The sequence below is a fragment of the Lithobates pipiens genome, unplaced genomic scaffold (genome assembly GCF_037356315.1).
Source record: "Lithobates pipiens isolate NorthernLeopardFrog02 unplaced genomic scaffold, aLitPip1_a1.2 Scaffold_8, whole genome shotgun sequence".
Classification (NCBI taxonomy): Eukaryota; Metazoa; Chordata; class Amphibia; order Anura; family Ranidae; genus Lithobates; species Lithobates pipiens.
The window spans coordinates 355616468-355760646 of record NW_027507903.1 but is presented as its reverse complement, the minus strand read 5'-3'; positions in this window follow the sequence as shown (position 1 = coordinate 355760646).

The window sequence follows — 144179 nt, the reverse complement described above, 5'->3', positions numbered from 1 at the left end:
TTGATGCTCATAGTCACACCCACTTCTCCCGAACGGATTTCATTACTCTTTTTTAACCATTTCAGCAATACAATTTTAGTTTGCATCACATCTACACAATTTTAGATTTGTTTTTTTCTTTTTTAGATGTTTTTTGGGGGGGGTTCCCTAAAAATCTCCTTTAAAGACACTTTGCTCATTTCTCCTTATTTTTATTTTTTATTTTTTTGTGTGTAAACTTACAACAACGTTATTCTATTTTTTAGATTTTGTTTTTCTTTTGTAACCACCTCAATACAGTGCAGTTACACCCCCTTCCTGACCAGACCAATTTTCAGCTTTCAGCGCTCTCACAGTTTGAATGACAATTACTCATGCAACACTGTACCCATATGAAACTTGCGTCCTTTTTTCCACACAAATAGAGCTTTCTTTTAGTGGTATTTAATCACTAGTGAATTTTTTATTTTTTGTGCTATAAATAAAATAAAACGTACATTTTGTGAAAAAAATGCCTTTTTCTTTGTTTTTGTCATAAATTTTTGCTAATTAGTAATTTTTCTTCATACATTTTGGTCAAAATTTATACTGCTACATAACTTTGGTAAAAATAACCCACATTAGTGTATATTATTTGGTCTTTGTGAAAGTTATAGAGTCTACAAACTATGGTGCCAATCGCTGAAAATTGATCACATCTGATCAGGCCTTCAGTACATCAGGTGAGTCTCATTTCTTGAGACACTAACAAGTCAGGAAAGTACAAATAGCCCCCAAATGACCCCTTTTTACAAAGTAGACATTCCAAGATATTAAGTAAGTAGCATGGTGAGTTTTTTTAAGTTGTCATTTTTTCCCTCAATTCTTTGCAAAATTACACCCCAAAACACATTCTGCTACTCCTCCCGAGTATGGCGATACCACATGTGTAGGACTTTTAAACAGCCTGGCCACATAGAGAGGCCAAGCATTGAAGTAGTACGTTCAGGCGTTCTAGGAGCATAAATGACACATCTCATTTCATTCCTACCTATCACACTTTTGAAGGTCCTGGAGCACCAGGACAGTGAAATTACCCACAAAATGACCCCATTTTGGAAAGCAAACATCCCATCCCAGACATGGGCTGCAAATAGGTACTGGGGTACTCTGATGGTCTGGAGATAGGTACTCTGGTACTCTGATGGCCTGGTGACAGGTACTCGGGTACTCTGATGGCCTGGTGACAGGTACTCTGGTACTCTGATGGCCTGGTGACAGGTACTCGGGTACTCTGATGGCCTGGTAAAGGGTACTCGGGTACTCTGATGGCCTGGTGACTGGTATTTGGGTACTCTGAAGGGCAGTGACAGGTACTCATATGGACTGTGACAGATACTCGGGTACTGAGATGAACTGTGACAGGTACTCAGATGAACTGTGACAGGTACGCGGGTACTCAGATGAACTGTGACAGTTGCTCGTGTACTCAGATGAACTGTGACAGGTACTCGGGTACTCAGATGAAATGTGACAGGTACTCGGGTACTCAGATTGACTGAGACAGGTACTCGGGTACTCAGATGGACTGGGACAGGTAGTCGGGTACTCAGATGGACTGGGACAGGTACTCGGGTACTCTGATGAGCTGTGACAGGTACTCGGGTACTCTGATGGGCTTGAACAGCTACTCGGGTACTCTGATGGGCTGTGACAGGTACTCGGGTACTTTGATGGGCTGTGACAGGTACTCAGGTACTTTGATGGGCTGTGACAGGTACTCGGGTACACTGTTGAACCGTGACAGATACTTGGGTACCATGATGGACCGTGACAGGTACTCGGGTACCCTGATGTGCCGTGACAGGTACTCGGGTACCCTGATGTGCCGTGACAGGTACTCGGGTACCCTGATGTGCCGTGACAGGTACTCGGGTACCCTGATGTGCCGTGACAGGTACTCGGGTACTCTGATGGGCCGTAACAGGTACTCGGGTACTCAGATGGACCGTGACAGGTACTCGGGTACTCTGATGGGCCGTGACAGGTACTCGGGTACTCTGATGTGCTGTGACAGGTACTCGGGTACTTTGATGTGCCTTGACAGGTACTCGGGTACTCTGATGGGCTGGGACAGGTACTCGGGTACTCAGATGGACTGTGACAGGTACTCGGGTACTCAGATGGACTGTGACAGGTACTCGGATGGGCTGGGATAGGTACTCAAATACTCTGATGGACTGTGACAGGTACTCTGATGGACTGTGATTGACAGGTACTATGAGGGGTGGTGACAGGTCCTCTTTATTGGGGGGGGCAATCAGTGTGATTAGTGTACACTAGGCGGTAACGAGATGTTACCGCAATCTCCTCCTCACACACGATCGGTGTGTGAGGAGGAGAACAACCCGGTAACATCTCGTTACCGCGGTTTGTTTACATTTTAGTGATCGGCTGTGAAAGGATCACAGCCGATCACGTGGGTAAACAGCCGGCCAATGGCTGTTTACCAGCGTCGGTGACGAGCAGTGTTCCCGGGGAACACGCCGCCACCGACGTGCATGCGCAGCGCGCTCGCGATCGCGCGCATGTGCCGTGCCCAGCCGGGGTGTGACCATCTGTGATCGCGACCGATCACGTGGTAAACAGCCATAACCAATGGCTGTTCACCCCCTTCGGTGGCGAGCGGTGTCTCTGTGACACGCCACCACCGAAGAAACAGGGATGCGCGCGCACGATCGCGCGCATTCCCTGTTTAAACGGGAGGACGTCATATGACAGCCTCCCACCACAATAGGTGCGCCGCCTGGCCGTCATTTGACGGCCGGCGGTCAGCATCTAGTTAATCTACAGGAGGTTGTTTAGTGTTGGCACCCCTTGTTATTTATTTCACTTTGTTTTTTGGAAATGTACCTGCCTGCTCACAAATAAACTGTACTTTTGGAAGGAAAACACATACGCAAGTATTTCATCCAAACAAAAAATACCTTTATTTCAGTGTCAGTAACAGATAAAGAGGGAGGCAGCAATGTCGAAACTGGGGAGATTCGTGAAGCCTTGGGCCTCCAGGGCACACATCAGCTATTCCAACGCAAAAATTGGTGGCCTGAGGAATACATATCTGAGGGAGAGAAGTCTGGTCCTGAAGTCCATGAAACCCGGAACAGCAGCAGATGACATCTATGTTCCCAGGCTGTGGTACTACAACAGGCTGCATCTTCTGTCAGACCAGACTGAACCCAGGCCATCACTCTCTGGTCTTCCTTCCACGTTTCCTTCCAGGCTGTGGCTGTGGTGCTGGAGGTATGGCAGAAGGAGGAGGAGGAGGAGGAGCAGGGGCATGGGCCAAACGACACAAGTGTGTTTCTGGTGTCATTTGGCCCAACAGACCCGTGTTGAGGGTTTGTAGAGTAACCTGCTCACACAAGATCTGTTGCCCCTGCTCCATTTTATCAAGCTTGCATGCAACCAAGGCGGCAAAGGACTCTTGGTAGGTGGGTTTGGCTTGGAGTGCCGCAGAAGCCTCACCAATCAGCCTCAGGGCCGACTCCTCAACATTCCCCCCTTTCTCGCCCTTCTGCGTGAAAGGCGGAGGGGAGGGACCTGGCATTCAGTGAGGCTCCTTTGGCTGCCCACCGCCTGGCTGCCGCTTACCCCCGCCTCCTCCTGGCTGCCACTTTCCACAGCCACCTCCTGGCTGCTGCATTCCACACCCTCCTGGTCCTGGCTGAGTTCTTCCTGTGTATGAAAAAGGGACATAGTTTTAGTTTTTGGTTCATCAAACACACACAATTTTCACATCAACACTGTTGCAAATTGTTAACCAATAGAAAAGACTATCATTCTGAGCCCAGCATTTTTCTTTCTTGTCCCAAAGGTTTTGGCCACCACTGTCTATTGATATGTGAAACACTTTCAAAACTCACCAATTATGGAGCAGAAATCAAGTTAACATCATTCATTTTGACTCCACAAATATGTACAACAATACTATACCTGGCTCAAGCTGGGCTCCTCCAGTTTTTCCTGAGTGGAAGGCCCAGGTTGGGCGTCGGAAGACTCATCAGGTGTGGAATGTAGCATAGAAGGACGCATGGAATGAAGAGTAGAGAGGGATTCTCTGGCGTCAGCCTGGTCTGCCAGAAAATGCATCCTGTCATAATACCACAGGGTGGGGACATAAACCTCATCTGCTGAAGCTCCAGATTTCATGGACTTCAGCACCTTATTCCTCTCCTTCATATATGTACTCCTGAGGTTCCCAATATTCTTTTTGATATTTTTGTCATCTGCCCTGGGGACCTCCGGCTTCACAAACTCAACCAGTTCCAACAGTGCTGCCTTCCTCTTTGGTCTGTTACTATACAGAGGGTGCGTTGTTTGCCACAGGATGGGCATGTCTCGGTATTTATCGATGAACAGAGGGAGGAAGCTATAGTAATTAAACCCGTCCATAATGTCTGCAAGACACAACACAAGACAAACCCTAATGTCAGGCTAAACTCCACTAATGCAGGCCTCAATCTAGAAGCAGTGTAGCCTAGTGATGTGCCAAGTTCAAAATTTTACCTTCGTTTGCGCGTTCGTCGCCTCAGCTTCTCCCTCTGTTCACAGATCGTACAGACGATACACATGTGTTGCGTCTTATATACAGTGAACATGCGTGCAACACCGCCCGCCCCTGAAGTTCTTTCCAGACTATTCCCCGCCCCTTCGCTTCTGGGGAGAGCACATGGTGGAGAGAACACAGGTGCGCACTAATAATTACACTAACGAGGAGGAGGGTGAGGAAAGCCCAGAGCCTGAAACATCCCGATCCAGGAAGACAAGATTTAAGGCCGCAAATATGTCTTTGGAGAGATGTTGGAGATGGTGAGCATATTGAACAGGACCGACTATGATGGAAAGTATGGACCTTACCTAAACCCAAATATCAGAAAGGCCAAGATCATGAATAAAGTTTTGAAGATTCTTCTGCATAATTTTGGGGTACACCGATCCATGGATCAACTGAGAAAACGCTGGTCAGACCTGAAACTGAGGAAGCACGAGCAGTACATAAGGATCAAGCGTGTTCTTGACAAAAGTAAGTAGTTGTCGTGTGTTCATATCATTATTATTGCTTGCATACTGCTCCATGTGCTTTGAGTTCATGTTGTGCATTTTAAAATGGCCACTTTCAAGTTCATGGTTTCATTCGTTCGTAGGAAACATCGTTCTTCCGGTAAGTATTCTAGCTGTCCCCAATAATGTTATGACCTTGAAGATCGGCCAAAATAAACAATTGAACAGCACTTCCAAACAATGTTTCATATTGTTAATTCTTCCCTCTGTGTGCTAATTATTTATTTTTTCTAAATCTCATAGGGGAGAGAAGACTCGGCAAGTATGAGGACACCTGGGACCCCACCCCTCACAAAGAAGGGCAACTTCCAAAAGCAGAAACAGAGGAGCAGGAGGAGGAGGAGGAGGAAGGAGAGACCGTGCAGGTTGGGCAAATTGTCACCACAACAGGTGAGTGTCGGAGAACACAGCTTCCGGTAAGCTCATCAATGTATGTCACCATATTTATATGACATGTTGTTGTTTTTTTGCTTTGTTTTGTAGGTGATGTGGAAGAAGATTCCCGTTTTACCAGTGAAAGTGCCCAGATCGGGGAGATAATGGGGTGCAATCGGATTGGGAACATATCCTGCAAAACATCAATGATGTTAATTGGAAATTGAAGAACATCACTGATGTTTTGAGGAGAGTGTGAAACACCCCAAACTAGATAGGGTCTTATTTTTGGAATTTTACTAACAAAATGTTGTATTTCTCAAAATTCTACATTTGGAAGATGCACAGAGTGTGTAAACATGCATTATCTCCCTTCATGGGGGATCAATATACGTGTTTTGTGTAAAGTGTCTGAGATGAAGGGGTTGCAGCCCCAAAGCATGTACATTGATTCCCCATGATGGGAGGTAGCACATGTTGACACACTGTGTGCATCTTCCAAATTTGGATTTTTCAGGGGTGACACCCCATGTGATGAAGGAAATATCAGACCAGATTGTACATAACTGGCGTACTGGCGGCACAGTGGTGTAGTGGTTAGCACTCTCGCCTAGCAGTAAGAAGGGTCGCTGGTTCAAATCCCAACCACGACACTACCTGCCTGGAGTTTGCATGTTCTCCCTGTGCCTGTGTGGGTTTCCTCCGGGTACTCCGGTTTCCTCCCACGCTCCAAAGACATGCAGGTAGGTTAATTGGCTTCTGTCCAAAATTGACCCTAGTATATGAATGGGGACCTTGGATCCTGGGCTCTTTGAGGGTAGGGATTGATGTGAGTGTGCAATGTACTGGGATAGGGACAATTGTAGACACTCAGGTTGAACTGGATGGGCTGGTGTCTTTATTCAACCTTACTAACTATGTAACTATGTAACTATATGATATTGTCTTCACTTTGTAAGTTCCTGTGTTCTGTATTTTACAGTTAGATACATGCCTGTTTACCCAAAAACACCAAGTAAACAAAATTTTTAGTAAACTCTGTTTTGGAAACACACAATTTCTTGGTTGGTTGTAAAAACCTTTTCAAAACGCACATGTGAATGTGGTTGGATTAAACAGTTAAATTATCAACAATGTGTGGTTCCTTTTTCATGGCAACAAAAATGTATCTCCACTTTGCGCTCCAAGTGCAGTTTCAGGTGTACTTTTGCAGTGCACTTGTAGTGCATAGTGGATGTGCCTTTAATAAAAAAACATCCACAGTGATGTGTACATTTTGACAATCATGCCATTTTCCTGCTATAGTGCTGAAAATTAGCATGATTTTGGTCAGTAATGCACTACATACATTAGTTAACAAAAAAGAAGGTGTGTGTGTAGCAGACCCACAACATAATAACATTATCTGAAGAAGAGACTGTCCCCTCATCTCGCTCTGAACTTGGGTTTGCACTGTTGGTGAAAAAGGCACAACTTGCTAAAACCTAATTATACCTAGGAGACACCTAAAACCAAGCCAAGCAGTAAATGAAGGAGTTTCAGATCAAAATGTATTTTTAAAATGCCGCTCAGACATTGTATGGCATATCAATGGCCCCCCTACCCACAAAGTAGTCCATGTATTGTGTTCTAACCTCACGGGTAGGGATGAGCTTCGAGTTCGAGTCGAACTCATGTTCGACTCGAACATTGCCTGTTCGCCTGTTCAGCGAACAGTGAACAATTTGGGCTGTTCGCAGCAAATTCGAAAAGCCGGAACACTCTATACAAGTCTATGGGAGAAATCTAAAGTGCTCATTTTAAAGGGTAATATGCAGGTTACTGTCCTAAAAAGTGTTTGGGGACCTGGGTCCTGCCCCAGGGGACATGGATCAATGCAAAAAAAAGTTTTAAAAACGGCCGTTTTTTCAGGAGCAGTGATTTTAATAATGATTAAAGTGAAACAATAAAAGTGTAATATTCCTTTAACCCTTTCCCGCCGAGCGTACGCAGATATGCGTACTCGGCTTCCGGGGGTTATACCGGGATGATGCCCGCACCTGCAGGCATCATCCCGGTACCGTTTTTTGCAGCAGGCGATTGGCTATCCAGGTATAACAACCGATGCGGCTAAAAGCCGCTCGGCTGTTATGCCGGAGGAGCGGGAGGGGACGTCCCCCCCTCCCGCCGCCTCTCGCCGCTGCTACCGGTGCTCCCGCTCAATCGGGAGCACCGATTCCGTGTCCAATGGCTCCGGCTGCTGCGGAGGAACTGGAACGAAGCCGTAATCGGCTTCCTTCCAGTCTCCTCATCGTAAACACGGAAGCGACGTCATGACGTCACTTCCCGTTTACTCGGCTGCCAATGGCGCCGGTTTTTAAAAAATATCCGGTATTCAGAATCGCCGTTTTTCGGTGATCTGAATACATTGAAGTGTAAAGGAGGGGTGGGGGGTCTTTTAGACCCCCGATCCCTCCATAAAGAGGACCTGTCACCACCTATTACTGTCACAAGGGATGTTTACATTCCTTGTGACAGCAATAAAAGTGATCAATTATTTTATTTTTTTTCTTAAACAATTTAGTTTTTTTAAAATAAATAAAATAATAAAAAAAATTTTTTTAAAGCGCCCGCTGTCCCCGCGAGCTTGCGAAGCAAAGAAAACGCATACGGAAGTCGCGCCCGCATATGTAAACGGTGTTCAAATCACACATGTGAGGTATCGCCGCGATCGTCAGAGCGAGAGCAATAATTCTAGTACTAGACCTCCTCTGTAAAATTTTTTAAAGCGTCGCCTATTGAGATTTTTAGGTACCGTACTTTGTCGTCAATCTACAAGTGCGCGCAATTATAAAGCGTGACATGTTTGGTATCTATTTACTCGGCGTAACATTATCTTTCACATTACGCAAAAATGGGCTAATTTTACTGTTTTGTTTTTTTTTTATTCATGAAAGTGTCCCTTTTCCCAAAAAGTTGCGTTTAAAACACCGCTGCGCAAATACCGTGTGACATAAAATATTGCAACAATCGCCGTTTTATTCTCTAGAGTCTCTGCTAAAAAAATATATATAATGTTTGGGGGTTCCAAGTAATTTTCTAGCAAAAAATATGGATTTTAACTTGTAAACACCAAATTCCAAAAATAGGCTTAGTCATGAAAGGGTTAAATTTCGTAGCTGGGGGGTATCTATAGTATGCCTGTAAAGGGGCGCATGTTTCTGGTGCTTAGAACTGTCCCTGCACAAAGTGTCATTTGTGCAGGAAAAAAAGTCTTTTAAAATCACTTGCGCCTAAATTGTCGGGTCTCCGTAATACAGAGAACACTCAATGAGTGTTCTCTGTATTAGCCGACAATTCATTCATTGATTAAAAAATAAAAATAAAAAAAGCGTGGGGGTTCCCCTAAATTCAATTACCAGGCCCTTCAGGTCTGACATGGATATTAATGGGAACCCCGTGTCAAATTAAAAAAAAAAATTGACGTGTGGGTCCCCCCAAATATCCATACCAGACCCTTCAGGTCTGATATGGATATTAACCACTACAGATCCGCGCTATTGCCAAATGACGGCAACAGCGCGGACCTACATTTCCGGGACTACGTCTATTGACGTCGTCCCGGATACGAGCGGCCTGCGCGCCCCCTGAGGGGCGCACGTGGCGCGCTCTGTGATCGGCGAGTCCGTGAGACTCGCCTGATCACCGATCCGTGCAAGGGGTCGATCCCGACCCCTTATCACGTGATCAGCTGTCAGCCAATGACAGCTGATCATGTGATAGAACGGAGCCGGTAATCGGCTATTATTCCTCCTCGCGCTGACAGCGCGAGGAGAAAAGAAAAAAGCCGATCACCGGCGGCCGTGATCGGGACATCAGTCCCGATCACGGCCATCAATACAAGGGACCACCTGCCACCAGCCAGTGCCCACCTGCCTCCCGCAGTGCCATCCTGAAATTAAATAAAACGCAAAAGTAAGTGCCCCCCGTCAGTGCCCCCCGTCAGTGCCCATAGTGCCCACAGTGCCACCCACAGTGCCACCCACAGTGCCACCCACAGTGCCACCCACAGTGCCACCCAATCTGCCTCAAAGGTGCTGCACCCCAGTGCCGCCCATCAGTGCCCAGCAGTGCCGCCCATCAGTGCCCAGCAGTGCCGCCCATCAGTGCCCAGCAGTGCCACCTATCAGAGCCACCTATCAGTGCCACCTATCAGTGCCCATCAGTCCCATCTATCTGTGGTACCTATCAGTGCCCATCCGTGCCACCCATCTGTGCCACCCATCTGTGCCACCCATCCGTGCCATCTTATGTGCCCATCTTTGCCCATCAGTGCCGCCTTATCTGTGCCCATCGGTGCCGCCTTATCTGTGCCTATTAGTGCCGCCTTAACTATGCCTATCAGTGCCCACCAGTGCAGCCCATCAGTGCCCACCAATGCAGCCCATCAGTGCCCACCAATGCAGCCCATCAGTGCCCACCAATGCAGCCATCAGTGCCGCCTAATCGGCGCACTTCAATGAAGGAGAAAAATGACCCGTTTGCAAAATTTTATAACAAACTATTAAAACATGATTTTTTTTTGCATCTTTTTTTGTTTGTTTAGCAAAAAATAAAACTCCGAGCTGTAACTAAATACCACCAAAAGAAAGCTCTATTTGTGGGAAAAAAATGATAAAAATTTCATTTGGGTACAGTGTTGTATGCCCGCGCAATTGTCATTCAAAGTGCATCAGCGCTGAAAGCTGAAAATTGGTCTGGGACTGAGGGGGGTTTAAGTGCCCAGTAAGCAAGTGGTTAAGGGGAACCCCGCATCAAATTTTTTAAAAAAATTGACGTGGGGGTCCCCCTAAAAATCCATATCAGACCCTTTATCTGAGCACGCAACCTGGCAGGCCGCAGGAAAAGAGGGGGGGACGAGAGAGCGGCCCCCCCTCCCTCCTGAACCGTACCAGGCCACATACCCTCAACATTGGGAGGATGCTTTGGGGGTCTGTGACCCCTCAAAGCACCTTGTCCCCATGTTGATAAGGACAAGGGCCTCATCCTCACAACCCTGGCCGTTGGTTGTGAGGGTCTGCGGGCGGGGGGCTTATCAGAATCTGGAAGCCCCCTTTAACAAGGGGACCCCCAGATACCGGCCTCCCCCTGTTTGAAATGGTAAGGGGGTACAAAAGTACCCCTACCATTTCACAAAGAAAGTGTCAAAATGGTTAAATAAGACAAACACACTTTTGAAAAATTCCTTTATTAAAAATGAAAAAAAATAAAAAAAAGATTCCAGCGGTGCTAATCCACTCTTGCTATCCAGCGACGGGTCTCCGGGGTCCAGCGATGGATGATCATATCCAGCGACGGGGGATCTCTCAGTCCAGCGCTGTCCATACATCCTTCTTCTGTCTCCACTCCGGAGACACTGCAGAGAGCCCAGCGCTGACGTTTCTTATATTAGGAGGGAGGGCCACCCGTCACCTGACCCCGCCCCTCTGACACTGGAGAGGGAAGCCAGGGGTTCCCCAGTGACGTGTGGGTGACCCCGCCCCCTCTGATGTAACGGAAACCTGCGTTACATCAGAGGGGGCGGGGTAACCCACACGTCACTGGGGAACCCCTGGCTTCCCTCTCCAGTGTCAGAGGGGCGGGGTCAGGTGACGGGTGGCCCCGCCCTCCTAATATAAGAAACGTCAGCGCTGGGCTCTCTGCAGTGTCTCCAGAGTGGAGACAGAAGAAGGATGTATGGACAGCGCTGGACTGAGAGATCCCCCGTCGCTGGATATGATCATCCATCGCTGGACCCCGGAGATCCGTCGCTGGATAGCAAGAGTGGATTAGCTGGAATCTTTTTTTTTATTTTTTTCATTTTTAATAAAGGAATTTTTCAAAAGTGTGTTTGTCTTATTTAACCATTTTGACACTTTCTTTGTGAAATGGGAGGGGTACTTTTGTACCCCCTTACCATTTCAAACAGGGGGGCCGGGATTTGGGGGTCCCCTTGTTAAAGGGGGCTTCCAGATTCTGATAAGCCCCCCGCCCGCAGACCCTCATAACCAACGGCCAGGGTTGTGAGGATGAGGCCCTTGTCCTCATCAACATGGGGACAAGGTGCTTTGAGGGGTCACAGACCCCCAAAGCATCCTCCCAATGTTGAGGGTATGTGGCCTGGTACGGTTCAGGAGGGAGGGGGGCCGCTCTCTCGCCCCCCCCTCTTTTCCTGCGGCCTGCCAGGTTGCGTGCTCGGATAAAGGGTCTGATATGGATTTTTAGGGGGACCCCACGTCAATTTTTTTTTAAATTTGACACGGGGTTCCCCTTAATATCCATGTCAGACCTGAAGGGCCTGGTAATTGAATTTAGGGGGACCCCCACGTAATTTTTTTTTTTTTTTTTTAATCAATGAATGAATGAATTGTCGGCTAATACAGAGAACACTCATTGAATGTTCTCTGTATTACAGGGAGCCGACAATTTAGCCGCAAGTGATTTTAAAAGACTTTTTTTCATTTGTGCAGGGACAGTTCTAAGCCCCAGAAACATGCACCCCTTTACAGGCATACTATAGATACCCCCCAGCTACGAAATTTAAAGGAATATTACACTTTTATTGCTTCACTTTAATCATTATTAAAATCACTGCTCCTGAAAAAACGTCCGTTTTTAAAACTTCTTTTTGCATTGATCCATGTCCCCTGGGGCAGGACCCGGGTCCCCAAACATTTTTTAGGACAGTAACCTGCATATTACCCTTTAAAATGAACACTTTAGATTGTGAACGTTCGAGTCCCATAGACTTTAATAGGGTTCTAAAGTTCACACGAAGTTTAGGTCTGTTCGCAGGTTCTGGTGCGAACCGAACAGGGGGGTGTTCGGCTCATCCCTACTCACGGGCGCTTTGGGGGGGGGCAAGCCAGGATGAGCATGTTGAATTCCCGTGAGGTTATCTGCATTTTCCATCAAGTCTGCTTCTTGTTGGCCAACTGAGACCGCATAGTTCACAGAAACTTTTTTCAAATAATTGTGAAGAACACAGCACGCCAGCACTATGTGATTCAGTTTGTATTCCGCCATGTGAATAGGCGTAACCGGCTGGCCAGTATACCAAAAGTGTTCTCCACCACTCTTCGGGCTCTGGACAGGCGGAAATTAAAAATACTCTGGTCTGGGGTGAGGGTCCTCATGGGGAAAGGCCGCATCAGATGGTTCGCCAGGGCAAACGCCTCATCCGCGACGAAGACGAACGGGAGTCCTTCCTGATTCTCCTCTGGGGGTGGCAAGCCCAAACTGCCACTCTGGAGACGCCAGTAGAACTCCGTCTGTGCAAAGACTCCACCATCCGACATCCGTCCATTTTGCCCCACGTCCACATACAAAAACTCATATGTCGCAGACACCACCGCCAACATCACGATACTATGAAACCCCTTATAATTATAATAGTACGACCCTGAGTTGGGTGGTGGGATGATGCAGACATGCTTCCCATCTATTGCTCCTCCACAATTGGGAAAGTCCAGACGACTGGCAAAGTGGGAGGCCACAGTCTGCCATTCCTGTGGTGTTGAAGGACACTGTGGAGTGAAACAAGAACAAAGATTATTAATTTGACCAATCAACATTCCAAGCAGATTACACACAAACATTTTGTGACTAAATTAGTCAAACATTTTGGGAACTGAGTATTTAAAGCCTAAAGTCTAATGTCCCCGTATGAGAGTCATCACCCCCCCATCACCCCCATCTGATGGGTCCTTGCTAAAAAATGAGGGGGGGATGTTTAGGACAGGTGACCCTCTCCACTTGATTGAAAGCTGAATGGCTAAATGTGTGATACTTTGGGAAGCCCCTCCTTAGTTACACTATTGGCAGCCCACAGGACAGATAAGAATTGTCATAATAACAGAAAATTAACCAAAATGTAAGCACTTTTTGACATTATGATATTACATATCCAGATAATTAATAGGTTAAAACCAAAAAAAAAAAAAAAAAACATTTGAAAGTATTGAGGCAGGCCCTTGCACTACATGCTCAGGTGAATTCATCCATAAATGTGACCATCAAAAAGGTAGGTATAGTGTGTATTGAGTTTGGTAAAGTCAGCAGATAGAGGATTGCTATCAGCTGAGCTAGCAGTTGGGGGGAGGGGGGTTCCTAAAAAAAAACAACACTCTGCATGAATTGAAACACACACATCACATTTGTAGACATTTTAAGGGTAAAGCAATACTATGGAGCTGACAAAAGACATTGTTAAGTGACTAGACTATAGTTTTATGGGCCAAGAAGAGCATGGTGGGGAAGTTAGTGAGGCAAATATGCCTGAGGACAAAGGGGCAGAGCATATAAATTAGAGCATATTGCAATGATGGAAATTAGGGAATGAGGAAAGAAATGCAAGACATTAGCAATCATGAAATACATAGAATGTGATGTTAAAGGATAAAACTTACCTTCATTAAGTCCTTCTGCAGGACCTGAATGATGGCAGAACAGGTCTCTGGAATAATGATCCCCAGAGCCTGGGGGGAGATGCCTGTTGAGAACTTGAGGTCCTGAAGGCTTCTCCCAGTCGCCAAGTAGCGCAACGTGGCGATGAGCCTCTGCTCCGGAGTGATGGCTTGCCGCATGCAGGTATCCTGCCTGGTGATATAAGGGGTCAGCAAAGCCAGCAGACAGTGAAAAACGGGGTCCGTCATCCGGATATAATTCCTGAAATCATCAGGATTATTCTCCTGGATCTCACTGAGCAAAGGCATGTGCGAGAACTGGTCACGCTGGCGCAACCAATTCTTGGTCCACAAACGCCACCCCTCCCTGTTCATGGACCGGGCTTGTGTCAAAGTAACAACCCCAACACGAAGCCCCTGCACAGCAGAAACTCTACGACAAGTACGTAGAGGAAACATGGTTTGAAAACGGTCGGCTGGTCAGAACGGACACCAGAAAGCACAGATAAACAGCAAGGCCTGAAAGAACGACCTGAATAGCAGAAGCAAGCAGACAATAAGAAATGCCTTTCAAAGCATACTATACCAAGATATAGTCCACAATGATCAACAAATACTTACTGACTGCACGCACTGATTATCAGATACGCAAAGACAAGCACAAACTGAAGAGCTGTAGCAATCTGAATCACAAATCTGAAAAGCGCGAATCGTCTCTCACCAAACTTCTACTAACACGCGATAGACACGAGATCAGCAGAAGGAGCCCAAAAGGTGCCGGACGTGGTGCTGAACTTCCTTTTTCTAGTCCCGCCATACACGGCTAACGTCACCGTGTTCTTGGCAACCGCTAAATCAGACAACTTGGCCCGACCGTGTGTATGCAACAGTTTCGGACACAATCCGTTGGACTAAATCCGATGGACAAAATCCGACGGATTTGGTTGGCAGAATCTCCGACCGTGTGTACAGGGGCTTAGTAGGAGTATCAATGACGTATATGAGTAAACTTCGATATGTTGGATAAGAGATATTCCGGAACTAGCGAAGGAAAATTGGAAGGAAATATTGGGATTCCCCTTTCAGATTTTGGACTCTCTTCGAGATACTTATACAATTTAAGATAACACACAGAATGTACTATACACCATATAAATTACATAGAATAAGTCCATTGAACTCTCAAAATTGCTGAAGATGTGGCAATATTCCAGGAGATTTTATCCATATATTCTGGTCCTGCCCCAATATCACTACTTTTTGGACAAGGGTCATAAATCTAATTGTTATAGTGATTTCAGTTGTTTTGGGAAAGGAAGTAGGAACAAGTCTCTTGGGTTTGATGGGGAATAACATTGTTACTACTATACCAAAGAGAACACAAATAAAAAAAGAAAAAGAAAGGCTCCCTTGATAGCTTTTTGGAAGCATTTAGTAAATGATAACCTGCCTTTGTATAGAGAAACATACTGCAATAGAGGCCATCAAGAAAAATATGAAAGGGTTTGGTCGAGTTGAATAGAAGAGCCTACAATGGCCTCTGATCTAAGGATTAAATAATTGGAATATGAAAATCTAGAAATGTAGGAAGAAAGTAACGAAACGTAGGTAAAGAAAACGAAAGGGTACAACAAACCACACCATGACACAAGGCTTTACCCCCCAAAAAGGGGGGCGGGGTAGACCGATTCATAGTCAACATTTAGGGACACTTTCAGGTCTGGTATGAATTTTAAGGGAAAACCTGTGCCAAAATTTAAAAAAGGCCACAGGAAAAGAGGGGGGATGAGAGAGCGCCCCCTCTGAACCATACCAGGCCACATGCCCTCAACATGGGCAAGGTGCTTTGGGTTAACCTCATCCCTACAACCCTTGCCTGGTGGTTGTAGGGTCTGTGGGTGGGGGACTTATCGGAATCTGGAAGCCCCCTTTAACAAGGGGACCCCCACATCCTGCCCCCCTATTTAAAATGGTAACAGGTACATTGTACCGATACCATTTCGCACAAAAAGTGTCAAATTGTTAAAAAAAACACAAGACACACTTTGGGACAAGTCCTTTATTAAAAAATAAAAAATAAAAATGTTCCACAAAGTCCATTCATCTTCTCTATATTCCCAAGACCCAACAATTCATTATAGCCGCGAGTAATTTAAAATTTATTTTTTTCCTTTAGAAATGTCATTTTGTGCAGGGACTGTTCTAAATATGGGAAAAATTTGCCACTTTACAGGCATACTATAGACACCCCCCAGGTACAAAATTTAAAGGAATATTTCACTTCTATTGTTTCACTTTAAGCATTATTAAAATCACTGCTCCCGAAAAAACTGCATTTTTTTAAAACTTGTTTGCATTGATACATATCCCCTGGGGCAGGACCCAGATCCCCAAATACATTTTATGACAATACCAAGCATATAAGCCTTTAAAAATAGCATTTTTGATTTCTCCCATAGACTTTTAAAGGGTGTTCCGTGGCTTTTGAATTTGCCGCAAAGACCCCAAATTGTTCTCTATTTGGCGAACAGGCGAACACTCTATGTTCGAGTCAAACTTATATTCGACTCGAACATCGGGCTCATCCCTACTGCAGAGCAAGCAGATGGCTGGTCCATGTCCACTCTGTTTATGTAGAGCAGACACAGACACAACCTGCTCTCATCTCTTGATGGTCAGATGTAAACAACCCGACTGCCATTCGATCTGATCCGACAGACGGATGGGTAACAGATGCCCATCCATCTGTTTTTAGAGGATAGGATAAAATTTGATGCCAATAGAGGAGACTGGTAAGTTCAATCGGGTGCGCCTGAAAAACTGACAGGCAGACCCAATCGGTCCACTAGTGTGAAATGGGCCTTAGTTGAATATAGTCATTATAGTCATTTGGATATGTACTACACAATAGAATCATATTTTATATTTTGTTCAATTTATGCACAGTAGATCCATTCAATTGCATTTAAAGGCAGCTTGCCTTCTCATCATCAAGTACAGTAATGTAATCTATGAAAATAAAGGTGGCAGTATTATTAGATAATTAATTCAAGAGCTAAGGTGAGCATAGTGCAGGAACAGTAACCATAACCCATGCCAAATCATTACTTAATTTTTCAGTAGAGATAGATTAGTGGAAAGTAATTTTAAGTTGATAAACATGAATAAGAATAAGAATGTTTTTTGATGATTATACAAAATCTGAGGAATCCCTGTCAGTTAACTTTGTCCCTTTCCCTGTTGCCAAAAGGGAACAACATTTTTTGATGTAGTTGGGAATGCCAGGACTAGCGAAGGAAGTGAATGTCGCCACCTTCATCGGCGAGATTGACACCTCACTAGCCCCATCACCTGGTATGGAATAGTGAGGCTAAAATGACGGTAGAGCAGCATTAAAACTAGCAGTGTTTTACCATCAATGCCCGTCCGCCCCAGTGTGAAAACAGCCTTATGCTTGTGGTAATTGTAGCCCTGTTAATGCACTTGTAACAAGAACAATTGAGTACTGTCTGCGATAATTTTTTTTTATTTTCACTAACATTCAAAATTTCAGGACACGCTTTCAGGGTGTGCCCTCTTCTGGTACTGCTTGAGCCTTGAAGAAGGGGGCACACCTCAAAAGCTTGTTCTGGAAATATGGATGCTAGTGCAAATATAATGTATCAGGGACAGCGAATGTTCTTGTTAGAGCACCTACACATTTTTTTTCAAACACAGGGGTTATACACCTCTCCAATGGTAAATCAACTCCAGAGTGTATAGAAAGCTCACAAGATTTCTGGCAGGATCAATGTTTTTTTTTTCCCTTTAAGGAACAGATATAACTAAATGTTTTCAAGTTATATTTAACAGACCAAATAGGAGAAGTTCATTGTTAGGGTTTAAATGTACTTTAATTGAAGTCTTTGCAATTGCAATCTCCACGGACTATATTATTCTTTAGACCCACAGGAACAGAGAGCAGGACACTTGCACCGTAGGGTAGTTTGGGAAGTTGGAGCACTCCTTGAGCTAGGGGGCTAGGCAAAATAGGATCTAGGAAGGAAAAGCCTAGCAAACAAAGAAAACATGCACACTCTCATTTCTTCAATACATCTTTGTCAGATGACTGATCATACAGAATTGCTTTGATAACTTCAGCAAAAGAACAAAACTTATATACTATAAAAGAAGTTGATTTGTTTTTAAATCAATAATTACTTTCTTTCACTACGAGTTACTATGTTTTAAATTATTCTAACTTTTAAAAAGGTAATGGTCTGACCCTTGTTTTAAAATAAGCATTTTTTTTTTCGTTCAATCCTTAAAATCCTTGCTAGCAACATAAGGAGATATTGTCTGCTTTCACTATAAAAAAAGAATGTGCACATATGCCCCATAAATAATAGCATCTGATGTTGCTATTTAACAACAAAATTTGAAAGAGATAAGGTGGCACACACTCTACCAAATCCTATTTCATTTTCATCTTATTTTTGCAGTACATATGGCAATAGATGAACTGTGTGACCTTTAGCTGCATGCTGTAAACCACTCTACAAATTTCAATCGTGTGAACCTTTTCTTTTTAAGTTTTTGAATATAATACACTTTGTGGTACTTTCAAGTACAGTCCGAAGAACCCATTAAAAAGTTCCCAGTGACTTTTCCATTATGATCTAAGTAATGTTTAAACTAATCTTTTGGTAGCATATGTGTCTAAGGATCAGATTAATATTATATTATGGCTATGCTAGAATGCAGAATAGTGCATTGTTTTCTATCTTTATATAATCAATAAATAATATAATCCTGAAAAGGATTTAACTTATACATCATAAAATTTTAATTAGCATACATAATATGCTTTACTAATATGCCTTTCTATTAAGATTTATGATATGATTAACTAATCAAAGGTTAATTAAAACATTTCACTCTGGAAAAAGCTGTGTTGTAGCTTCTTCTGGAATTGTTTACAGATATTATGCAGAATGGTTTTATGCGAGAAGTTCCTTTATCATATGATGGTACAACCCATCAATGGATTTTATTAACATTGGGCAAGAAAAGTGGTAGTGCCTTTTAAGGGACCATATGACATATCAGGATTCAGGAATACACATTGAGAGATGTAGGATATATATATATATATATAATGAAAAGGACTGCTCACTTTTAAGCAGGGCTTGAATTAGCAATAATTAAAGAATAAAAAAGGGCTGTAACTAATGCGTGGATTATTCCTGGCACTGCCTACAATATACCAATTTTAAAGATTATATAAATTGAAATATTTGGATAACAACAACTGTGGCCCAAGCAAGGTGCTATAATACATACAGCAACATACCTGAATAATACAGCCTCGTGCAACACCTCTGAGTTTCCTTTAAACAATGTGTATTTGTCTCTGCTATGGCATGGATATTTTTATTTCTTTCACTGCTTTAAATTTACTATCTAACAACAGAGAGTCCTTTATCTGATTGCTAAAGAACACCCTCCAGTCAGGAAAAGGAACCTTGGTTACCAGCTATGGTGGGACCAAATCTTGTAAGAATCCTTTACACAAACAGTGGTGCATATACTGTAGGTGTAATTTGGCAAAGTGATTAACAGGAACCAAAAGTATACATACGAGGTGTGCCTATTAAATAATGAGACCGTGATCCCACCTTGTAAACAAAGCAGTCACAACCAGTTATAACTGCATGCATGGTGACCTTCAACAAGCAGCAACACTCTACGACATTCAGTTGATTGTGAGTTGCCATTTAGTTTGTGTTTTCTGTAGTGTGCCAAAATAATGCTTAAAGTTGAACAACATGCCAATTTGAAATTTTTAGTAAAATTGCACAAAACACCAACAGAATGTTTTCAAATGCTTACTACAGCTTATGGGAATGACTGCCTGTCTCGTGCGTGTGTTAAATCTGTGCTTAAAGGGACACATTTTGAGTCAGTTGATGCTGTAAAGAAGAAAACAGTGGATGTGTTGAAACAGCTGACAAAAGCTGATTTTCTCCATGCCTGCAACCAGTGGAAAACAAGACTGCAGAACTGTATTAGTGCAAATGGGGAATATATTGAAGGGCACAAGCATTACATTTGTAATACATTTAAATAAAGATGAGTTATTTAATCAGTCTCATTATTTAATAGACACACCTCGTATGAAAAAAAAAAAAAAATTTGTTGCAAAGAAAAATCTGCAGGGGATAGGGTGGAGAAGGGGGACTGCTAATATCTATCCACACTTCAATAATATGAATAAGTTCCCACCTCCTGATCTGTGGATAGCCATTTATATGCATCTCCAGCTCTCATTAATATGAAAAAAGGGCAAATATACAAAAATTATAAAAAAAAGGCCCCGCAAAAGAAGCTCAATTGTTGGCAGAAAGAAGAGCACATTGAAAACATTTTTAATGAATATGAGAACTGAAACTACAAACAGTAAAGCAGAAAACAGCACAACACAAATTAAAATTAAGGCTACCATTTAAACCATTGTGACTATGTATGTGCTGTACCTGTGGGAACCTTGTGAACACTAGAAAACTCTCTGTTGCAGGCAGTGGCATTGCTAGGGGTTGTCTTCTGGGGCTATAGCCCCGAATCTGGGGCCCATAGCCATAAGCCTCTAAGGCAGGGGTTGGCAACCTGCAGCCCGCCACCACTAAAAGCGGGCACCTGGCCCCGGGGACATTTTTGTCACTGTCCTCTTCATTGGACAGCGACGAGCGGCCAATATCACAGGTCTGGATGGGGGCGGGAACTGTTGGCGTTAACTTTTTATATTAAACAGCAGGTGATTGGTTGCCAGGCAATCCTAGCAACCAATCCAACCAATCACCAGCCTGTTACTGTGAAAAGTTAACTTCAGTAGTTCCTGCCCCCATCCAGCCCTCTGATACTCTGCTGCTGTGCTTGCTGTACACCTATGTAAGGTAGGGGAGTTCTACCTACACAGTGTATGTTTGTGGGCGGGGGTGCAGGGGACAGATGATACTACAGTTGGGGGTGCAGGGGACAGAGAATACTACAGTTGGGGATGCAGAGAACATAGGACACTACAGTGGGGGGGGGGGGTTGCAGGGGACAGAGGACACTACAGTGGGGGGGGCTGCAGGGGACAGAGGACACTACAGTGGGGGGTGCAGGGGAAAGAGGAAACTACAGTGGGGAGTGCAGGAGACAGAGGACACTACAGTGGGGTGTACAAGGGACAGAGGACACTACAGTTGGGGGGTGCAGGGGACAGAGGATACTTCAGTGGGAGTGCAGGGGACAGAGGACACTAAATTGGGTGGTGCTGGGGACAGAGGACACTACAGTTGGAGGGGGGGGGGGTGCAGGGGACAGAGGACACTACAGTGGGGGTGTGCAAGGGACAGAGCACACTACAGCAGTGGGGGGTAAAGTGGACAGAGGACACTACAGTGGGAGTTGCAGGAGACAGAGGACACTAACGACACTACAGTGGAAGTTATAGGGGACAAAGGACACTACATTGGGGGGTTCAGGGGACAGAGGAAACTACAGTGGGGGGTGCAGGAGACATATGACACTACAGTTGGGGGGTTCAGGGGACAGGGGACACTATAGTTGGGGGCTGCGGGGGACAGAGGACATTACAGTTGGGGGCTGCGGGGGACAGAGTAAGCTACAGTGGGTGGTGCCAGGGAACAGAAGACACTACAGTGGGGGTGCAGGGGACAGAGGAAACTACAGTTAGGGGTACAGGGGACAGAGGACACTACAGTTAGGGGTGCAGGGGGCAGACAACACTACAGTGGGGGGGTGCAGGGGACAGAGGACACTAGTGAGGCTGCATTGCCAGCCACTGGTGAGGCTGAGATGTGAGCACTGGTGAGGCTGCATGCTGGGCACTGGTGAGGCTCCATTGCTGGGCACGGGGGAGGCTGCATTCCTGAGCACAGGTGAGGCTGCATTCCTGGGCACTGGTGAAGCTGAATTTCTGGGCACTGGTGAGGCTGTGTTGCTGGGCATTGGTGAAGCTGTATAGATAGGCACAGCTGAGCCCTGCATTCTTTATGTAGAGCACTCCTGAGCCCTGCATTCTTCACGCAGTGCACTCCTGAGCCCTGGGGGGGCTCTCTGAGGACCCTAATGTAAGGGGAAGGCTCTCTGGGGACCCTGATGTAAGGAAGTGGCTCTCTGGGGGCCCTGATGTAAGGAAGTGGCTCTCTGGGGACCCAGATGTAATGAGAGGGGCTCTGGGCTCTGGGGACCCTGATGTAAGTAAGGAGGCATCTCTGGGGACCCTGATGTAAGTAAGGAGGCATCCCTTGGGACCTTGATGTAAATGGGGGCTCTGGGGACCCTGATGTAAGTGGGAGGGCTGTCTGGGGACCCAGCTGTAAGGGGAATCCATATATAAGTTTGGGGATTGTAGCTCCACAGGACTGAGTGCAAAGCTGATAAACTTTAAACAAAAAGGCTTTTATTTTTCAGCAATGGGATGGGTCTTCATCACAAGGTTTTAACCTCCAGCAGACTCACAACTCTCCAAGACAGGTGAATTCACCAACTCCTCCTCCCCACCCCTCCTAGCACTACTTCCTGCCTTTAAGAGCTGCTTCCTGGAGGCTCTTAACCCTGTGTGTGCTGGAATCCCTGTAGTCAGGGTTTTAGGCTCTTTCCCTCTCGAATATCACTTCAGAGTCAGGAGAGAAAAAGGGGTTAATTTGCAGGGAAAATGGGACCTTGTATGAAGCACGTAGAAGCAAAACAATAAATGGACGAATGAGAGGGAATTTTATTAAGAGCCGAATAGTAAAACATACACTAGTCAATAACAATGATACATGGATAACAAACATACAATAATGTATATAATATTTAGATTATTAAACACAGTCCGTAAAAAACATGTGGTAATGTTAATGGTATACAATAAACAAGATAATAACAAAGAATGTTAAATTGATGGAAACACTAAAAATTCCCTCATTCATCTCAAAAAGGCATGATGTGTAGCAGAGATTCAAAAGTTATTGCCTTGCAGGACCTATGGCCTCACTGCACCCGGGGAAAAAAAATAAAAATTATATAATAACTTGAAGGTCGTGGTGAAATTGATACAAACACGGTAACTGGTAGCTCTACGGGTTTCGTGGCTTAAGTGCCACTCATCAGCAGAAAACACATGTGTAATATAGAGAAAAATATTATAGCACCCCAAGCCGAACTTACTTACTAAGGTTAACTGGATTGATGGTGTGGGAGTGGGACTTTGCAGGTGGTCCAGGGAACAACTCCAACTGCGAGCTGAGGTGGACAACCCCGCAGGTCTGGAAGGGGTATTACCCAGGGTGGACATGAATCACAGGGACATTCTACAGAAGGAGAAACAATAGTATGAAAAGGGAGTAAAAAGAAAGGGAAAGGGGGAGGGGTTAGATACAAAAGGGGGGAGGGAAGAAAAGGAAGGAAAAAGGATTGTGTATGTACAGTGATAAAAAAGAGTGGAAAGGAGAGGAGGGAAAGAGAAAGACACAAGAGGGTAGGGTGAAAGAGGAAAAGAGAAGGGAAAGGGAAGAGGGAAAGGGAGGGAAAAAGGGGAGCAGGGAGAAGCAATGAGGAAAGGAGAGGGGGGAGGAAAGGGGGGAAAGAAAAAAAAAAGAAACGAATGGAGTGAGGGAAAAGAAAAGATGGAAAGGGGATGGTGAGGAACTGTGAAGGTGGTGAATGAGTGTGAATGGTGTGAAGGAAGGGGGTAAAGGTGACGGGTGTGCGAGCTGGATGGGAGTAAAGGGAATCATGCAAAGTGAGGTGATCAAATTATAAATGTGGTACTAAATACAACAATTTACCTGGTGAAAGTGAGGAGCCCAATGGAAGGGAACCAGAAGATTCAGACACAGCCAAACCAAGTGACAGTAAGTGTACGGAAAGTCCTGGGTACCAGGACCCACCATGGAACACCCCTAGACAAACCAGCTGCGGTAGGGACTACCAACACCACACCGTGAGGCAGGAGCAGAGACGCAATGCGCCGAATGGTGGTACCTCTGGCCAGCCGACCCACAGCTAACTCCCCCATAGCCAACGAGTGTGTTAAAAACAGCCTGTGCGTAGCGGCGTCAACAAAGGACGTCACCCGCACAGCGACGCACATACACAGCGCATCCACCTCCCCGCCAGCAAAGCAAGCGGAGGAGAGGGCGGAGGCCAGCAAGGCACGTCGCATCTGCCGCAACAGGAGAAGAGCCGGACAGCACTGCTGCCCAAGGATTACCCACCACCAGCAGTACAGAGAACTGCTAGTTAGCAGTTTAACATAATAAAGATATATAGAACGGTTTGGCAAATAAATGTTAGTACAAAGTTAATAAAATAAAAATAAATTAAAAAAGGTGGGAGACTATACATTGGTCATAAAGTGCAGGAGAAGTACTATAACAGGACTGATAGAGCTAAGCCACTTGCTTCCATCCCTGGTTATGTTGAAAAGGTTTTTTGGAGAATAGGGACTTTCGGGAAGCCATGACCTGGTAAGGTCATGTATTTCCATCCCTAGGGATTTTATATGACATCAGGACCTGGTAAGGTCATGAATATCCATCCCATTTACATTGAGAGAGAAAAAGGGGTTAATTTGCAGGGAAAATTAGACTTTGTGTGAAGCACGTAGAAGCAAAACAATAAATGGACGAATGAGAAGGAATTTTATTAAGAGCCGAATAGTAAAACATACACTATTCAATAACAATGATACATGGATAACAAACATACAATAATGTATATAATATTTAGATCATTAAACACAGTCCCTAAAAACATGTGGTAATGTCAATGGTATACAATAAACAAGATAATAACAAAGAATGTTAAATTGATGGAAACACAAAAAATTCCCTCATTCATCTCAAAAAGGCATGCCGTGTAGCAGAGATAAAAAAGGTATTGCCTGCAGGACCTATGGCCTCACTGCGTCTGGGGGGGAAATAAAAATTATATAATAACTTGAAGGTCATGGTGAAATTGATACAAACACGGTAACTGGTAGCTCTACGCGTTTTGTGGCGTAAGTGCCACTCCTCAGGAGCAAACACGTGTGTAATCTAGAGAAAAATATTATATAAGTAAAAAAGGAAAAACTATAATATATGGATAAAAAGATAAGGTTAGGGGTAGAGTAAAAAGTCACCCCAACCCGAACTTATTAAGGTTAACTGGATTGATGGTGTGGGAGTGGGACTCTGCAGGCGGACAACCCCGCGGGTCTGGAAGGGGCAATGCCCAGGGTGGACATGAACCATAGGGACATTTTAGAGAAGGAGGAACAATAGTAAGCGAAAGGGGGAGGGGTTGGAAAAGAGGGGGGAGGGAGAAAAGAGGGGAATACACATATATATATATATATATATATATATATATATATATATATATATATGTATATATATATATATATATATATATATATATATATATATATATATACAATAGTGTACAGTGATAAAAAAAAGAGTGGGACTTCAGAGTCTCCGCAATTCCCGGTCCCAAATATCTCTATTAACACAGAGAGAACTGTGAGTCAGTCCGCTCCTGATTAAAAATATTACCAGGAATTCCTCACCCATCATGGGGGACCCCCTGAATACTACCACAGTTCCCTTAAAGGGACCATAACCCAATTATCGGTGCTATATAGCATCCGTCCAGGACCCAACCTTGGCATCCTGTACATATCCCCCCTTCTGCCTCAACACAGAGGTGTTGGAGGCACCATTCAACACCATGCAATGGACTCAGGAGAGGGCATCTGCATTCTGATGTTGTCTCCTGGGCCTGTGCTGTACCCTTAAATTAAACTCCTGGAGAGAACAGAACCATCTTGTCACCCTGGCATTGTTGTGCTTGTTTTGTCTCATCCAGGTAAATTGGGCATGGTCTGACACCAGGTGAAACCTCCTACCTAGGAGAAAATATTGTAGGGAGTCCAGAGCCCACTTGATGGGAAGACACTCCCTCTCTACCACAGCATAGTTTTTCTCTGCTGTCGTACTCAAAAAAACTATTGGGTGCTCTTCCCCATTGACCTCTTTTGATAATACTGCTCCTAAGCCCTCACTTGATGCATCTGTCTGCACCATAAACTCTAGCAAAATCAGGAAACTACGGTACCTTCCTATGAGCTTCTGGGATATGCTTCTGGGATATGTTATAATGTCATGTTCAATGACATTGGTGAGACCAGAAAACATTGCTCTGTTTCTCTGCAGAAACTCCTTGTTTGTTGGGTTTGAGGCTTAAAGAGGGTAGCAGCAACCTGTGCCAGGGTCTCCTGCATTGACACCTACTACAGCGGACACGTGTTCTCTCCAGGGTTTTAACAAATTGATGTGCTAAATTTGGTACATTTTCCCCTTACTAGGTTGGTGCACCCTGTAGTTCACCTCACCCACTTTTTCCAGCACCTCAAAGGGACCCTGCCATTTGGCTAAAAATTTGCTCTCTACTGTGGGAATCAGAACAGCCACCCGGTCCCCCACTTGAAACTGCCTGATGTTACCGGACTGGTTGTACACTCTCCTCTGGGCATCCTGGGCCTTCTGGAGATGCTCTCTCACTAATGGCTTCACTCTAGCCACCCTCTCCTGCATTTGACTGATATGTTCTACCACCGTTTTGTGTGGCGAGAACTCACTTTCCAAGGTTTCCGTCACTAGATCCAGCAGTCCACAGGGTCTTTGCTGGTATTCCAGTTTAAATGGCGAGAAGCCTGTGGATACCTGTGGAAGTTCTCGGATAGCAAATAACAAGGCAGGAAGCAACATGTCCCAGTCCTTTCCATCCTTCTGGACCACTCTTTTTTAACATTGACTTTATGGTCTTATTAAACCTCTCAATGAGGCCATCTGTCTGAGGATGATAGACGGATGTCTGCAACTGCTTGATCTGAAACATTTGCACAAGTCCACCATCACCTTTGACATGAAAGGGGTGTCCTGGTTTGTCAGTATCTCCTTGTGGAATCCAGTTCATGAAAACATTTGAAACAACTCCTGGGAATTGGCTTTAGAGGAGGTTTTCCTTAACCACTTACAGACCGGACCATTTTGCTGGTCAAAGACCAGACCACTTTTTGCGATTCGGCACTGCGTCGCTTTAACTGACAATTGCGCGGTCGTGCGACGTGGCTCCCAAACAAAATTGACGTCCTTTTTTTCCCACAAATAGAGCTTTCTTTTGGTGGTATTTGATCACCCCTGCGGTTTTTATTTTTTGCGCTATAAACAAAATTAGAGCGACAATTTTGAAAAAAAACGCATTATTTTTTACTTTTTGTTATAATAAATATCCCCCAAAAATATATAAAAAAACATTTTTTCCCTCAGTTTAGGCTGATACGTATTCTTCTACACATTTTTGGTTAAAAAAAACGCAATAAGCGATTATTGATTGGTTTGCGCAAAAGTTATAGCGTTTACAAGATAGGGATAGTTTTATAGCATTTTTATTAATATTTTTTTATTTATTTTTTACTAGTAATGGCGGCAATCAGCGATTTTTATTGTGACTGCGACATTGTGGGGGACCCATCGGACATTTTTGGGACCATTGTCATTTATACAGTAATCACTGCTATATAAATGCAGTGATTCCTGTGTAAATTACACTGGCAGTGAAGGGGTTAACCAGTGGGTGGCAGTGTAGGGGTTAAGTGTTCCTAGGGGTGTGTTACTAACTGTGGGGGGGGTTGGGCTTTCATTTAGTGAACACTGATCTCTGCTCCAATCACATGGAGCAGAGATCAGCGTCACTAGTTGCTAGGCAGAATGGAGAAATACTGTTTACACGGTATTTCCTCCATTCAGCCATCCCGTGAGTCGATCGCGGGTATGCCCGCGGTGATCGAGTCCGCGGGTCCCGCGACTGGACTCATGGGGGTCCCGACCAGCGCCGGCGGCGCACTCCCGATGGCAGGGCGGCATTGAAGATTGGACGTACCTGTACGCCAATATGCCTGCCCGTGCCATTCTGTCGACTTACATCATCGTGCGCTGGTCGGGAACCGGTTAAAGAGACCGCTTCAGGATACCTAGTTGTGTAATCCAGGACTACTATATATTGGTGTCCCCTGGCTGACTTTACTAAGGGCCCCACCAGATCCATAGCAATATGTTCAAATGGCACCTCAATTATGGGCAGGGGTACAAAGGGGTTTCTGTAATGGGACGGAAGCACAGTACCCTTTCACCTCAGCCTTTACCCCTGGCCAGTAAAACCTGTCAGTTATCCCAGCTTCCATTTTTTCAACCCCTAAATCAAGGATCATCCGCCAATATGACTGGGGAACCAGCAACTGCTCCATAGTTTCCCCTCAGCTTTCAGCTACTCTATAAAGAAAGTCACCGTTCAATGCAAAGCGAGGAAACCTTTGTTCTGCACTGGCCACTTGTGGGAATCCATTAATAACTGATACCGTCTCCTGAGCATTGACCAAAGTGGGGTCCTGTAGCTGCGCGGTGCCAAACCCCTGCACACCCCCAAATCTGGGTGCACTAGCCTAGAGGGAGTTTCCCCCATACGCCTCAATCAAGGTCTGCAATGGGGAAGATTCCTCTTCGTCCTCCACCAACTTGTAGCAGAGAGATACCCCCCCCTGAGTTTAACTCAGGCTTGAGACATGAAAGATGAGCATTATCAACTATATTCAGATTTTCTGAAATGTCATTATAAGTAACACGTATTTCAACATTATGGGTGCGTGTTGCGGGTGGTTCTGGACCAGACCACTCAAGGTTTGGCCCCAAAAGGCCATGTGTCCCCAGTTCTCCTGGCTGCCCTGGCAGCCTCATCTGTACCTGGTTCCACAGTTCAATAAACAACGGGTAGTCACACCTCACTATGATGTCATGTACCACACTTCTTACCACCCCAACCTCAAGTGTCACTAAGGTACAGCCATAAGAAACAGTAACCAGAACCAGGGGGTACTCCCTGGTGTCCCCATGTATATACACTACCTGTAGAGTCTTACTTACGAGGCCAAGTCTCCCGATCACCCTGGCATGTACCAGCGTCACCATGCTACCAGTGTCCAGTAGGACCCTGGCAGGAAGGTGGTTCACACACACTTCACACTCAAACCGTCCTGCAGCCAGATCAAGATGAGTGGCACATGCTCTTTGCACATAGAAAGAGCTTCTCCGACCAGTCCCACAAACCATAGGCTCCTCCTGAAGTGGGCATTGTGCCTGGGTATGGTTTTTGGAAAAGTCATCTTTCCAAGTTGGTCGAGAGCTATGAGGTCGCCGGAAGATATCTCTGGAGTTTCCTGTATCCAGCTGAGAGAACCATCCATCTGTGTGTCCAAGCTCTTACGATTCGGTGTCGCTGACATCCAGGTCCAACTGCTCTGGTAAGGGTGTTTCACCTTATTCACTTTTAAGATTCACCTACTGTGGATGTTTCACATTGCACCTAGCACGTTTAAAGATTATCACTTCTCTGTGGATCTCAACTTAGTTTCTTTTATTGGGACTCATGTTATAAGACTTGTTTAAAGATTCTTCATTTCACACATTTGTTAACTCCATTATGTTGGACTTTGAACTTTCTATACATTTTTTGTTGATGTACATATTTTGTTAGAGCTAAATTTTTTGCACAAAACTGTATGTCCCCCATCCTTGGGACAGGAACCAACCTCCGTGGTTCTGTGGAAGATGATGCAGGTTTGTGAGTTCAAACATCTGGCAGAGCTTCTCTCCAAGGTGCTGTGGATGGCCTGGTTGCCCTCGGTGTGGGTTCCCGTTGCTTGACAGGCCCGAGCAGGTCCTCCACCATGGTGTACTTTTCGATCAACTCTACCAGCTGGTCAGCAGTTGGAGGGTCTCCATGGCATACCCAGCGCTGTAGGTCATCTGGCAGGGATTGCAGGTACCAGTCCATCACCACCCGTTCCATCATTTGCAGCCTGTCAACTTCTCTGGTTGAAGCCATTTTTTGACCAGCTGTACCAGTTCGTGCATTTTGGACCTGGGTGGCTGGAGAGGTTTATACCTCCAGCAGTGCACCCTTTGAGCCCAGCCAGCTGTTGTAATTCCCATAAGGGCCAGGATCTCTGCTTTCAGATGCTCATAATAGCTGATGTGCTCAGCCGGGAGATCAACGTTGGCCTCACTGGTCACGGGCCACCCCTCTCTCTCTGCTATCCTCTCAAAAGGTGGTGAGAAAATCCTCTATATGATCGATGGGTGTCAGTTTTTGCAAGAAATGGCTGGCTCTCGCGGATACCTGGTTGCCAGCGGTAATGACCAGACACTGTACTGCCTCCTGCAAGGTAGCCACCTGTGCTTGAGTGGACTCCTGCTGGGCAGTAAACAGAGCGGCTAGTAACCGTGTGCTTTCCTGTTGTGCAGCTACAACCTGAGTCAGGGCATGCTGCTGCTGAGCAATCACTTCCTCATGGAGACGGTTTGCCTCTGCTGGGGGTTCCTGCTGGGTCATGGTGGCTTGCGCCAATGCCTTGATGACCTCCTTCATGTTTTTTTTCTCTGCTGTTTGTAGTGTCTGAGCTGATTTCACCCAAGACATGCCATAGGCACTGTCTCTTTAAATGTCAGTTTTCAGTTTTAAATGGCTTTTGCGGCTGCAAATGCACTTCTGTCCACATCCAAGATGCTCCACAGGACCAAGTGCAAAGCCGATACATTTTAAACAAAAAGGCTTTTATTTTTCAGCAAGCAAATCAAAATAAGGCTTCCAGCAGCACACAAGCAAAAATACAAAATAAAGTCCGCTTATTCTCAGCACAAAGTAAAAGTAAAAGGGCACATACAGTTTGTCGATGGGTGTTCACCCCATGTTTTTAACAGTCCTTGTTAAATCTTTTAGCAACCTCCATGCAGCAGACTCATAGCTCTCCAAGACAGGTGTATTCACCAACTCTTCCTCACCACCCCTCCTAGCACTACTTCCTGCCTTTAACCACTTGCCGACCGCCGCACGCCGATGTACGTCATCAGAATGGCACGGGCAGGCATAAGCACATACATGTACGTCCTTTGCCTCCCGCGGGTCGGGGGCCCGATCGGGCCCCCGCCCGGTGCCTGCGGCGGTCGGTTTTCGTTCGGGAGCGATCCCGGACGAGGGGACGGCCATTCATTCATGGCCACCCCCTCGCGATCGCTCCCGACGAATGGAAATCCCCGGTGACATCACTTCCTCTCCTGTAATGTAAACACAGGAGAGGAAGTGATGTATTCTCTCCTCCGTGTCGGTATTTTTCGTTCCGACACGGAGGAGAGCGGATCAGTGAGTTGCACCAACACATCCCACACACAGTAGAACATGCCAGGCACACTCACACCCCCCCTTTACCCCCCGATCACCCCCCCAATTACCCCTGCCCCCCAGTCACAGTGACACCAATGTCATTTTTTTTTTTTTTTTTTTTTTTTTTGCATTGGTGTCATTTGTGACTGTAATAACTGTTAGGGCAGTTAGGGTTAGCCCCCTTTAGTTCTAATGTACCCCCCTAACCCCCCCAATAAAGGTTTAACCCCGTGATCACCCCCCGTCGCCAGTGTCACTAAGGCTGGGTTCACATTGCAGCGGTTTATGAGAACGAATGTGATTCGCACCGCACTGCAGTGCAAATCACATCCGATCTCTGTGCGATTCGAGTTCAGCCATTCGCCGCACCCGCCGCACCCGCCACACCCGCCGCACCCGCCGCAAATTCGCACGGGACCCTTTTTTTGGCCCGCAGCAGAATCGGATCGCATGGGTGTTCACACCATGCGATCCGAGTTTGCAGATCGCACTGCGATATGCGAACTGATCTGGGGGTGTCAGTAACATTTCACTGACACTCCCAGCAGTTCGCATAGGGCAGTGTGAACTGCCGCCGGGAGGCATGCGATGCGGGAACCCGCCGCGGATTCGCGGCGTTTCCGCATCGCTCCAGTGTGAACCCAGCCTAATAAGCGATCATTTTTCTGATCGCCGTATTAGTGTCACAGGTGACGCTAGTTAGGCAGGTAGGTATTTAGGTTCGCCGCAGCTTTTTATAGCGCTAGGGACCCCCATATACTACCGCATAAAGCCCCCTGATTGCCCCCTAGTTAACCCTTTCACCAGTGATCACCATATAACTGTTACAGGTGACGCTGGTTGGTTAGTTATTTTTTTATAGTTTCAGGGCACCCGCCATTTATTACCTAATAAAGGTTTAACCCCCTGATCACCCGGCAGGTGTCATTTGTGACTAATAACTGTTAGGGCAGTTAGGGTTAGCCCCCTTTAGTTCTAAGGTACCCCCCTAACCCCCCCAATAAAGGTTTAACCCCGTGATCACCCCCCGTCGCCAGTGTCACTAAGGCTGGGTTCACATTGCAGCGGTTTATGAGAACGGATGTGATTCGCACCGCACTGCAGTGCAAATCACATCCGATCTCTGTGCGATTCGAGTTCAGCTATACAGATAGTATGGCTGAATTCGTGTCGCACCCGCCGCAAACTCGCACGGGACCCTTTTTTTGGTCCGCAGCAGAATCGGATCGCATGGGTGTTCACACCATGCGATCCAAGTTTGCAGATCGCACTGCGATATGCGAACTGATCTGGGGGTGTCATTAACATTTCACTGACACTCCCAGCAGTTCGCATAGGGCAGTGTGAACTGCCGCCGGGAGGCATGCGATGCGGGAACCCGCCGCGCATTCGTGGCGTTCCCGCATCGCTCCAGTGTGAACCCAGCCTAATAAGCGATCGTTTTTCTGATCGCTGTATTAGTGTCACAGGTGACGCTAGTTAGGCAGGTAGGTATTTAGGTTCGCCGCAGCTTTTTATAGCGCCAGGGACCCCCATATACTACCGCATAAAGCCCCCTGATTGCCCCCTAGTTAACCCTTTCACCAGTGATCACCATATAACTGTTACAGGTGACGCTGGTTGGTTAGTTATTTTTTTATAGTTTCAGGGCACCCGCCATTTATTACCTAGTCTCACTAGTGTACCCCTAAATTTAGGGGTGTCTACTTTCTAAAATGGGGTCATTTGGGGGGGGGGGGGTTTGTGCCATCTTGGCATTTTATGGCCTTCAAAACTGTAACGCCCTTAGAAAGCCTGAAGGCGGTGCTTGGTTTTTGGGGCCCCGTACGCGGCTAGGCTCCCAAAAAGTCCCACATATGTGGTATCCCCGTACTCAGGAGAAGCAGCAGAATTTATTTTGGGGTGTCATTTCACATATGCCCATGGCATGCGTGAGCAATATATCATTTAGTGACAACTTTGTGAAAAAAAAAAAAAGTTTGTAATTTTCCCGCAACTTGTGGCAAAATATAAAATATTCCATGGACTCAACATGCCTCTCAGCAAATAGCTTGGGGTGTCTACTTTCTAAAATGGGGTCATTTGTGGGGGTTTTGTGCCATCTTGGCATTTTATGGCCTTCAAAACTGTAATAGGTAGTGAGAAGTGAACTCAAAAAATTACGCCCTTAGAAAGCCTGAAGGCGGTGCTTGGTTTTCGGGGCCCCGTACGCGGCTAGGCTCCCAAAAAGTCCCACATATGTGGTATCCCCGTACTCAGGAGAAGCAGCAGAATTTATTTTGGGGTGTCATTTCACATATGCCCATGGCATGCATGAGCAATATATCATTTAGTGACAACTTTGTGAAAAAAAAAAAAAAAAAAAAAAGTTTGTAATTTTCCCGCAACTTGTGGCAAAATATAAAATATTCCATGGACTCAACATGCCTCTCAGCAAATAGCTTGGGGTGTCTACTTTCTAAAATGGGGTCATTTGTGGGGGTTTTGTGCCATCTTGGCATTTTATGGCCTTCAAAACTGTAATAGGTAGTGAGGCGTGAAATCAAAAATTGACGCCCTTAGAAAGCCTGAAGGCGGTGCTTGGTTTTCGGGGCCCTGTACGCGGCTAGGCTCCCAAAAAGTCCCACATATGTGGTATCCCCGTACTCAGGAGAAGCAGCAGAATTTATTTTGGGGTGTCATTTCACATACGCCCATAGCATGTGTGAGCAATATATCATTTAGTGACAACTTTGTGTAAAAAAAAAAAAAAAATTTTTTTTTTGTCATTATTCAATCGCTTGAGGCAAAAAAATAAAATATTCAATGGGCTCAACATGCCTCTTATCAATTTCCTTAGGGGGTCTACTTTCCAAAATGGGGTCATTTGGGGGGGTTTTGTACTGCCCTGTCATTTTAGCACCTCAAGAAATGAGATAGGCAGTCGTAAACTAAAAGCTGCGTAAATTCCAGAAAACGTACCTTAGTTTGTAGATGTGACAACTTTTGCGCAAACCAATAAATATACAATTATTGACTTTTTTTTTACCAAAGACATGTGGCTGAATACATTTTGGCCTAAATGTATGACTAAAATTGAGTTTATTGGATTTTTCTAATAACAAAAAGTAGAAAATATCATTTTTTTTCAAAATTTGCGGTCTTTTTACGTTTATATCGCAAAAAATAAAAATCGCAGAGGCAATCAAATACCATCAAAAGAAAGCTCTATTTGTGGGAAGAAAAGGACGCAAATTTTGTTTGGGTACAACATTGCATGACCGCGCAATTACCAGTTAAAGCAGCGCAGTGCCAAAGTGTAAAAAGACCTCTGGTCATTTACCAGCAAAATGGTCCGGTCTGAAAGTGGTTAAGAGCTGCGTCCTAGAGGCTCTTAAACCTGTGTGCTGGAATCCCCGTAGTCAGGGGTGGAGGCTCTTTCCCATCCGAATTTCACTTCAGAGCCTCTAAAATTCCGGGTCACAAATATCTCTCTATTAACAGAGAGAGAACTGCGAGTCAGTCCACTCCCGATTAAAGCTATTCCTGGGAATTCCTCACCCATTCTGGGTGACGCCCTGAATACTACCACACTTCCCTTAAAGGGACCATAACCCAAATATCGGTGCTATATAGCACCCATCCAGGACCCAACCCTGGCGTCTTGTACAATATAGAAATAACACATGTATATTATAAACATGTGTATGCCTGCCCAAGCATATGACTTTCTTTACTTTGCTGCTATGGGCTCTAGATCCAGATTTTTTTTAGACCTAGCAACGCCCTTTATTACAGTTAAAGCGGGAGTAAACCCGCAGATGTCTTTTTTTTCTACCTGCAAAGGAAAAGGCATAATGAGCTAGTATGCACCGCATACTAGCTCATTATGAAATACTTACCTTAGAACGAGGCTGACATGCTCCCTCTGCGTTTCTTCCGGGTAACGCGATATCGTCACTCCCGCGCATGAGCGTGGGAGATTTCATCCCGGCCGGGTCCGGCCACTGCCGGGCTTTCAGCCAAGAATCCCCTTGTGCGCATGCGCCGCTGCAGTCAGCGGCGCATATCGAGGGGAATATCTCCTAAACCGTACAGGTTTAGGAGATTTTTTTTTTTTAACCTACAGGTAAGCCTTATTATAGGCTTTCCTGTAGTTAAAAGTAAAAAAAAATAGTATACAACCACTTTAAAGAAAACTGTGGTTTAATTTTTTTTCTTCAGCCTTTCTCAACCTTTTGATCATGGAAAACCCATGAAATAATTTGCAGGTCCTTGGCACCTCCTTTTAGAAATGTTGTTTTTTTTTGTTTTGTTTTTTACAGCTTAAAGTACAGTAGAGTAATCAATAAGTCTCTGGGGACCCAGTAGAAAGTTTTAATTAAAGAATGTGTGACATTATAATAGCTCTTATTTTGACACCCAGGACAAATCATTTTTTTTACACCCCCTGCTCTGTGAAACAACTAAATATTTTCAGTAACAATCCTGAATATAAATGAATAATAACAGAAAATAAATTAAGACAAGTATTTGTTACCCTAAAAATAAAAAAATAAAATGTATCCTGTTCCCTTAAAGCATGTTACACAGCACAGTGCTTGTGCTTTGTAACTTGGCCCCCCGTATCACCTGAAATACCTGGCTGATCCTGCCTGGCTATACCCTTTCCCTTGTAAATTGACCACGGTATATCATGGCTGCTGAGCCCTGACACTGTGGTCAGTTTACGTGCCTCCGTCATCTGTAGCCCTGCTCTCTGCTCTTTCTTGTGTCTCCTGAGTCCTTCTCCCCTCCCTGACTGTCAGCTCCATCCGCTCCACGATCCTCCCCTCCTGGTGCAATCATATCTATTATATAAGCATGCCATACCCTCTGTTATATAACGCTATTTGCCCCTGTGTCTGTGCTGTATAAAAAAGATTCTGATTATACCATATATCAGAGTATCTCCTGGTGCTCACCTGGCTCCTGTTTCACTCTACTCTCTCCTCTTCTCCTCTTCAGCTGATGTCAGCCACCAGGAGATGCTCTGATATACGGTATAATGGGCATTTTTTTATACAGCACAGAGAGGATGCCATGATCATCATATAGTGGGTTAACTACCGCTTTTAAACCTGTGGTGTTCCATAACAGAAGTGGCCAGTATAAATGTGCTCCTTTACACTGGTGGTCATTTTGGGTGGAAGATTATTTCGCTGTGGCTCACTGATCAAGAAACCCCTAGCAGTCTCAGGAGGAGCCCTACAGTTGCAGTTAGGATATGCTGGCCAATCAATTAGTGATCTGTATAGTCTTCTGTAAATGTTTTTTTTTTTTTTCTGCAGGTTTGATTCTCGCAAACAGGTTAAAAACTGAGGCCCTCTTCAAAAGGTCCCTGAAGCCTTTTACATTCCACAATAGCAGGGTAATATACTTTGTAGTCATATTAGATTAAATATGTAGATACTGCACATCCATGTTGTTACATGCCTACAGAGATGGATGTGTGGTCCTGGTGTTTGTGTCTAGAACTGGTCCTCTGTCCCTGTATACATGGAACCACTTGGATGTGGCATTGTGTACATACATATAGTCATGGTGTCCGTTGGCTGCTGGTTACTGCTTTATGCAAACACCTGTGATTCCTGGAAGCAGAAATGTGCTACTTATTGATGGTATGTGGTGATTTTCAGCCATTATGATAACGCCTTACAAAAAGCAAAGATAAGGTTTAGTAAAGGCAGATCATTCCAGGAAGATTAGGTAAGACTCCATGTATTTTGTTTTGTTACTGTTCAAATCATACACTGTCAAAATATGTGTGGTCATAGAATTAATGGAGTTACGGTAATTAGGCAGCATCTTTTATTTGTTGCTGAATGCTCAGTGCTTAATTATCCTAACAACTCACTGCAACCTTTGAAAATCAACCCTGAAAAAAAAACTTTAAAAATACTTACAGCCAAAACACCACACACCTTCACCGCAGGTTAAAATGCAGCTTCTCGGTCACACATTCCCCTGCTGTGGTAAGGGCCCTCTCTGATTTAACATGTGCTGCAGGGCAGACTAGTACCTAGTGATTTTTGTGAAGGGAAGATAAAGTGAGGAATGAAGAGGAGTACAGGTAAGGGTCGTGTTGATGGAGAAGAGATGGCTGCCTTGGGGTCATCATCAGCAGGTGGACAGTGCAAAAAGGGCAGGACGTGCAACTTATTCTGTTATTCAGGTAGTTCACAGAATGGTGAAGGGGTTACCCCCTTTGGCCTTTTCTTCTTGGAACCTTGGTTTGCTCAGCTTTTTGTTGCCAACTTTTCTAACTTAGATACTGCTTCCACCCAGTTCTTTTTGTGCAAATATCTAGTACTTTTACAATGGCTAAGAGGCTGCAGATCACATCAGTGCTGTTGACAGCTTATACATTAAATAAAGCCCACACATCACAGCTCTTTTGATTCAGGTAATGTTCAATTACTTTCAACCAAATACCCACCTGAAGTCAATATTTCAAATATTTTGGGGATGACTGGGGTAAAGGAATGGGAGAGGGAATGTGGGGTTGTGGTTTTGAAGTATCTGTGAAGTATCTTGGTCCATTTTAGTTATGACTTGATCCACTCTTCATGATCAGGCCTTTTTTTGTGATATGGCACTGAGTCATATAATTGACAATTGTATGGTTGTGCAACACTGTACCAAAATATAATTTATGTTATTTTTTTTCTTACAAATAGTGCTTTCTTTTGGTGGTATTTGGTCACCACTGCCTTTTTTTTCTTTGCGCTATAAACAAAAAAAGATAGACAATAATATAATTTTTACTTTCTGCTGTAAAACATACCCAATATTTATTTTAAAGAAATTAAATTTCTTCATAAATGTAGGCCAATATGTATCCTGCTACTATTTTTGGTAAAAAAAATCTCAATAAGCGTACATTGATTGGTTTACACAAAGGTACAAACTATAGGATATATTTATGGAATTTGTATTTATTTATTTCTTTATACTAGTAATGGCAGCGATCAGTGACTTATAGTAGGACTGTGATATGGTGGCAGACTATCGGACACTAACTGACACTTTGGACACATTGCAGGTACCAGTGACACTAATACAGGAATCGGTGCTAAAAATATGCACTTTCACTGTTCTAATGACACTAGCTGGGAAGGGGTTAAACATCTAGGGTGTGCAAAGGGCTAACTGTGTGCCTAGCCAGTGTTTTTCTGCACACAGTGTGGTGCTTTCATTAGGGGAAGAAATAGGTTATAGTCTCTGCTTTGCAGAGACACAGGATTGTCCCTTCCCCCTGTCAGAACTGAGATATGCTTTGCTTACATAGGCATATCTCAGTTCTCCATGTTCTACTAACGATCGGGCGGGTGCTGGAGGGCGTCGAGTCCCGGGACCCCCAGATCAGCTCCCGCTGTGAATTATCACAGCAGATGTGGGCCGCTGGTGGCGCGTGTATGCCCCCTGCAGGCAGAAATATATATATATATATATATATATATACTTGATTCTGTCCAAGGCTGCTGCTACGTAGCAGTAAAATTGCAATAAAAGTACTATAGGGTGGTCAGCCAGTGGTTAACTTTTAAGAAAATACAGTACAAAAAATAGGAGCAAATACTATACTAATTGCTGAGCTTACTGAGCTTTACTTTTTTGAGGACTACAATTACCTAAAGCTTTTATATATATTTTGCCTACTCTTACCACTGGTCAATTCATGCCTGTTCCTGCAGATTAAAAAAAAAAAATCAGGTTTCACATCTACAATTATCTAAAAAAATGAAAATACATTTAAACAATAATGTAAAAGATTAGTGTACTTTTTCTCCTACTATATTAAAGCCAACCACTAATGTAAAAGTTGAAAAATGTATTACACATGCAAATATGTGAACTCTGCATGCAGTGTTGCTAATGCTGTCCGTGGGAATCATATTGTTGCGCAAAAATACAAACAACTTAAAGGCCTCTACAAGCATGTAATTGAAATGACTGATGTTTTTCCAACCTCAGTCTTGAACACGCATACATAGGATGACCCTCTTCCTGTTGAATACTTTAAAAACCTTTTGTTTTTACATTTATATATATATCCTCCTTAACAGTAGTCAACTATCTTGTCTTTTGTTTAAATTCTTTGCCTATTGGCCTTGCAAATGGACAATATTGATTTTCAAGATTCACCCCCAATTGTCTTCAATGGGTTTTAGATTAAAGTTCTCAATTTCCAGAATTTACAATGACTTCAATGAATGGCCAGTGATATGAACCCAGGTACATTTGCTCATCAATATTTTGTAAATGTGAAATGTCACCTTTAAAGGAGTATCTCCTACTGCATCCACAACTTCATGATTAAGGCCTCCTAAAGCATAATATTCAAAGATGTTGTGTATATTTAATATTTCCCTTTAACCTACAAAAGACATCTTCTCACTCCCAAGTCTCTTTGCTTTCATACAGCTCTGAAGAGACTCCCTTCAATGTTGCACACTGACAATGACAATTTAATTAATTCATGCTATCAGCAAGCAGGTCAAGCCCTGTCAGCATGATGCAAGAACTGTAGTATCTGACACTGCCAAAAATGTCAGTTTCTTTTTAATTTTGCAAAGTTTATAAATAAGGGAAAATCAATTAATTAAATATATCACACATGTATTTATTATGCTTTATGCTAAATAAAATAAAAAAATGCTTGAATTGATGACAGGGTCTCTTTAAAGCAAATTTTGTGCGTACAAGGACTATGGCATATCTGTGTTGTGTGTTCAGTGAGACTCGTGTCCCGGTTTACTATACACATTTAAAGAGGTTGTAAACCTCTGAAAAAAATTAGCAAAAGAGAAAAAAAAAAAGAAAACCTGCAGGACAAAGGCATAAAGAGCTAGTATTCATCACATACTAGCTCATTATGAAGAACTTACCTTAGAACGATACCCTCCAGTTCTGCCCGCATTCCGCTCCCACGGCCAACATCTTTCCCAGAGTTACTTCTGGGTTTGTGGGCTCCGGCACCATGATTGAGCCTCAATCACGGCACATGTCCTGAAGAAATGACAAGAGCCGGCCGTTCTTTCAGTTTGCATGCACCAATGGCGTCGGCAGCAGTGTATATAGTAAATATCTCCTAAACGGTGCTAGTTTAGGAGATATTTAGATTACATACAGGTAAGCCTTACTATAGGCTTACCTGTAGGTACAATTAAAAAAGAAAGACTTTACTCCCTCTTTTAGCGCCTCACACTGTAATATTAGTGTGGCCACACCCACTATTCACCATGATATACTACACGTGCTTCCACTTACAGTGCTCTGTGGGGCGCTAGAACCTTTACCATCTTTGCAATGCCCCTGGAGATCAATATCAACTTTATAATTCAAATAGTTAACCTATTTTTATCCAAATAATGAATTGTATATTTTACACACTGCCTGTTACTAGGGACTTTAGCATCATTTTACACGTGAAGTTGAATATTCAAAGCATTTTTTCCTAAATCCTTTGGGATTTATGTAAGAGTTAGAATCTGTTATTTCGTAAGTGCAACCTTTTCTGTCAAGATAATAAATATCATTGCACATTGAATACACTGAACCACATGGGGATAGTACAAAGAGAAAGCTTCAAATGAATGCCATTCATATCATTACAAAGCAAAGTAAATGATGTACTGATACAGTAATACACATCAACTGCTTGATCGCTCACTTGTTATTCATGGGTATCTGACTTTCCTGTAATTATATTGAGTTATCTCTGAAGTGCCAGAAACTTTTCTTAAAGATTTATTACACTAAATCTAGTCCAATCTAACCTTAAAGTTGAACTTGGGCCTATGCAGTAAAGTATTTACATTTTCTTCCCCACCAGCTTATGAGGTATACTGTGGTAATTTATTTTAACCCACTGTCCTGGACTGTAGGTGGGTACTTTTACATCATCAAGCACAGTGCAGTGCTTTCACCTGTTATGACTACCAATGCGGGGAGGGGGAATACTGAAATGAGTGCTAGAGAGTATTTTTGCATCCACTAATGCCAGTGCTGGGGATTATTATTTTGACACTGGCAGCAATGTTGGGGGTTATTATTGCATCCACTGACACCAATGTTGGGGGTTATTATTGCACTCATTGGGCACCAGTGTTGGAGGTTATTATTGTTTCCACTGACAACAATGCTGCAACTTATTGCACTCACTGACAACAGTTCTGGAGTTATTATTACTAGTAATGACACCAATAATAGGAGGTTAATATTGGGTCTGCAGATACGAATGATTGAAGATTATTATTGCATCCACTGACAGCAGTGTTGGAGTTTATTTTTTTGCCAGTAACATCAATGAAGTGAGTATTATTGTGTCCACTGACAGCAATGATGGACGATTATTATTGAGTCCACTGACACTAAGGTTGAGTGTTGTTATTGACTAACTAACACCAATGAATTATGCGTTATTATTGTGGCTCATGTCGCATGTTGTAGGAACAATGTAGGACTGATGTGGCAGAGCAAAGTAGGATGAAAGTCGTACTACTGTCGTGTAGTATAGTGTGAACCCGGCCTTGTGCTGGCTTTTCCCACATTACAGCAGACACCTCCCTTAACAAAAAAGAAAAAGAAAAACAATAAAATAAATTCAATAAAAATGCATCAAAAATGTGTGTGAAAAAATTGCAAAATGCACCAGGAAAATGCATCATCCGCAGCTTGCATAAGTGTGAACCTAGCCCAAAGTAATGTTTTAGTTGGTTTCTAACAGCTCACAACGTCTGATGTTTATTTATCCCCTTCTCACCAAGCGTACGCATATATGCAGCCTCGGATTTTGGCGGTTATACCCGGATGATGCCCACAGCTACAGTCATCATCCCAGTACCATTTTTTAGAGCGGGAGATCGGCTTTGTTTCAGTCTCCTGAATGTAAACACGGAAGCAACGTCACAACTAGGGTTGCCACCTCATCCCTTTAAAACCGAACACATATTAATTACACAGTTTCTGTGGCTGATTAAGGTGATAATTAAACTCACTTGGTGCCTTATCTGCATGAAATTAGCCTCAGAACCTGTGTAATTCATATGTGTTCGGGTTTAAAGGGATGAGGTGGCAACTCTAGTCACAACGTCACTTCCGATTTACTCGGCTGCCAATGGTGCCGGATTAAAAAAAATATACAGTATTCAGAATCGCCGTTTTTGGCGATCTGAATGCTTTGACGTGAAAAGTACCTGTCACCTCCTATTACTGTCACAAGGGATGTTTACATTCCTTGTGACAGCAATAAAAGTGATCACATTTTTTATTTATTTTTTAAACACAATTTAATGATATAAAAATAAATAAGAAAAAATAATTAAAACGCCCCCATCCCGTGAGCTCGCGCAGAAAAAAACCCACATACGGATGTCGCGCCCGCATATGTAAACGGTGTTTAAATCACACATGTGAGGTATCACTGCGATCGCCAGAGTGAGAGCAATAATTCAAGCACTTAACCTCCTCTGTAACTCTAACTTGGTAACCATAAAAAAAAATTTAACGCAACGCCTATGGAGATTTTACGTACCGTAGTTTGTTGCCATTCCACGAGTGCATGCAATTATAAAGTGTGACATGTTTGGTATCTATTTATTCAGTGTAACATCATCTTTCACATTATACAAAAAATTGGGCTAACTTTACTGTTTTTTTTTAATTCATGAAAGTGTCTCTTTTCCCATAAAGTTGTTTTTAAAACACTGCTGCAAAAATACCATGTGAATTAAAATATTGCAAAAATCGCCATTGTATTCTCTAGATTCTTTGCTAATATATAAAATACGGATTTTAACTTGTAAACACCAAATGTCATAAATAGGCTCAGGCGGCGTACACACGCGGGGACTGTCTGCCGAAACTAAGTTCGTCAAACAGTCCGCTCAAACTTTTGAATGAACGAACACGCCCACACACGGCACTTTTTGAGCGGACAAATACGGCAAACTTTGTTCGTCGTACTAAGTCCGCGCAACTTTTGAAATGAGCGGACTCGCCCACACACGAGGCAACAGTCCGCTCATTTCGAGCGCATGTCAAGGTAGGCGGGGCCCGCAACGGAGACGTCGCGGGCTCCGCCGCCTGGAATGGACTTAAAGGGGAACCCCAACGCCGAAAAAAATCGGCGTGGGGGTCCCCCCAAAGTCCACAACAGACCCTTGTCCGAGCACGCTACCCGGCCGGCCAGGAAAGGGGGGCGAGCGAGCGCGCCCCCCCTCCTGAGCCGTACCAGGCCGCGTGCCCTCAACATGGGGGGTGCCTTGGGGAAAGGGGGGCCGCGCGGCCCCCCCACCCCAAAGCACCTTGTCCCCATGTTGATGAGGACAAGGGCCTCTTCCCGACAACCCTGGCCGTTGGTTGTCGGGGTCTGCGGGCGGGGGGCTTATCGGAATCCGGGAGCCCCCTTTAATAAGGGGGCCCCCGGATACCGGCCCCCCACCCTATGTGAATGAGTATGGGGTACAATGTACCCCTACCCATTCACCTGTAAAATAAAAGTACCCAAAAAAAAAACACAACACACGAGATAAAATATTTTATTGCACTTCTTCTTGTAGCTCTTTTGCTAGCGGAGGAGTCCGGCTTTCTTCCTCCCCGCCGCCGGCCTCTTCTCACGACAGCGGCGACAGAAGACCGGGCCACCGCCTGCAAAAGAGCTATAAGAAGGCGCGTTGGCCCGGCAGAAGAACCGAAGAGGGGGACAAGACCCCCGAAGTCGTGAGAAGAGGCCGGCGGCGGGGAGGAAGAAAGCCGGACTCCTCCGCTAGCAAAAGAGCTACAAGAAGATAGCGGAGGAGTCCAGCGAGAAGACCCCCGAAGACGGAAGACCCCCGGAGCTGTGCAATAAAATATTTTATCTCGTGTGTTGTGTTTTTTTTTGGGTACTTTTATTTTACAGGTGAATGGGTAGGGGTACATTGTACCCCATACTCATTCACATAGGGTGGGGGGCCGGTATCCGGGGGCCCCCTTATTAAAGGGGGCTCCCGGATTCCGATAAGCCCCCCGCCCGCAGACCCCGACAACCAACGGCCAGGGTTGTCGGGAAGAGGCCCTTGTCCTCATCAACATGGGGACAAGGTGCTTTGGGGTGGGGGGGCCGCGCGGCCCCCCCTTCCCCAAGGCACCCCCCATGTTGAGGGCACGCGGCCTGGTACGGCTCAGGAGGGGGGGCGCGCTCGCTCACCCCCCTTTCCTGGCCGGCCGGGTAGCGTGCTCGGACAAGGGTCTGTTGTGGACTTTGGGGGGACCCCCACGCCGATTTTTTTCGGCGTTGGGGTTCCCCTTTAAGTCCATTCCAGGCGGCGGAGCCCGCGACGTCTCCGTCGCGGGCCCCGCCTACCTTGACACGCGCTCGAAATGAGCAGACTTCCCTCCGAGCGGGAACAGTTTGCTAATTTCGAAAGTGGCCTACACACGGGCGGACTGTTCGCTCAAACCAAGTTTCAGCGGACAGTTTTTCGGAATTTCCGAAAAACTTTGTTCGTCAAACTGTCCGCTGAAACTGTCCGCTGAAGCCCCACACACGAGCGGACTGTCCGCTGAAACACTGTTCAGCGGACAAAGTTGAGCCAACAGTCCGCCCGTGTGTACGCGGCCTTAGGCATTACAGTGTTAAATTAGAAGGCTGGCAGACAAGCTTTTGATATCATGTAAAATAAGAGGAGAAGAGTTTTATTTCAGTGCTTTTCTTGTAAACTTTGAAGATACATTTTTGTATTTTTGCGCAACAATATGATTCCCATGGACAGCATTAGCAACACTGCATGCTGAGTTCACATAATTTGCATGTGTAATACATTTTTCAACTTTTACATTTAGTGGTTGGCTTTAATATAGCAGGGGAAAGAGTACACTAATCTTTTACATTATTGTTTAAATGTATTTATATTTTTTTAGATAATTGTAGATGTGAAACCTGATTTTTTTTTAATTTGCAGTAACAGGCATGAATTGACCAGTGGTAGGAGTAGGCAAAACATATATAAAAGCTTTAGGTAATTGTAGTCCTCATAAAAGTAAAGCTCAGTAAGCTCAGCAATTAGTTAGTATTTGCTCCTATTTTTTGCACTGTATTTTCTTAAAAGCTTTACCACTGGCTGACCACCCAATAGTACCTTTATTGCAATTTTACTGCTACAGGGCAGCAGCTTTGGACAGAATCAAGTGTATGTGTGTGTGTGTGTGTATGTATATATATATATATATATATATATATATATATATATAAAAGGTAGTGCTAAAAACACAAATTCTCGCCGACCCCTATGGCACACTGCTCTGCGCTCCTGGGTGTTTAATTACAATATTAACTTAATGTGTCATCTTTCAAACAGCTGCTGCTTTAAAAGACAAGAATATATCATAAATACATAAAGCATGAAACACAAAACTAAAAAGTCCACTTTTTATGTATAGCAGCGCATGCACACTTTTTTTCAGAATATGCGTAAGAGTTCAGTTCGGTGTTCAGAAGATAGGGTGCTTTATTCAGTCGACCTGCATTTGTGATTGAAACCCAGCTTCCACCATACAAATCACCACTTGTGGTACCAAGGCCGACCCCCTATGGGAATGCACTCACCAAACATATGAAACCAATAAGCCTTCAGAATGCCATTGCAGCTCTCTCCTTTTACCACCAGTTATCTCCTTTGTGGGAAACGGCTTTCACATATAGGAAACAAAAATGCCCAGACATAGCATAATACTGTATGACAATATTTATTATGTAAAAGCAAAATCCATATATGCGTACCAAGTAAAAAACTGTTATAAGCGTTTAAAATACTGTGCCTTATTCCGCTGTGTTGAATCCGTCCGAGGAGACCGACCGTTTATAACGTGCACTTAAAAGTGTGTGCTTCCGTATTTCCTCGGATCGTTGGAACGCAGGGTTTGAGACGCACGTGTCACTTCCGGTATAGTTACGCTCTGACGCGTTTCGTCATTTCCGACTTCATCTGAGGGCGTAGCTATAGATACCGGAAGTGTTCTTTTATTACCATCTCCAACCAATTAAAATTCAATGCAGCATGATCTACGGGGCACTACACCAATCGTCAGCCACCCTTAGGATTTAGCTATACCTCAGGTAGCCACGAACGGTGCTGACCCATCGCAGAATGCAATAATCAGTAGACTCATCTGCATCGTGCTTAGAATAATATGCATAAGGTACAATGTTATTATAAAAATACACACTGCATAAAACATCAAATCACAAAACGATCGTTGATCCAAAAAAATAATAATAATTGAGAACTATTAATAAAGGTACAATAAGTTACCGTATACAGTTATCCATGTACCATTGTATAATATATTAATCCCCATACAGATACAATCCGGTCGGTTAATATAATAGATCATCTTCTGTGGGAGCCGAATACCGTTTCCCAATCACTATTAAAGTTCTCAACTGATTGTTACGCAAATGTATTCTTCTGTATAAAACTTAAGGACAAACATGAATCTAATCAGGTAGATCGATATTCCCGCAGTACCATACACGTCCGATCCGCACGAACGGATCCGATTTCTTTTCTTTTCACTAATATTATTTCTTTATTTCAAAAGAAAATTTATGACCCTTGTTACTGATGATTAATCATCTAGAAGCTTAAGGATCCAGTGTATGTTGCGAGAATATACATACACAAAATTATATATGTTATAATTATATATGTTTTTATATATATTTTTCTAAAAAATCTGTATTTATGTTTAAAGGATATATACCTCCCAGAAAAGATATCCCTTAAAAAATATATCCCTTCAAAAAGGATATTTCTAAAAAGGATATCCCTAAAAAGGACATTCCCCCAAAAAGATATTTTTTAAAAAGATATTTTTAAAAAATTTTATTTTTAAAAATATACGAATAACTATGTCAGAAATCTGTATAAATTTAGGCTTGACCAAAAATAATAGTAATAATAATAATAATGAGTTATAAATTATATATATCTAAAAATTATAAAAAGATGTATACACTAAAAAAGTATCTATTTAAAAGTTATATATATATGTGTATATGTATAAAAATTCACTACTCACATACACATATAATATGTGAACAACAGGCACCTACCGTGCATGAAGTAATTAAAAAAACGGGCACCAACCGTGCATGGAGTAATTAAAAAACATGGTCTTTGTAGTTTGTTTTACAATTAATTGGTGCTAAGCTGAAATGGGAAAAAATGCAACTTTAAGTATCACTTATAAAACAATTAATATCAAGTTCTATGTTTAAGCCTTTGGGACTGAGAGTATCTGTGGAATATATCCAATGAGTTTCACGTTTGGATAATTCACGTACTAAATTCATACCCCTCCAGTGTGGTTTAACATGTTCAATCCCCCAAAATATAATTTTTTAATTACTTCATGCACGGTAGGTGCCTGTTGTTCACATATTATATGTGTATGTGAGTAGTGAATTTTTATACATATACACATATATATATAACTTTTAAATAGATACTTTTTTAGTGTATACATCTTTTTATAATTTTTAGATATATATAATTTATAACTCATTATTATTATTATTACTATTATTTTTGGTCAAGCCTAAATTTATACAGATTTCTGACATAGTTATTCGTATATTTTTAAAAATAAAATTTTTTAAAAATATCTTTTTAAAAAATATCTTTTTGGGGGAATGTCCTTTTTAGGGATATCCTTTTTAGAAATATCCTTTTTGAAGGGATATATTTTTTAAGGGATATCTTTTCTGGGAGGTATATATCCTTTAAACATAAATACAGATTTTTTAGAAAAATATATATAAAAACATATATAATTATAACATATATAATTTTGTGTATGTATATTCTCGCAACATACACTGGATCCTTAAGCTTCTAGATGATTAATCATCAGTAACAAGGGTCATAAATTTTCTTTTGAAATAAAGAAATAATATTAGTGAAAAGAAAAGAAATCGGATCCGTTCGTGCGGATCGGACGTGTATGGTACTGCGGGAATATCGATCTACCTGATTAGATTCATGTTTGTCCTTAAGTTTTATACAGAAGAATACATTTGCGTAACAATCAGTTGAGAACTTTAATAGTGATTGGGAAACGGTATTCGGCTCCCACAGAAGATGATCTATTATATTAACCGACCGGATTGTATCTGTATGGGGATTAATATATTATACAATGGTACATGGATAACTGTATACGGTAACTTATTGTACCTTTATTAATAGTTCTCAATTATTATTATTTTTTTGGATCAACGATCGTTTTGTGATTTGATGTTTTATGCAGTGTGTATTTTTATAATAACATTGTACCTTATGCATATTATTCTAAGCACGATGCAGATGAGTCTACTGATTATTGCATTCTGCGATGGGTCAGCACCGTTCGTGGCTACCTGAGGTATAGCTAAATCCTAAGGGTGGCTGACGATTGGTGTAGTGCCCCGTAGATCATGCTGCATTGAATTTTAATTGGTTGGAGATGGTAATAAAAGAACACTTCCGGTATCTATAGCTACGCCCTCAGATGAAGTCGGAAATGACGAAACGCGTCAGAGCGTAACTATACCGGAAGTGACACGTGCGTCTCAAACCCTGCGTTCCAATGATCCGAGGAAATACGGAAGCACACACTTTTAAGTGCACGTTATAAACGGTCGGTCTCCTCGGACGGATTCAACACAGCGGAATAAGGCACAGTATTTTAAACGCTTATAACAGTTTTTTACTTGGTACGCATATATGGATTTTGCTTTTACATAATAAATATTGTCATACAGTATTATGCTATGTCTGGGCATTTTTGTTTCCTATATGTGAAAGCCGTTTCCCACAAAGGAGATAACTGGTGGTAAAAGGAGAGAGCTGCAATGGCATTCTGAAGGCTTATTGGTTTCATATGTTTGGTGAGTGCATTCCCATAGGGGGTCGGCCTTGGTACCACAAGTGGTGATTTGTATGGTGGAAGCTGGGTTTCAATCACAAATGCAGGTCGACTGAATAAAGCACCCTATCTTCTGAACACCGAACTGAACTCTTACGCATATTCTGAAAAAAAGTGTGCATGCGCTACTATACATAAAAAGTGGACTTTTTAGTTTTGTGTTTCATGCTTTATGTATTTATGATATATATATATATATATATATATATATATATATATAATGTTTGGGGGTTCTAAGTAATTTCCTAGCAAAAAATACTGATTTTAACTTGTAAACACCAAATGTCAGAAATAGGCTTAGACATTACACGGTTAAACTAGAAGGCTGGCAGACAAGCTTTTGCTATCATATAAAAGAATCTTTTACTAAGAAGTACACAAAACAGACATCGCAAAGCAGTGGGGGACAGAAGATGGACAATTTGTTTTACACCATCCAGGGGCTTAATCATTGCAATTGGTTACGATTAAGCACCTGGTCATTGCAAAATACGTAGTCCATCTTCTCTCTCCCGCTCCTTTTGTTATGTCCGCCATGTGCAATTCCTAATAAAGCATATGAAGAGTACAGCCATCCAAATTCATTTGTGTCCTATAATAGCAGCAGGTCAGATGTGCACCTTCTAGAAAGTGCTATGCAGTGAGCTAAGGAGCATGAACAGCAGCCTGGAGTGATGTGCAGTTATTTGAAGATACATTTCTCCACTGAACGTGTAGATACAAAAGTCAATGATGGCTTGTTTTAAAGCACTTTACAGCTTTTAAAGTAGATGTGCATACTTTGCTGTACATAGTCAGGCCAGGTGAATTTTAAATATGTATTACATGTTAATACTTTAGAGTGTATCTATAGTCATTTTTTTGTTTTAGACAGAGCGGGGAAGTGTTAGAACCCTTATCATTTGTGCTACTTGAATGAAAAAGTAGAGGCGGCAACTCCTAAGTCCATGTGAGTTACTTTATTTGTACATGACAGTAAGCGTAAAACAGGGGCTTACGCATTTCGACAGAAAGCCTTGATCACAGCACATAAGATGGGACACAAAGTATATATAGTATAATACACAAGCTCCACCTCTCCATTATTCAATTAATTAATTATATAATAAAAAAAATCAATGACAGGTGTAACACTGAGAATGCAGTATTGAGACAACCAGTAAATTGATGCACATGTAAAGAATTCAACAAACACAGGAAAAAAGGCATACAAAGAATTTTAAACCAATGTTAGAGATAGAAAAAGTGACAAGAAATCAACCAATACCTGTGTTTATTTTAGAAAAAGATCTACATCATATCAGAAGTTCAGACCAGAAGGCATTCTGGTCTGAAGGTTAAAAATCCACCACGCCTTCGTCTCAAAAATTTACAGTGTGTATCACCTCTGTGGGGGGATCTTTTAAACCCTTTCCAAACAACAAAAATTAAATGACTTCAAGTCACAAGAACTAACATATTTAAACAGAATATAGTTTCGAAATATCTGCCCATTCTATCTGCAGATAAATATCTTCTTCCTGTGTTGTCTACGGGATGCAGATTCTCATCCAGCAAACACCTTGGGCAGTATCTTTCCTCTTAGTTTAGTCCAGTTGGCACAGAACGACCTAGTTACAAACTACTGGGTAGGGATGAGCCCCGAACACCCCCCCCCCCCCCCGGTTCGGTTCCCACCAGAACCTTTGAACGGACCAAAAATTTGTATGAACTTTAGAACCCTATTAAAGTCTATAGGACTTGAACGTTCAAAATCAAAAGTGCTAATTTTAAAGGCTAATATGCAAGATATGCAACAGATAACACCAGCAATAAGGGGTATCTTCAGGTGTATACTGTGCTGGAGGCACACAACACCCACTTTAACCCCTGCAGATGCCTGTATTATAGAACACCAGCAAAAAAGGGTAGATATAGGTATATACTGTGCTGGAGGCACACAACACCCACTTTAACTCCTGCAGATGCCTGAGAAAAGAACACTGTCCCTGCCTATCTTGCTCTTTCCCTGCACGCCGGAACACACTACACAAAGCCGCTGCGTTGGCGGCCTTACATAGTGTGGGGCGTGTACTAAACCCCCTGAACTATAATTGGCCACATTATGGCTCTCCTCGCTGCTGGCGCTGTGATTGGCCAAGCATGCGGGGTCACAGTGCATGCTTGGCCAATCATGAGCCAGCAATGCACTGCGATGGCGTAGTGCATTGTGGGCTGTTCATACCACATGAATTTGGTGCAAACGGTCCACAAAGTTCTGAATTTGCCGAATAGACGAACGACCGATGTTCGAGTCGAACACCGAGCTCATCCCTACTACTGGGTCTTATTGTTGTGGCTTAAACACTTGCCACTTCTGTGACAAACATTCTAAGAACCACAAGGCTGTTATCATCTGTGCTACTGGCAGGGAAATGACAATTCATGATTTTATTAATTGCAGTTCCAGCAATGTTATATATGTTGTAGATTGCATCACCTGTAAAAAAACAGTACATGGGCTGTACTCCGTCCCCAGATTAGCGAGCCCTTTCATGGAGCTTCCTATACCAATGAGGAAATATTTGTCTAAAGATTCCATTTCAGATATGTTCACTCTTGACAGCGCTGAAGCCCCAGTTTTATACTCACTGTCATGTACAAACAAAAAAAAATTTGCATGAACTTAGAAGTTTCTGGCTCTACTTTTTTGTTCAGGTAGTACTTGTGATTGATAATTGGAGGACATCTGAGCCAGAGCACATGTTCTGTGGATTCCTGTACAGGCTTGCATATGGATTCCACTGTTCTGAGCACTGCACCTGCTTCATCTTATCCTATTTTACTGATATTTTGGACTCCATTACAGATGTTCTCTCACTGCCTTTTCTGGGTACATTACCTCTTTGTGTACAATATTAGTTACTGTTATACAAAGTATAAATACAAAAATACAAAACAATTCAAATCTCATATATGCTTTAACATATTAATATGTCATTATTAGGGTAATAACGTGCCATTTTTGGATTGTTCTCCTATATTATCACTCTGTCCTGTGGGCTTCTAACTAAGAATAAAGGTTTCCTGTATAGCACACATTACACCGGGATCTAATATTGTCACCAAAATCCCAACTAAAAAAATGTCTTGCAACCATTGCTGTATTGCATGCATGTGGACAAGAAAATGGTTGCAGAGAAGGAGACCAAAAAAAATAAGCAGTACTGAGATACAAAAAAGTTAAAAAAGGAGACAACAGTATTTTCATTTTAAAAATGTCAATTGGTTATGATAGATAATGCTTTGCAAAATACATTTCATTCAGCTGGGATTTATATCTAAACATTTTAATGTGACAATTTGCTGTTTAATAGCATTTTACTTTGTGTTGATTCTGCTTATTAGTAAAAAAAAAAAAACAACCATACTCCAATCAACCCAAAATTTCCGACCTACGACTCACAATAGTAAAGGGACAAGGAATTATTGATTTATAATTTTTATATATATATATATATATATATATATATATTTTCAATAAAATTGCCTAGTTTTTTTAGTATCTTTTTGTCTATTTTCTAAACCTCCCCAACTCAATCAAAAACTAAAAAAAAAATGTTGTTTAGCTTGACATACTCATTATCTTTTTTTTAACCAGGCTGGGCTTCCCTTTGTTGATAGAGCTACTGTATATGAGACTGTATGGATATATTTTTCTATGACTTTATTTAATAATGAACCCAAAATCTCCCACCCACAACTCAACCAGAATGATGGAAGGGAAGAGAGGAATACAATAGGACTTTAAGTGTGGAACCAAAGAGAATGCAAATAATATAAATAATACACAAATGTTTTTATTTGCAAATATTAAAAGCACATTGCATATTACAAAATATGTGCCATATACATGTAAAAATGGATCCCACAAACAAGTCGCTTCCTTGAGATCCATGGCACTTGATGCTACATTCAACGGTTATCTATAAAGATAAATAATTACATAATTACAGATATCAAAGACATACCATATAGACAAGCATTAAGCAAATGCGTGGCTGGGTAACAGCTAACCGGGGGGGGGGGGGGGGGGTCGGAGCTTTGAAGAAAGAAGCACCAGACAGACAACACACCACAGACCTGCTACCAATCCCCTCCCCCCCCGAAAAAAAAGCATGCTTGTATAGGCAGGAGTAAAGTTGTCAGGCTGTATATTGTAAAATAGAAAGTTGAAAAAAGTTTTTCCTCTGTAGAGGGGACTTTCAAGTAGGATGAGTTGCCAATGAATTATAAAGCATATCTTAAAAAAATATAATTTTTAATAATAGTATTAAAAAACATGAGCACATACAAGATGAAAGGACAATCCTATACACAAATCTTTATAGGAAGCTGGAAAATACATCATACATGTTAAATTGTACATCAAATGCAAATCACACTTATTCCACTGCACTATGAAATAATGCAGCAGCCAAACCCAACGCATTTCAAGACTTTGCTTATGTTGCATTCTCTTCCTCAGGGGTGTGTGCGATTAATGCAAAACATATACGTCTGCAATCAAACAAGAATAAGTTACATACATATAATGTCCTAACAAGAACACTTTATAGTCATTATGCATTATCTAATTCCATTAACTATAGTATAGAGAGCATATGCACTGACCATACAAATTGTAGGTGTTCCAGCATCCAAATTCTTTTTTTAGATTTTTAAAAACCAATATATGTATAATGTGGACAATGGCCCCTCTCTGGTCTCTAGCTCAATGGACAATTCAAGAACGTCCTCCAAGAGCAGCAAATTCCAACGCAGGTGAGATCCCCCACAAAGGATGTCCCAATATAGCCATATGAGGATGAATCCTCTACGTACCCTAAATAAGGAAAGAAAAGAAAAGGAAATAGTGTAAAAATACTTATAAGATATAAAATGAATCAATATAAATAAATACACATCCCTATAACAATTACAGCAAGTACCACACCAGCAAATTATACATTTAACCAAATGAAATCATATAAAGCATATCAACAATTGCAAATGCAGTACGCACTGCAATATATGCCTAATAGCTATTTTCAGAAAAGTAATAATATACCGGTGTAATATAACAATCCCCTACCCAAAAGTAGCAGAAAAGAGCAAAAAAAAAATTTGGTCACAAAAAGAGTTTTTTTTTTAAATTTTAAAGACAGATAGAGAAAACCCCCCACAACAGAAACCCGGGGTTAAAGCTGTATATGTAGCTTACAAAACAATGTGATCAGACAGACCATTGTATGCAGCACAATTGTATGCCTCCCCGGTCTGTCAGCCACACTAGTGCCATAAATGAAGACATTTCAATATAATATAAAGTATAAAACCCAGTGCTACCTGCTGCATGCGTCCGTGGAATAAAGCCGATCTGTGTGTGATCCTCACCGTCCACATCACAGGCAGCTAGATGCAGGGAAGATTTTAAGGTGGTTGGTTGGAAGCAATCAACCAATCATGTCCAGTCTTTCCTATAGAGGGGGCAGGGCCATTCAGGACATCCCCCAGGAGGGCGGCACGCGGACGGCGCCTCCACCGCTACCATGGTTACCCAGCAGGCATCATGCATGGATGGAAGAACGCAATGCCGCAGGAACCACCACCCGATCAAAAACAACAGGGGTGGAGCGTAGGCTGCGCCGTCCCGCACCGCCTCCCCACGACACACGCACAGCAGTCACATGACCCAAGCATATGGGTTATGTGACTGAATGTAAAGGCCGCCGGTGGCGCAAAAACAACACCAGCGACCCCCATGCGCTGAGTGAGGGGACACAAAGCGGCGGATGCTGCAATGGTGGCAAAGAAGAGGCCATATGAGACCCAGAGCCAGGGAGAGGGTACAGTACATGTCATTACAGAGCCAATTTAGCAAAACAGCGCACAAATAATAAAAATACAAATCATATCATTACTGAACCAATTTAGCAAAACAACGCACAACTATGTAAATAAATAAAAATAAGTATGACACATAAAAAAGGAAAAAAAAAAGGGGGGCAGCACTAATTGTCATCAGGTGGTTCCCACTGCACACCCTCCAGAGGAAAAATGGACGTGGTCAAGGATGACAAATGAAACTCTCGGACATACTCTATTATGAACATCAGTGACATGCCTACCAAGTGGAAGGCTGGGGGTACATGTTTGCATGGAGGCCAAATGCCGATAGGCTCTTTTCCAAAACTCTTAGGCAGTTTTACCCACATAGAAGCAACCACAATTGCACAGGAGAAGATATAATACTTCTGGCGTTTTGCAGTTTGCAAAATGTCGTGGCTGATAACGCTCACCATTAGGCAGCATTACATTTTTAGAAGTATTAAATCGACAATATCCACAACCTCCACAGGTAAATGTCCCAAAACGCTCACATGGGTCCCTTTGACCATCTTCCTTAAATTCACTGGACAACAAATGGTCACGGAGTGACCTTGCCCTTCTAAAAGTGAAGGTTGGAATATTGGGTACAAATGGACCGATGATCGGATCCATGGTTAGGACGTGCCAATGTTTCTGTACTATTGACTTAACCTTCATATGTTGATTGGAAAAACTGGTAATAATTGAGGTCGGATTTTCCTTTCTATTTTTGGAAGAGGGATTGCATAACAGGTCACTCCTTTTTCTAATACATGCTCTGTTATAAGCTTTCTTTAAGCATGTTTGGAGTATCCACGGTTCAAAAGTCTCGTTCTCAGGAGGTCGGCCTCTTTCTTAAACATGATATCATCAGAACAGTTCATTCTGGTTCTTAGATATTGGCTGTATGGGATGGAATTAATGAGTGCCCGAGGAAGGAAACTGCTGGCATGTAGAATGGAATTTCCCGCTGTGGATTTCCTGTACAGATTACTACTTAAAAATCCCCTTTCATTCTTTTGAATGGTCACGTCAAGAAATGTAATACTTGAACTATCATGTGTCATGGTGAAACTCAAGTTGAACTCATTATGGTTGAGCCCAACCAGAAATTAGTTCAACAATTCCACAGGCCCGTTCCACACCAAGATCACGTCATCACATTGACACATGACACATGAATGAACTGAGGTCATCATCATTGTTGATGGCACGTTCCCACTCCCCCAAGTACAGATTAGCGCATGATGGGGCACACAAGGTCCCCATTGCAACGCCCTGCATCTGGAGGAAGTGAGAACCGTTAAATACAAAATGGTTATGGTGGAGAATGTACTCTAAAGAACCCAAAATGAAATCCATGGTAGACTGATCCATTCCTTTATCGCAAGAGAGGACCCGACTAATAAAGGCAAGCCCCTTGTTGTGGGGGATTGAGCTATACAGTGCCTCTACATCTATCGCCACCAGAGTGGCAGTAGGTGGAATGCATATTCCATCAATACTCTGAAGCAGTTTCATAGTATCCTAGTATAATACATATTGTAAAATACACCAATAGCAAGAGGATATATTTACATATACAGAGTGCAGTACGACCAGTTGACAAGTGTAATTACAATGCGATACCAGCATACAAGTTAGTAAGTAGTAAGGCAAACGGCTGTTAGTACTGTAAGTTGGTTAAGCATATGGATTTGAACCCTGTCAGTTTTTAATGTTTTTTTGTTTTTACTATCTGAAGCTTTATTAAAGAGATATACTCTTATGTTGCATCCTACTGACAATGGTTTTACCAGACAAGAAGAAAGGGGCAACCTTCAATAGGAGCACAAACAGAAATACAAATCTGACAGGACTTTTTTTTTATGAAACTGTTCATTTAAAACATTCAAAATGTATGTATAGCCACATTATGATTTAGCTTTACATGAAATAGGGAAGAATTAGAACGTCTTTCACATTTGTTTTCTGTCCATGTCCCTACTATGCACATTTAACCTATTTTTCTTGGAGACAACTATCAGGAAATGATTGGAAATCCTTAACTCTACAGTTGTCACCAGAATAAGAGGTGAGGAGAAATCTTCCAGTTGGAACACGTGACTCTGTTACACCTGTCTAAATTGAGAGGAGATCCTCTCAATTTGTAGATGTTTCTTATCACTTCCCCTTGTGATTCCAGGAAAAGAAGCAACAGAAATTCCCCACAACAAGGAAAAGGGTTTAAATCAGGGGTGCCCAACCTTTTGAAGAGTAAGGGCCACGTAAGCAACTTGATAACCAGTAGTGGGCCGCAATGAGCGGAGTGGTCGGACAATAGGGCCATGTACACTCTGCATATGCAGAGCGGACACGGACACAGCCCACTCTACTCTATGGGCCCTCCGATCCACCCAGATGGAAGGGGACAGATCCCCTTCTGTTTTTTTTTTCTTTTAGCGGATCGGATTGAAGGTATGCAGGTGTAAACGGAGTCTGTTTACATTTGCAAGTCCTTAGAGGTGAATAGAAGGTCTGATTGGGTTGGACCAATCATGTGAAAGGGGCTTTCACACTGATGTGCTGTGGTCTACCCAGAGCAGTGCACCTCTGGCTTTCCTGTGGGCTATCTGCACTTTGCCATAGAATTCTATTATATGCTGCAGGTGTGCACTTTCTAAAAGCGCACCAAACCCGTAGGTAATAACAGAGGTCTATGGCTCAGTGCAGTTTGAAAGCAGCCCCTTAACTACTGCAGAACACATATGTCTATATATACACTGTGATTATATAATTAAACATACCTTTAATAACAGTTTTCAATTTGGGTATCGCCAGCTGTTGCTGTTCCAGGCAGAGTGCATTTGGTATCACTCCGCCTATGACAGGAGGTGGCGCTATACAAGAAGCATCATCTTATGTGGCTCTGCTATTGCTTCATTCACAACACTGCTGCTCTGGGATGCTGGGTCAGGAACCCACGATCTGGGCTTGCCAACCAGCCATCTCAGAGCAGGAGATCGTGGGCCACATCAGAGGGCTCTGTGGGCCACATGTGGCCCCCGGCTACTGGTTGGGCACCCCTGGTTTAAACCCTTCTCTATTCTAACCAAAGCTAAATAAATTGTTTTTATTATACATGAACTTTAAAATGACTTTTGGAGTCATGATTGTTCTTGCAAAGATTCTTTGTTACAGGAAAACAGAACAAAAGTCCTATACATGTATCTACATGTATTCTCAGTTTTGGATTTATGTTACAGTAAAGTAAAACTTATCTTCCTTTATTTCCACTTGTAATAGTATGTATGCACATATGTGTATGTGCAAGCACATACATTTGTGCATCGTTTTTAAATATGTGTGATTTTTTTTCACTTAACTCTCGTGGTTTTCTGCTTTGGACCATGGTTCCTTCTTCTGAAGTAGGTGCAAAAGACTTTATAGTAATGAATATTCTGTTAGGGAGGATTGGTACAAAAATATTCCCTTCTGCTCATTAAACAGGGGTGAGTGAAATCCTTTGCCAACTGACATTCCCTCTGGGATCTTATAGTTATTCTTGACATAGGAGGTCAAATGCATTTTCCACTTGATTTAGCTATCAAAGGTGCTAAAATTGAAACTGAAATTAGGTGCATCCAACAGAGAGCAAGATTTTCTGGTCTCAGGAAATAGAAGCAAATGTGATGCCAAAGAGACATTTATGATATTTGAATATGAAAACATATTTCACCTGTTTCATTTTAAATTTGGAATATTGTCTGTGTAGTTAATGACTTATGCTGATTTGTGCATTTATGCCATGATTTAATACAATTTTGGACTCTGTGGATGCTATTCCAGCTGTCTACTAATCAAATGGGGGGGGGGGGGGGGGTGTCCATCTTCCATTGTCCTATTCATTTTAAATTGTTTAAATATATATATATATATATTGAAAATGGATATATTGAAAATGGATATTTTGATGATAGGCAACTCCTATCCTCATATTGATTAGTGGTTCCAAATGAATAACTACTGCAGTAGGGAACAGACACAAAAGATACGCTCAGCATCTTTCCAAATAACTGTTCTCTTTTATTATGACGCATTTGAAGGTTTTTATACACATGATTACGTAGGTATCACATTAATATTACAATTGTACGTTTATGGTAACAAGGGGCGTTACATAGGCAGGCTAATTCTAATCAGGACTTGAAAGAATACAAAACATGTACTGAAAACATTGTCAGTGTCGTGTGCACAGTGAGGGCATTGTGCAATACATATAAAATAGAATACAATTATATACAGAACCTACAAATTTCCATTACAGTCTCCTCTCTTTTGATCAATATTTTGATCACTAACCATACCTGCTATCACCTTTAACCTGGAACCTCCACACGCTTAGGTGGAGGTAGTCCTGGCCAAAGAGGCAAAAACTCCATTGTGGAGAAAATAATAGCTGAGCAGCTTTTTTCATTACAAAATTACTTTTCACTGTGAAAAACAAATGATTGATAAGACATATTTACAGAGTACTGGCTGTACACTGTGGCCAGAATGGCCTTCTAGCTTAATTGCTGGTATGCTGACTTATGAGCATATGTAAACACAGACAATTTTACATACAATGGAAGAGATACAAAAGACAAATATGACTTCAACATGGCTAAACTACTTTTCAAATATATATATCTTTTACAATTAAAGTAATTGAATCAAAAATTACCCTAGACTGTTTTCGCAAGAGAGAAACAAATCAAACACGGAGATTTCTTTAATTTTGTCATTTTTGCAGTGTCTGGTGTGGATCCAGGTGACTTTTCTTTCAAGTTTTGCAAAACTGTACATTAAATAGATGCTGTATTGAGTCTCCAAACATTTCCTTATATATAAATGTCTCTTAACAATCCGCAAGTCACCTGGCTTTAGTTTTAGATCCTTCCAAACTTTTAGGATCTGGAATTGGGGAGAAAACACATAAATAAGTTTGTCAAAAACCTTAAAAAATCAGCAACATTCTCTGTGAGATCCGAATGGAGGACTTCAGCTGCTGAGACAAAATATAAGCAAGTGAGTAACACACTCCCAAACCAAATCCCATAGGGAAAGAGTCCAACATCCCCTTACAGGCTTGATAAAATATAAGAAAACATTCAGGCAAAAGTTTTCTAGTTTCTTACTCTACTTTGTCCACTACATTGTAGACAGCAGGGGGTTTAAAAAATAAAACCTCAAAACTTCTAATAAGGACTCTTACAAACTACTTCTGATAACACTTTTTTACTGTGGCCTTTGCAGTAGTATTTGCCACTGGACATCCAGAAAACATGTCCATACACACAAAATGCACACTCATAAGATTCTGACTTGGGCATCTGGTTATATCTTTTTGTTATCTCTGGAAGGGATGTTCAGATTTTGGTAACACCTTTGGTAACAGGTAAAACAAGAAGTGGTATGTTATAAAGACAACTGTGTTGAACCCTGGCTCTAGCCACACTCATTTACTAAGGCAGCCATAATTACTTCTGACAGAAGACACGGCCCATGTGTCAAGCTGGAGAGAAAAGAGTGCCTGGCAGACATAAATGATCACCTTTCCAAAGTCTTGTTTCATAAGAAGTTGCCCTCTGTGGACCACTTGTGCTTCTCGTTCTGGGGTCCTTAAAGTTGAATTATTAATCCCAGCTATACTGGGCCGGAACTAGGGGTGAATCTGTGAGTTGCACAGACCCAGCAAGTGTCCAGGGCTGTAAATGAAGCATCCTTAGTGTTGCCTGGTCTGCTTCCATGTGTGAGTTTTACTGTTAGTATGGCTACCTCAGCAAGAACCTGAAAGGCTGAAAACATCTGATCAAATTAACTTGGCATGCTTGATTGGTTTACCCACCGAAGTAAAAACAAATTTCTGGCCCTTCAAATGGAACCAAAAGCTCTCTATATCTTGACTATCTATATAAATATATACTCTTTTTATAGCTCACAGGCTTTGCTAAAACATGGAGCTCTGCTTCTTGAGCTGGGGAAAAAGGATCCAATGACTCTGAATACAGAGTATCCTTCTGGGTGATAAACTTCATCCTCAGTATAAACCAGTAATAACACTACAAAAAAGTAAATACTCAGGTCTTCAGGGAGTGTGTCCTGCACTGGGCTCACAGCAGCTGATTGCCACGTCATCAATTTAACACATGTGCTTTTTCTTTGTCTCCAGCCTCCTCCAATAGAGGAAATAAGGTGGCTGGATTCAAATGTACGCATTTTTCATTGTTATATTTGTACGTAAACAAAACAAATTCATATTTTGAACCTTTCATTAGACAAACATTTAGTTAGCTATATATTTGCTGTGCAGAATGTTGGACCATTAAAAATTAAATATTCAACCAAAATTATATCTGTAACTTTGTCTAATAGCAACTTTGCATAAAGCTACAGCTCTGATATATCAGAGTGAACCCTTCATTACTGGGTCCAGCTTGCATAAATATAACAATGGCTTGTTTTCTATCATGCTGTTTGTGTAAGAACTCCAGTTTCATGTTTCAAAAAGACAACTTTTTCCTGGCAATATTATAATAAATGATAAGAATACCCTGCAGTCATGCAGAGATGTCCATAAATCCAAAATATTCTTCTACTTATACCCACTGCACTTGCAAAGAGAAGGGGCACATCATTTCACAATCCACACATTCTGCTTTGGATTTCAAAAATAAAAATACATAAAAACAAAAGGACCAACAATATGTATGACGGACCAGAAAGCACTTGGCCATCAAAAACTATAAACCAACTGGCTGCAGGCAGCATCTATCCTAACAGGGTGTGTGGACTTGATGTGATGGGTCTGTTATATTTAAATGTTATTATTACTCTCACATCATGGACCACACATTAAGTTATTATCAGACTTTAAGATTTCATTTCTGTAGAAAAACTTCCTTATGTATCCCATTCATCTTGGCTTTGTTACTTTCAAAAGTTTTTATTGAGTTTACATATCCAAGATAAACAAAACAGCACAGTACAGGTATTCTTACATACTTGTTGGAGGTAACAGATACTGATAAAGAGTGCCTAAAGAGTTGCCTAGGTAATAAACAAGGAGAAAAAAAAATCATAAACAAATTCCAGAATAGGCGTCCTTTTCGCTTGCTTGTGACATATAGAGGTTTAATCTGGGTGTCACTAGTCAGCCCTCCCCCGCACCCCGACTGGGAGCATACTGTGCGGGGGAGGAGACCCGCGGCAACCGGCATTTGCCACCAGAGGTGAGGGACCTCCAGAACCATGGGGGAGGGGTACTACATTAGTGGTGTGATTGATTTGCCCACACCTCATCTCTCCAGTGTTATATAACCCGTAAAGCAAAATAGAGGAGCGCCATACGGGTCCTAGGGATTGAGGCAACCCAATAAAATCCAACCTAACAAAATAAAACAAGACTCTGTACCGGTAGACAAGGGGTGAGAGGTGTGGGAAAAGGGGGATAGGGAAAGGGAGGGGGCGTGTCCGCAGACGAGCATCCTTCAAAATCGAGGGTGGTCCAGGGAACTAGGGTCGAACTCCCGGAATAAGTGAGATGCCCATATATTGAGCCCAAGGCTCCCACGTAGCCTCGAACTGAGCCGAGGAATCTAGTAGAATACCGGTAAGTTTCTCTTGCACCATTATCCAAGAAATTTTTTTAACGCCGGCTGCAAAGGAAACTTTAGGGAGTTTCCAAGCTTTGGCTATTGTCATTTTGGCGCCCAGGAATATAAAATGAATTAGTTTACGAGTATGTTTCGGGATCCCAGGGAGATTAGCATTGAGTAGTGCAACGGCAGGGCTTCTCGGGAGAATATGGTTAGTGATATTCTTAATTAAGGCTAGGATTCTTTTCCAGAAAGGCCTAATTCTGGGGCATTCCCACCAGATGTGGGCCATGGTCCCCATCAGGTGGCACCCCCGGAAGCAGCTGGGGTCAGCTGAGGGGAACATCAGGGAGAGTCTCGAGGGGGTTAGGTACCACCTGGTGAGGACCTTGACATTGGCTTCAATTAGTGAGACATTTCTAATGCCTTTAAAGGCTCTGGAGAAGGAGGCCTGCCACTGCTCTACCGTCATGCTAAGTGCCAGTTCAGTCTCCCAAGCTGTCATGTAAGAGGATCTATTAGGTTGATGAGCAAGGGCCTTGTATACCACTGAGACTGCCCCTCTCTGTTCCGTGGCTTGTCCGCACCATGATTCGTACGGAGTGCAGCCTGAGGAGGTCTGCTTACCCGTCCAAAGCTGTAGGAGGAAATGGCGGATTTGGTAGAACCTAAAGCGTTCTGAAGGAGGCATCTCTAGTTGGTTCACACAATGTCCCAGGGTGATAGGGCCCCGAGCGTCTAGAAAGTGCCCTATTCGATATAGACCCTTATCCAACCACCATCTAAAAGCCGTGGGCTCCTGGCCCGCTGGGAAATCCGGGTTGTTGAATAATTGAGCTAAGGGTTTTAGGTGTGAGATGAGATGGGGGGATTTTTTCAACCTGTCCCATAGATGGAGCGATTGTGAGAGAATCGGGGATAGGATGGGGGGCCTGAGCCTTGGGGGGGACCAGAGGAGCGATTCAATGGTGTAATCCGGGGCTGCTTGATTCTCCAGGGCTACCCAGTCTGGTTTTTCAGAGCTATTGTAAATTATTGAGAGCTGTGCTATTCTGGCTGCCTGAAAATACCAGAGCAGTCTCGGCAACCCCAAACCTCCTTGTGATTTGTGGGTGTATAAGGTCTGCTGGGGGATCCTATGGCCTCTTCCTCCCCAAATAAATTTGTTTATTTTAGCTTGGAAAGACCTTAGGTGATCCAGTTTGATATTGATGGGTATAGCCCTGAAGAGGTATAACAATCTCGGGAGCAAAGTCATTTTGATGGAGTGTATCCTACCCAACCATGATAACTCTCCCTTCTCCCATTGTCCCAGATCCTCCTCGAGTTTTCGATAAATGGGGGGGAAGTTAGCGTCGTACAGCTGTTCCACCTTGGCGGTTAGGTTGATGCCCAGGTATTCTATAGAGGAGTCGCTCCATTTAAATTTGAACGAGCTCTGTAGCGCTAGTTTAGTTTCATGTCTGAGAGAGATATTCAGGGCATGTGATTTAGTGCTATTAACCGTGAGACCCGAGACGACTGAGAAATCTTGAAGGAGTTTACATAGATTGGGGAGGGAGACTGTCGGCGAAGTGAGGAAAAGAAGTAAGTCATCGGCAAAGAGGCCGCATTTGTGTATCCGTGTCCCGTCTGTGACTCCTTGTATATCAGGGTTTGAGCGGATTGCAATGGCCAGGGTCTCTATCGCCATTGCGAAGATTAGGGGGGAAAGCGGACAGCCCTGCCGGGTGCCCCTCGCTATCTTTAGTGGTTCCGAGTGCTGGCCCTGTATGCGAATCAAGGCTGTAGGATTAGAGTACAGCGAGCCCAGGATTCCTTTAAAGCGGGGACCAAATCCCCATTTGTCTAGAAGGAAGAAAATGTACTTCCAGTCTATGGCATCAAAGGCCTTGTGTAGGTCTAGGGATAGAAACATCCCTTCCTGAGCTTGTTTACCGTTCCAGCCAGATTGGAGGAGGGAAACAATGTCAACCGCTCTCCTAATTTGGTCAGGTCCCTGTCTGCCCGGTATGAAGCCTACTTGGTCTTTGTGGATATAATATTTAATAAAGGAAGAGAGGCGATTAGCTAAAATTTTGGTTAGAATTTTGAGGTCGTTATTGATAAGCGAGATGGGCCGATAATTTTCTACTTCTTCGTGATTTTTGTTGGGTTTGGGAATTACCGTGATGAAGGCAGTGTTGAGGTGTGGGTCTAAGGGGGATCCCTCCGTTTTGGAGTTAAAAAATGTTGCCATGTGCGGTGCTAAGATGTCCCCAAAGGTCCTATAGTAAGGTGTAGATAGTCCGTCAGGGCCAGGGGCTGAGCCAGGTTTCAGGGCCTTAATGACTGCCAAAACTTCTTCCTCCGAGAAGGAATCTTCCATAATGTCTTTATGTGCTGTGGTCAGGGACGGCAGTCTGAGGCCTTGAAAAAAGGCAGACATAGCTGGGGCCTTCTCTGTGGTGTCTTGGCTATATAGTTTGGCGTAAAAATCTTGAAAAGCCCTCAAGATCTTAGTCAGGTTGGAGGTTGGGGGTTGGCCGTTCAGTCTTAGTTTGGGGAATGCAAACGATTTGGATTTAGGGGTGAGTTTACGTGCAAGCATAGTTCCTATTTTATCTTTATGCATGTAGTATTTGGCCCTACTCCATCTAATGTGTTTCTCTGCTGATGCGGTGAGTTTTAAGTTAAGTTCTAATCTGATGTTATCTAGTTGGTCTGCCGAGGCCTTTGAAGGGTGTTGCTTATGCACCCTTTTAAGGTCCGCAAACTTGGATTCTAGGTCACGGATTTCTAACAGTCGTTCTTTTTTGAGGCGGGAGGAGAGCTTAATCAGTTCTCCTCTGATAGTAACTTTATGGGCCGCCCAAATAATTTCTGGGGACATGCCTTCCGTTGGTGGAAAAGTAGTCCTTGATAGAGTCAGCTATACATTTGGCATGAATGGGGTTACTAAGGATAGACTCGTTTAGACGCCAGTGTGTTCCTCCTTTGTTGGAGAAGACATTACGGATGGACAGAAGGACCAGCGAGTGGTCCGACCATGAGGAATCTATAATGGATGCTTTTAGGGCTAAAGGAACTAGCGTCGGGGGAATCAAGATGTGATCGATCCTGGCATATGACTGATGCGGGGACGAATAGTGTGTGTAGTCCTTACTCTTAGGGTTTAATTCCCTCCAGATATCCACTAGGCTTTTAGAGTGGAGGAATTTTGCAATTTTACTGCTCATTTTTGAGGGTCTAATCGCTTGATCTTTAGTGGGTTTAGTCTTGTCAAGTCCCTGGTCGAATGCTACGTTGGAGTCCCCACCCATAATGATTTTGCCTTCCAGCATCGGACCCAATGTCGAGTAGAGAGATTTGAAGAATTTGGCTTGACCCTTATTGGGAGCATAATATGAGACTATGGAATAGAGTATTCCTTCAAACGTACCCTTCACTAGGATGAATCTACCCTCTGGGTCCCTATATTCTGAAATATGTGTGTAGTTGCAGTGTCTAGAGAAGAGGATCGCAACCCCCTTGGTTTTTGTAGGGGCATTTGCCAGGAAAAACGTGGGGTAGGAGGAATGAATAAAGTTAGGTCTATATCGAGCAGGAAAGTGCGTTTCCTGTAGCAGAACAACATCAATTTTCAGGGCTCTATATCGTTCGAAGGCTATTCTCCTCTTCCTGGGGGAATTTAGCCCCTGGACATTGTGTGAGACCAGTCTCAGATCCCTGTTAATATTGGGAGTGTTAGCCATTAGGACAGAGAGGGGAGATGATCAACCAAATACATCCACTTACCCTTTGGGTGGTGACACTCCGGACCGAAGCCTCCAGATCGATTCCGAAATCAAGGGTGGCCCCGGAACCAGTTGCTCTATTCGTCTGCGGACACGCTTGGGGGAAGAGAAGGAGAGAACATGAGGGGAGGGAGACAAAAAACATAGAAACATGTCTTCTACGAAGACTGATGTGGGGTCGGTGCAAGATATCCCACCGACCCCCAACAAGAATGTTTTGGGTGATCCCGAGGATCGACCAAAGGCCCATGCCAGAGAGGTGTAAACTACCTCTATGAGATGGGTGAGAGCACATTGGGCCCACCTCGGACCCTAACATATAACTATATGAAACAAATGTTGGGCCCCGGATGCTTCTGGAGAGCAGCTGTCGAGTGGGGAGAAGACCCAACCGGGCCCGGCTAGGTCCAAACCCAAGGTTCAGAAATCTGAGGCTAAGGCGAGGAAACAGTGAAATGATGGGAAAAACCACTACCCACCCACGAGCTATTGGTCTTAATAAACCATAACCACCTCCCGCCCCCAGACCAATAAACTAAGGATCAACGGGAATCCAAGGAGGGGGAAGGGGAGCCTGGGGATTTGTGGACCTATCAACCTATAAATACCATGTAGACTTAAGAACAACAAAGGCCCAGTAATGAAAAGAGGGTCTGCTCCGGCCTAGGGGGGCAGGTCAAAGGTAGGCCTGGACCCCGAGGCGGGCAGAGGGACTCCTCCCAAATGACCCAGTGGCCATCAGGAAGGTGTGCCCAGAGCCCTGATGCAATCATACCGCTGTGGGGGTATAGGGGGACGAACCCGCTTAACTGCCTGGAGGCCATTCCCATAAGAGAAATTATAGAAAAAACTGAGTGAAAAAAAAGATCAAAAATGAACAAAGAGGAAAAAGTCAATGCAACCGTGAGGTTGGAGGTTAACCCTCCGTCCATCGAGTGGGCTATTGCCCGAGGAAGTCCACTCAAGGTTGGAAAAAGAAACTAAGAGGTCGGCTTCTCAGTAGACATCCATCAGGGGGGGCCTCCGTCCTTGCTCTTCTTGGTGCGGCCGTTGAGCCAGAGTGGGGATACTGGGCTGGACGGGGGGGGGTCTCTTGGCTGACCCGGCCGAAGAAGAGGAGAAATCCATGGGGAGCTCCTGGGAAATCAGCTTCAAGTGTAAGAAGAGTTTTTCTCCATCCGTCATATTGGAAAAAGAGTAAGATTTGCCGTTGAGGGAGAACTTCGCTGCAAACGGGAAAGATCATCGGTATTTAATGTCTTGCTGGTTAAGCACCAGCAGGAGTGGTTTGAGTGCCCTTCTCTTTTGTATGGTGGAGGGAGCTGGGTCTGCGAAGATCTGTATACGATGACCCTGAAATTGGAGGTCTGGTTGCGATCTGGATTGGCGCATCACTTCTTCTTTAGTAGTATAGTAATGGGGTTTCACAATAATATCCCTGGGGGAGCCATCTTTTCTGGGGGGCCCTAAGGACCGGTGCGCCCTGTCTAGGTCCAGACGTTGCGGCGGAATTTGTGGGGCCAATTGGGAAATGATGTCCCGTACCGTAAGGGGGATGTCCTCAATGGACTCCGGCAGGCCACGGATTCGGAAGTTATATCTCCTGGACCTATTCTCAAGGTCGTCGATTCTTGCAATGGCAACGTCAAGTTGATCCTGGATAGTTTTAATATGGGCTTCGTTTTGATTGGTCCTGGAGACCGTAGTGTCCATTTTGTTTTCTATGGCCTCTATTCTGGAACCCAGATTGGCAAAGTCAGATTTAATGTTATTTGTAATCTGAGTTGCAGTATTAGCTAGCCCCCTGTCAAGTAATTCCGAGAATTTGGAGAACAGATTCGCTTGGAGAGTGGAAATGTCTGTCAGGGAGAAGTTTGGGGGTGCAGGTCCCTGTGGCTGCGGTGTGGCTGGGCTCTCCGGGGAAAGAGGGAATTCCTCCATGTGGTGGCCTATGAGAGATTCGGTTGAAGCAGGTGACGGAACCTGAGGCGAGCAGGGATCGTCGGGTGGTTTATGTCTGCGTTGGGAGCCGCTCTGTGCCACCTGAGAGTAGGACAGTGTGGCCGGGGTCAGCACTTGCCTGTGTTCTGGCGGTTTGTCCGTGTAGGCCGCAAGTGTCTGTGTAGCTGAGGTGGCGGCGGCCATCTTGGTACACCCTTTCCCCGCTGAACGGTTGAAGTGCGGCCTGAGATCTCGTCTTGCGGGGGGGCCAGGCATCCGTTGTTGTGCTCCGTCCTTTCCCACGTTCGGGGGAGTATCTGGGGGGAAGCTCCGTGCGCTGAGAGCGGCGTTAGGTGGAACGGCGGTCCGGGGTGGTGCGGAGCTCGTGGCTCAGGCGGCCATGTCGGAGCTCTCGCGCATGCGCACTCCCATCTTGGCTTTGTTAAACATTATTGCAGCTGTATTCAAATTATCAACCTCATCTTAATCTTTTTTTTCTTTCCACTCAATAAATGTAAAATTACAAAATTGTTATCTTAATCTAAACTAATTCCATTTTTACCAATTTCCCCATTAACCTGGGTTTCATTTCCAACCAAAGGTTGTCTAAACCAGTTTCAATATATCTATATTTAATAATAAAATTGTTAAACTCATAGTGGAAATGAATACTCATATGATAATTTCAATATCAGACACTAATATATATGCACAGATAAATGTCCTTAAAGGTGGACATATTACTTAATTTTACGTAATTTCTCTCTTTTTTTTTTTTTAATGCCCTGTTTCCACTATCACAGGATATTCAATTAGTGTAAGAAATGGTTAAATGTAACCTTCATCTTACCATGTTTGGAAAACAGATTCAAAAATAATTGTGATCAAATTGTTTATCATTAGATTCGTTAACCTGACACATTTTGTTATATATGTTTTGTCTAAAAAACTGAAATTGGCATGGTGTCCTTCCAGCTTATCACCAACCTCTCATCCCAGCTACATTCTTTCAGGAGAGCACAAAAGAGGGGGTCACATTTGCGTACATGACACACACAAGTGATAGAACTAAAGGTTCCAGCATTCACAAACATACTCAAATATATCTCTAAAATTGCTTACATTATTCCCATTTGTACACAACACATGCATATCCTTCTCTCACTTTATTTTACGTTTTTTTAATACTTCCTTGCTTAAACTTCTGCTTTCTTTATTTTGTTCTGATATCCTTTGCATCCAATGTATTGTAATACCATCCTTCACATACTGTACCTTCTATGATCAAACGGGCAGCTATAGTGCTCATCCCATCTTCCCATCTCATCCCATCTTCCCTCTCTGACAACATATAAAGGATTCTGTTTTAACTCTCATTACTGTTTCTTGACTTTACTAGTTGTAGTTCCTGACCCCAAATTCATCCCACAACTTAACATCAAAAAGTCCCTTTCTGTCTAGTGTTAATTGTCACCCTTGACCCATCCTGCTCACATAGAAAGATGTTTCTCTAGCTGTATACTCTGCATGATTCTTTGTCCCTGTGGACTTTGGTGGTAACCCAGTTACCCTTTGTGGATCCCTGTCCACTTTATCCATTAATCTAGGGGCTCAGTATAAGCGGAACCGCACCTTTGGTTCATATATAGCGCTCCTCTTGCGCTGGGCATTTTTGAGGGTCTCTTACCCGTCATTCCCTTACTTAATTTAATGCCCATAATGACTGGCCAGTCTTCTCTACCTGTGCCTATACCCTCTTGCCTCTAAACGACTTTGTCTAGCAGATGTACTACATATACCTGTCAACAGCACTATTCTTCCCTTTCTCTATAACACTCCGATGGACAGTAGACAGTGACAACATAACATATAACCACCAATCAATACAGTTCGATTAAGGGGAGTAAAATAGGTACCCTTTGTCCCGAAATCGCCTTACCAATCAAGGAAGTCTGATAACTCAAATGTAAGCAAAAGGCTTACCTCAGCCGGCTGATTATCAGAAATTCCCGGATCGCCTCAAGCTCCTCGTTTCGGATACTCAGGGTCACCTGATAACCCCTGCTGGCCAAGCTCTCCAGCTGAAATGGATATTTTGATGATAGGCAACTCCTATCCTCATATTGATTAGTGGTTCCAAATTAATAACTACTGCAGTAGGGAACAGACACAAAAGATACGCTCAGCATCTTTCCAAATAACCATTCTCCTTTATTATGACGCATTTGAAGGTTTTTATACACATGATTACGTAGGTATCACATTAATATTACAATTATACGCTTATGGTAACAAGGGGCGTTACATAGGCAGGCTAATTCTAATCAGGACTTGAAAGAATGCTAAACATGTACTGAAAATATTGTCAGTGCCGTGTGCACAATGAGGGCATCGAGCAATACATATAAAATAGAATATAATTATATACAGAACCTACAAATATACATTACAATATATATATATATATATATATTTAAAGAAGCTGAACTTACGTAATACAGGTTTCATATGACCAAACCTTTACACTTACCTCTGTTTTGATAGTCATCATTACCTACGCGTACACACATAGCCGACTATCCGACGGACTTAGTCTGGTGGACTTCCCGCCAGACTGTCCGTCGGACTTTCCGAACGAGCTACTTGCCCACACACTGCACTTTTCAGCGCACTAATGCGGCGTACTAAGTCCGCCGTACTATCCGCCCTACTTTTGAAATGAACGGACTCGCCCACACACGCGGAGGAAAGTCCGCTCATTTTGAGCGCGTCTCCGGGTAGGCGGGGCCCGCGAAGGAGACGTCACGGGCCCCGCCACCTGGTATGGACTTAAAGGAGAACCCCAACGCCGAAAAAAATCAGTGTGGGGGTCCCCCCAAGGTCCACATCAGACCCTTGTGCGAGTACGCTACCCGGCCTGCCAGGAAAGGGGGGGACAAGCGAGCCCCCCCTCCGAGCTGTACCAGGCCGTGTGCCCTCAACATGGGGGGTGCCTTGGGGAAGGGGGGGCACGGCCCCCCCACCCCAAAGCACCTTGTCCCCATGTTGATGAGGACAAGGGCCTCTTCCCGACAACCCTGGCCGTTGGTTGTCGGGGTCTGTGGACGGGGGGCTTATCAGAATCCGGGAGCCCCCTTTAATAAGGGGGCCCCCGGATACCAGCCCCCCACCCTATGTGAATGAGTATGGGGTACAATGTACCCCTACCCATTCACCTGTGAAAAAAGTACAGAAAAAAAACACAACACAGGGTAAAAATAGTTTATTGCACAGCTCCGGGGGTCTTCCGTCTTCGGGGGTCTTCTCACCGGACTCCTCCGCTATCTTCTTCTAGCTCTTTTGCTAGGGGAGGAGCCCGGCTTTCTTCCTCGCCGCAGCCTCTTCTTCTGACTTCAGGGGCCTTGTCCCCCTTATCGGTTCTTCTGCCGGGCCACCGAGCCTTCTTATAGCTCTTTTACAGGCGGTGGCCCGGTCTTCTGTCGCCGCCGCCTTCTGTTCTTCTGAAGAACCGAAGAGGGGGACAAGACCTCCGAAGTCGGAAGAAGGGCGGCAGCGAGGAATAAAGCCAGGCTCCTCCGCTAGCAAAAGAGCTAGAAGAAGATAGCGGAGGAGTCCGGCGAGAAGACCCCCCCGAAGATGGAAGACCCCCCGAAGATGGAAGACCCCCGGAGCTGTGCAATAAACTATTTTTACCCTGTGTTGTGTTTTTTTTTGTACTTTTTCCACAGGTGAATGGGTAGGGGTACATTGTACCCCATACTCATTCACATAGGGTGGGGGGTCGGTATCCGGGGGCCCCCTTATTAAAGGGGGCTCCCGGATTCCGATAAGCCCCTCGCCCGCAGACCCGACAACCAACGGCCAGGGTTGTCGGGAAGAGGCCCTTGTCCTCATCAACATGGGGACAAGGTGCTTTGGGGTGGGGGTCCGCGCGGCCCCCCTTTCCCAAGGCACCCCCCATGTTGAGGGCACGCAGCCTGGTACGGCTCAGGAGGGGGGACGCTCGCTCGCCCCCCTTTTCCTGGCCGGCCAGGTAGCGTGCTCGGACAAGGGTCTGATGTGGACCTGGGGGGAACCCCCACGCCGTTTTTTTTCGGCGTTGGGGTTTCCCTTTAAGTCCCTACCAGGTGGCGGGGCCAGCGACGTCTCCTTCGCAGGCCCCGCCTACCTGGAGACCTGCTCGAAATGAGCGGACTTTTCTCCGGGCGGGAAAAGTCTGTTCATTTCAAAAGTACGGTGGACTGGCATACACGGCCGGATTGTCGGCCGAAATGCAAGTCCGGCGGGAAGATTGGAGTGCAAAACTACTTTCTAAGTCCGCCGTACTTTCGGGTCAAAAAAGTATGCCGGAGGCTACACACGGGGGGATTGTCCGGCGGACTTGAGATGGCCGGACTTTTCCACCCGATTGTTTGATCGTGTGTACGCGGCATAACTGGTACTATTCTTACCTAAATGTGCTCACATCTCAATAATCCTTATCATGATTTGTCCATTTCTTAAATTTCAATACCAAGAAAAAAATAGTATACAATGAGATGTGGGGGGCAATTCTTTCTCCAGTGGGTGGGAATTCATATCCTGACCGCATTTAAAGGGTATATCAGAATAGATTTTCTGTACCTAGAAAGATGTGAGAGTTGGAGAAGATAATCCACTAGTTCACTGAGTTCTATTTCTCTGCTAATAATACAGACTTCTCTCCAAAGTTTGTAATAGGATCAGAAAATATGTTGCAGAGTTCCCTCAGCTTCTCTACATCTCTAGATAGAATGTGAAGCATGTAAGTATATTTTGTGGAGGAGTGAGGGGACTCTCTACCAACATTTTATAGGCAGATTCCTGAAACTTGCAAGCAATGGATGAACAATAAGTACAGCATTTAATATTTTTGTTCAGAGATAAGGGCAATATTGAGATCCTATTCTCATTTTGTTATGAACAGGGGTGTGAAGGTACACTGGTTCATTGGTGCAATAAGAGCTCAATAGGCAAGAGAAACCGAGTTCCCCAATGACTAATTGTCAAATGTTCAAAAGGAGTCAGTGTTTGGTTTATGTTCTATAGGGAATAGTGTTTGGATAGTGTGATGGCTGAACCTGCAGTTGGACAGTCTAACATGGTCCTTATGTCTTTAATGGAAAAAAAAGAAACGTTGGTAGACATAAGATCCTTTAAAAGGTATCTGTTGGCAGTCACAAATTCTAAAAAGTGTTTGTATGCCAAGCCTGGGGTAAAGGCATGAATCTCAATTAATGGCGTTATGAAAGAAGACAGTTTCCTAAGGCTTTGGATACATTCCAATGAAACCACTATCTTAAGATTTGGGTTAATATCAGGGGGGAGGGGGGGTGGATATACTTTTGATTCTGTTAGCTTCCAGTCATGGTTGGAAGGAGAGCCATTTAGGGAGGCTCCAAACACCCCCCCCCCCTCCCGGTTCGGTTCGCACCAGAACACCGCAAACAGGCAAAAAGTTCTAGTGAACATGCGAACCCTATTAAAGTCTATGGGACACAATCATGAAAAATCAAAAGTGCTAATTTTAAAGGCTTATATGCAAGTTATTGCCATAAAAAGTGTATGTGGACCTGGATACTGCCCTAGGGGACATATATCAATGCAGAAAAAAACAACCATTTTTTCAGGAGCAGTGATTTTAATAATGCTTAAAGCATAACTCCACTTTTGTTGAGAAAAAAACATTCTGTATGTAGTTCTGTGCGCTACTGTGTATTTGACGCAGTATATTGCAGTATATTATAGTTAATATTAACCACTTGCCGACCGCCGCACAACGATGTACGTCGACAGAATGGCACGGGCAGGCATAAGGGCTTACATGTACGTCCTTGCCTGCCCGCGGGTCGGGGGCCCGATCGGGCCCCCGCCCGGTGCCTGCGGCGGTCGGTATTCGTTCGGGAGCGATCCCGGAAGAGGGGACGGCCATTCATTCATGGCCACCCCCTCGAGATCGCTCCCGACGAATGAAAATGTCCCGTGACATCACTTCCTCTCCTGTAATGTAAACACAGGAGAGGAAGTGATGTATTCTCTCCTCCGTGTCGGTATTTTTCGTTCCGGCACCGAGGAGAGAGCATCGGTGAGCTGCACAAGCACTACACCACACAGTAGAACATGCCAGGCACACTCACACCCCCCCTTTACCCCCCGATCACCCCCCAATTACCCCTGCCCCCCCAGTCACAGTGACACCAATTGCTTTTTTTTTATTTATTTATTTTTTTTGCATTGGTGTCATTTGTGACTGTAATAACTGTTAGGGCAGTTAGGGTTAGCCCCCTTTAGTTCTAATGTGCCCCCCTAACCCCCCCAATAAAGGTTTAACCCCGTGATCACCCCCCGTCGCCAGTGTCACTAAGGCTGGGTTCACATTGCAGCGGTTTATGAGAACGAATGTGATTCGCACCGCACTGCAGTGCAAATCACATCCGATCTCTGTGCGATTCGAGTTCAGCCATACAGATAGTATGGCTGAATTCGTGTCGCACCCGCCGCACCCGCCGCAAACTCGCACGGGACCCTTTTTTTGGTCCGCAGCAGAATCGGATCGCATGGGTGTTCACACCATGCGATCCGAGTTTGCAGATCGCACTGCGATATGCGAACTGATCTGGGGGTGTCATTAACATTTCACTGACACTCCCAGCAGTTCGCATAGGGCAGTGTGAACTGCCGCCAGGAGGCATGTGATGCGGGAACCCGCCGCGCATTCGTGGTGTTCCCACATCGCTCCAGTGTGAACCCAGCCTAATAAGCGATCGTTTTTCTGATCACTGTATTAGTGTCACAGGTGACGCTAGTTAGGCAGGTAGGTATTTAGGTTCGCCGCGGCTTTTTATAGCGCCCCCCATATACTACCGCATAAAGCCCCCTGATTGCCCCCTAGTTAACCCTTTCACCAGTGATCACCATATAACTGTTACAGGTGACGCTGGTTGGTTAGTTATTTTTTTTATAGTTTCAGGGCACCCGCCATTTATTACCTAGTCTCACTAGTGTACCCCTAAATTTAGGGGTGTCTACTTTCCAAAATGGGGTAATTTGGGGGGGTTTGTGCCATCTTGGCATTTTATGGCCTTCAAAACTGTAACGCCCTTAGAAAGCCTGAAGGCGGTGCTTGGTTTTCGGGGCCCCGTACGCGGCTAGGCTCCCAAAAAGTCCCACATATGTGGTATCCCCGTACTCAGGAGAAGCAGCAGAATTTATTTTGGGGTGTCATTTCACATATGCCCATGGCATGCGTGAGCAATATATCATTTAGTGACAACTTTGTGAAAAAAAAAAAAAAAAATTAAAAGTTTGTAATTTTCCCGCAACTTGTGGCAAAATATAAAATATTCCATGGACTCAACATGCCTCTCAGCAAATAGCTTGGGGTATCTACTTTCTAAAATGGGGTCATTTGTGGGGGTTTTGTGCCATCTTGGCATTTTATGGCCTTCAAAACTGTAATAGGTAGTGAGGAGTGAAGTCAAATATTTACGCCCTTAGAAAACCTGAAGGCGGTTCTTGGTTTTCGGGGCCCCGTACGCGGCTAGGCTCCCAAAAAGTCCCACATATGTGGTATCCCCGTACTCAGGAGAAGCAGCAGAATTTATTTTGGGGTGTCATTTCACATATGCCCATAGCATGTGTGAGCAATATATCATTTAGTGACAACTTTGTGAAAAAAAAAAAAAAAAAAATTAAAGTTTGTAATTTTCCCGCAACTTGTGACAAAATATAAAATATTCCATGGACTCAAAATGCCTCTCAGAAAATAGCTTGGGGTGTCTACTTTCTAAAATGGGGTCATTTGTGGGGGTTTTGTGCCATCTTGGCATTTTATGGCCTTCAAAACTGTAATAGGTAGTGAGAAGTGAAATCAAAAATTTACGCCCTTAGAAAGCCTGAAGGCGATGCTTGGTTTTCGGGGCCCCGTACGCGGCTAGGCTCCCAAAAAGTCCCACATATGTGGTATCCCCGTACTCAGGAGAAGCAGCAGAATTTATTTTGGGGTGTCATTTCACATATGCCCATAGCATGTGTGAGCAATATATCATTTAGTGACAACTTTGTGTAAAAAAAAAAAAAATAATAATTTTTTGTCATTATTCAATCGCTTGAGGCAAAAAAATAAAATATTCAATGGGCTCAACATGCCACTTATCAATTTCCTTAGGGTGTCTACTTTCCAAAATGGGGTCATTTGGGGGGGGTTTGTACTGCCCTGCCATTTTAGCACCTCAAGAAATGAGATAGGCAGTCGTAAACTAAAAGCTGCGTAAATTCCAGAAAACGTACCTTAGTTTGTAGATGTGACAACTTTTGCGCAAACCAATAAATATACAATTATTGACTTTTTTTTTACCAAAGACATGCGGCTGAATACATTTTGGCCTAAATGTATGACTAAAATTGAGTTTATTGGATTTTTCTAATAACAAAAAGTAGAAAATATCATTTTTTTTCAAAATTTGCGGTCTTTTTACGTTTATATCGCAAAAAATAAAAATCGCAGAGGCAATCAAATACCATCAAAAGAAAGCTCTATTTGTGGGAAGAAAAGGACGCAAATTTTGTTTGGGTACAACATTGCATGACCGCGCAATTACCAGTTAAAGCAGCGCAGTGCCAAATTGTAAAAAGACCTCTGGTCATTTACCAGCAAAATGGTCCGGTCTGAAGGTGGTTAAAGTGCACAAAACACCACTTTCAATTGATTAATGTGCATCCACGTACACATTTACACATCTTTATTACATTTTGTTAATAAGCACCCTCCACTCCCTCCATCATGTCTAAGAGGACAACAAGGAGAGGCAGACGTCCCCACGGCACTGTAAGGGGGCCAGCAGCGTATGTGTCCACAGACAAAGGTGGCGGTGGTCAGTCCTCAGACAGGGCATCATTTCCTCTGTTTAGTGATGTTGCACATGCTATCTAGCCACAGCATACAGAGAAGGTTGTGGGCTGATTTACTAAACTGTCCTCATCCTCCTCATCCTCCATCCCCCAAGCAGAGACTAGTGCACAGTCCCCTGCAGCTGCCAGACTCCCCAGCAGCTGCAGTCCACTGCAGCTGCCTCCTTGTCCACAGCTATTCCTGCCAATAGCCCCAGTATCAGGCATGGAGGAATCAGCAGAGTTATTTGAACACAGCATCAGCCACTTGTTCCTTGACGATGAACAGCCATTACTCAATTTAGATGTTGGTTCTGAATCGGAGGTTGAGTAAGGCAGGAACATGGGCCTACAGAGAGGGGAGAACACTGGTACACAAATTGGCAGTCATGTTCCCCCAGCCGCGGCGTATTGCCAAGTTGTCTTCAGTGGTAATGGGGATGGAGGAGATAAAGATGATGAGATCACTGACTCGACTTCTGGATAGAGCAGAGGAGAAAAGTGAGGGTGAGACACAACTCAAACAATGCAACCATCATGGAAGAGTAGAGAGCAGCCACCCTATTCCATGACATTGTGGAACTGTTATCTCCCGGCCCACTTCCCACAGCTCAGCTGTCTGGGCCTTATTTTAGTACATGTACAGTCAATCGCACTGTTGCTATTTGCAAACTTTGTTTTAAGCGCATCAAGCGACAAAAACACCAACCATGTGGGTACCACATGCTAGACAAGGCATTTACCCTCCCACCACTCAGCCTGTTGGCAAGAGCACCTAAAAGCTACCCAAAAGGGGCACAAATCTGTCCCTCCTCCTTACTCACCTCAGTCTGTCCCTGCTATACCTCATGACCTCTCAGCAGCCTCCACTGACAGGGATGATGGTATAGATCAGGGTGTCCCAGGTCCTTGCAGCACATCTGACAGCAGCATACCACCAGCTGTAGACTATAGCCAACAAATTTCTCTGCCCCATCTGCTGCAGAGGAAAAAAATAATGTCCCTGTCAAACAGATGTGGAAAAATTATTCTTTGGGTGTTAGTTGTGCCCATGAAACCTACACCAAAAACATTCTTCCATATAAAATTAACACTCACAACACTAGGCAGCCTAGAAGTCCTGCAAAGATTTCACATCCCAAAAACACTAATCAGCGACATCGGCATCAGGGGCTTCAAAGCTGCAGGTTATCCAGAACTGATTCACAGACGCGTTCCATGATCAGTAACAAAACCTCCAGCAGCACTGAATGCCCATTCAAAAAGCACACTAGATGCAGGGCAACCCTGCAACTCAATAGCATACTGGGCAACTTCTGGCCATTGGTCTATTCTAATGACACAGTAAGCCAGTGGATCATCAACTGGAAAGCTCTCCATCTCTGATTTCACCCCTAGATAATCATCCACCATGTGATGCAGACGCTATCAGTGGGAGGTGGTAACTGATAGACCTGGGCGGGAAGGACTAAATAAATTCAGAAATGCCTCATTAAGGCAGCTGCCTTCTCTACTGCTCCTCTCTTGATGAACAGAAGCCTCAAAACTATGTTTTCCATTACACTGTAACCTAGTCGGGAAAGTGTTCAATAAACTCCTCTTTACGGGGTCCTCTGGCGATGGGAGGAGTTCTAAAACTTCCCCCTTATAACAGTGGTCAAGGAGAGTTGCCAACTAATACTGATCCTTTCCCTTTATGCCACGTATTCCTGGGTCTTTTTGTAGGCTTTGAAACACAAGGGAGCCCATGCACCACCAATTTGCGGAGGCATGAGAGGAACTGCCTCCTCCCAGCCATGTACTACTCCCAAGGATTCGGGGGATGGAAGACCATCTCTTATTGTTTGAGGTATGTCTTCCTCTGCTTCAATGCCTCCGAAACTGCCAGAAACTGCCAAAATCCTCCTCTTCTCTCTTTTCTTGTGTGTTCTGTGACATAGGAACAATGGTGTCTGCATAAAGTGGGCCTTGAGAGGAAAGGAAGTCCTCCTCTTCATCCCGCTGCTCTGTTTTGAGTGCCCTGTCCATAATATCACACAGAGTCTTCTCCAGCAGGAACACAACAGGGATTGTGTCATTGATCCATGCATTGTCACGGCTCACTATCCTTGTGGCCTTCTCAAATGGTGACAGTGAATGAATGAATGAAATACTTGTATAGCGCACAATGCAAACTGAATCTCCTCTAGGCGCTGTGGCAAGCTTTGATCATCTTTTAAAAGAGGAAGGTCTTGAGTTTTTCCCCAAAAGCCAGGTGATTTTCTTCCAGGCGGATGTTGATTGGTAGAGCATTCCATAGCCGAGGACCTTGGACAGCGAATCTCCGATCCCCCTTGGATTTATACCGGGCTTTGGGCACGAGGAGGAGGTTTTTGTTGGCTGATCGAAGACTGCGGTTTGGTGTGTAATGATTTGTTTTCTCCATTAGGTATTGCGGAGCTTCTCTATGCACACATTTGTGGGTGAGGCAAATGGTCTTGAACGTGATCCGATTTTTTACGGTTAGCCAATGTAAGCTCCTCAGCAAATGAGAGATGGATTCCCATGTTTTTTTTCCTGTTATCAGCCTTGCCGCCGTGTTTTGGATCAGTTGTAATCGCAACAGTATAGTGCATGCATCTATTATGAGCAGCCATTGGCATGGGGAAAAAAGGCAAACCGACATGAGCCTGCCATTGTGCCATATTCACACAGGTATTTGTTGATGGCCTTCTGCTGCATGTGCAGCTGCTGCAGCATTACCAAAGTTTAGTTCCACCTGGTGGGCATGTCACAAATCAGGCAGGTGGAATTCCTGCTGAATTTCAGCCAACCGGGCACTAGCTGTGTATGATCACCTAAAATGGCTGCAGACTCTTCTGGCCTGCTTTAGTAGATCTTCCAACCCTGGGTACCTATTTATGAAACACTGCACCACCAAATTGAGGACTTGCTAGGTGGCACATGTGTCAACTTTCCCTGTCTAAGGGCAGACAGGAGGTACAGTATGTGCCATTATCACACACCACCATTCCTGGCTCCAGCTGGCGTGGTGTGAACCATCTCTGGGCCTGTCCCTACAGGGCTGCAAGAATCTCTGCTCCAGTGTGTTTCCTGTCCCCTAGACATATCAGCTGAAGCACTGCATGGCACCTTTTAGCCTGACTCCTTGAATAACCCTTTGAACGCTTAGGGGGTACTTGAGGTTCATAGAACAATTCTAGGAGGGCATGGAGGAGGAGGAGGGAGATAGCTGACAAGTCTTGCATCATCACCAGCTGTATGGAGATGTGGGGGCATACAAGCTGCAGCACTGAGCCCTGTTCTGCATCCTTCCAAGTTGCAAGCAGAGTTACCCAGTGTGCTGTGAACTAAATATATTGTCCCTGCCCATGCTTGCTGGACCATGTGTCAGCAGTAATGTGGACTTTTCGGCTGACTGCCTTGCCCAACGATGCCGCAACATTGCCTTCCATGTGAAGGTAGAGAGCTGAAACGGCCGTGCAAAGAAATAGGGACTTGAAACCTGCCATTGTGGTACAGAATATTCTGCAAAGTAAAGGAATGGGGTAGAATCCACCAGACAGAAAAGCAGATATTGTAGAGCCAGCAGCTTTGACAAACTTGCATTTAGAAGCTGGTCATTTACTGTCAGGCAATTTTCCACACCTGTTTGACATGTGCATATCATTGCAATTTTTGACAGCAAGGCCAATTCTTGCTTTCATCAAGAATGCCTCTATAGGTTTATGGTGTAAAGGTGCCACCAACACCCAAAGAACAAGCTTTCCGCACCTATTTGACAGATGCATACCATTGCAATTTTTGACAGCAAGGCCAATTCTTGCTTTCATTAAGAGTACCTCGATAGGGTTACAGTGTGAAGGTGCCACCGATACCCAAAGAACAAATTTTGTGCACCCATTACAGAAATATAAATCTAAAGTCTGTGGTAGAGACACCAGAATTTATCCAAAAAATCTCTAATCTTGTTCCTAAGAGCTACATTGTGTCTTCATGATACAGACTGGCTACCCAAGCTGTTGCTTACAAAATAATGCATACTTGCAGGGAAAAATGTATTTCTTGGGCTTTTTAAATTCAATTATTGATGCAACCACTTCTATACACTGTACACATGTGCCACTTTACAGTTGGACTAAGGGGACCTCCTAGGCAATATATTGAAAGGAATTTTTCATTTTTCATTTTCAATAATTTTTATTGAATATTTTCAAAACACTTAATGACCAGTATAAACAGAAATCAAAGAATTACAGTTGACATGGATTACATCTAGATGAAATGAATACAGCCTGGTCTCCAGAGAGACCTATCAAGTAGGAAATAAGCATGGTGTGGAACATAGAATAGTTAATCCTGATGCCTTGGGCTACCACACGGTAAACCTGAACTAAAGTATGAGGGGACTCGAGGGCCATGCCCCTAGTAAATAGAGCAAAAAGAAAGCGCACACCTACCCTATTGTATCATTGTTTATTTAAAAGATAAATTCATAACATATGAAGTTTGCACTCACTGACATCCAATGTTTGTTAGCATGTTCAGTTCCACAACAGCCTCCTCTCCTGCTCCGTACCAAATGGTTGGCTCACTTGGGTTTGTGGCATAAGAAAACATACAGCACGTCTAAGCCTCCTATTCGCCTACACCGCTCTCTATTCTACACACTCACATGCTAGTAAAGGTTGCAACACATATAGTTCCTGGGTCCCCCCCTAGCAGATAATCCAGAAAACCCTGAATGAGGGAACATCAAAGCTCCTCTAGGTATTCCAGATACTATTGTGAAGGGCACAGCAATCAAGCAGTAGGAATTTCAAATTTTTTATACTTTCACTTTAAGCATCAATAAATCACTGCTCATTTAAAAATTTAATTTTTTACAAACTTTTTTTCATTAATACATGTCCCCCAGAGCAGTACCTGGACCCCCATAACCATTGTATGCCCAATTACTTGCATATAAGCCTTCAAAATGGGCACATTTGATTTTTCATATTCGGGTGCCATAGACTTCAATAGGGTTCATTATTCGGTTCCAAACCTTCCCAGTGTTCAAAAGTTCTGATGCGAACCAAACAGGGGGCCCATCCTTAAATGGGATATAACTAGCATGAAAACAAGAAAGGGTTGGACCAGGAAAAATAAGACTATGCACACTGAATGCAAAAGAATTGTGTCAATATCCTGGCAAAAGAGCAGAAGCAAGCACCAAAGTGCCCAAAGCTCAGGAAGGCCCAACCATCATGTCCAAAAGGTAATGGCAAATTAAAGTGTTAGGGAGCTTTCAGCTGGCAGCCTTACACATCATGTTTACTGGATACTTGCCGTGATTTGCCCATGAAGCCTTGTCAAATGTACCTGTACCCCCTCTGGGAAAGAAAGACCCAAAGCTACCTATGTTTATCTGATGGACTATCCAAGAGGAAATGATTATAGGTGGGGCCATTTGACCCCTTTTAGGACTTATTGGTAGGATGAATTAGCCTGAACTCCTCTGTTCTGTAGATACATGGAAATTACCTGAAATATGTCCACCCTTGACCAATATCCTGTTCCGAAAATGCAGTCAGACAATGAAGGCAGTATCTTCCCAATGTATAATTAAAGGCCAAGCAACCTTCGGAAGAAGAGACTGAACTGGACAAATAACCACTGTCATGCCTTTCGGCCTATAAAGCAAAATATTATCTTCTGGTATTGCAATACCAACATTGTCCACTAAATGCCACTCTAACAAAAGACCATTGATGGGCAGTATTCTATGGTAAAAATAAAACAAATTCCCCCACCAACGGGGTTTTTAGGCAGCAATAAACAATGAACATAGCATGTCGGGAATAATATAAAAGAATATTTTATTGTATGGTAAAAAACATGAGCTTCACCTAGGTATTTAAAACAGGAAATAGAGCCAAGCTCTTATATTTAAAAAATACAATGATATCAATGGGCATACACTAAGCAGACTTAACTATAAATATACTGTATAAAGTTAGTAACAGCAAAAAATAGTTCTAACGCATTTCAACCACTAGGGTCTTCTTCAGAGATAGTCTGTTGGTAGAGAGACAGAATAAAACTTAATAAATCTATCAAGCAATATTTGTATAAAAATATTTTAAGTTTATTAATATGGTTTACCCAATGGTGTATTTCCTGAAAGATTCACGTAAATTATAATGCTTAATGGTGGAGTTTACCCAGGTTCATGCTTCAGTATCCCTCACATATTAAAGAAGGTACGTGGTCCATACGTCTCGCCACAGAATCAAGCAGAGGGGCTGGGGTCGGAGGCCCAGAGACGTGGCTCACGAGCGGTCACACGAAAGCCCTACGCCCCACAGAGATTATAGGAAGTAGGTGCAAATGTAGGCAGCCCGCCCGTATGGTAAGCCACGCCTGTGATAAAAATCCCAACATAAACAAAATTAGACACATATGTTTCATATATGAGCACACATGTGTGGTATGAAAATATCATACACATGATTTATATGTATATAAAGGGAATATCCCCAAATATCTTCATCTACATCAGAAAGAGGAAAAAAAAAAAAAAAGAGGGGACAAAACTTAAAACCACCGCACAGCAAAAAAATAGAGAAAGGAAAAAAGGCCAAAACAAACAAACCACAACTCAAGTAAAGAAGGAAAAAGGCGTGATGTGAGATAAATAGGATAGTGTGTATAATAACATCCAAATAGTGGATGACTGGAGTGAATGAGTGAGTGAATAGCGTGCATAGAAAATAAGATATGAGGGTAAGAAGTGTGAGTGTATGTGTGGACAGAGGGAATTTAAAAGGTGACGGCTGAGATATGGAAGTAATGATAAGATAAGTACATTAATATGCTAGTGACAAGTAAAAATGGAAGTGCATAAAGTGCTAATGAGGGACTCGTGAAAAGTAACATAGGGGATGAGAAAAGGGGGGGAGGGGATAATATAAAGAAAAGGGGGGGAGGGGTTGAAATAAAGCCAAGAAAAAACAACTAGGCTGTCCAGATGTAGTGAACCATGTTTATACTAGGAGTAATGACTATTACCTGGATTACTAGGCTAGGCAGGAGAATCCCAAAATGGAGAAAGGAGGGACTGTTGCTGGAAAACTATCCCGGGAAAAGTACCAGACACGGTCATTAACTCCTAATCCATAGAATCACCCCATCTAAAAGTAGGTAGAGCAGTAAAGCGAGCTTACTGTTAGAAAAGCTAGTTTAAAGAAATTATTTAAGTACAATAGGGACATGCTAGCCAAGCCAGGAAATAGTTAAACTTACCAACCAGGGATTCAAAGATAACAGAGTCCTTGTTGTGAGTTGGAGCTAGCACTTACTGCCAAGTGTGCTATGTTATATAGTGCCCCGGGATTGCATCACAGGCGATGGCCGCCCATCCATTGGCCGGTACTGCCCATTATTGCCTGGTCGCCTAAACAGGTCAACCACGTGTGGCCGCCCCGGCGTCCCAGAAGGTCGTAAAACGGCCCCGAAACGACGTCACTTCCGACGCAAGTGCGCGACGCGAATGCGTCACGTTCGTCCGCACGAAGGGTCAGGCGAACGTGAGGCACGTCCGGAAGTGTCCAGGGATGCCGCCGACAAGGAAATACGTGTCCCCCGTAGCTGGGCGGAGCCAGCCCGCACCAGTCATACAGGGGGACATCTGCGGAGAGAGCCCTGCGGAGTGAAAAAAAATACATACACCCCTACCCTATTTTTGCCCTGGGGGTTTGGGGATGCATTGGACAGTAGTGGCATATCTCCGTATTGTTTTAACCTGGTTTTATGTTCATCCCTCACTATTATGGTCCCTCTGCATATTGCCCCCAATGCCCCCCCGCTTTTACGTGGAGGAGGTGGAGGGGTTGGTTGGCCTTGGCGCGCCCCCCCGACAAGGGTAGGAGAGACCCCTGTTTGTGCACACGCAGGGCTCTCTCCGCAGATGTCCCCCTGTATGACTGGTGCAGGCTGGCTCCGCCCAGCTACGGGGGACACGTATTTCCTTGTCGGCGGCATCCCTGGACACTTCCGGACGTGCCTCACGTTCACCTGACCCTTCGTGCGGACGAACGTGACGCATTCGCGTCGCGCACTTGCGTCGGAAGTGACGTCGTTTCGGGGCCGTTTTACGACCTTCCGGGACACCGGGGCGGCCACACGTGGTCGACCTGTTTAGGCGACCAGGCAATAATGGGCAGTACCGGCCAATGGATGGGCGGCCATCGCCTGTGATGCAATCCCGGGGCACTATATAACATAGCACACTTGGCAGTAAGTGCTAGCTCCAACTCACAACAAGAACTCTGTTATCTTTGAATCCCTGGTTGGTAAGTTTAACTATTTCCTGGCTTGGCTAGCATGTCCCTATTGTACTTAAATAATTTCTTTAAACTAGCTTTTCTAACAGTAAGCTCGCTTTACTGCTCTACCTACTTTTAGATGGGGTGATTCTATGGATTAGGAGTTAATGACCATGTCTGGTACTTTTCCCGGGATAGTTTTCCAGCAACAGTCCCTCCTTTCTCCATTTTGGGATTCTCCTGCCTAGCCTAGTAATCCAGGTAATAGTCATTACTCCTAGTATAAACATGGTTCACTACATCTGGACAGCCTAGTTGTTTTTTCTTGGCTTTATTTCAACCCCTCCCCCCCTTTGCTTTAAATTATCCCCTCCCCCCCTTTTCTCATCCCCTATGTTACTTTTCACGAGTCCCTCATTAGCACTTTATGCACTTCCATTTTTACTTGTCACTAGCATATTAATGTACTTATCTTATCATTACTTCCATATCTCAGCCGTCACCTTTTAAATTCCCTCTGTCCACACATACACTCACACTTCTTACCCTCATATCTTATTTTCTATGCACGCTATTCACTCACTCATTCACTCCAGTCATCCACTATTTGGATGTTATTATACACACTATCCTATTTATCTCACATCACGCCTTTTTCCTTCTTTACTTGAGTTGTGGTTTGTTTGTTTTGGCCTTTTTTCCTTTCTCTATTTTTTTGCTGTGCGGTGGTTTTAAGTTTTGTCCCCCTTTTTTTTTTTTTTCTCTTTCTGATGTAGATGAAGATATTTGGGGATATTCCCTTTATATACATATAAATCATGTGTATGATATTTTCATACCACACATGTGTGCTCATATATGAAACATATGTGTCTAATTTTGTTTATGTTGGGATTTTTATCACAGGCGTGGCTTACCATACGGGCGGGCTGCCTACATTTGCACCTACTTCCTATAATCTCTGTGGGGCGTAGGGCTTTCGTGTGACCGCTCGTGAGCCGCGTCTCTGGGCCTCCGACCCAAGCCCCTCTGCTTGATTCTGTGGCGAGACGTATGGACCATGTACCTTCTTTAATATGTGAGGGATACTGAAGCATGAACCTGGGTAAACTCCACCATTAAGCATTATAAATTACGTGAATCTTTCAGGAAATACACCATTGGGTAAACCATATTAATAAACTTATGTAATAAACATAAAATATTTTTTATACAAATATTGCTTGATAGATTTATTAAGTTTTATTCTGTCTCTCTACCAACAGACTATCTCTGAAGAAGACCCTAGTGGTTGAAACGCGTTAGAACTATTTTTTGCTGTTACTAACTTTATACAGTATATTTATAGTTAAGTCTGCTTAGTGTATGCCCATTGATATCATTGTATTTTTTGTATATAAGAGCTTGGCTCTATTTCCTGTTTTAAATACCTAGGTGAAGCTCATGTTTTTACCATACAATAAAATATTCTTTTATATTATTCCCGACATGCTATGTTCATTGTTTATTGCTGCCTAAAAACCCCCGTTGGTGGGGGAATTTGTTTTATTTTTTCGATTTATAGGGGTGAGCAGCACCCTCCCCGCTCTTGCCAGCAGTGTGTTCTTTCCAGTATTCTATGGTAATACACATTTCCTGTCATATCACTGGGAACTAGCTCCACTTCCTACAAGAGTCTCTTATATCTTCTCCATTGTGACAGACCGCATGGGAGCCAGCTAAGCCTGTACCACTTGTTTCAGAGGAAAATCCTGGTCCTTCTAAGGCAGCATCACTGGTATGCTAAACTATTGTTTATCTGTATACCTAGTGGACATTTGTTTATGTTCATGTAATTATTACATGTTCATTTTTCTGTTTATTTCTAGTTTTGCCACAAGTGTACATCCTATTCTTATATGGCCACCACCTGTTTATTGTAATAAAGATCCAAAGTTACAGACAGTCTGGTTATTTTAGGATTCAAGGTTTAAGCTGTATGTTGAGCTACATACACGCCAGGGGCAAACATGTGGTGAGAACAGAAGAACAGGACAACCACTCTGTTCTGAAACAGCTCTCAATATGGAGACCTGGCTGAGAAAGTTTGAATTTCAGAGACCCATCTGGCTGTTGATATTGAATTAGGGCTGCCTACATAAAACATGCTACCAAAGGATCTTCTGCCCAAAAAACGTCTCCTAGAGCTAAAATGGCTGACAGCTGGACCGTACTCTAGCGAAGCCCTTTGTCTAGGGCTGACTGCAAGAACCCCAAGACATTACGAGAGGGAGACTCAGGATTGAACCAAATATTCGCTGCCATGTAGCATTCAAGGGTATCTTCCTCTGAGCCTCTTCTGCTATGCCATTTTGGGCTAGCCTGCTTCTTACAATAGCTAGGCCATCAAATTGAGCTATACCATATTGGGGTGAAGCAAGCCATCCTGGAGGAGAAGATCTCTGGCCCTTGGAATTGCCACTGGCGGATCTAACAACTGCCTCAACAGTGGAAACTATAGACAGTTTGTCTTCAGTGTTAGAGAAGTTGGATAACATATGTATACAGGCTAAAAAATCCAGTGCTTGGACAGCACTTCCTGACCCCTGGCTCTCGGATGGAAGTACCGGAAGAAAAACACCAGCAGCTGAGCATTGAGAGGAGATGACATTAATCCACTTCTAGGGTGCCCCAATGAGCAGCCAGTTGTAGGAGACATTTCTGATTCAACATCCATTTGTTTAGATCCAGAAAGCATGTTAATTGTTTGCTCTCACATTCTCCACCCTGGAAATGTAAGAGACGACAAGGCCAACAGATTGCACTCCACCAATCGAAAGATTTGAGCCACAATCTGCTACTCCCCGAGTTGACACATATGCAACTGCTGCCCTGTTGTCTGTTTGATACCTCACATGACGGCCCTAAAGCAGGGGTGCAAAGGTCAGTAATGCCTCCTGTGCTGCCAAGACAAACAAGGAATCGCTCCCTTCCATCTTCCTTGAGCAACCTGGTCCTGACAGTGAGCTCCCCAACTTTTTAGGCTTGCATTGGAAGTGTGGTCACTTCTGTGACTTAAACCATAAGGACTTGCCTTGAAGCCCCCTTGTTAAAGGGGGCTTCAAGATTCTGATAAGCCCCCCGCCTGCATACCCCCACAACCACTGGGCAAGGGTTGTGTGGATGAGGCCCTTGTCCCCACTAACATGGGTACAAGATGCTTTGGGGTCAGACCCCAAAGCACCCTCCTCATGTTGAGGGCATGTGTCCTCGTACGGTTCAGGAGGGGGGCCCCCCTCTTTTCCTGCGACCTGCCAGGTTGCGTGCTCGGATGCGGGTCTAGCATGGATTGTGGGGGACCTCTACACCATTTTTGTTTCAATTTTGGTGCAGGGTTCCCCTTAAAATCCACACCAGACCTGAAGGGCCTGTATGGCTTTTGGGGGCAACCCCACACAGTTTTTTTTTTCATTTTGGTTTGGTGTTCCCTTTAATATTCATACCAGACCCAAAGGGCCTGATAATGGACTGGGAGGGACCCATGCCCTTTTTTCAATTAGTTTTATGCATATATCCGAGACGCGACAATTCATTACAGCCACAATCAGTTTTAAATGACAATTTTTTCTTGTAGTAATTTTGCTGTGGTACTGTTCTAAACAAAAAAAGCCTTTAAAAATTAGCACTTTTGATTTTTCATGTTCGTGTCCCAAAGACTTTGTGGGTCTGGCTCGTCCTTATTGTCTAGCTCATTTCTTAAGCCCTAAAATGCCAAGCAACATAAATACCCTCTAAATGACTTATTTTTAGAAAATAGATAGTCCATGGTATTTAGTGAGAGGCATGGCACGGTTCTTTTTATCACAAGTGTATGAAGGCAGAAAGGAGTCCTAAGTTTGGAATATATTGGCATTAATGTGTGTCACATTCTAACAAAAGGGTATGAGCGCACTAATAAGTACTCAAAAGGGAGCTTACTAGGGTTTCACCCATACCACTTTTTTAAGACCGAGTATAAATACCAATACTTTTTTAAGTACTCGCCGAAACTGATTACTGATCAGCTGACAACAAACCAGCAACCCATTTGGACGCCAGAGCTATCTGAAATAGCCACGCCATAGCGTGTGTGCCAATGCGCACATCTGTGTGCTATTGCACGCACATGTGCGCAATGGCACACATAGATGATGTTTGGCTGCCAGATGTAAGTGATCCAGTAGCTGCACAGCTGCCTGATCACTGCCATGCACCACTGGTACATCCCCCCCCTACACATGCCCCTACCATGTTACCCAGGCTCTATTTTTTTCATCTGTGGACCCTATAAAACCATGACAGGTACCATCAGGTAGAGGGAAAGTAGACTAGCGAACATTGCTTCTGGGTTTGGCTATCTCTTTATACAGCTACTGTGAGCAGGAGGGAGGAAGCTAACAGAGCATGATCAGTACTTCATTGGCTTCAATGGAGAGCAGGTGAGACATTAAGGGTCAAAAAAAGTCCTTATGTTTCACTAAAGATAACCTGTCACAATCAAATACTATGGCATAGGGGACTTTTAGTGCCCTATGTGATAAAAAAGAAAGTTTAGTAAAACAAATAATAATACATTTACACACAAGCACTTAAACCCCCCAGTGCCCTATGTGATAAAAAAAGAAAGACTTACTATAAGCAAAAACCAATGGACACTATTCTGGACCTTTCAGCTGCCTTTTATACAGTTAGCCACCCCCTCCTCCTCAAAAATCTTTACTCCTTCGGTCTCCATGACTGTACTCTTTGCTGACTCTCATCCTACATTTCCCACCGCACCTTTAGTGTCACTTACAATTTTACTTCCTCCTCTTTCTTTCTCCGTCAGGGTCCCCCAAGATTCTGTTCTTGGACCTCTCCTATTTTCAATCAACACCTCCTCTCTAGATCAGCTGATAGTCTCCCATGACTTTCAATATAATTTCTACACTGCTGACACCCACATTTATCGCTCCAGCCCAGCTCACTCCATAGTACCTCCTCACGCATCACTGACTTACTAACAGACATATCTGTCTCAATGTTACTCCACTTCCTCAAACTCAACTTGTCCAAAACCTAGCTCATAATATTTTTGACCCCTAGTGCCTCTTCCACTGACTGTCAAGAGCAATGGCACAACCATCCACCCATCCCAAATGCCGGGGTACTAGGTGTTATCTTGGACTCTGAACTCTCCTTTTGGATTCACATCAAATCACTCTCCAAAACTTTCCACCTCAACCTCCACAACATCTCCAAACTATGTCCCTTCCTAAGCAATGAAACTAAAAAGCTCCTGATTCACTCCCTGGTTATCTCTCGCCTCAACTACTGCAACTCCCTACTTATTGTCTTACCTTTAAATAGGCTTTCCCCCTTCTCTCCCATGCTCTGGAATTCCCTACTTCTATTTGACAGACTATCTCCAAATCTATCCACTTTTAGGTGATCCCTGAAAACTTTTCTCTTTAGAGAAGCCTATCCTGCCTCCACCTTACAACTGTCATTTAATTTTCTTCATCAGCTCATCCCACACAGTTATTACCCTATTGTATCACTTGACCCTCCCTCCTAGATTGTAAGCTCTAATTATCAGAGCCCTCTGATTCCTCCTGTATTGAATTGTATTTAAATTGTACTGTCTGCCCTAAAGCGCTGACCAAACTGCTGGCACTATATAAATCCTGTATAATAAAAATAATAATACACTTAATTTTACCAAAGACATGTAGCAGAATTAATTTTGGCTAAAATGTATGAAGACACTTTATTTTATTATTTTATTGGATTTCTTTGTTTTTTTGTTTATGTAATAAAAAATAAAAACCCAGTGGTAATCAAATACCATCAAAAGAAAGCTCTATTTGTGTGAAAAAAAATGCTAGAAACTTTGTTTGGGTACAGCATTGCATGAACGTGCAATTACCACTTAAAATGGCGCAGTGCTAAATAGCAAAACATGCCTGAATCACAAAGGGGGTAAAACCTTCTAGAGCTGAGATGGTTAAAATCCAGTAATACACTTTCTAACGCTCCTCTGCACATACATAGTTGCTCTCTATTTTTAGGCACTGTTGTTCAGGGGCTGGGCTTCAGCAAAATGGCAGCCACCAGCAGATAGAAGCAGTAACAATGCTGGAGGCAATTTATAGCACATAACCATTTTGGTAGCATATTTATTTATGTGGAATGTATTTTTCTTGCTAAAGATTTTTTTTTCATCTAGTTGTTTAGGGTAAAGTTCCATTTTAAATATCACAGTTCAAATTCAGGTAATATAAGTCACTCAGCAATTGCATTTAAAGCATGCAATTCATCAGGAATTTGTTAAATAATGCAGGCAAGAATAAGCCCACTATGTGGAAATTATCACATAATATTATTTGTTGTTTTATTGCATTTGGACTGTAGAAGGCCATGTCTAGTGGGTGGACTCAGGCATTATCTCACTTCTGCTGGACAGTTGGCACAGATGGAGAGACAGATGTCGCTAGAGGAGAGGCTCAATCTGCTGATCTTGGTGGAGGTAATGAGTTATGTTGTGCGCACAATCTGCTGGCTAGCCCTGCATATTGGGCATTACTCAAGGCAACATGGAGCATGCACACGATTGCTGGCACACTCTGCATGTCACATCTCTATGGACTGCAATTCAAAGAGGGTGTGTCTGTGCATGTGTATGTTTTCCAAAAAAGGCAGTGCACTATTGCTATTCATATGCAAAGCAGTCATGTGCACAGTGACCGTGTGCATTGAAAAACAAACTGATGTCACGGATTTTCTCTTTGTGCGCATAGCTGCTTTGCATATGAAGAGTGACAGTGTATCGCCTTATAGCAACATATGCAAATGCATGCCCTATGAATCAAGCTTGTAAAGCTCTGTAAAACTGTTGATTTTTAACTAATAGTAATGATAATTTAAAATTGATGAATATAATATTAAATAGTAATGTATGGTTGATCATTACAAACTAATGCACAAGTGTGTGCGATGCTGTGATTCAAAAACTGTTCCCTAAAGCCCCATACACACTATCAGTTTTTCTGCTGAGTTTTTCCTTCAGATTTACCAAAACCATATAATATGAGGTCAAACCTTAGGAGTTCAATTTGTATGCAATCAGGCAGGCCCTTCTACTACATGGTTTTGGTAAACCTGAAGGAAAAACTCAGCAGAAAAATTGATAGTGTGTATGGGGCTTAACTGTAAACCATTGTACACACGGTTGCACTTTCCGACAACAAAATCCGTCAGATTTTTTCAGATGGATTTTGTCTGAAACTGGTGTTGCATACACATGGTCGGACAAAGTTGTCTGAAAATTGGATCGTTCAGAACGTGATGACGTTCGTTCATTACGACGGGACTTCGTTCAGGCTAGTAGCCAATAGCTTTGGTCTCGTAATTTGACCTGAGCATGCGCGAGACTTTGTCCGCGTGGAATTCTCTACAAACAATCCGACAAAGTCCGATCGGATCATGTTGTCGGAAAATTTTATATCCAGCTCTCAAACTTTGTTGGTCAAACATTCCGAAGGAATACAACGAAACAACACGGTCCGTGTTCTGTCGGAATGTCCGGCCGTGTGTGCAAGGACTAACTGTTCCATAACCGATTTAACGTGTCATAGTAAAGGTACCATCATAAATGTTATTACACATTAAAATTATTATGTTTTAGTTATGTTGTAGCAACAAAGGATCCTTTTCTCTTTCCGGGGTCAATCATTGATTGAATTTGAGAAGAGTGGCACATGTGTCAAGGTACATGTGTCCATTACTAATATTCTTTGTGATTCTTTCATTATTTTTTCTACTTTTTTTGCTCTCTTTCCACATACTGTACCCCTCTGTCCCTCTCTCTCATTATCTTGTTTTCCCCCTATCTTAGTTCCCTATTATCTTTCCATCTAATTGTTTTTTTTTTTCCCTTCATCTTTCTTGTCCTCCATCTTTTATATTACTCTCTCTTTCTCTCTTGCTTTCTCTTTCTAATTCTCTCCCCCCTCTTTCCGTCTCTCACTCTCTCTCTCTCTCTCTCTCTCTCACTGTCTTTCCCCTATATGTCTCTTTCTCTAATCTGCTCTTTAATCCTGTTAGTCTCTCTTAAACCTAACATCCATCTATGTTTTTTTGAATATAGTGATTACTATTTCATAGATATCAATATTTTACTTCAATGTTCAGCATAGAATCCTCCAGAAGATACATCTCAAAGACAAATGAATAATGACAGCGGAAAAGGTCAAGATATGATCCATAGATGTTCACAAACAAAGATGAGCTAATAAAAAAAAATATTTGTCCAATTATTGCTGTTCCTGAAAGTATTATATGTTATACTAACATGTAAATATTCTCATATCAAGTAAACAATCTCTGGATATTTGAAAAAAAGAAATAAAAGAAAAGTCACCTGTTGTAAATATTGTTTAGCAAAGAATAGGTAGATTAAATTGTCATATAAGAAACGTAACTTTTTTTTAACATTATACTACAAGCAGTAGTAGTAAAGAGAAAGTAGCAAAAAAAAAAAAAAAAAGCAAAGTGAAAGAGAACTTAGCATTCACATATACAAGATATATGCAAGAACTGGACAACAGCACTGCAACTGGTAATGAACATGTGAATAAGACATGCAGTGCCTTGAAAAAGTATTCATACCCTTTGAAATTGTCCACATTTTGTCTTGTTACACCTAAAAAAAAGTAAATGTATTTAATTGGAATGTTATGTGATAGGCCAACACAAAGTGGCATATAATTCTGAAGTGGAAGGAAAATGATAAATGTTTTTCAACATTTGTTACAAATAAATATGTGAAATGTGTGACATGCATTTTTATTCATTCCCCCGACCCCCCCCGAGTCAATACTTTTTAGAACCACCTCTGGGCTTTGACTAGGCCATTATAACACATGCATATGCTTTGATCTAAACCATGCCATTGTGGCTCTGGGTATATGTTTAGGGTTGTTGTCCTGCTGGAAGGCGAACCTCTGCCCCATTTTCAAGCTTATTGCAAACTCAAACAGGTTTTCTTTTAAGACTGCCTTGTATTTGGTTCCATCCATCTTCCCATCATCTCTGACCAGCTTCTCCGTCCCTGCTGAAGAAAAGCATCCCCGCAACATGATGCTGCCATGACTATGTTTTACGGTGGGGATGGTGTGTTCTGGGTGATGTTCAGTGTTAGTTTTCTGCCACACATAACATTTTTCTTTTAGGCATAGTTATACTGAGATTAAATTAAACACAGGTGGATACTATTTTCTAATTATGTGACTTCTGAATGCATTTGGTTCCACTTTTATTTTTTAGTTAGGGGTATCAGAGTAAAGGGAATTGAATACAAATGCACGCCACACTTTTCACATATTTATTTCTAAAACAAAATTGAAAACCATTTATCATGTTCCTTCCACTTCACAATTATGTGCCACTTTGTGTTGGTCTATCACATAAAATCCCAATAAAATACATTTAAGTTTTCGGTTGTAACATGACAAAATGTGGAAAATTTCAAGGGCTATGAATATTTTTTCAAAGCACTGTTTATCTCTTATTTTTATTAGATATTTTTATTTGTTTTATTTTCAAGAGGTTCTGGGTTAGTGCCCAAGGTGCAAATCGCATACTTCAAGGAAATGCTGATACCGCACATCGATCAAGAGACTGATTTGTCTCTGGAATTGAGAAAGAATTTGATACCTCAAGTCAATACAAAAGTGAATAATTAATCACGTGACATAAAATGTATTTTTTTTTAATCTTCTATTGTCTAAAAAAATAATACAAAAAACCTTAGTCTCATACCTTTATGGAAGGTCAAATGATGTCCCTTACTGGTTAAAAACTGTAGGTGAGTTGGTTAAAGGATAGTTTTGTTAGTAGTTTAAACCTCTGTTCATCAGTTTTTTATCCAGCATGTGACAACTGCAGCAACATGCAGATGCTGTATCATAGGCGTACTTTTTTTTTTTTTTGTTACATTGTTGCAACATTTTTTTCAAATATTTTAATTTTTGAATAAACAGTTTAACAAAATACATTTCAAGGCTATACCTTTACATTTGTACAGTTCTTTTACAGTATCCACAGCTAACCCAGGGACATTACTGTTATTTTCTGTAAAAGAGGAATCAACAATGCAAAACATCTCTTCAATTCTATTAACTATATTCAAAAGCAGTTTCAAACTAGTACAGCAGAGTATCAATGGGAAAAATTTGATATCCTAAGGCAGTCAAAGAAACCCCGTTCATACAGTGAAAAGTGTTATTCCAGTGGCAGAACCAGTAAAACATATTCAGGAGTGAAGAGTCTATCTTTACAGTAAAGACAATGACTTTCACGGTTTATCAGTATCTACATATTTCTATTCTTTCAAAATTGAAAGTTGTTTTGACTTTTTAATTATAACATTTTAAGTTAAAGCGGAGTTTCAGCCACAACACGAACACTGTAGCTGCTTTTTATAAGGACACTTACCTGTCCAGGGAGCCCGGGATGTCCGCTCCCCGCATGCTCGAGTCACACAGCAGTTTATAAATGCCCAGCTTGTCTTCTGGGATGCACACAGGTCCCAGAAGACAGCAGGGTTGGGCTCAAGTAGACATGACATTTTGCACTGCGGCCCAGCTGGAATGGAAGTACATTTAATACTTCAAAAAAGGTACTAAAGAAATAAAAAATTTTAATATCCAAAAATGAGGGGTGGTCTTTAGTTTCAGACCACCTTTAAAAAGTGGGTGGAACTCTGCTTTAATGTTATTTGGATTTTTTTTTTTTTTTTGGTGGAACACATTGTGCTTATTGCTGCTGTCACAAGTGGAGATAGTATGGAGATGTTAAATATAAAAGCTGTTTACTTTTCCCTGTTTCCTGTAATGTCTGTTTTGAACATTATTTTCCTTTTTTTCTAACAGATGCTATGTATGATGGCACTTATAAAAAGCTACATTGAGCTATAAATAATAATAACTTTATGTGCACTTATTGTATTGTTTTATTTAACTTTTTTTTTTTATTATAATTTTTTTTTTAATAATTGCACTTTTAGCTTGGTTTTAGCCAATGAATATACTGTATGTGGCATTTCTAAGATATTTTATTATACTGTACATATTACCTTATGTGTAATCCATTTTACTATTCTAAAAAGTTTGATTTTGAAAAACTCTAATATGCATTTTAGGTACATGTATTTTGTTCAAGGAATATTTTGCAGCATTTCAACATAACATTTAGGAATAGTGTGCAGAAAAGTGCTTTTTGGTACTAGTTCATTATGTTAATGCTTCATCATCTTTCTCATCCAAATTTGGAACATTTGTAGCTCTCAGTTAACTAAGTTAGATAGTTCAGCAATGTGAGGATGAATAATAAAAATAAGAGATTGCGCTATGGTATAACAGGTGTATTAATGGTATGAGCTGCCTCTACCTAATATTATCACCCAATGAGTGAAAATAGACTAGTGGAAAAAGAAGGAAGTAGATGGGGCGCTGTACCTTTAAATATAGTGAGATAACCAAATATTATTGCTAGTGAGGGAGAAACCCAAAATATTTCATCAATAGCCAGTGAAAAAATATTGGTGATAAATAATACAAATAAATATATATACATATATATGAGAATTTTTTTTTTTTTTTATAAATGAATAAAGAGTGTGTATAATATAATATTAGTATACGTATGATATTGTTACAACCATATTATGAAAAAGTCTTGAATTTAAGTGCTAATAGAAGCCAAATAGTAAAAAGAAACGTAGGTAAAGATAAAGTCAGTCCATAAATCGCCAAAAGACATGCAATGGCAATATTGCTAAAAAACGCTAAGATAGAAAACAGTTCCAAGGAATGTAGAAGCAGGTTGTGTAGGAGGTATGTGTTCACTAATGCAGCAACTTTCTGTGACAAGTAATGATATTGCCCTCACTAGATTTCTTACCCCTGCTGGGGTGAGATAGCCTCCACAGTGTAAGGCCGCGTACACACGGGCGGATTGTCTGCCCAACTAAGTTCGGCAGACAATCCGACAGACAGTCCGTTCAAAATTAGCATGAACGGACTTGACCACACACGATGAGCAGACAGTCCGCTGAAAGCGTGCGTGATGACGTGTACAGCACGTACGACGGGACTAGAAAAACAATGTCCTATACACTGCAATGCAACCTTCGGCCGTGTAAACCCTTTCTGAGCATGCGCCATACTTAGTCCGTCCAACTTGCCTACACACGAGCGGACTGTCCGCTGAAACCAAGTTTGGACGGACAAAACCAAGTTTGAATGGACTGTCTTACGGAAATTCCGTAAGACTTTGTTCGTCAGACTGTCCGCTGAAAAAGTCCGCTGAAGCCCACACACGAGCGGATTGTCCGCTGAAACACTGTTCAGCGGACTAAGTTGGGCAGACAGTCCGCCCGTGTGTACGCGGCCTAAGCCCCTGTGTCGCTGTCTGTAGGCTTCCTGGGGGGTTTGTTTGTCATCCGCTGGGGAGAAGTCACTAGGCTCTCAATGGGAAAGAGGAATGTCCATAGTATAACCCGTTTTATAAAAAGGCTTTTATTATATAAAGAATTCCTACTCATATTTAGGTAAAAAAATACAACGCCAATGTAATGATAAGTCTGCCGGCTGTTACAGCTGATTGCGGAGAGTGTGTGTCCTATGGCCACTCCCTACGCATTTCGTCATCACAATGTCATCTGGAGCGGCCATATTGGTGCACCTCTCCACTGATATAGGGTGCAATGCTCTACCGCGCCTGCGCGGAGTCAAACCGGTCATTTTAGCAATGGGAATGCCGCTCTCATTGCTCTGCAGAATGCGGAAGCACAAGCAGTCCTTGTTTTGATAAAAACTAAACTAAATTCATGACATAAATAAAAAACGGAACAAAAACCAACGTAGAGCTCTGCATCCTACCAACCAGCGCTGTTCTCATAGGGGGATAATCTCATTAAATTATGTAAACATTACACAACATACATTATATATCCCCACTCTCAGCGTCTGGTACTGTATAATAGTAAGTGTACAAAATCGCAATTTAAAGGTAAATACATGGCTAGTAAACATATTTAAAATTATTAATAAAAATTCCTAAAAAAGAAGAAAAATAAAAATGAAAAATGAAATTGAAATAAAAAATCCAAAAGTTGTGAAAACAAAAACATATATTAAAATGAAATATATATATATATATATATATATATATATATATATATATATATATATATATAAATATAAAGGTATTTAGAAAACCCAAGAGGGCAAGGAATAAAAGAAAAAAAGGAAAGAGTGGGGAATAAAAAATGGAAAAAATTAAAAATACCCTTTTGAGGACCTATGGGGAAGAAAAAATGTATTTTGATTTCTAGTGGATCATAACTAGAGGGAACTGTATTTTCTAAATAAGCTGGGTCCATCCTGCATCTTACAATCCAGGATATATATATATATATATATATATATATATATATATATATATATATATATAGAGAGAGAGAGAGAGAGAGAGAGAGAGAGAGAGAGAGAGAGAGAGAGAGAGAGAGAGAGAGAGAGAGATCCGATGAGGGGAGGAGAGGAGAGAATGAATAGCCACATGTATCTGAACACTACCATTCACATTTGCTTATGTTTGCAGCAAGGAGGTGTAATGGGCTTTGTTCAAATGTCTGTCTTTATTAACCAAATATTATTATCTCCCTTTACTATATACTATATAGACTACTATATAAAAACTATTAAATAAAAACATCTGGTGGTATAGGTAAGGGGTAGGATGAGAAAGATTTTTAAACATGAAAAACTGCAACTTTTATTTTTCTTAATTATTATTATTTTTTTAATTAAGTACATTGATTATTCCTTGGAGACCATAGTAATAGCAGTATAGAAGAGACTATAGTGTGATTGGAAAGAGACTGTAGTGTAATGGTCTTTGATGTCATTGCTACAAAATTATGGCACTCTATTGCGGTTGACTAAAAGAATATAAAATAAATAAAGCAGGTTCAAATCTATCTTTTTTTTTTTTTTTTCTAATGGCTTGTAGGAATATTTTACAATGTGGGGGGTAATTAGTCTATACGTATCTGCTGTAACAAATTAATACATATTTTGAATTCAAAAGCCTTTTATATGTTATGATGTCTTCCAATGTTAATTGTGAAATTGAAAACAGAGGACAGGTTTCATATCATTCATCCAGCTCTTATCTTCAACCCCTCCATGGCAGCATTAGACACTTAAGTTTCCACTATCACCTCTTTTTTTTCCTCCTTGACAAACAACAGGTTTGACTCGAGATGCGCCACCCTTCAATTGTATGCCATCACCATGTCCAATCATAACAATTATAATTATGACGATGAATACATTCATCTTAGCCCATAAGCTGCCATTCTCTGTTTAATTTTAATTGTGATTTTCATATAGCTTTAAAATTTACAGTGATTTTTTGGAATTACTATAATTTTCATAAAGTTTATGCATATTTATGAGTAAACTTACATCATTATTATTTTACATTATTATTTACTTTCAAAAAATTTTTATTGACAAAAGAAACGTACAACGCATAGAAATCAGCATTTCGTCTTGTACAAAATTAAAAAATAATAACAAAATGTACCTAAGGTTATATCAAGTTGTAAGAAGATTAGCAAAAAAGCACTGTAATGTATATCATCTTGAAATCTAACTTATACTCGGCCCGGCCATTAGAACATATTACAGATGCGTGCAGCATACGCATGGGCCAGGGCATTAACATATAGAAGAGTGCAGAACATCTAGTTCCGTGTATACGAAGAATTACAAAACATTCAAACCGTGACTAGTTATACCCAAGGTCACCACTAGGGTGAGCATCTAACACTGTTGGGTACATCAATAGGGCAGAAATTAAAGTACAAGGCAAAAAGAGTAGGAAGAAGAGAGAAGAAAAAGGAAAAGAAGAAAAAAAGGAAGGGGGGAAAAGAGAAAAGAGAAGTAAAATAGGGGAAGAAAGAGAGAGGGATGGGATTAGAGAAGGAATAAAGGAGAGGGGGTTAGGAACGTTGGTCGGCCGGTTCCCATAAAACAATCAAAGGTCAGCAGTAAGTTACTGATCGGGGGAAGCTGGGTCCTAAGGTTCTAGTAGACGGTGGTCAAAATGTGGGGGTAAATAATGGTCAACCCAAGGTTGCCAGATTTTAGCATGCCTAGGGATAGCATCTTGAACAGTCGCTTCAATTTTACTATGTATCTTTGCCGGCGTAACCCTATTCTTAACTTCAGCCAGACGCAGGGTGGAGGTCTTCCATGCTTTAGCTATCGTTTGTTTAGCTGCAGTGGTGACCTGCAGAGCAAGACGCGTCTGGGCCCTGGTGAAAGAATCGGGGTAAAAATTGAGGAGGGCCAGTGCTGGGTCTAGGTCCAATGGTCTGGTGACCAGAGTGGATAAAACCTGGAATATTTCAGTCCAGAAACGTTGGGCCACTGGACAAGTCCACCAAATATGCAGGTGTGTGCCCCTCTCGTCACAGCCACGGAAACAGTTTGGAGAATAAGAGGGTAAAAATTTTGCAATTCTGTCTGGCACTAAGTACCAACGCATGAGAACTTTGTAGCTCGCCTCTAGGGCCACAATGTTTAGTGAAGAGAGTTTAGTATGTAGCCATATATCGGACCAGTCGTGTTCATCCAGATTTAAGTTCAGGTCCCTGGACCAACACTGCGCATATGTCGGGAGTGTTGACGGCTGGGAGGTGAAATGTGTATACAGCTGTGATATCTGTCCCGGGGCATGTGGATCAGTGTTGCATATTTTTTTGAATATCGTGTACGTGTTCGTTTCCCTAGTCAAGCTAACAGTCTGCTGTACAAAGTGTGATATTTGGAGATAGCGAAAGTATTCATTATTTGGTAATTGTGATTGGGCTTGCAGGGAAGAGAACGATTTGACTGTACCACCAGCCACCAGGTCACATATGCGGGTTAAGTTGGCGTGTTCCCATGCTCGGAATGAAGAAGGGGAAGTGTAGGCTGGATAAAACTTTGGGTGACCAATATAGGACAGCAAAGGGGAGTGCGAGGAGATCAAATGAAATGGTTTACAGAGCTTATCCCAGAGTTTGACTGAGCTAGAGGTCACGGGGTTAGAAATATGGCCTCGGGCCACGGGGGGGAGCCAGAGAAGATTAGTTAGGAGTGTAGGGTGAAGATCTACCGCTTCCAGACTTACCCAAATGGGGATTTCCACTGTAGCATGATAAAGCGTTATTTGGGCAAGTCGGGCTGCATGGTAGTAATGTCTGAAATTGGGTATACCCAGACCACCGGCCCTGTGGTGGCGAAGTAAGATGGATCTAGAGATTCTTGGTTTCACGGGGCCCCATATATAATTAAAGACCCGGCCTTGTATTATGCGGTGAAAATAAGGGGGCACTGGGATGGGAAGGACTCTGTATAAGTAAAGAAGCTTAGGGAGTAGGGACATCTTAACGGCGGCAATGCGTCCCATCCAAGAGATGCAGAGGGGGCGCCAATCCTGGAGTAAAGATGAGAGATGCCTCAACATTGGGAGATAATTCGCTCGGAAAAGGTCTGCAGGATCACTAGTAAGTTTTATGCCCAAATACGGGATAGAAGAACCAGACCATTGGAATGGGAAATTAGTCCTAAGAAGCGCTAAAGTGTCCTCTGACAGTGATACATTAAGGGCTTTGGATTTTGTCTGATTAACTTCTAGGCCAGAAATTTTAGAGAATTTATCAAGGAGATTTATTAGATTAGGGATGGTAATGTGTGGGGAGGTAACGAACAACAGAGCGTCGTCGGTAAATAGGCATAGCTTATGAGTAGTAGAGGCAACCTCCAACCCTCTAATGTCTGGGTGTGCTCTAATCAGCGCAGCCAGGGGTTCTATCGCTAAAGCAAAGAGTTGTGGCGACAGGGGGCTCCCCTGCCGCGTCCCTCTTCGTATTGGAAAACTTTGAGAGTTGAACCCAGAGTATGTCACTGATGCTCGCGGGTCGGCATACAAAGACATAATCCACTGAAGGAAGTGGGGGCCAAAACCCCAGCGTTTCAAGATGAAATGGAGATAAGACCACGAGACTGTATCAAACGCTTTTCTGATGTCTAAGGATAGGAGGTGCATGGGGATAGAGCGCGTTTTCGCAAGGTGTTGTAACAGGACGACTCGGCGAATGTTGTCACTAGCTTGCCTACGGGGAATAAATCCTACCTGGTCTTTGTGAATCAGTTTTCCTATAATCAGGTTGAGACGTAATGCAAGGATTTTGGATAAAATTTTTATATCTACATTTAGTAGGGAGATGGGGCGATAATTAGACCATTGGGTGTTATCAGAGTTAGGTTTGGGGATCATAGCTATCGTGGCCATTAGAGAGTCTCTACCAAGGGCTTGCTGTTTCAATAGGGCGTTAAACAAATTCGCTAATAAGGGAGCCAGTATATCAGAGAATTTCTTATAATAATTACTGGGTAAACCATCCGGACCTGGGCGTTTGTGCGGTTTAAGTGATTTTATAGCTACAAGTACTTCCTCTGTAGTGATTAAGGCATCAATAGAATCTCTGTCTGTGTGGGATAGTTCAGGTATAGACAAATTCTGAAATAGGGATTCAGCATGCTGATGAGAGAACTGAGATTTGTCTGAGTAAAGGACAGCCAATTTCTCACGGAATTCAGCTAGGACTTTGATGGGGTTGCTTGTGTGGGAATTCTTAGCGATTTTAAGTCTAATTGGCTTACGGGTCTTATCAGGTTGCCTGAGGCGAAGGGCCATAAAGGTATCTGGTTTGTTAGCTTTGGTGTATATCGTGTGACTAGATTTGCGAAGAACCTTATCTGCTGATTCAGCTAACAAAAGATCAAGCTCCAGTTTGGTTTTTTCAAGGATAAGCCTATGGGACTCCGTCGGTGAGTTTTGGAACTGGAGGAAATGTGAGTGGAACTCTTTTTCTAGTTTTTGTTGTCTGGCCTGTCGGTCTTTCTTAATATGTGTGGCTAGGGAGATGCAGCTGCCTCGAATTACCGGCTTATGAGCCTCCCAGAGAAGAACCGGGGAGATGTCTGCACTGGAATTATGGTGCAAGTAGTCTGTAAGAGCAAAACGAATGTCGAAGCAGTATGATTGATCAGTAAGATGTGCTTCGTTCATGCACCAAGACCTTTCTTTAGCTCTAGGGATCAATGAAGTAATAGTGGTGACTACAGCGCAGTGGTCAGACCAGGGAACCGGACATATGTTGGATTGGAGTACGACTGGGAAGGAGGCTACTGGTGTCAAAATATGATCAATCCTAGAAAACGATTTGTGAGGATATGAATAGAACGTATAGTTTTTTTTCAAGGGATTACATTCCCTCCAGGTGTCTAGGAGGGATGCCGAGTGGAACTGTCTCCGAAGCTGTGCCGAAAGAGAGTGACTTTCAGGCGTATATGGTGATTTATCCATATGAGGCTGTAAAGTAAGATTGGAGTCCCTACAAACAAAAAGTGTACCCCTGCAGTGAGTCTTGATAACCTGTAGGAGGTGCGAAAAAAAAGGGTTAGGGTTACTGTTCGGGGCATAATAAGAAACCAGGGTGGTTTCAGTATCCTGGAGTAAGCCTACCAATACGATATAGCGACCCGCTGGGTCTTTGATTTCTACTGTGGGCGTAAAAGGTAGGGAATGATGGAATGCTATCAATACACCCCTGTTTAGTGTCTGCTGAAGCCGTAAAGACCTGAGGGTAGCGGGAACTAAAAAACTTGGGGGTTTGGGATACTGCAAAATGCGTTTCCTGCAAGGCTACTATCCCAGCTTTCAGAGAATGAAAAATTCGGAAGGCCTTAACCCTCTTACCGGGGGAGTTAAGGCCCTTAACGTTAAGAGATAGTATATTCAGAGGGGCCATCCAAAGACAGGGGGAGAGACACTATAAAGTAAAGCAGAAGGAGTAGGAACCGACCGACCGAAAAAAGACAAGGGAAATGAAAGGGAGGGAGCAAAGAAGAGGCAGAGAGAGAAGAAAGAGAAGAAGAGTGGAAGTTCGTCTGCAGGGCAAACCATGAGATGGCAGAAACAGTCTGACACCGAGATGGGTTGCTCGGCCAAGCAATGCTCAGTCCCTGGGGCCCAACACAGGCGGCCCAGGAGAGAGTGCATTAAGAGGGAGGGGAGCAGTGGCTGCTCTCCACCGCCGTCGGGACATTAATTGTACATAAACATTGCAATTTGCAGAACCAGTAAGAAACCAAAACAAAAAAGGAAATAAAATAGAAAGTGAACAGTAGGACCCGTCCCAATGAACAGGACCATCAGAGGTATTGGACATACAATTAGAATGGTATATAATACCTCACTATTAGTGATGGACGAACTTCCGACGGGACGTTTCGCGAACGCGAAATGCGAACGGACCCAAACGTTCGCGAAACCGAACGTTCGCCGCGGGCCCCATTGACTTCAATGGGAGGCGAACTTTGCAAACCTTCATGTCGAATTTGCGGCCACGTGGTAATTATTAGGGGGTAAAACGTAGTCCCACCATCTGGACAATGACATAATACATGTATGAGGTGAATTTGGGATCGATAACTACAAGCATTTTTATTTTATTTGGGAAATTGTTCTAACAATTCAGGACTATGGAGCTAATGAAGGCAATGGAGGAGAGGGAAGGTCAGGGACCAGGGTAGGCAAAGAAGAGGGTGCAGGAGATGATCACCAGCAGCGTGACATACCGGAATGACACATGCACCGTGATAGAGGCATCTGACAGCAGCACCGTAATACAGAGCACTGACAGCAGCACCGTGACATACAGCGCTGACAGCAGCACCGTGACATACAGCGCTGACAGCAGCACCGTGACATACAGCGCTGACAGCAGCACCGTGACATACAGCGCTGACAGCAGCACCGTGACATACAGCGCTGACAGCAGCACCGTGACATACAGCGCTGACAGCAGCACCGTGACATACAGCGCTGACAGCAGCACCGTGACATACAGCGCTGACAGCAGCACCGTGACATACAGCGCTGACAGCAGCACCGTGACATACAGCGCTGACAGCAGCACCGTGACATACAGCGCTGACAGCAGCACCGTGACATACAGCGCTGACAGCAGCACCGTGACATACAGCACTGACAGCAGCACCGTAAGCAGCCCCAGGAGGAAGTCAGCACAGCACAGGGATGGTGTGATCCCCTCATAATAAGAACCCCCAGGAGGAAGTCAGCACAGCACAGGGATAGTGTGATCCCTTCATAATAAGAACCCCCAGGAGGAAGTCAGCACAGCACAGGGATATCATAAGCAGCCCCAGTAGAAATATGACACCGCTCAACCTCTTCAAAGAGGAGGGTAGGGGCATATAGTACGGTGTGCTTTTTTGGGTCAAGGAAGTGAGCCAAATGAATTAAGAAGGTCTGTGTGCTTGATTAAAAAAATAGTTTATAGACATATACATGGTCTACTGGTCACATGTGTTGAATTCCTCCGAGATCCATGCCTCATTCATTTTTAGAAATGTGAGGTAGTTAACACTGTGGTGAGCTAGGCGAGTACGCTTATCGGTCACAATCCCCCCTGCTGCGCTGAACGTCCTTTCGGACAGGACACTGGATGAGGGGCAAGCCAACAGTTCGATTGCAAATTGGGCAAGCTCTGGCCAGAGGTCAAGCCTGCCCACCCAGTAGTCTAGGGGTTCATCACTCCTCAGAGCGTCCACATCGGCCGTTAACCCAATGTAGTCGGACACCTGACGGTCTAGGCGTTCCCTGATGCTGGATCCGGATGACACCTGTCGATGGGTCGGCTGAAAGAATGACCTCATATCCGAAGTCACCAACACATCTTCAAACCGGCCTCTTCTTGCAGGCGCTGTTGGATTGGTACCCGCAAATCCTTCTCTGGGAGTGGGAATTGCTCCTCTGCCAGCGCACGCAAAAGCAGAATGCAGCATTTCTCGAAGCAAGGCCTGGAAGTGCTGCATTCTGACAGCCCTCTGCGACGGCGGTAACATTTCCGCCATTTTGTGTTTGTACCGGGGGTCTAAGTACGTTGCCACCCAGTACTGGTCCTTGACCCTCATGCTTTTTATACGGGGGTCCCTATTAAAACACTGGAGCATGAAGGCCCCCATTTGCACTAAAGTGGAAGCGGTGTGGTGGCCTGGCTCCTGCTCATCATCCAGGATAATGTCGTCCTCTTCATTCTCCTCTCCCCATCCTCGCACAACAGGGATCCCAGAAAGGTTTAAAGCATGCTCTTCTTGCTCCTGCTCATCCGCCCCGGCACCATCCTCCTCTGACTCCTCATCAGACTCCTGTTGTTGACTTGTCTCAGATAGAGTAGCCCCCCCTGGGAATTCATCCAGCATTGCGACTTCCTCATCTTCCCGCTCCTGCTCCTCCACAGCCTGATCAATGACACGACGCAATGCACGCTCCAGAAAGAAGGCATAAGGTACCATGTCACTGATGGCGCCATGGCTGCGACTGACCAGTTTGGTGATCTCCTCAAATGGCCGCAGAAGTCTGCATGTGTCGCGCATGAGCAGCCACTGGCGCGGTGAAAAAAAACCCAGCTCCCCAGAACCGTTTCTTTCGCAGAGTTCATACAGGTAGACGTTAACTGCACGTTTCTGCTGGAGCAGCCTATCAAGCATATAGAAGGTTGAGTTCCATCGCGTCGGGCAATCGCAAATAAGACGTCTGACCGGCAGATGGTGTCGCCGCTGAATGTCAGCAAGGCGAGCCATGGCCGTGTAAGATCTTCTGAAATGGGCCGAGATTTTCCTTGCCTGCCGCAAGATGTCCTGGACCCCAGGGTATTTGACAAGGAATCGCTGCACGACCAAGTTTAAGACGTGTGCCATGCACGGCACGTGCGTGATTTTGCCCTGTTTCAATGCGCTAAGCAGATTGGCACCGTTGTCACACACCACTTTACCAACTGTCAAATTGAGCGGTGTTAGCCACTCATCTGCCTGTGAACGCAAAGCTGAAAGGAGTGCCGGGCCAGTGTGGCTCTTTGCTTCCAGGCACAACAGACGCAGCACGGCATGGCAACGTCTCACCTGGCATGTGGAATAGGTTCTGGGGAGCTTGGGCGGTGCAGTGGAAGAGACGCTAGCAGCGGAAAAGGAGGAGGCAGCTGAGGAGGAGAGGGAGGAGGATGGAGTAGGAGGAGGAGAAGAAGAGTCAGGCCTGCATGCAATCCGTGGCGGTAAAACCAAATCTACACGGGTGCCACGGGTTACATGCTTGACGGCCGTCAGAAGGTTCACCCAGTGGGCAGTAAAACTGATATACCTTCCCTGCCCGTGTTTGCTAGACCACGTGTCTGTGGTCAGATGTATCTTGGCACCGACACTGTGTGCCAGAGATACATTCACTTGCCGCTGAACATGGCCATATAGCTCTGGGATGCCCTTCTCTGAGAAATACTTCCTTCCTGGGACCTTCCATTGTGGTGTTCCAATGGCCACAAATTTGCGAAAGGCCTCCGAGTCCACCAGTTTATATGGCAGTAGTTGGCGGGCTATGAGTTCTGACAAGCCAGCCGCCAACCGTTGGGCAAGAGGGTTATCCGGCATCATCATTTTTTTACGCTCAAACATTAGGCCCACGGAAGCCTGCCTTTTTGCAGAAAAATGTGAGCTTGGCGTGATGGAAGGTGGAGTGGAGGACAATTGTGAGGAGAGAGGAGAAGGAGAAGTAGAAGACGAGGCTGGACGGTGAGAGCCTGCAGTGTGGCTTTGTGTGTTCCGTTGCTCCCACTGGGCTCGGTGATGGCTGCTCATGTGCCTTCTTAAGGCGGTCGTCCCTAGGTGAGTATTGGGCTTACCGCGACTAACGCGTTGACTGCAAAGATTGCAGATGGCAACGCTATTGTCAGCAGCGGACACGTTAAAAAAAGCCCACACTGCGGAGCCATGTGCCGGTGTCCTGGGAGCGCCAGATGTGACCGTACATGGTCGATGACTCGCTCCTGATACATTTGCAGTCTGCTTTGTCCCTGCTGTGCAATGTAAGTCATTGCTGCTTCTCCTCCCTATCTGCTGGTCCATATCTCCCTCTGAACTCCCCTCCTCTTCCTCTCTTGTGGGCACCCACGTGACATCACTAGACACGTCATCATCAACGTCACCTTCCCCACCGCTATAAGTAGAGATCTCGGAGTAGGCAGCAACACCGGGGACCAACCTCCTCCTTGGGCTGATCTGGGTACTGGCGTCAGACTGCTGAGTAGCGCTTGTTGCTACCTCCTCTTCCTGATCCAATACCAAGAGTGGCTGCGCATCAGAAATGTCCTCTTGATATGGATCGGAAAATAATTCCAGTGACTCAAGCGGAAGGTATGTGGTGGTGGTGGTGGTGGTCGTGTTGTTGGTGGTAGTGTCTTTGGGGGTGCACATAGCAGAGAGTGAAGAAGAGGGTGCAGATCGAGAGGATGAGGAGGGTGCAGAAGAGTAAGGCTGAGCGAGCCACTCAACCAAGTCTGGTGCATCCTTTAAAGTAATTGAACGCACCTTCTGCAACTTCCCACTTTGGCTCAAGCCTGTTGCTCCTGCCCTACCCCTACCACCCCTGCGGAAGGGCCTGCCTCTTCCTCTGCCTGTCATTTTTTAAATGACCCTGTGACAAAACTCTTAGTCCCTATACCGATGAAGGACTGCTGCAGTATAGGGCAGCGGTCAGCAGTGGTGCACGTCAACCCTATCTATTGTGGACCGATAGCGGTCCTTACAGAACAGCAGACTGTACCGCACTCAAGCCTATGTACCGTAGCACCCTATACCAAGTTACCAGTCCTTATAAGAACTTTTGTGGACCAAGCAGGTTGTGTATTAGTGTTTAGCAGACTGTACGTCAGTCCCTATACCGCTGAAGGACTGCTGCAGTATAGGGCAGCGGTCAGCAGTGGTGCACGTCAACCCTATCTATTGTGGACCGATAGCGGTCCTTACAGAACAGCAGACTGTACCGCACTCAAGCCTATGTACCGTAGCACCCTATACCAAGTTACCAGTCCTTATAAGAACTTTTGTGGAACAAGCAGGTTGTGTGTTAGTGATTAGCAGACTGTACGTCAGTCCCTATACCGCTGAAGGACTGCTGCAGTATAGGTGAGCGGTCAGCAGTGGTGCACGTCAACCCTATCTATTGTGGACCGATAGCGGTCCTTACAGAACAGCAGACTGTACCGCACTCAAGCCTATGTACCGTAGCACCCTATACCAAGTTACCAGTCCTTATAAGAACTTTTGTGGAACAAGCAGGTTGTGTGTTAGTGATTAGCAGACTGTACGTCAGTCCCTATACCGCTGAAGGACTGCTGCAGTATAGGTGAGCGGTCAGCAGTGGTGCACGTCAACCCTATCTATTGTGGACCGATAGCGGTCCTTACAGAACAGCAGACTGTACCGCACTCAAGCCTATGTACCGTAGCACCCTATACCAAGTTACCAGTCCTTATAAGAACTTTTGTGGACCAAGCAGGTTGTGTATTAGTGTTTAGCAGACTGTACGTCAGTCCCTATACCGCTGAAGGACTGCTGCAGTATAGGGCAGCGGTCAGCAGTGGTGCACGTCAACCCTATCTATTGTGGACCGATAGCGGTCCTTACAGAACAGCAGACTGTACCGCACTCAAGCCTATGTACCGTAGCACCCTATACCAAGTTACCAGTCCTTATAAGAACTTTTGTGGAACAAGCAGGTTGTGTGTTAGTGATTAGCAGACTGTACGTCAGTCCCTATACCGCTGAAGGACTGCTGCAGTATAGGTGAGCGGTCAGCAGTGGTGCACGTCAACCCTATCTATTGTGGACCGATAGCGGTCCTTACAGAACAGCAGACTGTACCGCACTCAAGCCTATGTACCGTAGCACCCTATACCAAGTTACCAGTCCTTATAAGAACTTTTGTGGACCAAGCAGGTTGTGTATTAGTGTTTAGCAGACTGTACGTCAGTCCCTATACCGCTGAAGGACTGCTGCAGTATAGGGCAGCGGTCAGCAGTGGTGCACGTCAACCCTATCTATTGTGGACCGATAGCGGTCCTTACAGAACAGCAGACTGTACCGCACTCAAGCCTATGTACCGTAGCACCCTATACCAAGTTACCAGTCCTTATAAGAACTTTTGTGGAACAAGCAGGTTGTGTGTTAGTGATTAGCAGACTGTACGTCAGTCCCTATACCGCTGAAGGACTGCTGCAGTATAGGTGAGCGGTCAGCAGTGGTGCACGTCAACCCTATCTATTGTGGACCGATAGCGGTCCTTACAGAACAGCAGACTGTACCGCACTCAAGCCTATGTACCGTAGCACCCTATACCAAGTTACCAGTCCTTATAAGAACTTTTGTGGAACAAGTGAGTTGTGAATGTTTAGCAGACTGCAGCAGAAGGGCAGCAGTCAAGTATAATATCCTTTCTATATTTGGAAGAAAGAATATTATACATGTACAAGCCTATTACTGTACCACTGATACCAGTCCTGAAAAGAACCTTTGTGGAACTAATAATAACAGCAAGTCTTTAAAATTACCCTCACTGCCTGACAACACTGCTTCCTTCCTGTCCCTATACAAATTGGCAAAAAAAGAGAACGATTAGTGGTTACTGGAACAGCTCTTTTGTGGACCTTGATAGTAACAGCTAATGATGATGATGATGATGATGATGATGAAAGACTAATCTGGCTGTCCCTGTAGCATACACCGTCCTTTCCCTTTCTCTAAACTAACAAAAGACACTCAGGCTGCTGCAAGAATCAGCAGCACAGCAAACCTATCAACACCTAACACCTATACCAGTCCTGAAAAGAACTTTTGTGTACCAAATAGCTAGTGGTTTATCTCTCCCTACTCCACACAGGAACCTGTCCCTATCGTAACAGAAGAAAGAATGTAAAATGGCCACCGGATCGGGTGTATTTATAGGTTAGGGGGAATGTACAAGTGTCCATGTGCTGTCATGTCTCAATTGGCTGTCCTGTATCACATGATAAACGTGTCACCAAAGGTTAAAGTTCTTGTATACATTAAACACGTAAGTCCGCCGCGGCGAACGACGGAAAAAGGCGTTCGAACGTGCGGACCGCGAATGTCGGAAATTCGCCGCGAAACGACCGCCGGGCGAACCGTTCGGCCATCACTACTCACTATGACAGCAGTACAGGGGTCTTTGAGGGTGTAGGAGTACGGGGATGGGGAAAAGGGGGAGGGCTTGTCAGGATAGGGAAGGATAGGATGGGGAGGAGGAGCAAGGGAAAAGAGTGGGAGGGGGGGTATCAGGAATAGTAGGAAGGGGTAAGAGCCAGGGAAGAGAGAAGCAGGGGAGGGTGACGGGGGAAAGTTGGTATACAATAGGCTATTAAAAGGAGCTATTACCATCTATGATCGTTATGGTAAAATCGCGTAGACGCGATAATTGTAGGTACAGCCTTACATCATTGAACCTATATAGTGTAAGCGTAAGGTGCCATTGGCACAACGTAAAAAAGTAAATCACAGCATAAAGATCAGGTATGGGAGTCAGGCTGCATGTTGGCTCAGAGCCCAAGGTCAAAAGAAAAAAAAAAAAAACACAAGCCATCAGTGCTAAAAAACCTAGAAAAATAAAAATAAAAAGAGGAAAAAAACAGGATCGAGTTCATACGGAACAACAGATCGAAAGGATTCGGTGGAAGAAGTCCTCCGGGATAGAGGGCATCATTCGTCTTCCGCTCGGATGTCCGAATCCTAGAAATCTCACAAGGAAATACAAACGTTTCGAGAGAAACACACACAAAAAAAAAGGGATGGAAATCTCCGAGCGGTCAATTCAGCGTGGCGGGCGAGACTTGGGAGTAGAAACAATGCCATCCGGCAGTCTGGTGGGGGTCCCCTTGCGGACAGACAACGGGCCAGGTTGGTTACGATGCGGTGTAGCTGAGTAAGGGTGCGCCGCCGAACAAGCTGGAGTGCGGGGCAAGCTGGTCTCTGAGTGTGTGTCAGGATGAGCAAGATGGAGGCTTTCCAGCAGGCGTTGCAATGATTCCGGAGATGAACAGGTGTGCTGCTGTCCTTGATAGGAAAATTGTATAGCAAAAGGGAACCTCCAGGTGTACTTCAATTGATGATGAAGTAAGATCTGTAGCTGTGGCTTCATGGCCCGGCGCTTGGTGATGGTAAGGGGAGCTAAATCCGAAAAAAGCTGATAAACGTGGCCTTGGAACTGTAACGATTCCTTATTGCGGGCTGCACTGAGTAGTTGTTCTTTCGTACGAAAAAAGTGTAGCTTAACGATGATGTCCCTGGAAGGACCGTCCGCTTGTCTGCGAGTCAGCGCCCTATGGATTCTATCAAATTCTAGGCGTTCGATAGGTATGCCCGGGGCTAATTCCTGAAACATGGCCGTTACAAAAGACTGAACATCGTCAACCGACTCAGGAATACCTCTTATCCGTAAGTTGGCTCTACGGGAGCGATTCTCGGCATCTTCCCACCGTGAGAGGAGGGTGACATTTTCCTCTCGGAGGGCAATTTGTTCCTGGGCTTGCTCCTGTAAGGTGAATTCAATGTCGTCCATTCTGGACTCCAAGGCAGCAGTGCGCTGGCCAATGTCACGTATCTCTCTCGAGAGTCTGTCAGTGATCTGCTCCGAAGTGACTTTCAGGGCTTTCTGTAACATGGATTCCATGTGTTTGAGGAAGTCACTGGGAATCATACCCGATGGCAATGAGGATGTATCTGTGGGGTCATGTATGCTGTCCTCATGGTCATTATCGTTGTCTGAAGTTTCTCGGCTGGGGGCAGAGGACGCTCGCTGGATAGCAAGGGCTTTAGCCGCCATTTTGGATGAGGCACGGGCGAGGGCCTCCTTGATGGGTTTAGGTTTATTCTTACCTCTGTGACCCGTGAGCACCATACCGTTAGATGCCAGGGTTTGCGAGGTGGAGGCACAGTCCAATACGGGGGATGTGTCGGGTCCGGTTCTGCAGTTAAGTCCCGATACGGCGGTGGAGAGTGCGGAGCCTTAGCAGGATGCGTCCGCCATGCTAGACCTCGCGCATGCGCCCCCCTATTTTACATTATTATTAAGATTTACATCATTATATTTTTAACATCATTATCCTTTACATGTATTCAAAAAGTCAGTGCTAGAGATTTAAAAAATACAGCTTGCAGAGTAGGTTAATATACCTATCAATGCAAATAAATGTAAAATGTGCAACACCACTGAAAACAAAGTGCAAATAATAGAGTGAAAAAATAAAGCTTGCATAAACAAACGTATGTGCATGTTATCAATAAGCACAAAAAAATCCAACTAAAGTAGTCCACTTTTAAAATAACTGTCTGCATTAATCACAATAAAAATTAAATGTGATTGCTGCTGTGATCATTTATAGCACCAGCCTTGAAATGTGCATCATACAATGCCCCCATTGCCCCCATTGCCCACTCACCAGTTCCTAAAGCCGCGTACACACGTAGCGATATGTCCGACGTACTTAGTCTGGCGGACTTCCCGCCAGACTGTCCGTCGGACTTTCCAAACGGGCTACTTGCCCACACACGGCACTTTTTGAGCGGACTAACACGGTGTACTAAGTCCGCCGTACTATCCGCCCTACTTTTGAAATGAACGGACTCGCCCACACATGCAGAGGAAAGTCCGCTCATTTTGAGCGGGTCTCCAGGTAGGCGGGGCCCGCGAAGGAGACGTCGCTGGCCCCGCCGCCTGGTATGGACTTAAAGGGGAACCCCAACGCAGAAAAAAATTGGCGTGGGGGTCCCCCCCCAAGTCCACAACAGACCCTTGTCCGAGCACGCTACCCGGCCGGCCAGGAAAGGGGGAGCGAGCGAGCATTCCCCACACCACCTGAGCCGTACCAGGCCACGTGTCCTCGACATGGGGGGGTGCCTTGGAGAAGGGGGGGCCACGCGGCCCCCCACCCCAAAGCACCTTGTCCCCATGTTGATGAGGACAAGGGCCTCTTCCCGACAACCCTGGCCGTTGGTTGTCGGGGTCTGCGGGCGGGGGGCTTATCGGAATCCGGGAGCCCTCTTTAATAAGGGGGCCCCTGGATACCGGCACCCCACCCTATGTGAATGAGTATGGGGTACAATGTACCCCTACCCATTCACCTGTAAAATAAAAGTACAAAAAAAAACACAACACACGAGATAAAATACTTTATTGCACAGCTCCGGGGGTCTTCCGTCTTCGGGGGTCTTCTCGCCGGACTCCTCCGCTATCTTCTTGTAGCTCTTTTGCTAGCGGAGGAGCCCGGCTTTCTTCCTCGCCGCCGGCCTCTTCTTCCGACTTCGGGGGTCTTGTCCCCCTCTTCGGTTCTTCTGCCGGGCCACCGCGCCTTCTTCTAGCTCTGTCACCGCCGCCGCCTTCCGTTCTTCTTCTTCTTCTTCTTCTTCTTTACAACTTTGTCCGACCATGTGTATGCAACACCAGTTTCGGACAAAATCCTTTGTAAAAAATTAGACGGATTTTGTTGTCGAAATGTCTGACCGTGTGTACAAGGGCTAACACATGAATATGCTTTGATCTAATCCATTCCATTGTAGCTCTGGCTGTATGTTTAGGGTTGTTGTCCTGCTGTAAGGGGAACTCCCACCCCAGTTTTAAATCTTTTGTATACTCTTATGCCCCATACACACATATATATATACTCTGCATCCAGTGTCCATCCAGTGTAGCCTATATCTACAGTGCAGCTGTATTACAGTTGTTAATACAGTGCAGGCGGTGTACATAGTATCTAATAAAGTGTGTACAGTGTCTACTACACTTCTGATGGTGTATACAGTACACAATACAGTGCAGCCATAGTACAGTTGTTAATACAGTTTAGGTCAGGGATCCTCAAACTACGGCCCTCCAGCTGTTGCGGAACTACACATCCCATGAGGCATTGTAAAACTCTGACATTCACAGACATGACTAGGCATGATGGGAATTGTAGTTCCTGAACAACTGGAGGGCCATAGTTTGAAGACCCATGGTTTAGGTGGTATACACAGTATCTAATACAGTGTGTACAGTTTCTACTACACTTCTGGTGGTGTACACAGTACACAATACAATGCAGCCATAGTACAGTTGCTACTACTTTTCTGGTGGTGTACACAGTATCTAATACTGTATGTACAGTTTCTACTACACTTCTGGTGGTGTACACAGTACACAATACAGTACAGCCATAGTACAGTTTCTACTACTTTTCTGGTGGTGTACACAGTATCTAATACAGTGTGTAGAGTTTCTTACTACACTTCTGGTTGTGTACACAGTATCTACTACAGTGTAGTGTGGTGTTGAAAAACAAAATATACATCATGTACGGAAGGCCACCCAGGAGAGGCAGATGCTCACAGGCCACTAAAAGAGGGCATGCAGCCTCTGTGTCTACAGTCTGCTGCTGGCCATGTTATTGAGCCAGAACATGCAGAAGAGTTGGTGGAGTGAATAACAAAGCCGTCCTCATCCTCCTCATCCTCTTTCACGCAGGCTCAGCATAGTTTTCCTTCCAATGCAGCTGCCAAAGTGGCCTATTCCACTGGCTCCTTGTCCACAGTCACTCCTTCCATAGCCCCACCATCATGTATGGAGGAGTCCCCAGAACTACAGAACTATTCATCCACAGTGTTGAGTACATGGTTCTGCAGAATGCACAGTGATTTGAAGGCTTCAATTTTGGTTCCCAGGTTGAGGAAGGGAGTAACGTTAGCCAATAGAGAGGGGGTGCCCAAGAAGGACAAGAAACTGGCAGTCATGTTCCCCCCGCTGCAGCATACTGACAAGTTTACTCCAGTGACGAGGAGGGAGGGGATGATGAGGTCACTGACTCTACTTGGGTGCCTGAGGGAAGAGAGGAGGAGGCACAACTCCAATGAGGCAGGATGTCCTCTAGGGGGCAGCTTAAGGGCAGCCACCCTATTGCATCACACCGCAGAGCTCCGCAGGTGCAGGGCGCTGCTGACTCCCCGCTGACTTTTAAAAGTTCGTTGGTGTGGGCCTTTTTCGGACATATGTGCAGCAGATCACACCGTTGCTGTTTGCAACCTATGTCTGAAGCGGATCAAGTGTGGCCAGAACAGCAGCCGCACATGCTTGACCAGACATATGATGACCTGCCATGCACAGTCTCTTGGCAACAGCACTTGATAGACCCACATCTTCTGGTACAGAGCTGCAGACAAAACAGCGCCGCACAAGTGTAGCTGAGATACTTTTAAAAGTTCCTCTGCTCCAAACAGCGCTAGCGCGCATGCACGTGCCCACTGTGCTTGCACCCGCCGCGCGCCTGGGGAGAGCACCGGTGCATACTGGTGGGCAAACATTGTTGCACAATTCGGGAAGGGGCCCATGTGCCCCTAATCAGTACTGGCACGTCCCTGGCATTGCTCCCTACCAAAGGGCAGCCTCCAGATGCCTAAGTAACCTCTCTTTTCAGGATGAGCAGAAAAATAAGCGCAAATTTAATGTTTAGTGTGGATGTTGCTGTCAGCTTCCCAAGAATTATTTTCTGAACCATACCCTTTCCACTTGATTAAGAATTGCATTTACCACTGTCTCTTCCTACAATCGAGGATAGCCTCCACCTCATACTCTTCACTTCCATCTACTAGATCAGGTTCAGGGGGTCTAGTTCCTCTATCAGGAAAGGGATCAGGCACAGCAGGTTTTAATAGTGATATGTGGAACACTGGGTGGATTTTAAGAGAATCAGGCAGGGATAGTTCATAAGAAACTTCATTAATCTTCCTTTTAACCGGAAAAGGCCCCATAAATTTATGTGCAAGCTTGTTAGAAGGACAAACCAACTTAATATTATTGGTAGATAGCCATACTTGATCACTAAGCTGCAGGTCCAGCTCCCCTCTTCTCTTTTGATCTAAGGTTCTCTTGCTTGGGCCTTGGACACCGTCTCTTGCAACACCCAGTTGTTGTGGCTGAGAAACTCCACGGTATCCTGAACTGCCAGAACTGGGGATTCTGGAAGAAAGTCAGGCAAAAAAGATAAATGGAAACCATAATTGGCAAAAAAGGGAGACTGACTAGTGTCTGAATGGCTAGCATTATTATATGCAAATTCCGCTAGGGGCAGCAGGGAAACCCAATCATCCTGTACAAAGGATGTAAAACATCTAATGTAGGAGGACGTCGGACGTGTCTGGGGAGAGCTCCGCCGAGGCCTAGCTCAATCTTACCCCATCCTCGTCCACCGCATCCCTGTTTTGCCCGCCGACCTCTCCATCCCGCCGGTGGGACATCGGAGCTCCGGACGGAGCCGTTATTTTTGTCGGATCCGCCGCCGTTTTCGCCCTGCGGCGGCGGGCGGCGAGACAGGCCGGACGCCGCCATCTTGCGGCCTACATCGATACCCGGAGCCTCCGAACGGTGCATCCTGGGTCCCCCCTCAGCCGGGACTGCAGCAGTGGACCCCTCGGGACAACCTCTCCTGCGCCAGACCACCGCTGATCGCCGCTCGGATGCCTAAAGGGACTCCTAGACCCCAGCTTGACAGGTGAGCTCTGGCGGCCATCTTGCTACACCCGAGGCCTCCAGCAGCGTGCTTGCCCTCTCCTGTGGCCGGATTATTACCCCAGCCAGCACAGGCATTGCCTCTGCCTCAGTTCAGTTTGCCAACCCTCCTGAGTGTCCGCCTGCATTCACCGGTCACATCCGCCCTGCACCTGCCCCTGGCCTGCTTAGCGGCCATCTTGGTTCACCCATCCCCTTCTCCTGCTGCCTGTGGCCTGCACCTCCTTGCTACTCACCCCGGTTTTTGCCTTACCTTGTGCCTTCTCCCCTTATTTAACCCAGTGGGGCAGTGGTGTCTGGATCTCCCCCCCCCCCCTGGCTGTTTGGAACTGCTGCTGCCTGCACTCCTGCTCCATCCCCCCACGGTTGGTTTGTGCCTTCTGAACGGCAGCATACTATCTTGGGGTCTCATCTTGGGTCCCACTTGTTTGACAGACATGTGATCATCCTACGTAGGCCTTAGCCGCCTTCCAATGCTCCCGTGCTGCTCACAGTCGCTACTTCTCTATGGAAAACACCGCATGTAACTGAATATACGCCTAGTCCCAACGCCTCATGGTGAAATACGGGCCGAAACACCTTCCTCAGTCTTCATCCCCGGATTTGCGGCCCTCACAGACACAGACTCTGGATCGATTTTTAAGCAGGCCGGCCTCCCCAGCCCCTTCTCCAGGTTCTTTCACGTACGCACAAGTGACATCCCAAGCACCGGCGCACGACAGTCCACATTCCTTGTCACATAGCCACTCAGACGCAATGTCCGCCCCGGTCACAGTTGATGTACTTGACGATAAACTGCGAGCTCTCCTACAAGACTTGACGAGTAATGTTTCGAAGGAAATGGGTAAGCTGGCCCATGAACTGCGGGGGGAGATTGCCCAGATTGGAGTACGGACTGATGTCCTGGAAACCAAATTTGATGACCTGATACAATATGTCCACGTTTTGGAAGAAGACAACGCCGGTCTGAAACAATCGGTCTCTCAGCTCCAATCCCAACAGGAAGATTTGGAGAATAGGGAACGTCGCCAAAACCTTCGGATCAGAGGCGTCCCGGAGGCCGTTAGTGAGGGGGAGATCAAACCATACCTACTCAGCCTCTTTAATGTTGTTGCCCCTAAAATCCCGGACATAGACTGGACAATGGATAGGGCCCACAGATCCCTGGCCCCAAAACCGCCTGCCGGAGCCAACCCTAGAGACATTATCGTACGCTTTCATTACTACGATAGCAAGGAGGCTTTGACCATGGCCACCCGGAACAAATCCCGCTTGGAATTTAAAGGAGCCAAGATACAAATTTTTAGTGACTTATCCCCTATTACTCTTGCCAAACGTCGCAGCTTTCGCCCCGTGACTGCCCATCTGCAAAACCATCAGTTCCCATATCGTTGGGGGTTTCCTTTCCGCCTCGCTGCTACTAAAGATGGGATTCAATACTCTATGAGAGATCTTCAGGAGAGTGAAGCTTTCATACGTAACCTGGGCCTACCACCGCTTCCAGACGAGGATCCCATGCCGCTTCCGACGACGCCCAGACCCTCCTCCATTCCTGCTCGGATCTGGACCCCTGCACGCCAGAAGTCGCAGAAATCCTTTTCTACCCCTCAGCGTAACCTGCATCCTAGACTCCCTCCCTGATGGAAGCTTCCATGTGTAGTGTTTGGCTGATCTCGGCCTCGGCCCCTATCTCATCATGTTTCCTCTTTAACAAGGGATATTTGCAACTTTAGTTACAGGTTATATTTTCCACTGCCCCTGTTCTTTTTTTGGTTGTTGGGACTACAGTGTTTTGCTCTTATTTCCATTACCTTTTGCTGGAAGGTGGCGGGGTCTCTCCAGATGAGCTGGAACCCCTGATGTGCCTTCTTTGGTTCCATGGCTACGGCTGTGGACTCCTGGGTGGTTTTTACCCCCCAGGCCTTTTTTCTATTAGTAATGTTTTTTTTTTCTTCTATTTTTTAGGCCTATTTTTCTGCCTTTTTTTCCATCTTTTGTTCAATTTGGATGCACTTTACTACACTTTATAATCGCTTTGTTGTTATTATATGTCTTCATTTGCCTTTCACTTCTAGGACACACCGCGAGTCCCAATATCTTCATGGTTGGTATGGTTATGTCCATTTTTTGTATGTATATTACGGGTATCTTAAGCTTTCTCTGATTTCTATATGATGGCTTTGAGGGTACTTACTTACAATGTTAAGGGCCTGAACTCAATCCATAAGCGCTGGTTGGCTTTGAAGGAGTTCAGGTCCTCCAACGCGGATGTGGTCCTAGTCCAGGAGACCCACTTTCGCCCAGGGGGATCTCTTAAATTTGCAGCCAAACATTTTCCGGTCTCTTTTATGGCCTCCGACCCCTCTGGTAAAGCAGGGGTGGCAATACTGATTAAAAAGACATGCCCGTTACGGGTTAAGTCCTCATTTATTGATCCTCAGGGCAGATACATCCTCCTGGACTGTGACTACTTATCTCGTTCTCTTACTATTATCAATGTTTATGCTCCCAACTCAGGCCAGATTCACTTCCTTACTGAGGTCTTGGACAGCCTGGGCACCTATGCCCAGCCATTCATGATCCTTGGCGGGGACTTTAATATGGCCATGTCTGCTAGGAAGGATAGGCAGACCCTGTTTTCAGACAATCCCTCCTTAAAAACGGAACGTCAATCCGCTGCGTTTTGCAAGCTCATTAGGTCTCATAACTTTTTAGACACCTGGAGGATTAAACACCTTACACATCGGCAATTCTCCTTCTACTCACCCCCACACAAGATGTACTCTAGATTGGACTACATCTTTGTTTCGGCGCCTCTTCTAACGTCGGCAGTGGCCTCGGAATTAAATCCCATAACGTGGTCTGGTCACGCATCGGTCCAACTCGACCTCGTCCTCACCCTCTCTACACCTAAGACCTGCCACTGGAGATTCAACGAGTTTCTCCTCCGTGATCCGGTTACCGAAACCCATCTATCCCACGGGTTAGCCAAATTTTTTCAGCTTAACGAAGGGTCGGTGCGGGACGTGTCCACCCTTTGGAAGGCCCACAAGGCCGTTTTTAGAGGATTATGTATCTCGGCTGGCTCTCGCCTTAAGCGGGACTCGGCAGCGCAGAGACTAGACCTCCTTTCGCAATTGCAAAAAGCTGAAGCTCTGCTTGTGTCCTCCCCATCGGTGCCGTGTCTTCGCACAGTGACCTCTCTCCGCGAATGGTTAAAATCCTTAGATATGCACAAGTGTTCTAAGGCTCTGCTCTGGGCTAAACAGAGGTTCTATGAATTTGCCAACAAGCCTCATAGGATGTTGGTGAACAAGCTTAAGCCCCGTCCATTTCACTCCTATCCTGACCTCCTGCTACAGCCGGACGGCACTCCGACTTACTGCCCCTTGAGGATGTCTAAAGTATTTGGCACTTTTTAGAAAAAATTATATAACTGCCTAGCTTCTGACCCTAACCATGAGTTCTCCCAAGGTAGCTTTGATGATTTCTGCGCTTCCTTGAAATTACCAGTGTTGTCTTCCCCACAAGTGGACACCCTAAATGCCCCCGTTACACCAGAGGAGCTGGCTGCGGTTGTAAAAGATCTTCCGTCCCATAAATCCCCGGGTCCTGACGGGCTTCCTTATGTTTATTATAAAACTTTTCTCCCGACACTGAGCCCCTATCTGCTTAATCTTTTTACCTCCCTGCAGAAGGGCATTATTCCGCATTCTCAGTTTCTCCACGCACATATCACAGTTATCCCGAAACCGGGTAAATCCCCTACACTACCAGATAATTACAGACCCATAGCCTTACTCAACTCCGACTATAAAATCTTCACCAAAATTTTAGCTAATAGGCTTTCCTTATTGATTCCCGCCCTGGTTCATAATGACCAGGTGGGATTTGTACTGGGCAGACGGGCTGGGGACAACACCAGGCGTACCACTGACCTCATAGATCTACTTGATAAAATGTCTCGCCCGGCTATTGTTTTGAGTTTAGACGCACAAAAAGCCTTTGACAGGCTGGGATGGCCCTACATGTTTGCAACGCTCCAGCGCTTTGGCCTTTCTGGTTCTTTCCTATCAGCCTTGAAAGCCTTATACTCGTCTCCCACATCCCAAGTCCAACTGGCATCTTACAGATCCCCGCTATTCACACATAGTAATGGTACCAGACAGGGATGCCCCCTATCCCCCTTGTTGTTTATATTATGCTTAGAACCCTTGGCTGCAGCTATACGGGTGGATTCAGACATAAGGGGAGTCTCCCTCAGACTGAAAGAATACAAGCTGTCTCTTTTTGCGGACGACATTCTCCTCACGCTGACGAAACCCCTAACCTCCCTTCCCAAACTTCACACTCTTTTAGATTCCTTTGGTAGGCTCTCGGGTTATAAGGTAAATACGACTAAAACCGAAGCGCTCCCTATTCATATTCCCCCCACACTTCAAGCTTCCTTGGAATCCACGTACCCCTACCGTTGGTGCCCCGTTTCTCTCAAATATCTCGGCATTAACCTGACCGCCAAGTACGGCTCCCTCTATGAAGCTAACTATATATCCCTAATAGCGGAAACGCATAGCCTACTCAGAAGTTGGTCATCATGTCCCCTATCTCTCCTGGGCAGGATTAACGTATTGAAAATGGCCATACTCCCTAAGTTTTTATATCTTTTTGAAACATTACCAGTTGCTATCTCCATGCCTCAGCTTAGGAATATTCAACGAGCCTTTGCTAAATTTATATGGGGGAATAAGAGGCATCGGATAGCCCAAACAGTGGTTTTTGCTCCACGATCCCATGGAGGACTGGGAGCCCCCGATATCGTGAAGTATTACTATGCATCGCATCTTCTGGCGGCTGTCTCCTGGTCGTCATATTTTGCTACCAGTAGATGGTCAGAGCTAGAAATGAGTGTGGTCACCCCGGTCCATCCATGCTCCATGCTATGGTCTGATCTGACCTCCTCTATGGCTCAGCTTAGGCGCATATGCCTGGGACCGATGCTTTTTACTCTCTCCATATGGAAACAGTGTCACAAACGGTTCTCTCTCTCCTCTCCATGCTCACCCCTGCTGAATGTCATTTTTAATCCGGATATGCCTGACAGCCTCTCGGTGAAGAATATGTTTCCTTGGTATAGGTCTGGCGTCTTCCAACTCCGCCATCTGGTGCACCCAGTATCTCGCAAATTCCTATCCTTTCCTGAGCTTCAGGACAAATATGGCATCCCAGATCGACTCTCTTTTTCTTACATTCAATTTAAACATTATTTCCACTCTAGATCTCCTGACCTGACTCTGGCCAACCCTAACACCTTTGAAACTTTGTGCTCACAAGGCCCATGCCAGAAAGGACTTATATCCTCTATTTATAGTGTCCTCCACAATTCAATCTCGCCCACCACTGATACACATCTCTACATGAGAAGATGGGCTACAATTTTACCATCCACCTTAACCATTTCCCAATGGCAGGACATCTGGACCTCTACTTCTAGAGTCTCCAGATGTGTGGAGCAGAGAGAGACGGCCTATAAGATACTAATGTTTTGGTACAAAACCCCTGAAATGTTACATAAATATGATCATTCCGTATCTAAGTTGTGTTGGAGATGCCAACGAGATGAGGGCACCCACTACCATATTTTCTGGAGCTGCCCTTTGATTGTGCCTTTTTGGTCCATAGTCCAATCCCTACTACAATCTGTTCTGGAGGTAGATATTCCATTAGACCCTAAACACTACTTGTTAGGCCTGCCTATCGCGGCGTTATCTAAACACGCCAAGAAATTGACAGCCTATATTCTTCTAGCTGCCAAGAGAGCGATTCCTACTCTTTGGCTGTCCACCTCCCCTCCGTCCCAACCGCAGCTAATCTCTGCTATTGCATATATACGCAGGATGGAAAGTATGACTGCGTTGGTACAAGATTCTCTACCCAAGTTTTCTAAAATATGGGACAAGTGGGACACTTCCACGTTTAACCCTGAGATAACACCTTAATTTTTTTTTTTTGGCCATTTACTCTCGGGAATGTTTTTCTCAGGTTTGGCCTTGGGATTTATACTCCACAACCCCTCCCACACTGACAAATATATCTCTTGGTTTTTCTATGTATCTTTATTGGTAGACTCGTGGTGTGTCCTTTTTCTTTTTACCTTTTGATGTGCTGTATTGAAATGTTAACAGTCTATTTCCCGCCTGAGGCGGTTTTATTTGATGATGTTACATTATCAATCTTGACTATTTGTATCAATATGTACGAATTCATCTGTTGTACGAAAATCCTTTTTTTTCTTTTCAATAAAAATACATTTAAAAAAAAAAAAAAAAAAAAAAAAAAAAAACATCTAATGTATTGTTTGAGAGTAGGGATGAGCTTCGTGTTCGACTCGAACATCGGCTGTTCGTCCGTTCGGCGAAGTCCGAACATTTTGGTCCGTTCGCGCCAAATTCGGGTGGCGCTCACGGCCCACCATGCACTGTGATGGTGCAGTGCATTGCTGGCTCATGATTGGCCAAGCATGCACTGTGACCCCGCATGCTTGGCCAATCGCAGCGCCAGCAGCGAGGAGAGCCATGATTGGACACAGGCAGGATGCCTGTGGCCAATCATAGCTCAGGCTGTGTAGTGCACACCCCACACTATATAAGGCCGCCAGCGCGGCGGCCTTGTGTAGTGTGTTGGCGTCTGAAGCAGTGGGTGTTCTGTGTACCTTCAACACAGTACACACTACCGATCGTTTTTCGGCCGATTTTCGATCTTGCTGTTGTGTAGTGGTTGTTGTCTGCGTGCCCTGACCGCAGTATACACCGCTATATTCACCTCACCTATATAGCTAGTGATCTATCTTTTATAATAGAGCTTGCAGTCAGTAGTGTTAGGAGCTTGGGCGTGCTGTCTGCGTGCTCTGTACCCAGTACATACCGCTATATCCACCTACATAGCTGTTCTCTATTTGAGCCCACTTGCCATCTGCAGGAGTTATTGGAAGTTGTGTGTGCCTCCAGCACAGCACAGTATACATCTGTATATACCCCTTTATCTCTGGTGTTCTATAATAAAGGCATCTGCAGGAGTTAGTGGGTGTTGTGTGCCTCTAGCACAATATACACTACCCAACTGCTTTTTTACCCAACTCCCTTCAGGCCATTACCATGTCTGGAAGGCCAGCAAGGAGAGGCAGACAGGCGCGAGCCGATAAAAGAGGGCAAGCAGGCTCTGTGTCTAGAGACAACAGTGCTGGTCGTGGACGCGGTGCATTGTCATCAGCACGTGGCCATGGGACACGCTTGTCCTTCTTTTCGGCAGCTGGACATGTTGAGCTGCAACATGCCAACGACTTGGTAGAGTGGATGACCAAGCCCTCTTCATCCTCCTCATCCTCTCTCACCCAGTCTCAGGGTACTAGCAAAGCAGCTGCCAACGCATCGTCTTCCCTCCTCTCAATGTCATCATCAGTGACTCCTTCCCTAGACCCACCACGTCCTCCTGAGGAGTCTCCTGAACTCTTTGAGCACAGTGTTGGGTACATGCTCCAGGAGGATGCCCAGTGTTTTGTGGGCTCTGATGATGACACTCAGCTAGAGGAAGGCAGTAGCGTGAGCGCAGAGAGAGGGGATGCTCAAGAAGGACAGCAATCTGGCAGTCATGTTCCACAAGCTGCAGCATACTGCCAGGTTTGCTACAGCGATGAAGAGGGAGGGGATGATGAGGGCACTGACTCCACGTGGGTGCCTGGAAGGAGAGAGGAGGAGGAGGAGGAGGAGGCACATGTCCAATGAGGCAGGATGCCCTCCGGGGGCCAGCTTAGGGGCAGCACACCGACTGAATCACACCGCAGAGCTCCGCCTGTGCGCGTTATTCTAAAAGTTCTTTGGTGTGGGCCTTTTTTGAGACGAGTGCATCAGATCGCACCGCTGCTATTTGCAACATATGTCTCAAGCATATCTCGCGTGGCCAAAACATCAGCCGCTTGGGCACCACATGCTTAACCAGACATATGTTGACCTGCCATGCAGCTCGTTGGCAAGCGTACCTCAAAGACCCACACCAAAGAACAAAGCGGACCTCTCCTTGCTCCTCATCAGCTGGCATCTCCAACCCCACTAGACCTTCAGTCCTCTCTGAAACCTGCTCTGAGAGGAATGAAGGTGTAGAATTAGGTGTGTCACAGTCAAGTGCTTCCGGGAACTCTGCTAGCGGTACACCCACGTCCGATTATAGCAGGCAAATGTCCCTGCCCCAGCTGCTGGACCGGCGAAAGAAGTTCACTCCCAGCCATCCACATGCCCAGCGGTTGAATGCTAGCTTGGCTAAATTGCTAGCACTTCAACTGCTGCCTTTTCAGTTAATAGACTCGGCCCCCTTCCGTGAGTTTGTACAATGTGCGGTTCCTCAGTGGCAGGTCCCCAAACGCCACTTTTTCTCACGGAAGGCGATTCCGGCTCTCTACCGGCATGTGGAAGGCAATGTCCTTGCCTCGCTGGACAGGGCGGTCAGCGGTAAGGTGTATATTACCGCTGACTCATGGTCCAGCAGGCATGGACAGGGACGTTACCTGTCTTTCACGGCCCATTGGGTCACTCTTCTGGCAGCTGGGAAGGATGCAGGACAAGGTGCAGTAGTGTTGGAGGTTGTTCCGCCACCACGCCTCCAAAATGCTACTATTGGTTGTGACACACCTCTCTCCTCCACCCCCTCCTCTTCTTCTTCCTCCATGGCCTCTTCCAGTGCTCTGTCCTCAGAACCAGCGGTGCTTCGTAGGCGTTCCAGGGGCTATGCAAGTACGCAGGCAAAACTATGCCATGCCGTGCTTGCGCTGGTTATTTTGGGGGACAGGAGCCACACTGGGGCGGATGTTTTGTCAGCTCTGCAGGGGCAGGCCGAGAGGTGGTTGACGCCACGCCAGCTTAAGCCAGGAATGATGGTTTGTTACAATGGCACCAACCTCCTCTCCACCCTCTGACAGGGACAACTGACCCATGTGCCCTGTGTAGCTCACGTCCTTAACCTGGTGGTGCAGCGGTTCTTGGGCAGGTACCCCGGCTTACAGGATGTCCTGAAGCAGGCCAGGAAAGTCTGTGTGCATTTTCGCCGATCATTTAATGCCTGTGCTCGGCTGGCTGAGCTCCAAAAGGATTTGAACCTGCCCAAGAACCGCCTTATATGTGACATGCCCACCAGATGGAACTCAATGTTGGCCATGCTGCAGCGGCTGCACACGCAGCAGAGGGCCATCAATGAGTACCTGTGCGACTACGGCACCAGGACAAGGTCAGGGGAGCTCGGTTTTTTCTCACCACGCCAGTGGGGCATGATCAGGGATGCATGCACTGTCCTGTCACCGCTTGAGGATGCCACAAGGATGGTGAGCAGTGACAGTGCATGCATCAGTGACACTGTACCTCTTGTCCACCTCTTGGAGCATACGCTGCGTGGAATAATGGACAGGGCACTTGTGGTAGAACAGAGACAGGAAGAGGAGGACTTCCTTGCCTCTCAAGGCCCCCTTTATCCAGACAGTGTTCCTGCTGTGCCACCCATCACACAGGAAGAGGATGAGGAGGAGGAAGAGAAGGAGGAGGATGATTGTGTCAGCATGGAGGTGGAGGCTGGCACTCAGCATCAGCAGCAGCAGTCTTGTAGGGATGATTTACAGTCCCAAGAAACACGTGGACTTGTACGTGGCTGGGAGGAGGTAGCTGCGGATCATGTTGTCCTTAGTGACCCAGAGGACTCCGGACCGAATGCCTCAGCTAACCTACGCTGCATGGCCTCCCTGATCCTGCAAAGCCTGCGGAAGGATCCTCGTATTCTTCAGATCAAGGAGAGGGACCATTACTGGCTGGCCACTCTCCTTGATCCACGGTACAAAGGTAAGGTTGCCGACCTTTTCTTGCCATCGCAGAGGGAGCAGAGGATGAGACATCTCCGGGAGGCCTTGCAGAAAGGTCTGTGCAACGCGTTCCCAGAGACTGGGAGGTTACAAACTCCTGGTCCTGGACAACGTGTTGCTGAGGCATCGGTCAGAAGGAGCGGTGGAGAAGGTGGCCGTCTGACTGATGCTTTCAGACAATTTTTTAGTCTGCAGCCCCAAGGTATGATCGGTTCCAGCACCCATTGCCAGCGTCTGATTTACATGGTGCAGGAATACCTAGGGGCAAGGTCAGACTTGGACACCTTTCCCACCAAAAATCCTACTGGGTCTTGAGGATGAATCACTGGCCAGAGCTTGCACAGTATGCAATTGAGCTACTGGCCTGTCCTGCATCCAGCGTTCTTTCGGAACGCACCTTCAGTGCTGCTGGTGGCTTTGTTACTGATCACAGGGTGAGCCTGTCCACCGAATCAGTTGATCGACTGACCTTCATCAAGATGAATCAGTCTTGGATCACCCACAGCTACCAAGCACCTAAAGCTGATGTAACAGAATAATTTGTTTTGAAATATCACATCCCTTCAAGACTGCCTATGCTGATGCTGAGTGACTGTCCTGTTATGTTGATTGTCTATCCTCTTCCTCCTCCGCTGATATGTTGGAAGAACATTTATGGTTCTGGGTGATGCCATCAGCCCAATTTTTCTGCCCCTGTTTAACAGGGGCGTTTAATTACAATTTTTGATGCAATGCTTTGCAGCAGGGCTAATTCCTGCAATAAAACTAGAGTATATGGAAGAGGTGGCAGTGTGGTGGCACCAGCACCAGTGCCTAAGGCCCAATTTTTCTGCCCCTATTTAACAGGGGCGTTTAATTAAAATTTTTGATGCAATGCTTTGCAGCAGGGCTAATTCCTGCAATAAAACTAGAGTATATGGGAGAGGTTGCAGTGTGGTGGCACCAGCACCAGTGCCTAAGGCCAAATTTTTCTGCCCCTGTTTAACAGGGACATGTAATTACAATTCTTGATATAATATTTCACAGGAGGGCCCCTTCCTGTGCCCACCCAGAGTAACGGTGAGGACTTATAGTGTTGTGGCACCAGCATCACAACCACCAAAGGTCAATTTTTCTACCACTGTTCAACAATGGCATGTAATTACAATTTTTGATATAATCGTTCACAGCAGGGCGCTCCAGCGCCCACCAAGAGTCACTTTGAGGGCTTACAATGTTGTGGCAAAACCAACACCTTGTTCCGCCATTTCTGCAGAGCATATAGGGCAGGCCCCTACTTTCAAACATCCAACTTACAAACATCTCCTACTTGCAAACGGAAGGAGACAACAGCAAGTGAGATGAAAAAAGATGGACGACAAAACAAATTATACAGGGGTGATAACCCTTCCCTATGTTTTCCAAAAAGCTTAAAAATAGTTTTTTTGACTGGAGCTACACTTTAAAAATGTACCAGTTGAAAATTACAAACAGATTCAACTTAACACTACAAACCTACATAGTCCCTGTCTTGTTTGCACCGCCTGTATACTGCTGTTCTGAGTATATAGGGCCTGGGGGCCACACGCATTTCCTTTTTTAAATATGGGTACAGGGTTCCCCTTAATATGCGTACAAGACCCAAATAGGCTGGTAATGGGCAGGGAGGGCTACCCATGCCATTTTTCTCAATGATTTTCAACCATATTGCAGGAACCAGATATAACATTGGTGTGTTGAAAGAGAGATTTTTACAGAAGGGATATAATTGTACCCGCCTAGATAAAATAATAGAGGAAGTGGGAAATATCCCTAGGGAAGTATGTTTGCAAGATCAGATAAGAAGTAGTGATCCAACACAACATCAGGTCAAATTCTTATCAGGTTTTCATCACCAATATAGGGACATAGAATCCATTTTTGCCAAGCATTGGCATATTTTGGGCAGGGATAAACACCTGGGCACAGTTTTACCAGCTGCTCCCAAGTTTATTTATAGAAGAGCTCCCAATATTGGTGATAGAATCGTTAAAAAGATACTAGATCCGCCAGAAAGAGCCACTATCACTGGTGATCTAAAAGGATTTTTTTCTTGCAGAAAATGTATTTGCTGCAGAACAGTTTCGGTAATCAATAGGGGTATTACCTCAGTGACCAACGGGGTGGGTGAATCCTTTAAAATAGAAGAGTTTATGACCTGCAACACGACCTTTGTGGTATACCTACTGTGGTGTCCATGCAGACTCTATTATGTGGGACGCACTAAAAGACAATTGAAGGTCCGTATTTCGGAGCATCTTGCGAATATACGGAAGGGATATAAGTACCACAGTGTATCTATGCACTTTAAAGAGTGCCATCAGCAGGATCCATCCCTTTTACAGTTCTGTGCCATTGACCAGGTTCACCCTTCTTGGAGGGGCTCAAATAGGATCAGAGACCTGTCACAAAGAGAAACGAGGTGGATATTTCTGATGAGGAGCTTGGCACCAGTGGGTATGAATATCGAGCTGGATGTCAACAGTTTGTTTTAATAACTCTTGACACCATTGATCATTGGAACTGTCCGCCTCGTCTCCCTTTTTTGGGTTTTTTTCCCTTCCCTTTTTCCCTTTTTTCTTTTTTTCTTTTTTGCCTGATTTTTTATCCAGGGGGTAGTTTTCGGGAATATGTCTTGCCCACAAGTACTTACATTATTTTAAAAAAATTTTTAGAGAACCTTTTTACTAGATAGATAACTGTTGGACGCATTTGGGGAATTCTGCGTCTCTAAGTAAATAATCATGTTTATATATATTTTTATTTATATATGTACTTTTATGGTGATTTTTTTTTATTTTCATTTTCATTTTCACTTTCATTTTTTTTTTTTTTTTTTTATATTTTTTTTTTTTTTTTTTTTTTCTATTTTTATTTTTACTTTTATTTTCATCTTTATTCTTATTTTTATTTTTTCTTATTTTTATTCTTATTCTTATTTTGATTTTGATTTTGATTTTTAATTTGTATTTGGGGTTACATTGTGACACCAAATTATTATATTTTGATGTCATTTATATTGATCAGTGTAGGTCTATGTACTTCAAGGAGATGTGCTCAAGATTGGGTGTCTTTAGTACAATCATCACTAGGACTGTTTTAAGCAGTGTGTTTTTATTGTAAAAAAATACGTTTGTAATGTTATGTAAACTCCTGGGCATTTGTCGCATAAGGAAATGCTAGCAGGTTGGGTTAAGATCAGTAAGACATTGAACGTCCCTTTAAATTAAGGGGAGTCAATATATAGAATTTGGAACCCCTTTAAATTAAGGGGAGTCAATATATAGAATTTGGAACTCTGTATGTGATCTCCTCCGCTGTCTGACCAATTTATTTTAAGGCATCTCACAGTTGTCACCTCAATAGAAGCACCTTTTTGTGTGTGGAGTTGAGGGTGAGAACACTGGTAGGATGCTATACAGGATGTTATACATAATGTATTTTTAATCATTAGGTTTGCTGGGGAGATTAGAGTAATGCTGTTGTTCTCCCCTTGACTCGTTCAGCGTCATTGCAGTTTGAAGGGGATTGCCTATGGGGAGGAGTTTTTGCTCTCCTCGCTGTGATAATATCCAAGGGTCGGCGCCTGCGCAGCCTATTGGCTTTTTCCGGGTGTAGTAGGAGGCCGTGGGTGGGGTGGGCGGTCGGTGGGAGGTGCACTAGCGCAGGCGTGATGATGACAGCGCGCAGATACAGCCAATCAGCTTGCGCAGTGTGCGAGCTCCCCCGGAAGTCCGCGCATGCGCGGAAGTGAAATAAAAGTATGTATTACGGCGGGGATGAATTAATTGATGAGGTAAACAAGCGGTTGGGATGGGAAGCCTCTTCTGATGTGGATGGCGATTAGCCTCTGTGGTGGATTAGGGATCGGCTGAGTATTCTCTTATTCATATACCCTTTCTGGCTGAGAGCAATATGTAGGGGAGGCCAATGAGGGACCCTGTATACAGAGATGGGGAGGAGCTGGGGAGTGACTGACTTTTAAACACCCACCGCTTGTGCTCAATTATTAATTGAGTCACATAGGGGGGAGGAGCTACCTGTGCTGGGAGGGACTGGTCGCCTATGATTTATAATAAAAGAGGGGTTGAGACAGCTGGATAGCCAAACCCATGAGGAAGTCCATTGGACGAAACATGTCGGGGGCGTGGCTATACGGCGACCAGCTTACACAGTACTAGGTAGAGAGAAGGCGGAGGAAGGAGCACATACTGACTGAAGGATTGATTATCACGATTTGGCGCTACTTTCAAACCGGGTTGTCTGTTGTCAGGTACCACACAGCTGCCTTGCTATAGAGTTTGTGCTTTTTGATATCAACTGGACTAGCTTCCGATGTGCTCACCAATGCCTAAGAGTAAAGGATCTCCTGAATGACCAGTGGAATATCTATTTGAAGTGCCTGTTTTAATTTGAAGTCATGTGAGTGTGTTTTTCAGAGATTTTTTTTTAGTGAGATTAAAATTATCTTTGCAATCTTGCACTATGGGAAGTCTCTTTTGTCTCCTTGAGGTAACTCTGAGATATTAACCCATTTATCTCTGCTGCGGAGTTTGGCACAAGAGTTGGCTGGAGGAACAGTTACCATCTGTATTCACTATAAGCCTTTTTGCCCGACACGAGAGTGCTGGGCAATACTGTTGGTGAGTGTTCTAAATGAGGGGGGCATGAACACTGAAGGTGTGGTGGAGGTTTGCGTTTATGGACACTTTATTGAATTTTCACTGGAAAAGGATTTTTGGAACTACTGCGATCATCTTTTCATTATTAGACATTTAATGTGTATGTTTGAATATTGGATTTGTGAGATCACATTTCTTTGGGACTGCACATTGTTAGGAGAGCACTTTTATTTTTTATTTTTTTCACTCATTTGCTTTATTTAATTGTATTTTACATTTTTTTATATTTTTTGTTTATGCGATTTTTCTTTTTTTTTTTTTTTCCGTAAAAGAATTTTATTGAAAATACAACGCAAATACAAAAGTATCAGATAAATGAACTGACAATGTGTGAGCATTGCAAACAATTACAGGCGTAACTAACAGCATATACTGGTAAATCACTAACTTTACATGTCTCCGCTTAGTATTGTTAAACTCAATATCTCAACGCATAGGTCATTTGTGCATATTTCAGGGTATGATGCTTACAATCTACATTTCTACAATCGGGTTAGGAGACTTTGGACGGACAGAATTATTATCATCTGTCTCAGTAGGTGGAATGAGTAGAGAGATTGATAGTCATCTGCGTTAGGGTGGTCAAGAGCAGAAGAGAGTCAGTCATTGGTATGGAAGAAGAGAAAAAGAAAAGAGAAAAAAAAAATGAAATATAAAAAGGGGGGGGGGGGGTGACCTGAAGGAAAATGGCTAGGAGGATGGATGGGAATGGACAGGGGGGGTTCTAAGGAAGGGGGAGGAAAGTTGTTCGAGGATGTCGCCCTCCCGGTCTCCACCATTTTTTCAGTAAGAGTGGATGGTTCAACGTGAGGGTCCCCGCCAGGTTTCCCCCTGGACCCTTGTGTGGGGCGGGTCAGGGATGTTATATAAGACAAACTAAACTGTCTAAAGGGGGAGAACTGGTGAGGATACGCTTAACCCGCTATTAGGACAATGAGGACGATTTTTCTGATTGCTACCACTCATATGTGATTTCACTACTATTTACTTGAATGTGTATTATATTTTTATGCACTTGTGTCTACTATTCACGGAGTCCAGTAGGACACTTTAGCACACCGATATCTAGCGTTATTGCGATTATTTAGCGCCACAAGGTGATTTTTGGTAGTTTGTTTGCATTTATTTTATTTTGCTAATTTTCTTTATTTCATCACCTTCTGAGAAGTATAACATTAAAACCGCAAGCAGTTTTAAATGGTGTTATTTCTGTTTAATGTCATTTTGTGCAGGGACTGTTCTAAACACGGGAAACATGTGGCACTTCACAGGCATACTACAGACACCCCCCAGGCACCATATTTAAAGGAATATTTCACTTTTTTTTCACTTTAATCGTCATTAAAATCAGTGCTCCCGCCAAAACGGCCATTTTTAAAAACATTTTAGGCATTGACCCATGTCCCCTGGGGCAGGAGCCAGGTCCCCAAACCCTTTTTAGGACAGTATCTTGCATATTAGCCGTTAAAATTAGCACTTTTAATTTCGAACGTTCGAGTCCCATAGACTTCAATGGGGTTCTAACGTTCGTACGAATTTGGGGTCCGTTCGAAAGTTCTGGCGCGAACCGAACCGGGGGGTGTTCGGCTCATCCCTATTTGAGAGTCTGGTTAGTCCTCTCTGTCTGCCTGTTAGTTTGGGAGTGAAAGGCTGAGGGCTAATTTGATCTTCAGACTCTCACACAGAAGTGTGAGGTGAACTGCACCTCCCTCTCAGATACTATATTTGCAGGAATTCCGTGTAGTCTGACCATTTCTTTGTTAAATACACGGACCGTTTCCACAGCAGATGGGGTTCCTTTTAAGGGTAGGAAATGGGCCATTTTAGATAAGCGGTCCACAACCACAAAAATAGCTGAACACCCCTCAGAACATGAAATTTCGACTATAAAGTCCATGGTAATAATTTTCCAGGGTCTGTCGAGTACAGGCAGGGGTTTTAGCAGCCCTCAGGCTCTGTTTGTTGTGGTCTTGTTCTGGATGCAGACAGGGCAAGAACTGACATACTTCCTACAGAACTCCTTCAGGTTGGGCCACCAGAACATGCATTGCATGAGTTCAAGGGTCTTACAGACCCCAAAGTGTCCTGCTAAAGGGTTGTCATGGAGTAGGGTTAGTACTTTGACTTAAACACTTCCTGGGACAAAGATTTGGCTTCCTTTCCAAAATAAACCATCTCGAGGTGTTAAAGTGATCCCTGGGGGACTTGAAGAATCCATGGACGCTTCCTTGTTCAGAGACAGGAGATCCGTCTGTAGTAAAAGTTGCTTGCGGGCAGGATCGTGTCGGGAACAGATAAATCTCTTGGGTTGTCAAACAAGCATGACAACGCGTCCGCTTTAATGGTTTTTGATCCTGGCCAATACGTAATATGAAAACAGAAGTGCATGAAGAATAAGTCCCAACGGGCTTGTCAAGGTTTCAGCTGTTTATCAGATCTCAAGTATTCTAAGTTCTTTTGATCGGTATATATATATATATATATATATATATATATATATATATATATATATATATATATCAGATGAACAGTGCCTTCTAACAGATACCTCCACTCTTCCAAAGCTGCTTTCCCAATCTCCAACATCATAGTTTCTCTCGGCAGGAGAATGTTTCCGAGAGAAAAATCCCACGGGGTGCATTAGGTCTTTATTACCCTGACGTTGAGAAATGACTGCTCCCACGGCCACTTCAGAAGCGTCTACTTCCAGAGTGAAAGGCAAAGATGGGTCAGGGTGACTGAGAATTGGGGCTGAAGTGAAGAGTCTCTTAAGTTTTTCAAAGGCGTCTTGGGCCTCCAATGAAAACGAGAGTTTGGTCAATTGCGTAATGGGCGAGATTATGGTGGAAAACTCCTTGATAAATAGACAATTACAACGATATCTAGAAAGTTTCTGAATACATCATTGATAAGATGATGCAGGAGCATTACATAGGCCGACGGGCATGGCCAGGTATTCATAGTGCTCCTCTTAAATAAAGCTTGCCAAAGATAACAGCGGATCTTAATTTTTGAAAGAGTTCGGGTATCAAGGGAAACGGGTAACAGTTTTGACCGTAATTTTATTTAGCTCCCGAAAGTCCACACATGAGCGGAGGGTCTGATCCTTTTTGGTAACAAAGAATATTCCGGCACCAGCTGGGGAAGTAGAGGGATGAATGAATCCTTTATCCAAGTTTTCATTAATGTAAACCTTTAGTGCCTAATGCTTCTTTTCCGATAAGGGGAAGATGCACCGAAAGGAATTTCAGCCCCAGGAAGAAGTTTGATCGGACAATCGTACGGGCAATGAGGTGGAAGGGAGTCTGCTGCCCTTTTACTGAAGACGTCGATGAACTCATGGTAAGGCTCAGGTACAGATTGAAGTAAGTTCTGATCAGTGTCCATACATAGTAAAATGGCTGGAGGCTTGGAGGGTTCATGCAGACAGTGCTCTTGGCAATAGGATGACAGAAACGAAACATCTCTGGTAACCCAGTAGATGTGAGGATTGTGAGCCTTGAGCCAGCGGATGCCCAGGATGAAACAAGGATAGAGCATAGAGCATAGAGAGTCAGAAGCTCTTCATGTTTGGAAGAAATGGTGACAGGCAGAGGAAAAGTCTCCTGAGTAACTTGCTCTTATCTGTTTCGGGAGCCATCGGCCAAGAAAACAAAAAGTCTATGGGGGTTATTTAAGAAAGGCAAATCTACTTTGCACTGCAAGTGCACTTGAAAGTGAAGTCACTCTAAATCTAAGGGTTAGATCTGAAATGAGTGGAAGCTCTGCTGACTTTATCATCCAATCATGTGCAAGCTAAAATGCTGTTTTTTATTTTCCTTGCATGTCCCCCTCGGATCTACAGCAACTTTACTTCCAAGTGCACTTGCAGTGCAAAGTGGATTTCCCTTTAGTAAATAACCCCCTATGTGTCTTCTCTCGTAAGGGGATGTTTTGTTAGCTGGAAAAAGTGAAATTAATAAAGCAACTGCATGCTCCGGAGTCAATGATAGCATTGACTGGAATTGTCCTTCCCCGCAGCTGTAACGAAAGAGGAAGAACAAGGTGAGTTGCATTAGCTGACAAGGTAGGCAGACTGGCAGAGACATAAGATGAACATTTACGCGTCTTTGCTGGACAGTTGTGCGTGTAGTGGCCTGTTCCACCACAGTAGAGGCAGAGATTTAGCTGACGGTGGCATGCTTTTTCTTCTGGTGGCAAGGTAGGTTGCATCAGCCCTAGCTGCATGGTCTCGGAGGTATCGGGCACCGAGCTAGCCGAGTTCAAGCAGGTCGGAGGTAAGTAGCAGGAAGCAGGAACTGGAGCCTTTGCAGTCATCCATACTGGGCAGCTTTGCTGGGAATAATTTTCTGATCGGCATACACAGAGACGACGATCAATTTGGATCGCCAGGGTGATCAAAGCCTCAAGAGTACCAGGTATGCCAACCCGGGCAAACTCATCCTTCAGTCCTTCGGACAGACCCATGCAGAATTGATGACGTAAAGCTGCATCGTTCCATTGAGTGTCTGTGCTACAGCGTCTGAAGTCCATGACGTAGTCCCCGGCCGGTATACGGCCTTGCTGGAGCGCAAACAGAGCAGACTCAGCTGTAGCAGTCTGCTGGTGGTCCTCAAAAAGCTGGGACATAGCTTCAAAGAAGGAAAGCAAGGAATGAGTCTGAACTGAGTCTCCTTTAAGTAGTTGGGGAGCCCAGGTTTGAGGTTCTCCTTGTAGAAGAGAGATCATAAACCCCACTTTGGTGGCCTCCAGGGAGAATGTCCAGGGTTGTAGGGCAAAATATAGCTGGCAAGCATTGCGAAAGGCCTGGAACTTTGTTCGGTCCCCAGAGAACCTTTCTGGGATGGAACCTTTGGCTCAGGTGGGAGGATCACAACAGAGGGAGAACAGTCTGTGCGGAGGTGGCAGTGGAAGCAGAGGCCATGTTACCAGGGCCGGTAAGATTCTGGACTTGTCCTTCCAGTCTAGCGTAACCATCCTGCAGGGTTTTCACGGCTTGAGTGAGGGCCGCAAGGTGCATGCAAATCTCCTTTATAGGGGAGGTCTCTAGGTCTCTCCTGCATGCTCAGTCATGGCTGTTTTGTACTGTTAGGTACCTTGTAGTAGAGCCTGACTTGTAGGAGAAGACCCCTCTTACGGCGCTGGTTCAGGAGCCACTGGAATGGGGACAGTGGTCTTGTGAGCACAGTGGGTAGGAGTGCCTTATGGAAGTTGCAGCGGCGGAGTTCAGATCCTCCAGGGATGGCTGGACTGCAGATGATACCAGGCAGAAATCAGTCAGCGAGCCGGATGGCAGCAAATGCAGGAACAGCTGCCGCTGGAGCTGGATGAGAAGGCAGGGAACACAGCAACACAAGGCAGCAGGCAGTAGGCAGAGTCAGACAGTCCGGGTCGGCAGGCAATTAGGCAGATGAACATGGCAAGCAAACAGCAAGGACAGACAGTCCGGGTTGGCAGGTGATCAGGCAGATGAGTACAGCAGACAGTAGCAGAGTCGGTAAGGCAAGCAGAAGTTAGCAACGGGTCACAACAGAGATTCAGGCAGAGTCAGGCAGGCCGGGTCAGATTGGAGATGGTGGAGAAGTCAGACGGAGCCGGGTCAGTATAACAATCAGCAAACAGATACAGGTAACACTGTTGCGCCAAACAGCTCTAGCACACGCACGTGCCTGGGGAGAGCGCCGGTGCATACTGGTGGGCAAACATTGTTGCACAATTCGGGAAGGGGTCCTGATCAATACTGCTACGTCCCTGACACCAACTCTCTACTAGCATGTGGAAGGCAATGTTTTGGCCTCTTTGGGCAGGGTGGTCAGTAGCAAGGTGCATATTACCGCTGACTTATGGTCCTGCAGGCATGGGCAGGGACATTACCTTCCTTCACGGTGCACTGGGTAACTCTGCTAGCAGCTGGGAAAGATGCAGGACAGGGATCAGTATTGTTGGAGCTTGTTCCACCACCACACCTCCAAAATGCTAGTGGTGATTCTGTCACAGCTCTCTCCTCCACCCCCTCCTCTTACTCTTTCTCTATGGCCTCTTCTGAAGATTTGTCCTCTGAACCAGCAGTGCTCCATAAGCATTCAAGGAGCTATGCAAGCAGTCAGGCAAAAAGATGCCATGCGGTGCTTGAGTTGGTCTGCTTAGGGGACAGGAGCCACACTGGGGCAGAGATTCTGTCAGCTCTGCAGGGGCAGGCTCAGAGGTGGTTGACGCTACATCAGCTTCAGCCTGGTTGTATGCGACAATGGCACCAACCTTCTCTTCGCCCTCCGACAGGGACACATGTTTGGCACACGTCCTGAATTTGGTGGTGCAGCCGGTTCTTGAGCAGGTACCCAGGCTTACAGGATCTCCTGAGGCAGGCCAGAAAAGACTGTAGTCTTTCCCTTCGGTCATACAATGCCAGTGCTGGGCTGGCTGACATTCAAAGGGAATGCAACCTGCCCACCAACCACCTCATTTGTGACATGCACACCAGTTGGAACTCCACATTGGCAATGCATCGGAGGGCCACCAATGAGTACCTGTGCAAGTATGGCACCAGTACAGGGTCAGGGTAGCTTGGCTTCTTTTTGCCACGCCAGTGGCTACTGAACAAGGATGCATGCACTGTCCAGTCACCATTTGAGGATGGTGAGCAGCGACAATGCATGCATCAGTGACACTGTCCCTCTTGTCTTCCTGTTGGAGCACACACTTTGTGGAATCATGGCAGGGCACTTGAGGCAGAACAATGGCAGGAAGAGAAGGACTTCCTTAGCTCTCAAGGCTCCTTTTATCCAGATAGTATTTCTGCGGGACCACTGAAAAACACAGGAAGAAGAGGAAGATGAGGATGTGTCAGAATGAAAGTGGAGGATAACACTCAGCAGCAGTCTTCAAGGGATGGTTTTGAATCCCCAGAAACCCAAGGAGTTGTACGTGGTTGGGAGGAGGTTGTTATGGATCATGTGATCCTTAGTGACCCAGAGGACTATGAATCGAATGCCTCTGCAAACTTGCGCTGCATGGCCTCCCTGATTCTGCAAAGCCTGCGAAATGACCCTAGGATTCGTGGTATCAAGGAGAGGGATCATTACTGGCTGGCAACCCTTCTTGATCCACGTTAGGATAGGGTAAGGTTGCAGAATTCATTCATCCTGCCTTTGCAGAAGGAGCAGTGGACAAAATGTCTTTAGGAAGCCTTGAAGAAAGGTTTGTGCAATGCATTTTCAGACCCTGAGAGGTTACAATTACTTGGTGCTGGACAACATGTTACTGAGGCTTCTTTCAGTCAGAGGAAGAGCGGTGGAGAAGGTAGCCAGTTGACCGATGCCTTTAAACAATTTTTCAGTCCTCTGCCCCAAGGTCTGATCGGCTAAAGCAACTATCGCCAGTCTCTGCATTACATGGTGCAGGAATATCTAGGGGCAAGAGTAGACTTGGAGAACTTTACAACAGAGCATCCACTGGGTTACTGGGTCTTGAGGATGGACCACTGGCTAGAACTTGCTCAATGTGCAATAGAGCTACTGGCCTGTCCAGCATCCAGTGTGCTTTCTGAATGCACATTGGAGGGTTTGTAACGGATCATAGAATGTACCTGTCCACAGACTCTGTTGAGAGGGTCACATTCATAAAAATGAATCAGTCTTGGATCAGCAGCTATCAAGCACCTGATGCTGATGTAACTGATTACATTTTCTATGGATTCACAAATTAAGAGTGTCACCTCTGATAAATATTGTTTATAGTCAGTACCATCATCCACAAGTCATTATATCCAGCAAAAAAGAAAAAGTCCTTTTGGGGTAAGGGTACCAAGGATAGCTGCTTATGCTAATCCTGAAGGTAACTTCCCCCCAAAAAATAATTTTTTGAAAATTGGACTATACCGGTACTATCAGAAAAGGAACAAATAACAATTAAAATATCATCTTGTTTAATAAACATATAAAGAGTACAAAAGACAAACAACACCTACAGTATATTAAAATACAGATTATGTATATCACAGTAATAGCGTCTTTAATAACTTCTCTGAAAAATGGGAAATTCAAAAGCACATGGGGGTCTCCTCTACTAGTTTCGCGGTATAAAGGCCGCTTCCTCAGGAGGATATCTATACAAGATATAATGATTAATATAAAACAATTAGACAAGCAACAGCAAAATGTAAATAAACATAGCAATCAATAATAATCATTCCACAAAAAGGGAACAAAAGAATCAGCTCACACCTGACTTCAGGAGAATGGACTACACACAGCGGGATTCCCATAAATATCTCCCCCACAGCGGACATGGGGGATTGGCCCAGTGGCCCTAGTGGAGGAGAGGAAAACAGACTTCTTAGACAAAAAAAAAACAAAACACTTTTGGTGTGAGATTATAAATTGAATTACTGGCACACCGAAGCTCAATTAATACCAACACACAAGAGTTATGTTATAAACTGTTGATTAAGTGGTACCATACACCAGACAGGCTTCATAGGTGGTTTCCTCAGGTGCCGGAGCTCTGCTGGCGGTGCCAAAGCGAGGTGGGGACACTTACGCATATCTGGTGGAGTTGCCCAAGACTGACACCTTTCTGGGACATGGTAAGGTCCATAATCAAGCACATCACAGGTACCTCTACCTCGTTGGATGCAGCTTGCTGCCTCCTACACATTACTGACATACCACGGAAGAGCTATAAAAAATTTTTACTCAAGCATCTTTTGAATGCAGCAAAAGCACTAGTGCCACTGCATTGGCGTTCTCCCAGAGTCCCCACAGTGATAGATTGGCTGAACAAAGTGGCAGATACCTATATAATAGAAGAAACGGTAGCACAGGCTCATGAGACAGTGGATCTATTTCATGCTACCTGGACACCCTGGATTGTGTTCAGATACTCTAGGAGGCATGCCGAGATTCTCCAGGGTAACTAAGATGTTTCTTTCTTCAGCAGACTACCCCTCCTCCTTTTAATCTCACTCTTCCTTTCTTTCTATATTGTACTTCTATCTCCTTTTCATGCTATTCTCCTTTTGATATTGCTACATTTCTTTCTTATAGAAGTTGCCAGATCTCTTCTGGCTATATAGTTTGTTTGACCGCATGGTACAATTGAACCGGATCTCTCTAAGGCAAATTTCTAATACTGGAAAGAGGTTTTGTTTGCTTAGCACACTTTAATTATCAATGTATTAAAACAAAGACGGACCGAGGGCGCTTCGACGAAGAGATCCGAGGTGAAGGTGGAATCTCACTGTTCGTCATAAGTATTGCTGTGTAGAGATGTAATCAAGCGTGCTGTTGTGTTGTTGATTTTTTTTGTACTACTCATACTTTAATATCGCAATAAAAGCTGTTGATGTGAAAAAAATAAATAAATTGAATTAACTCACCAGGAAAGGAGAAGATTCGATTTCTTGATGTATTAATTGTATTGGTCTATCAGTTAAAGATCACTGAATTGTGTTTAATGACTGGCTCTATATTGCGGTTCCATAAAGGTATCATGTGCAGTCAGGTAGTATGAATGGATTACCACCAATGTAAATCTGCAGATATAAATAAGGCATATGCCATGATGAGCCAGGTAAAAACAATAACATCAAATGTTAAGCGTATAGAAAGTAGTATACCTGGTAGTGAAGACTACCGACGCAAAAGTTTGTAGGGAAGTCTATTGATCCGTCTGGAGCCTCCAACACAGGCGCATGGTCTGCCCACTCAGCGATCAATACGATCGTTTAAATAGGCTCCCCAACACACACGCGTTGCGACGTCGCAGAACGTTCGGCGGCGTCCGACGTCATGTGGTCAGTTCCTCCACACTGCGCATGTGCGGTACTGCTAACGCAAATGCGGAAGTGCACAGGGAGACGCTGACGGACCCGTAGGTCCCAGTGTTAACCCCTGCAAGCCAGCAAAGGATAATATTACCTAGCCAGCCAGGAGGGACACATGTCCGCCAGGGGGAAACAAAAGGGGAAAAAATTTGCCGTGGGGAGAAACACCACCAACGTTCGTCAAGGGTGAGACAAACTTAAGTGTTGTAAATAAATGTACAGAGTAATACAAAAAAATATATATTTTTTTTATAACAATCACAATAACATTTAAATAACAGGGTTATTATGGTGCCCTGATATACAAGTGACTTCATTATCAATTGGGTAGCCAGTTGACCGATGCCTTTAAACAATTTTTCAGTCCTCTGCCCCAAGGTCTGATCGGCTAAAGCAACCATCGCCAGTCTCTGCATTACATGGTGCAGGAATATCTAGGGGCAAGAGCAGACTTGGAGACCTTTACAACAGAGCATCCACTGGGTTACTGGGTCTTGAGGATGGACCACTGGCTAGAACTTGCTCAATGTGCAATAGAGCTACAGGCCTGCCCTGCATCCAGTGTGCTTTCTGAATGCACATTCAGTGCTGCTGGAGGGTTTGTAACGGATCATAGAATGTACCTGTCCACAGACTCTGTTGATAGGCTCACATTCATAAAAATGAATCAGTCTTGGATCAGCAGCTATCAAGAACCTGATGCTGATGTAACTGATTGAATCTTCTATGGATGTGGGATCCCTTGAAGACTGCCTATGCTGATCTTATTCCTCCTCAATCTTTATAATGCCAGCTTTCAATATTTTTGGTTTAGGGCACCACCACCCCAATGTCCAATTTTTCTGCCCCTGTTTAACAGGGGCATGTAATTACAATTCTTTATATAATATTTAATAGCAGGGCCCGTTCTTGTGCCCAACAAGCGTAACTGTGAGGGCTTATAGTGTTGTGGCACCACCACCACCAAAGGCCCGATTTTTCTGCCCCTGTTTAACAGGGGCATGCAATTCCAAATCTTGATATCATTTTTCACAGCAGGGCTCATTCTTGTACCCAACAAAATTAACTGTGATGGCTTACAGTGTTCTGGTGCCACCACCACCAAAGGCCCAATTTTTCTGCCCCTGTTTAACAGGGGCATATCATTCCAAATCTTGATATAATATTTCACAGCGGGGCCTGTTCCTGCACTCACCAAGAGTAACTATTAGGGCTTACAGTGTTCTGGTACCACCAACACCTAAGGCCCAATTTTCTGCAGAGTAAATAGGGCAGGCAGTATAGTATAAGCCTTTAAAATTAAAATTAGCACTTTTGATTTTTCATGTTCATGTCCCATAGACTTTAATGGTGTTTGCGTTTTCAAACACATTTTTTGCCTGTTTGCATGTTCTGCTGTGAACAGAACTGGGGGGTGTTTGGCTCATCCCTAGTGATGAGAAATATTAGTTTTCTACCACACATAGCATTTTGCTTTTAGGCTAAAAAGTTTAATTTTGGTCTCATCTGACCAGGGCACCTTCTTCCACATGTTTGCTGTGTCCCCCAAATGGCTTCTTGCAAACTGCAAATGGGACTTCTTATGACTTTCT